The sequence below is a fragment of the Zea mays genome, chromosome 6 (assembly GCF_902167145.1).
Source record: "Zea mays cultivar B73 chromosome 6, Zm-B73-REFERENCE-NAM-5.0, whole genome shotgun sequence".
NCBI classification, from domain to species: Eukaryota; Viridiplantae; Streptophyta; class Magnoliopsida; order Poales; family Poaceae; genus Zea; species Zea mays.
Window position 1 is genome coordinate 172,927,647 of NC_050101.1, and position 121,801 is coordinate 173,049,447.

At 46.6% G+C, this 121,801-nt stretch overlaps 8 protein-coding genes across 28 annotated transcripts; 4 read left to right on the top strand and 4 right to left on the bottom strand.

Annotated features, from left to right (window-relative positions):
* The first annotated feature begins 9,479 nt into the window (after nucleotides 1-9,479).
* LOC541796 (voltage-dependent anion channel protein 2) lies at nucleotides 9,480-12,631 on the top strand. The gene is given in 6 exon segments (NM_001111479.1): nucleotides 9,480-9,617; nucleotides 9,742-9,809; nucleotides 11,367-11,477; nucleotides 11,554-11,643; nucleotides 11,731-11,939; nucleotides 12,166-12,631. Coding segments are annotated over 6 exon segments (831 nt in total). The 5' UTR covers nucleotides 9,480-9,565; the 3' UTR covers nucleotides 12,467-12,631.
* Nucleotides 12,632-14,507: 1,876 nt separating this feature from the next.
* LOC100191976 (uncharacterized) lies at nucleotides 14,508-15,411 on the bottom strand. The gene has a single exon (NM_001137400.2). The coding sequence runs from the start codon at nucleotides 15,375-15,377 to the stop codon at nucleotides 14,715-14,717; it is 663 nt and encodes a 220-aa protein (NP_001130872.2). The 5' UTR covers nucleotides 15,378-15,411; the 3' UTR covers nucleotides 14,508-14,714.
* A 2,010-nt stretch (nucleotides 15,412-17,421) lies between these two features.
* LOC100193220 (uncharacterized) lies at nucleotides 17,422-24,938 on the bottom strand. 7 transcript variants are annotated; one of them, XM_020538786.2, is made up of 15 exons: nucleotides 24,741-24,938; nucleotides 24,361-24,440; nucleotides 24,019-24,117; nucleotides 23,595-23,662; nucleotides 23,139-23,209; nucleotides 22,821-22,934; nucleotides 22,467-22,550; nucleotides 21,803-22,021; nucleotides 21,161-21,292; nucleotides 20,973-21,062; nucleotides 20,458-20,547; nucleotides 19,557-19,766; nucleotides 18,236-18,346; nucleotides 17,978-18,057; nucleotides 17,422-17,873 (listed from the first exon to the last, which is right to left on the bottom strand). In XM_020538786.2, exons 4-15 carry the CDS (start codon nucleotides 23,626-23,628, stop codon nucleotides 17,735-17,737), a joined length of 1,374 nt encoding a protein of 457 aa, XP_020394375.1. In that variant the 5' UTR covers nucleotides 23,629-23,662; nucleotides 24,019-24,117; nucleotides 24,361-24,440; nucleotides 24,741-24,938; the 3' UTR covers nucleotides 17,422-17,734. The 7 variants fall into 7 exon arrangements, with proteins under 7 accessions (XP_020394375.1, XP_008649934.1, XP_035815271.1 ...); XM_008651712.4 differs by having other exon boundaries at nucleotides 24,019-24,122; nucleotides 24,741-24,921; XM_035959378.1 differs by having other exon boundaries at nucleotides 17,430-17,873; nucleotides 20,410-20,547; nucleotides 23,139-23,196.
* Nucleotides 24,939-26,805: 1,867 nt separating this feature from the next.
* On the top strand, nucleotides 26,806-29,122 carry LOC103630662 (ras-related protein Rab7). The gene is made up of 7 exons (XM_008651714.3): nucleotides 26,806-27,049; nucleotides 27,190-27,216; nucleotides 27,492-27,591; nucleotides 27,727-27,873; nucleotides 28,244-28,324; nucleotides 28,399-28,544; nucleotides 28,698-29,122. Exons 1-7 carry the CDS (start codon nucleotides 26,994-26,996, stop codon nucleotides 28,759-28,761), a joined length of 621 nt encoding a protein of 206 aa, XP_008649936.1. The 5' UTR covers nucleotides 26,806-26,993; the 3' UTR covers nucleotides 28,762-29,122.
* A 10,943-nt stretch (nucleotides 29,123-40,065) lies between these two features.
* LOC103630663 (probable WRKY transcription factor 50) lies at nucleotides 40,066-41,617 on the top strand. The gene is made up of 3 exons (NM_001351945.1): nucleotides 40,066-40,653; nucleotides 40,789-40,935; nucleotides 41,089-41,617. Exons 1-3 carry the CDS (start codon nucleotides 40,337-40,339, stop codon nucleotides 41,288-41,290), a joined length of 666 nt encoding a protein of 221 aa, NP_001338874.1. The 5' UTR covers nucleotides 40,066-40,336; the 3' UTR covers nucleotides 41,291-41,617.
* A 4,449-nt stretch (nucleotides 41,618-46,066) lies between these two features.
* LOC100383772 (uncharacterized) lies at nucleotides 46,067-115,186 on the top strand. Of its 15 annotated transcripts, none has more exons than XM_023300315.2 (48): nucleotides 46,067-46,484; nucleotides 47,737-47,865; nucleotides 48,365-48,508; nucleotides 48,612-48,757; nucleotides 48,864-49,027; nucleotides 49,176-49,234; nucleotides 49,402-49,561; nucleotides 49,634-49,783; nucleotides 49,868-50,004; nucleotides 50,154-50,300; nucleotides 50,383-50,484; nucleotides 50,578-50,635; nucleotides 50,714-50,815; nucleotides 50,927-50,964; nucleotides 51,114-51,240; nucleotides 51,326-51,490; nucleotides 70,114-70,245; nucleotides 70,326-70,435; nucleotides 70,532-70,592; nucleotides 76,929-77,106; nucleotides 77,194-77,399; nucleotides 77,523-77,642; nucleotides 77,732-77,830; nucleotides 77,916-78,104; nucleotides 78,342-78,481; nucleotides 88,666-88,833; nucleotides 92,295-92,462; nucleotides 96,501-96,668; nucleotides 96,806-96,973; nucleotides 97,046-97,213; nucleotides 97,307-97,474; nucleotides 97,586-97,753; nucleotides 109,297-109,461; nucleotides 110,243-110,401; nucleotides 110,498-110,707; nucleotides 110,819-110,942; nucleotides 111,019-111,111; nucleotides 111,230-111,301; nucleotides 111,391-111,576; nucleotides 111,734-112,078; nucleotides 112,158-112,295; nucleotides 112,378-112,448; nucleotides 112,541-112,640; nucleotides 113,872-113,928; nucleotides 114,039-114,095; nucleotides 114,501-114,581; nucleotides 114,671-114,753; nucleotides 114,855-115,186. In XM_023300315.2, the coding sequence occupies exons 4-48, from the start codon at nucleotides 48,745-48,747 to the stop codon at nucleotides 114,967-114,969; spliced, it is 5,889 nt and encodes a 1,962-aa protein (XP_023156083.1). In that variant the 5' UTR covers nucleotides 46,067-46,484; nucleotides 47,737-47,865; nucleotides 48,365-48,508; nucleotides 48,612-48,744; the 3' UTR covers nucleotides 114,970-115,186. The 15 variants fall into 15 exon arrangements, 12 of the variants coding, with proteins under 12 accessions (XP_023156083.1, XP_023156075.1, XP_035815640.1 ...); XR_004849984.1 differs by having other exon boundaries at nucleotides 46,085-46,484; nucleotides 48,871-49,027; nucleotides 110,819-110,931; nucleotides 111,005-111,111; nucleotides 114,489-114,581; XR_004849985.1 differs by having other exon boundaries at nucleotides 46,085-46,484; nucleotides 48,871-49,027; nucleotides 110,819-110,931; nucleotides 111,005-111,111; nucleotides 113,879-113,928.
* On the bottom strand, nucleotides 54,866-56,368 carry LOC109940235 (uncharacterized). The gene is made up of 2 exons (XM_020539635.1): nucleotides 55,387-56,368; nucleotides 54,866-55,222 (listed from the first exon to the last, which is right to left on the bottom strand). Exons 1-2 carry the CDS (start codon nucleotides 56,147-56,149, stop codon nucleotides 55,179-55,181), a joined length of 807 nt encoding a protein of 268 aa, XP_020395224.1. The 5' UTR covers nucleotides 56,150-56,368; the 3' UTR covers nucleotides 54,866-55,178.
* A 281-nt stretch (nucleotides 115,187-115,467) lies between the features above and the next one.
* On the bottom strand, nucleotides 115,468-118,812 carry LOC100381549 (uncharacterized). Its single transcript, NM_001361444.1, has 4 exons — nucleotides 118,079-118,812; nucleotides 117,658-117,999; nucleotides 117,484-117,589; nucleotides 115,468-116,155 (listed from the first exon to the last, which is right to left on the bottom strand). Exons 1-4 carry the CDS (start codon nucleotides 118,400-118,402, stop codon nucleotides 115,815-115,817), a joined length of 1,113 nt encoding a protein of 370 aa, NP_001348373.1. The 5' UTR covers nucleotides 118,403-118,812; the 3' UTR covers nucleotides 115,468-115,814.
* Between the last annotated feature and the right edge of the window lie 2,989 nt (nucleotides 118,813-121,801).

Consider the following 121,801-nt stretch of genomic DNA (forward strand, 5'->3'; position numbering starts at 1 on the left):
TTACTCTTTGTGGAACTCAAGTTAACCTTTACCTGAGATGACTTGTCATTTGAGGAGTGGATCCTCCCCAAGGCATCATATAGAGTGGTTCCCTCTATGAACTTGGGGGATCTCCACCCCTTATGCACTGTGCTAGGGTTTTCCTTGGATGAGTTGAACCCAAGCCCCCTTCTACCCTTGTTGGGCTTAAGGGACTTGTACTTGGGTTCAACTTTCTTTAACCCATCATTGCTAGAGCATCTTTTCAAAATTTCTTTGACCTTCACCTGTGAGCTATGCTTCCTTGCATGGTTAGTTAGACAACAAGAAGCATGATATTTGACACAATGCTTGCAAGAATTATCATTAGAGCTAGACTTAGATTCAAAAACTAAAGTGGGGGCATTGATGTTCTTGCAACTTTCAAGTTGCACTTGAAGTTCTTGATTTTGAACATTCAAGCTTGACATGCTTGATTCAAGTGCACTCTTTTCATTTGCAAGATTATCAATAGAGGTTTTCAAGTTAGTTACTTCTATATCTTTATTGTGAATCAACTCTTGAAGCTCTAAGTTTCTTTCCTTTTCAAGGATAAGCAAGTCTTCTTGAGCATCAAGAGTTGCCTTTCTTTTATCTAGTTTTTCCATTAATTTTGTGATAACATTGTATCCATTTAAGCCAAATTCTTTAATCATTTTATTTTTCATGACAATTTGATCATTATCATCATCATTTGAAAAATCATTACTAAACAAAGTTACCTTATCTCCCTTTGCCATGAGACAAGTTGGAATGTAGGAGTCGTCTTCAAGGTTGGTGAAGAGTTGCGCGCTTGAGGTAGATTGGATGGCCACATTTGCCACCACTTCCTCTTCCTCGGAGCTAGAACTCTCATCATCGGAGTTCCATTCTTCACCAATATGAGCTTGTCCATACTTCTTCTTTTTGAAGTATCCCTTGGTCTTGCCTCCCTTTTTAAACTTATCCTTCTTGTATTCCTTCTTGGCTTCTTGTTCCTTCTTGTTAGGACAATCTGCTATGAAATGACCGGTTTGGCCACATTCATAGCATGCCCTCTTCTTTCCTTTCCTTTGGAACTTGTCATTCTTCCTTACAAATTTCTTGAAAGTTTTGATGAACATAGCTGTGTCTTCATCACTTGAGCTATCTTCATCACTTGAGGTCTCGACCACTTTCTTTGCTTTGTGGTCTTTGCTCTTCTTGAGATTGTCTTGTTCATTTGTGATCAAGGCATGAGAGTCTCTTGTCTTGATGGGGGCTTCCTCGGACTCGTGTTGTTGAATTTTTGCAAATAGTTGATGAGGCGTCATATCCTCATAATCATCACGATCCCTTATCATCCTTGCAAGACTTTTATCTTTCTCTTTATAAGCTCTCATGAACAATCTTGTGACCTTGGAGTCACTCCAATCTTCACTCCCAAGTACTCTTATTTTGTTGACCAATACCATCAATCGATCAAAGAGTGATTGGAGCGACTCACCCTTTGTCCAATCATACCTTGCAAGCTCACTTTCCAAAGCTTCAACTCTATGTCTTTTAGCTTTGGGATCTCCTTCATGTGACATTCTAAGAATGTTCCAAATGTCACGAGCATCTTCTCTTCCTTGAACTTTCCGGTATTCTTCCGGACAAAGGCTTCCTTTGATTATGCTCACTGCTTGAGCATTTCGATGAACCTCTTGCATCATTTCCAGAGTCATCTCTTCTCCTTGGGCGGGCTTATACATACCTACATTAACAATCTCCCAAAGACTAGGATGCACACCGATTAAATGCGACTTCATCTTGTCGGCCCACTCATCATAGTTCAACTCACTAAGAGTTGGTAACTTTCCAAGTGGGGCGGAAGAGAAGTTGGGAATATAATTTCTAGAGTAATCGAATTGAACTTTACTAAAGTCATTACCTTTGCTTTTGGTAGATGATCCTTCGGTGTTGAGACTTACCTTGCTCAATACCTTAGACACCAAAAGATCCACTAGATCGTCATTATAATCAAATGTTCCCTTACCTTTACCTTCTTCGGCCTTTCTTCTTGTTTCCTCTTCTTCGGCCTTTTTCCTAGCATCTTCCTCTTTCATTTTGAGGAACATTTTCTCGGCAATCTTCATGGCGAGGTCGAGGACCTTGGGGTCCACTTCCTCACCGGTAGATGTGACGGGGATTTCCTCGAGAAGAGGATCCACATGGTCCCGTTGTGTAGACATGATCGTTTCCTCACGCGGTTAAGCGTAAAATGAGGCACGAAGCTCCGATACCAATTGAAAGTAGCCTAGAGGGGGGGTGAATAGGCTACACCTGAATATTTTCACTAAAAACTTCGAAATAGGTTAAATCAAAGTTGCACGGGTGCAAACCGGTTCAGTCGATTTTAATCCCAACTGAACAAGTTTGAACCCACTCAACTTGAATTTAGTAATCTATTGAACAAATTCGAAGTAGTAAAGAAAACAGCTAAAGATTTGCCCTACACAAGAACTACTTGAATGAATAATATGAACCAACCACCGAATATGAAAGCTTAACAAGAACACACAAGAACACGCGATATATCCCGAGGTTCGGCAACCACCACAAAGGTGTCCTACTCCTCGTTGAGGAACCCACAAAGGGCCGGGTCTTTTCCAACCCTAATCCTCCACAAGCCGACCACAAAGGTCAAGGCAATCTCTTCTCAAATCTGCTCAAGGAGCGGGTGATACAAACTTCTTGGGGTCGTCCACAAATTTGGAGACTCCCAAGCAACCTCTAACCGTCAAGGAACACGAGGTTCCAAGAGTAACAAATCCGCACACGGTCAAGTTTGCAACGAGCTCAAGAACAAGAGAAAGGGAGAATCAAGATGAAATTGACAGCGAGTTCGATCGAGTTCACCTCACACCAAGGGTCCTTCAAATGATTGAAGGAGATGCGATTGCGGGTGTGAGAGGTGAAGTGAATGCTCTTGTTTGAGGGTTGGTCAGCCAAAGATTCGTGGGAGAGGCAGAAGTAAAAATGAGAGAGAGAGTGTGAGGGGGGTATATAAGGGATCCCCCAAAAGCTGGCAGCCGTTGGGAGAAAGAGGGCAAAAACCGGTTGAACCGGTTTTCAAACCGGTTGAACCGGTTTCTACCAGGGGGATCCCGGTCCACTGGTCTACTCAGCCGGACACTGGACCGGTTTCAAAACCGGCTGAGTAGGGTCAAAATTCGGCTCAACCGGTTTCAGAAAAATATCTGCTCCGACTTTTCTGACAGCTCTGACTGTCAGACAGGTCAGAGCAGAGGTGGCAGGATGAACAGTACCAAAACCGGTTGAACCGGTTTTGGGACCGGTTGAACCGGTTTTGGGGGCTGAAACCAAACTTTGAGAATTTTGAAGAGAACTTAGGTGGAGACTTTGTGGGAAGTGAAATTTGTTTTTCTCAAGAGCATTCATGATCTGGGAAAAATGATCTCAAGGAGTTTTCAAAAGAATTGAACTTGGCTCGTTTCACAACTTACTTAACCGTCGCGGATCCCTCTTAATTGTACGGCGATTCCTATGACTCAAGAATTATAAACTTAGTACCGCCGACGATTCATAGCACTTGGAGCACGCCATTTGATGTGGAATTTTAAATCTGCTGTGCTTTATACTTTTACGCTCGTAGGATCTGTGCTTCTCCTGTCTGTAAAAATACTGTGTACACACTAGGAGCAAACTTGTTAGAGTCTTAGTTTGTTTTGTCATTAATCACCAAAACCCTCAATTAGGGTTGATTGCACTTACACCAATTAAGGAAGAGGTCTATGTTGAGCAACCTCCCGGCTTTGAAGATAGTGAGTACCCTAACCATGTCTATAAGCTCTCTAAGACGCTTTATGGGCTCAAGCAAGCCCCAAGAGCATGGTATGAATGCCTTAGAGATTTCCTTATTGCTAATGGCTTCAAAGTCGGCAAGGCCGATCCTACTTTGTTCACTAAAACTCTTGCAAATGATTTGTTTGTATGCCAAATTTATGTTGATGATATTATATTTGGGTCTACTAACGAATCTACATGTGAGGAATTTAGTAGGATCATGACACAAAAGTTTGAGATGTCTATGATGGGTGAGTTGAAGTATTTTCTAGGATTCCAAGTCAAGCAACTCCAAGAGGGCACCTTCATTAGCCAAACAAAGTATACTCAAGACATTCTAACCAAGTTTGGAATGAAGGATACCAAGCCCATCAAGACACCCATGGGAACCAATGGGCATCTCGACCTCGACACGGGAGGTAAGTCCGTGGATCAAAAGGTATACCGGTCGATGATAGGTTCATTACTCTACTTATGTGCATCTCGACCGGATATTATGCTTTCCGTTTGCATGTGTGCAAGATTCCAATCCGACCCTAAGGAATCCCACCTTACGGCCGTAAAACGAATCTTGAGATATTTGGCTTATACTCCTAAGTTTGGGCTTTGGTACCCTCGGGGGTCCACATTTGATTTAATTGGATATTCGGATGCCGATTGGGCGGGGTGTAAGATCAATAGGAAGAGCACATCGGGGACTTGCCAGTTCTTGGGGAGATCCTTGGTGTCTTGGGCTTCAAAGAAGCAAAATTCGGTCGCTCTTTCCACCGCCGAAGCCGAGTACATTGCCGCAGGCCATTGTTGCGCGCAATTGCTTTGGATGAGGCAAACCCTGCGGGACTACAGTTACAAATTAACCAAAGTCCCTTTGCTATGTGATAATGAGAGTGCAATCAAGATGGCCGACAATCCTGTCGAGCATAGCCGCACTAAACACATAGCCATTCGGTATCATTTTCTTAGGGATCACCAACAAAAGGGGGATATCGAGATTTCTTACATTAACACTAAAGATCAATTAGCCGATATCTTTACCAAGCCTCTTGATGAACAAACTTTTACCAAACTTAGGCATGAGCTCAATATTCTTGATTCTCGCAACTTCTTTTGCTAGATTGCACACATAGCTCATTTATATACTTTTGGTCATATCTCTTTTATATGCTATGACTAATGTGTTTTCAAGTCTATTTCAAACCAAGTCATAGGTGTATTGAAAGGGAATTGGAGTCTTCGGCAACGACAAAGGCTTCCACTCCGTAACTCATTCTTCGCCGTCGCTCCAAGCTTCTCTCCATCTCTAGAGGGAGAATTCAAAGCAAAAAGACTTCGTCTTTGGGGGAGAGAGTCAGCCCAAAGCAAAAGGACTTCGTCTTTGGTATATTCTTAACTCACTTGTTTATGACCAAAGGGGAAGAAAAGCACTTCGAGGGCTCTAATGATTCCGTTTTTGGCGATTCATGCCAAAGGGGGAGAAATTATGACCCCAAAGCAAAAGGACCGCACCACCACCAATTTCAAAAACTTAGTGTTTTCCAAGAAGTATTTATCAATTGGTATCCTATTGTGTTCAAAAGGGGGAGAAAGTAATATTTGAAAAATGATATATCAAAACCCTCTTGAACACTAAGAGGAGGATCTCATTTAGGGGGAGTTTTGTTTAGTCAAAGGAAAAGCATTTGAAACAAGGGGAGAAAAATTTCAAATCTTGAAATACTTTGCAAAATCTTATTCATTTACCTTTGACTATTTGCAAAGAAACTTTGAAAAAGATTTACAAAATTGTTTGCAAAAACAAAACATGTGGTGCAAGCGTGGTCCAAAATGTTATAAGTAAGAAACAATCCATGCATATCTTGTAAGTAGTTATATTGGCTCAATTCCAAGCAACCTTTACACTTACATTATGCAAACTAGTTCAATTATGCACTTCTATATTTTGCTTTGGTTTGTGTTGGCATCAATCACCAAAAAGGGGGGAGATTGAAAGGGAATTAGGCTTACACCTAGTTCCTATATAAATTTTGGTGGTTGAATTGTCCAACACAAATATTTGGACTAACTAGTTTGCCCAAGTGTATAGATTATACAGTGCAAAAGGTTCACACTCAGCCAATAAAAAGATCAAGTTTTGGATTCAACAAAGGAGCAAAGAGGCAACCGAAGGCACCTCTGGTCTGGGGGCATCGGACTGTCCGGTGCACCACCGGACAGTGTCCGGTGCACCAGAGGACTCCAACTCGAACTCGTCACCTTCGGGAATTTTGCAGGCCAGCACGCTATAATTCACCGGACTGTCCGGTGTACACCGGACAGTGTCCGGTGCTCCAAGGAAGCGCGGCCTTCGGAACTCGCCAGCCCCGGGAACGCATCGCAGCCGCTCTTCTATAATTCACCGGACATGTCCGGTGTGCACCGGACTGTCCGGTGAACCACGGAGCAACGGCTACTTCGGCACCAACGGCTACCTGCGGCGCATTTAATGCGCGCTCTACGCGCGCAGAAGGCAGGCGTGCCCATGCTGGCGCACCGGACAATGAACAGGAGATGTCCGGTGTGCACCGGACATCCAGGCGGGTCCAGAAGTCAGAAGCTCCCACGGTCAGAATCCAACGGCATTGATGACGTGGCGGGGGCACCGGACATGTCCGGTGTGCACCGGACTGTCCGGTGCACCATCGAGCAGACAGCCTCCCAACGGCCACATTTGGTGGTTGGGGCTATAAATACCCCAACCACCCCACCATTCATTGAATCCAAGTTTTCTAGCTTCCAACCACTATACAAGAGCTAGCATTCATTGCAAAGCACACCAAAAGAGATCAAATCCTCTCCCAACTCCATACAAAGCCTTAGTGACTAGAGAGAGTGATTTGTAGTGTTCATTTGAGCTCTTGCGCTTGGATCGCTTCTTTTTCTTTGGCATTCTTTCTTGTGATCAAACTCTCACTTGTAATTGAGGCAAGAGGCACCAATTGTGTGGTGGCCCTTGCGGGAAGTTTGATTCCCAAGTGATTTGAGAAGAGAAGCTCACTCGGTCCGAGGGACCGTTTGAGAGAGGGTAAGGGTTGAAAGAGACCCGGCCTTTGTGGCCTCCTCAACGGGGAGTAGGTTTGAGAGAACCGAACCTCGGTAAAACAAATCCGTGTGTCTCACTTCGTTATTCGCTTGCGATTTGTTTTGCACCCTCTCTCGCGGACTCGTTTTTATTTCTAACGCTAACTCGGCTTGTAGTTGTGTTTATATTTATAAATTTCAGTTTCGCCCTATTCACCCCCCCTCTAGGCGACTTTCAACAACGCCACTCACCCCGCTCCGACTGCTGCGCCAGCCACCCGGGCAAGGCTAACAACAGCAAGTTCGGCCTCAGGCGCAACAGGAAGCTCCGCCTCGCCCGACCCCATGGCTCGGCCTCAACCTCGGCCTCGGAAGGTGATCTCCGCCTCGCCCGACCCCAGGGCTCGGCTTCAACCTCGGCCTCGGAAGGTGGTCTCCGCCTCGCCCGACCCCAGGACTCGGCCTCAACCTCGGCCTCGGGAGGAATCGCGTCCTCGCTCGACCCCGACCTCGGCCTCAGGAGAAGTCTCCGCCTCGCCCAACCATGGGCTCGGACCGACCGCGCCGCGGGGGATACATCATTACCCTACCCCTAGCTAGCTCAGGCTACGGGGGAACAAGACCGACGTCCCATCTGGCTTGCCCCGGTAACAAGTAATGATGGCTCCCCGCGTGCGTCCATGACAATGGTGGTTCTCAGCCCCCTACGGAAGCAATGAGACGTCAGCAAGATCCCAGCAGCACCGACAGCTGTGCTTCTACAGGCTCAGGCACTTCTCCGACGGCCACGTTATCGCCTACGCAGGGCTCTAGCACCTCTCCGACAGCCACGTTGGCATGTACACAGGGCTCAGGCACTTCCCTGCCGGACACTTTAGCGCCTAGCTACACCCCCATTGTACACCTGGACCCTCTCCTTGTATCTATAAAAGGGAGGTCCAGGGCCTTCATGCGGGGGGGGGGGGGGGGTCGCACGGGAGAACGGGCTGACGAACAGGCTCACTCTCTCCCCCTCGCGAGCGCTTGTAACCCCTACTACGAGCTCATCCCCCTGGCGCAGGATAACACGAGCCGCGTTTTCCCCCTTGTGTTCCATCTCGCGCCAACCCATCTGGGCTGGGACACGCATCGACAAATTTACTCGTCGGTCCAGAGACCCCCCAGGGTCAAAACGCCGACAAGTTGTAACTTTTTATTTTCCTCCTCTCACAATAGCTCTAGTGCAACTTTTCATTTTCGCCCTCCCACACAAGGGCATGTTCGTTTTTATCTTAATCCATGTGGATTGGAAATGATTTGGTGTTGTTTTTCAATCTCATTCAATCCATATAAGGTAAAATTGATTGAACAGGGCCTAAAAGTTGCATCTACTGTTGAATATACACTGAATGGTCCACGAGTCATAAGGGTAAGATATGTTGCCATTTTGAGTTGCTTTATTTGGACTATATTAGGAGTTGTTTGGATCCTAATTCTAAATTTCGTGGGACGACACGTCCCACACCTTATGTCTAGATACCAATTAAAAGGAGTAAATGTGATTTAATTATTAAATTAATTATATAAGGCATGGCTAATTCGTGAGAAGGATGTACTAAACCCAATCAATCCAAGATTCATTCATATGATGCTATAGTATATATATGTTAATCATGGATCAATAGGTTATTGATTTTATCTCATGATTAGCTATGACTTATATAATTAATTTTATAATTAACTAATATTTAGTCTATGTAATTGATATTCAAATATTCTATCTTACTCGGACTACTAGTATCTAAACAACTTTAGCAGTTGTGTATACTACTAAAAAAATCCAAACGGGATTTAGGGCCTATTTAGAATTACCTGAACTTTAAGAATTTGGTTTATAGAAACTAGTCTGCTTTCAAACATGCCACTTTATGCTTTAGCTTTTAGAAATTGGAATCTTAATTTCTAAGAAACCAAGAAACTAGTCTTTCCTAGCTAAAACTACTTTTTTTTGCCTGGTGTTGTCCTTAGTTGGTTTGTTACAAATTACGGTGATTACCACTACTCCTAGCCCTATGCATACGATTTCCTTGATATCGGTTCTACCTGACTTCAACGTTTAACTATTACTAAAAAATATTGAATTAAAAATATGACTTCAATCTATATTTAACACTGCAGCAAAGAAAAATTAAAGAATTAATTGATTCAATTACTTTTAAAATAGAGTAAGAGTAGACTTATTTTTGTTTATCGAAAAAAGTAGAAACCGTTTTCTAAAAAACTAGATTTCAAAAACAAATATCTAATTTTTTTATGAACCAGTTTCCAGAACTGGAGATAGAGATAGATCCAGATTACTAGAAACTATGCTTCCAAACATGCCTTTAAGCTAGAATCCGATAAACATGGGGCAACCTGTGAAAAAACAGAACCCAAGGAAAGAAAGACGAGAGCACCATCTTTTTGCCCAAGACAAGAAATACGGGAGCCTGCCCGGTGGAAGATAGAGCATTTCTCGCTGCTTCTTTCTCTTCAAGAAAACGTCAAAAAAACGTCAGCACCAGGCTCCTCCCTCTAATAAATAGCGGCGGGCCTCTGTCAGCTCACAGCTCAGTCCTCTTCAACCCCGTTTCGCCGCCCCTAGCCCAAATCCCCCACCTACTCGCCGCCGGCGCCGTCTCAGCCTCATCCTTCTCCGCTAGCCATGGCCGCCGCGGGTCCCGGGCTCTACTCCGAGATCGGGAAGAAGGCCAGAGGTTCGAGCTGCCGCGTCCTCTCTTGGATTTGGGGCTTTAGCTTCTGTCATTTGCGCTTGTTTCAGCTCGTGGGTTGCTAATATTGTTGGCTGTTGTCGCGGTGCTTTTCCTCGTGGGTCCGCAGATCTCCTATATAAGGACTACCACACGGACCAGAAGTTCACGCTCACCACCTACGCCGCCAACGGAGCTGTGAGTTTCCACTCGACTCTCCGGTATTTGTTTTTGTGATGTCGCCTTGTTACTCTTGGCCTTGATTTGACATGATGCATAGGTAGGCTTTTTTTAGTGGCGGTGGAGTTTAGATGGCTAAGGACTTTGCCGGTGGCTCGATTTTTTAGTTGTCAAGGCAAGATTTGCTTGTGCGTGTAGTTGGGAACTTGCGGCAGACTTTAGCTGTGCTGCGTTTGATATTGATGCTGCAGTTATATATATTTTTCGTCTTGTTTCTACGTGCATCTTTGTCCAAGTATTAGGCGTGATCTGGCAGGGCAGGCGGGCGATGTATTACATTGTCTGTGGTGGTTCTAGCTTGGATTTAGAGCGGATTGGCTTGAGTAACCTGAGATTTGGATGTGGAGAATGCGAGGGCTACTTGTCACTTTGAATCTTTGGATGGCTAATATTTAGGGTGTTTGCCACTGTTATTCTTGGCGGATCCTTCCCTGTAGATTTAGCCCATGCGAGTCCAATGTCTACCAGTGGTTTAGTATGTGTCCTAGTGATGAAATGGGTATGGCACTGGCAGCTTGAAAGCTACTACTGCATACCAGTGCTTGCTTTACTCAGATTTTATTCTGCTGCTTCAGGTAATTCGTTCTGGATTTCGTCATGACTCAGTGGGTATGTTGTGCATGTAGAGTACATATGTGGTAGTGGTAACATAAAGTACAACTTTTAGAACAAGACTGGTATCATAGAGTACAACTTTCAGAACAAGACTAGTAACGTAGAGTACGACTTTTATAACAAGACTGGTAACATAAAGTGCAACTTTTAGAACAATGTACTGTGATGTGGTTAGGATGCATGTGCGCTTAAAAATTTGGCTGGACAATCCTCAAATTAGCTTATATATCTTGGCTTATGCCCTGTGTGGGTGGAAATTTACTTGAGCTGTGACATGTCCTTTGGCTCTTGACTTGCCTGATTTACTTACTGCTGTGTATTAGGGAACTTGAGCTTTGAAATGTCCACTGGCCATTGACCCATTAGATTTACTTACTGCTGTTTATCAGGGAACTTGAGCTGTGACATGTCCACTGGCCATTGACTCATTTGATTTACTTACTGCTGTTTATCAGTGAACTTGAGCTGTGACATGTCCATTGGCCATTGACTTGTTTGATTTGCTTACTGCTGTTTATTAGGGAACTTGAACAAATTGTGGATTGCTAACTACTATGTCTTTTAGTGAGTTATAGACCAGCTACTCAGTTTCATGACCGCTCCCCAGTTTCTTATATATGTCAGTATGCCACCTTACTAGCATTCTGGTATGCTTGATGCCAGGTAACTGTTAATTATTTTTATGTTATATACATTTGCGGGTGTTTCAGGTAGTTGTGCATGTCAGTTGTCAATTGTCATGTTGCAAGTCTGTCCTAATTCATATAGGTCTTTGTCTTTGTCTTTGTCTTTGTTGTGATGTTTCTTTGTTAATGTAATTCTTTTGGATAGTGATATATGTACAATCTGATATTTTTCCCTGCAAAGCGGTGTTAGTTATGATAGCTTATGCTGTGTTAGGCCATTACTGCTGCAAGCACGAGGAAAGATGAAGCTATCTTTAATGAAATCCAGAGCCAGCTGAAGCACAACAATGTGACTGTGGATGTGAAAGCAACTTCAGAATCAAATGTAAGTGGAATTATCTGTTCCCGTAACAATTGCACTGTTTTCTTGTAAAATAAACCATAGTTTTGTTTTTCACCAGGTGATAACTACAATCACAGTTCATGAGCTGGGCACACCAGGCTTGAAGGCAATTTTATGTGTTCCTTTCCCGTACCAGAAATCTGCAAAGGTATATATTCCTTTCATTTCTAGGTCAAGCAACTTCTGTACTGGATTCACACTCCAATTAAATCTCTTTTCTCTTTTGTGGTTTTAGGCTGAACTCCAGTATTTGCACCACCATGCTGGTGTTGCTGCAAGTGTTGGCCTAAATGCAAACCCTGTTGTTAACCTTTCTGGTGTATTCGGAACTAAAGCTATTGCTGTTGGCGCTGATGCTGCATTTGATACTTCTTCTGGGGACTTAACCAAATACAATGCTGGACTGAGCTACACGACGCCTGACTTTGTTGCTGCAGCGACTTTGTAAGTAGTCTGTCACAATGCTTAACAGTTTCTGTTTGTAACTGTTATTAGTGTCCTAGGGATCACATTTGCCCTTAGCACCAATGCCATCTCTAGGGAAATTATGAAGTAGAAAAACTGTGCGTGATGTATCTTCTTAAGTTCTTAGTAGCACACGTTGTGACAGACAAATGTGCGACCAGCATAAATAATTCTGGTTATGAACTAAGCTGATTTTGCATTTCAGGAACAACAAAGGAGACAACATTGCCGCTTCCTACTACCACTCGGTGAGTCCAACCACAGCCGTCGGAGGAGAACTGAGCCACAGCTTCTCGACCAACGGGAACACCATCACCTTTGGGACGCAGCATGCCCTGGACCCTCTGACCACTGTGAAGGCACGCTTCAACAACTACGGCATGGCAAGTGCACTGATCCAACACGAGTGGAGGCCCAAGTCACTGGTCACCATCTCCACGGAGGTGGACACCAAGGCCATCGAGAAGAGCTCTAAGGTTGGGCTCTCCCTGGTCCTCAAGCCCTGAGGTCACCAGCTTCTGCTTTTGGGATGTTAGGTTTATTTTTATTTTTATCAGCAGCTGAAGTCCAGTAAACAAGCTTGGACTAAACTTGTCAACTTTGGTGCCCATCCCATAAACTCAATTCGTTGTCTGTTACCATATCCTAAACTACCTGAGAGGTTTATGTTACAATTTACGTCGTGCTTCTGATTCTTTTCGCTGTCTAATATTGGGTGTTGTTTGGCTCACCCCTTAAATTTGGAGAAACTTCGGTATGGTTCACCATTACCCAGATTTTAACTATTTGATCGATCGCATCTTTATATTCATACAAATCGCAATTGTCTCATGCACGTGTTCCTGAAGCTCTAGCTACATGGATTGGTTGAACAATCTTTATGCCGTTCGCAAGCTCTTTCTGAAAATTCTGTGCTGCCTTTTTTTCCTTTTGAAAGAGCCGGTCCAGTCTGATTTGTCAGATAAGGCACCGAACAAACAGAACATGCAGCTGGCTGCGATCTGAAAGAAGCAGAAAACGCAGCCGGGATTTTCCATGGACATTACATGATCAGGTGGAGCCGAGGGTGTGAAAGGGAAACTAACAGTTGGAGATTTTGAAATGTACATTACATGACCAGCAACTATTGCAGAGAAGACATTCCCAAACCCATTCCAGCCCCCTCGCCATCGTCGTAGCACGCGGCGATCTCTCCGGAGGCGCCTCTCCCTGGAGAAGTCGTGGTGTTCGTAGTCGTAGGCGTCTCCTGGGCCTGGATGAGCAGCAGCGGCGGCGGCGTCCCTGACGCCCTCCTCGACGTCGGAGTTCTTCTCGACCAGCTGCCTGAACATTGACGACTTGAGCAGGAGGCTGAGCGCGGTGGAGTGGAGGAGCCTCTCTTCCTCATGCCGCCCGCACCGGGAGACGCCATGGACATAGGGGCCTCCTTGCCGCCGCCGCAGCTACTATGGTCCAGTAGGAACTTGCCTCGCGGGAGCATCTGGGTCGTCTCCGCCTGGCGGTGGAGCTGCCTGCATCACGAGCGCCGCCTCCGGGTTGAAGGCTGCCGGAGCTGCACTTGGGTGCCGTTTGGTTCAAGAAATGTAACACAAATGATAATTGTTTACGCTCGATTACTGGCGGTAACAAATTTGAATATGTTGGTATCAAATTTTAGTGTGGTATATAATTACGGTTGAACTAAAACAAACATGATTTAACGTTATCAGTTACCCATTACGTTACAAATATGTGAACTTGGTTTCAGCCACTTTCAGCCATGTGACGTTAGGATCTCACGTCGAAGTTGGCGACCGCGTTCACGCCTTTCTACTCTATCGCCGCGATGTCGTGTATACGCGGGCGCCTTCTTCTTGAGTGACTGGAACGGAACAGGTAGAGGTACTTGTTCCCCAAAACACGCCCAATTCTTACTTCCCATCTCCCGTTTTGATGACGCATGTGCAGTGTCTTGAGCATCTGACGTTAGATGCAGCTTTGGGGCTACTAGTTAATGGAGACATCGAATCAGTTCTTTTTTCCTTTTTATTTCGTCGTAAAAAATATACAGGACTTGCTAAAACTCAGGTGTCTGAATTTATATTTCCTTTCACTTTCAGACGACAGTTAAACAGTTATTGCATTGTGATTTTTAGACATAACCTATAACTTTCGGTTACTACTCATTAGACAAAGCCATTAAGATAATTAACAATTTGTAATTGTTTCTATGAGGATAAAAATTTGCTATGTAATGACAAAAGCAACAATTTACTTGTACTAGTCGTTGGTGGTGTCGTCAGAGTCTAGATCGATTATTTTTTACATAGGTTTTAAAACTAGCTAGATGTTAAATTAGAAATAGATTTAGTTTGCTTGTCTAATTTATCATTCTCTTAGATGTCAGTCTTTGCCTAGGTGATTTGACGGGCAGAGTTACGCTGAAGAAGTTGGAATGGTTCTTCTCAAAGAAATCCATTAACTTTAATGACTAGTTCGACAACTTCATTTTTACAAGCGATTCTCAACAATTTATCTAAATTTCTTTAAAAATAGGGTTGACAAACTAGGGCCAATAATGTATTATTATCAACAATGGAGATGTAAATATTAGTACATCAAATGTGGCAGCTACATTCGCTCTCACGCCTGCTGCGCGCGTTACAATTTATTTTATAGAATGACAAGACAAACATCCATCACAAGTATAGAATAATACACACAATTCAATGATCAACACCGTTGACTGTTCCTATATACGGAGTACATATGCGTCTAGCCCCTCCCTCCGAACAGCGCCTTGAGCTTGACGATCTGCAGTTCGTCCAGGTTGGTCACCTTGTTCACGACCTCCGTGGGCAGGTCGTTGGCGAAGAGCGCGAAGTCGAGGATCTGCAGGCCGGGGTTGTCGCTGCTGAACGAGGACAGCGTCACCGCCGTGGTGTTGCCGTGGCTGTACTGGAAGTGGAGCTGGCCCTGCGGGAGCACCATCAGGTCGCCGGCGTACAGCGTCTTGGTGTACACCCTGTTGAGCGTGGCGCTGATGAAGCCGCAGACGACGCTGCCCTCGATGACGAAGATGAGCTCGGTGCCTCCCGGGTGGGAGTGCAGCGGCGCGACGCCGCCCGGGACCATCACCATCCGCGCGGCAGAGATGCCCAGCCCGTTCAGGCCGGGGAACGTGGTGACGACGGCCGAGCCCAGGGAGATCTTGAAGGGTTTCAGCGCCGTGCCGGGGGTGGCGAGGCCGCCATAGTGGAAGTCGTCGGCGGTCACGTCCTTCGGGGGCTTGCACGGGTAGCCGCCCGGCGTGGCGGCGGCGGATAGGTCGGCGATGCAGAAGTCCTGGTACACGGCGAGGGAGGAGAATGGCAGCACGACGAGCGAAGCCACGAGGGCGAGGAGCAGCTCGGCCTTGGCCATGCTGTACGTAGGCATGCAGAGGCTATCTAGCTGTATGTTTGGACGCGTGTCTCTGACGATGTTAATTTGGTACTACATACTAGGTATATATATACTAGGACTAGGAGTGTGGCGTGTTCACCTGTTCTTTGCCCCGGCGGCTAGCTAACTGCCCGGCGGCGTATATCGATCCAGAACTGTCTATAATAATATAATATAATCACCACTAGCACACAATAATCGGGGATGACAGAGGCGGCTAATAACCCGCCCCACGTCCGCGCAACCCGCAAACGCATCACGTGCTGAATCGGTGAGCCCGGAATGGATACTTATTCAGATGTTTTTTTTTGTTTTTTTTCTTCAATGGTGAACAAATAGCACATAGAATTTGCTATATAAATTTATGTTCTTGTTTTTTACATTGAGAGTAATAATATTTATAAAAAGTAAACCTCAAATTATTCTATATCTTTTTAAATGATTCATATAAAATTTGAATACAGATACAAATTCAGATTCAAATGTTTTTCATCCTTTTTCGGTGCCCTCAATTCGGATGCACACAAAAAAATTATTTTTGCCCTTCATAATATTTCCAATAACATAACTAAAATTTAGCACAAAATTCTATGCATATCTAGGTTAAAATATTAGATTTGTCACATAATTCAAACGTTTTAGGAACATCTCTACCCAGAAAGGCTTAGGAACATCCCTACCCAGAAAGGCTGCAAGTGCAACGACTAATCCATATTTAATTTAGAGATTGAATGACCATCTGTGTCGACAGTAGATTTGGATATCGATATACAATATCAATTGAGTGTTGGAGGACTGATGTAAGTTCTTAAGTTATAGGCTTAAGCATAATTTGGTTTTACCTAAATGTTTTATCTTATATGATAACTACCTGTTTTGATATGCATCATATGGGAGATGTATAAAATCCAGCTGGATTTCATTATAAACATATAGGTGCAATCATCAAGATGGGAGACATCCTTTAGTGAAAGGAATTCACTAGTTGTACCATAATTGATTTTACTATTTCAAGTCACAGAGTGACTTCATTTGTACACATGTATGCTATCATTTATGTTTTGATTCAGAATACTAAGTCCACTAGGACTTATAATTAAAATATATCAAAAATCGAATTTAGTCTACCTTACCAATATAGGAACATAGTATGTACCAGTGGGTGCATTATGCTAAGTACAAGCTCTCGATATTTCACCACCTTACGTATTTTAAAAAAATCCATAATGATTCCATTGAGAAAGCATTGTGAGAAATAATTAACAAGGTAAAGACCTCCCACTGTTGAGTGAAAGCAATTATGTCCTTATTTACCACATTTGGTTTACCCAATATGGGTGTTTGAACATTCTACCTATGACTTCCTGTCTGGAACTAGATAAGGTGCATGGAAATTTTGAGGAGTATGCCGATAGAGGTCTGCAGGCGAATGTTGAAGGGTTGACGAAGGAGATTTTTATGTTGGTCGCGATCAAACCAATCATGCAACAGATAACAAAAGGAATTTTGATTGCAACTGAGGTGCTATTTGGTTCACATAATTGTAATGGGATAGACAACATATAACGTTAAATCATGTTTGTTTAAGTCTAACTGTAATCAGATATCATACTAAAAACTATGCTAATCTATTTAAACTTCCGCTGTCACTTGATTGTGAATTATTATCGTTGTCATTTACGTTACAATTCGTGAACCAAATGGCACACCTGAGTGTCACATCATACATGGTGAAATATTCCTCAGTTGTCGGGGCGAGCTGCAGTAACTCAAAGAGAGGTAGTTACAAAGTTTCAGTCCAAAGAATTAAGGTCATGTTTGTTTACTCTCTAGATTATGTAATCTAGCTTAAAATAAGTTAAAGAGATAAAAAAACAATATTGATTATTAGTTGGATTATATAATCTAGATACCTAGATTATAATAATCCATAAGCAGATCAACATTTGCTTATATAATCTATAAGCTAGATTATATAATTATCTAAGGCGGTGTTTGTTTAAAATTATAATCTATTTAGATTATATAATCTAACAAATTTTAAACTAAGTGTTAATATAAAATTTGTTAGAATATATAATAAACAAATAAGGCCTAAGAAGATAACCCAGTGCAGCTGCGAACAGACGAGTTGTCCGACGTTCCGGTCCAAGTACCATGTATCTCAAGTACAGGGGAACGAGCATTTATTATGTTTTCTCCAGGGTTGAAAGTGCAGTTGCGTGCAGAGAATGAATGCCTAGGCATGCAGCCACTCGCTCTCGGTCGGTCGCTCCAGTCCTGCTGGCTTCGCTTATCTTCCCCTTTTATTTCTCGTGATGACATGGAATAGTCTATCCTCGTCTAGCTAATCAGGTCGCGGAAGGAAGCGCCCAGCTCTCGGGCACGGGCCCGACGTCATATATGACTTCCCTGTGGCAGGACCAGACAAGTTTGATGGCTTCCGGAGTCCCGATCCCTGCGCCTCGCGGATCACCGGCCGGGCCAAACCTGGATTTTGCAGTGGGACGGAAATGTTACGTTGCCGTATATAGTTTCATGTATGCCTACTTGTAACCGTGCATGCCAAGCTGAATTTTTGGGTCCTGGCTCACCAGTGGTTCTGTGGAGCGCCCGTGGTCCTCGCTCGAATTCCGGCGTAGGTTGTCCCGTTAACGGATCTCCCAAGTACATCCTGAAAATAAACCAAGATAAGGAAAACGTTCGGAAGTCATTCAAGTGTTTGGTTACTGACAGCGATGCTTTTGGGGGGGATCCTGAGATCATGCTGAAGAAACCCTGACTTTATCAAACTAAGTTCCATGTGAGAAATGCGGGGCTAAACAAACTTGCAGAGAGTTGAACCGACTTGCCTGCAGGAATAGCGGGTCGTTTGAGACAACTGCAGCTGTCAGATGCGCATTCATCCTTTCGCAGGCTTCTAAGACCAACTCAAGCTGATCCTCAGAGTATTCTGTGACTACCTGGGTTGTGGAATCAGAATAGGACAGTTTAATCATTAAGATTAAGCAGATCTAATAGAAGAGGTCAACAACATAGAAACATGTGATTAACTCCTGACAAAGCAACTGTTAGTATGGGTGATAAGGACGACAACAAAGACTGGTTTAAAAAATGCGCATGCAGCTTTGAATTGAATGTAGAAAAAAAAACTATAGGTACATGTTGCAGTCCGAAACAAATAAACTATGCCCTTTCTGTAGTCGTTAACATTTTTCCATCTCGTAGATGTTTCAGGAAGGGGTTAATAATTGCTATACTGGATTCATACTAGTCTCATACGAATGCCAGGCATCAAGTAATTTCCTTTTCCGAAGTTCTATGCATCATTGCATCTTACTGCTTAGAACAAAATAAAGCCATGAATTAACTCCAAGGACTAGTTTGAATACTCAAACCCCCTCCGGGATTGGAGGGGGATTGAAGGGGAAATTAATCCCCTCCAATCCTGGTGGGGATTTGAGTTTCCAAACTAACCCTAAAAATAGATCGCAGATTTGTGATTCATATCCACGAATAATGGTATTATATGTTGGAGTGAATGAACAGTAGTTCGATACAGTGAAAACCCTAACAGATATATGGACCCCTAGTGGGCTGTGGGCTAGGCCCAAGTACACAGATATACAGATCCTTCTATAGTACTCCCTTCATCCCAATTATAAGATGTTTTAGTACTTCTAGATTCATAAATTTTACCATGTATCTAAAAACTCGACCTGCAGGGATAAGACAACCTCGGTCATTATATTAAAAAGAAGACCTTCTCACGCATGTCGAGAAACCCGCCCAGACCCTGCCCCACTCATACACAGCGGCACCGTAGCCCATGTGAGAAACGACCGTAACCGCGACCGGGACTTAGACCGGTGTTTTGACGTGGAAGAGACGAGAGAATTTTTTTAACCACAGTTTGAAATTCGCTCCCACAGGGAGTCAAATCCAATACCTAAGGAGTGCTACTCATACCACTAACCAACTCATCTAGAGGCCCTACGAATATTTAGGTGCTTAGCAAAAGCACCTAAAAAACAAAACATATTATAATTTGGAACGGAGGGAGTATATATTTTTGGAAGAGATTTGTAATACTAGTGTCAGGAATGCCAGGACTATCAAGCATTATTGTATTATTTTCATTATGGTAACATAATTACACCTAGGATCTATTACCTGGAATGGACCAAATATCTCCTTTGTCACAAGCTCGAAGTTCCCACTTTTTAGAATTTCTTCTAGAGGAACAAATACAGCAGTAGGCTTCATGGCACCATAAATTTTGGGAATTGAGTGATTCGCTAACGGTTCACCACCAAACAGAACCTTTGATCCTCTTATTTTGAGAAGGTTGTTCATGTGCTCTATCATGGCTTCTGTAGTAACCTGGATCAGAAAAGATCCATGATATGTTAATAAGAAGAAACAGAAAAACTTTATACCGCTAATCCAGTTGTGAGTTGTGACCATATAAACAGTTGAGACAAAAAAATAGTGATGAATAGCTACATGTTCTTTTTCTTTCTCCACACATATTTGACCTTTTATATGAAAACCTGTACTGTGCAAAGACAATTTCCTTTGTCTTCTCTTCTTACACACTATTTGATGTCTGGACACCCTCACATCTACTAAAATAAAAAAAAAACTTCTCTTCTTACACACACATGAGTAAGGTTTAGAAAAGGGATAGGCAAATCTTCGAACCCTCAACCTGGTGACTCGGTGAGACAACTCTCACCGCTAGACTAGGATTGCCCTTCACATCTACTAAAATAACAGAAAATAATATATTATTACCTGGTTCCATTTATTGCTTGATTAAGTTTTTAACTACTGTTTGTTCCCAACACGACACCATATCATTTTAGTTACAAAGAACAATTGTGATTACAATCCAGAACTGTCCACTTACTGCAGTAGCGAAGCTAGCAAAAATTTTATCGGGGTCATCAGTATTTTCTACTAGATCTTCACTATAGAACTATTGTTATTAACACCATTTTCTATTAGATATTCAGAAATTTACCGGGGTCAGCTGACCCCCAAAAAAGGGCTGGCTCCGCCCCTGACTTACTGTAAGGACTGGACCAATTGTTAAATCTTCAAGCTTCCTTCTTTCAGAAAGTTTCTTCATTTTCTCAAGCAGACCACTAGAAGACCAATTCTGCAAGTGGAAGCAAATTATACAACAAATAAATAACAAAGAAACAGAGTGCTTTGATTTCCATTTAAAATATGCCAAAGGGCATTGTAAGATCTTAAATAGCTTCCGAAGTTCATTAACCGACAATAGCACATGCATCCACAATAACTGTCACCCGCTCCCAGTACCAGCGATCGATGCCTTTTTCTTTTCTTTTCTAATCCTCTTGAGCAGATATATAATGATCCAAAACTTTTAGATCAATATGATTAGAGAGGTAACAACCCTAGGAGATTGACCAACTTACTAGAAAATAAAACACCAAAGGACCGATCACAAGTCATAGATCAACCAACCAGGAACATTATATGCTTCATCAGCGATGAACAGTCCACAATAACAATCCTAGATAATTAGCAAAGTAACACACATTTGACAGTCTTTACCTTGTGCATGAATAGAACAGACTGAGCAGAGCATTTCTGACCGCTACAAGCATAAGCATCCTGATCGCAAACCCATGCAACATAATCAACCTATTTATTTGGTCACAAATCACAGAAATCCAGTCAAGTCACAATTCTGATTGTGGTTATATGATTTTTATCCATTGAATAGAAATATAGCTTTAGACCTCTTGAACATCTGGACCAAGAATTTTCCAATCAAAACCAGCATCCTCCAATTTAACTCGGCCTTTCAAATCAGCAGCCAATTTCTCTGCTACCCGTGAACTCCCAGTGAAAAGGGTCATTTTCGGATTAGCCTACATGATATCACAAAAAATTCAAGCATGGAAACTTCAACTTAAAAGCAGAGTTTAAGTCCACTTGGTCGACAAGGACTTCCAGTACTGAATGAATATAAACAGGCAGATAGCATATTCTTCTGTGATAATTTCTTTAAACCTCAATTGCAGAACACAATGTTATGTGCCGCATACTTCCCCTAAAAGAAGTACCGAAGACCAAGATATAAAAATGTTACCTGAATTGGTTGAAGCACAACATATTGGTCATTATTAATGAGATGAACTCTTTAATTCTTAAACTAAAATGTTAAAACAAAGAAACAGGCACATGTTTCAAACATGGAACTAGTTTGTCAAAGAACATAACAGTAAGTAAACTAACCAAGACCAAATGTTAAAAATTTCAAACAATCAATTCTGTGATCCAAAGTAACATCCATGACCCCACTGAAAATTGTGTTTCCTTATCTAGTTATCTGTCTTTTTGTAACTTGTACCATCGAATCATAGAATAACCATTCATACCTCTAACAGAAGCTTGTTCATTACGGCACCATCAGAATTTATGAAATCCATATCCTCTGCTGGCAATCCACAATCATGAAGCAACCTAATCATTTGTTCCATCACAATGCTAACCTTGCTGTCAACCTTGAGTACTGGTTTATTTCCCATGTATAGTGCTCCCATCAATTGTAGTAAGGGGATCTCCAACGGAAAATTGAATGGTGTGATAATTGCAACCTGCACAAATTCTAGATCTATTAGCTCTAACATGTCATAAATTTGAATAAAAAATACAAATGTTCGTATTATACAGTATAAAATAGAACTATTCGTCATGTAACATGTGACAGCTTGCATGCAGACTTCACTCGAATGTGTCAACACTCAGCAATACAGACATGTCAACAGCCAATTTGACTAGCATAGTAAAACTTTTATTCAACCAGCTAACAAGTATGCAAATTTTGTTGAAAGATATGCCCCACCCCAAGAGATGAAAAGGCATATCTTGAAACTTAAGCTGAAATATAACTCAAAAGGAACAAGGACTTATCCATAAAAATTAACTTGATCCTCTTGAAAATTATTTGTAATAATTAGGTTATTTCACATGGAATTTTTATGTGCTCTAAAGAGTCCAAAAACTTTCTTTTGGCCAGAAGAGGCTGTTAAGAACACTTACTGGGCCATATGGCCAACGGTAGCCATTACTTCTTTGTCCAAGATGGTTACCTGGTACAGCAAATGACCTTGCCAGAAAGCGTACCTGTTACACCAAACAAAGAGAATACTGAGTAATGAGAAGACGAGTGAAATTCTTTGAATCTACAAACTGGAGTATTTTCTTCCAATCTGCACATTTCAGACTAGACCATTTTGCTAGCTCTGCATGCTCTTAACACATTACAACTACGTTATAAAAAAATTTACAACTATGAGATCAACACTAGTGGATAGACTATTACACATGATAGCTTTTTTCATCATGCAAATGAAGTGTGTGTGTGTGTAAAGAAGCAAACAGAGGGTGAAATACCTGGTCTCCACAAAAGTTTTCCAAAAACTTTTGAGAAACTTGAACTTCTGCAAGAGCTTGTTGGTAGCTCTTGGGAGATACCCTCTGGATAAGTTTAGCAAAGAAATCTAAGACCTGCAATGAACATTTTAACAACAATGAGCCATAAAACCAAATTACTAACTGTGCCTCTTCTCAACATGGCTTATTTTGCAGTGTAAAGTATTTCACAAAGCAGATCAATCCAATCATACATTCATACTAGTATCATTTGGAGAATGCTGATAAGGATAAAATGCAGATAAATAATGTTAGTATCAACAGGACAAGATGGCATACTGCAGGTTGGCCCAGCATATGCGCAGCTTTTGCAGATATATCTCCATACATGAGGTACCTGCACATTAGAGCTTTTTAAAGAAAAGAGCAAAGATGTTATGATAAATAATGATTTAAAACTTGGAGACGTGAAAATTAAAATCTACCAAGATTGTTTATTTATGATGTAACAAAACTCTGTGTCAGTGTCCTTTTTTCTATCATGATGTTGGAACACATGTCAGATATCTAGGGACATAATGGCAAGAAAATATTTGTACCATAGCATAAACTTCAATGTTCAAGTAAAGAGTAACAACCAACTTCGAAATGTTAATATTAATGAGAGATTCAAAGGACAGAGAGCATATAAGTGGTTCGGGCTTAATAAACTGTCATGTTACATTGCTCCTTTTTTGGGTACCAAAATAAGTTAGCCCTGAAATACAGTTCAAAACAAAAGATGCTCAAACACACCTCTCTGGAGCTTTAAGTGGGTTGTGAAGTCCATGCTTTGGGCATTTAGATAAACTCTCCACGAATGGCTATACAAGGAAAAAAGAGAAAAATACATCACATATTGTATGAGAACATACTTGACACAAGATCTCAACAACAACATCTCTAACCTCAAATAACAGTCTGAAAATATCAAACGAGTTTAAATACAACTTCTCGATGGGCAAGAATTCTATCTAAGCAGTTTCATAGTGGTATGATGAAGTTACACATCCTTACCAAAATAAGAGGCAAGTGGAAAATAAAATTATATATAACAAATTAACCGCTGTTTTTTTTGTTAAGGTTGGGAAAAGTTGAAAATGTTAAATGTAGTTGGATTATGTTTTCAACTTTTTCAAGAATAAATGGGTAATATAAGAGAATTTATCCCTAAGCATACCTTTATTTCTGTTCCCTGAACCTCAGCAACTTTGATGAATTTATCACCGTTCAGGGGATCGACTATCCAGTTCCAGTTAGCAGATGCTGTCCAGCTGCCCTGCACTGAACAACTGTGGTTGAGACAGAGACAACTCAAAGCTAGATCCGCATTGGCGCATTGTTGTGCATCTAAATGCAGGTGTAAACAGCATATCTTCTTCGGCTGGAAAGTGTGAACACACGTATGTAGCCTGGTGAACAGTCACATGGTTCCATTTCCATGGGATTACTCCTTGAGTCGGGAAGAAAAACATAAGCATTGGTTTCGAAGACGAAAAAAAAACACAAGCAGAGTCGTTACCAAAATTCTGCACTTCCGCTGGGCTGGAACCTGAAACCTCTTGCGGAGAAACCGTCGCGAATGACGGCGTGTGCAGCCACCTGCAAATCAATCAGGCGCAGGCCCAAGCCAACTTATCATCCACACCAAATGCGGCCTCGAGTAGTAAGTAGTAACCACACACACAGCTCCCCCGACTGTCCGAACAACCTTAGCAGGGCACGAAACCCTATCGCCACCACAGGGTCCGCACTGCCCACCACCATCAGTGCGATCCCCCCAATTCGCATCAGACCACGCAACGGCACCTCAGTTTGCACGCGCGACAGATCGCGGGAGGAGGGGGGGGGGGGGGGGGGGGGGGGGGGGGGGGGGGGTAGCAGGGCGAGAGGCGGGATCACCTGGACACGCACGCAAAGGGTGCAGATCGACGGACGGCGGCAAGGTGCTGCCGCGAGAGGAGGCGACTCATCGGCGGCTGGCTTCAGTGCGCTCCTCACTTCGATCGTCAGTGACAGAGAGTGGGCGGTGTTGCGTTGCGTCCGCTCTCTGCACTCCGCTGCCGCAGTCTCTCCTCGTGTTGTCGTCGTGTATCCCCGCGGGCGCTTTTAACTTTCCACGGCAGCTGCGGTGTGGGGCCCTGCGCGGGACGCCATCGGCATCGACGTGGCCCACGTGGGGGCGGGTGATTGGGTTGCGCTTGCGCGCGGATCTCGAACGATCCGGCCCCAGGATGGATGGACAACTCACCTTATCCTTCCATGTGCACGCCTGACTGTCTCTGCCTGACTGTCCCATTTCGCTTTTATTCCAATCAATTGAATTTGGCCCTTTACTGACCAAATTTATCTTTTTTATTTATATATAATCCACGGTTACTGTCCTGAAAAAGTAATTTTGACTCGCTGAACTATCATCTGCTCCTAAGTCATTCCTCTCTAAATTGGAAAATTAAAACGTTCACACTTTGTTAGATTATCTTTGGTGGACCGTATAAAATAGAAGACTCACCACCGTGAATAACATTGTTTAATACTATTTACAAAATGAAGTTTACAACAGGGATATGATATGTGATATGTTAGAGATGGCCTTAGGCGCCATTTGGAACCTACACTGAATTTTAGTTGTCGCATCGAATATTTAAATGCCAGTTAAAATATTAAATATAGTCTAATTATAAAACTAACTACACAGATGAAAACTAAACGATAAGACAAATCTATTGAATCTAATTAATTCATGATTCGCACATGTTATGCTGCAATAGACATTTGCTAATCATGTATTAGTTAGGCATAACAAATTTGTCTTATCATTTAGTATTTAACTGTGTAATTAGTTTTATAATTAGACTATATTGAACATTCATAATAGGCATTCAAATATCCAATGTGGCACATGCTAGACTTTATATTTTTAGTCCATATAATCAAACATTCCTTTAGACTATCTCTAGTAGACTACATCACACCTTTTATCCTACCTCTTATTTTAACCCTACTCTGTAAATAGTACAATCCATAGTAGAATTAATGTTTTGATGTACGATATGTGGAGCTCGACCTTGGAATGAATTCCTCGAGATGGTTTTGATATTTAGAGAGTTGGTTTTAAAGTTTACTCTCTAAATTATTGTTTACAGAAAAATATAGAGCGTTAATTAAATAATTTTTTTTGTATTTTAGAATCTTGTTTATATTTTATACACACTTTAGAAAGTTGTTGTCTTATAAAGACAAAAGTGGGTTTTCCCTGTGTTTTACTAGTGGGGATCTAGCTAGAATGGAGGACCGAGGACGTCTGTTTTTACAGTTCTATTTAAAAAATGATAGTTCTCGAAGAAAATCCCTATTTCTATAATTTTAAAAAAGATTCTCACAAAATCTCTATCCGTATATATCCATGATTTATCTCAGATGCAACAGCTACTATACATACAATCATTAGATGCAAGCGTGCAAACAGGTCTTTTGTTCCGTTAGATATAGATATAACCATATATGTAATTATAGTTTGTTATACTTTTTTATAAAGCTACATGAGATATGGTGAAAATGTTAAAATACTAAATATGATATACATTTAGATCTAGATCTAACAGACTAAATAGATATAATTGCACACTTATATCTAATGGCTGCTTGGATAAGTAGCCGTTGCCTCAGGAAGTGACTGTCTTTTCTACCGGCGTCTTTCTGTCGCGGCCTGTAATCGTAATCTCGACCTTTTGCTCAACTCAAATGGGTTTGGCCCGAACCTAGGTACCGAGCCAAATTTGGCCCATTGATGTAAACTGAGGCTGTGGACAACCAATTTTCTTTCTATTCTGAGTCTAGATTGCCTTCCGTTTTCTTACTCCAAAAGGTTTTTCTTACTCCAAAAAGTTCGGAAACGAATGTGGCGCGCGTCACGGTCACGCCCGTGCATCAGCTGCCGACGTGCAGGAGAAGGGAAGACCGGGAGAGGGAAGAGCCCCCGATCAAATCTCGCCCGCGCTGTCAGTCTCAGCTTCCTTTCCAACGCTCTGCTTCCTTTCTCTCCCGCCGCTTCCCGTGCGCCTCGTGAGTCGTCGTGATACAAGGTGTAGGTAAGGATCGATCGCCGATTAGCCGCCGCACCTATCGCCTCTCCCGCGCGGCCCGCCCACCCCCATGGAGTCGTGGCGGAGGCGGACGCTGCTCAAGGTCATCGTCCTCGGCGACAGCGGGTCAGCACGCTTAATTCACCTTCGCTTAACATTAATTCTCGCCCCTCCGTTTCTCTTCTATCTGTTCCCGGTTGCGGTTTGCTTAACGTCGTCGTCGGCTTCGCATGGATTGGTGTCATCTTGTGGTTTGGCGAGTGCAGGGTCGGCAAGACGTCGCTGATGAATCAGTATCCTTCATCTGGTCACATTCATGACTAATTTAGTTAACCGGCCGGCCGGTGTTTATTTTGCCTTTGCTTCATCCGTTCAGTTGGTCTGTTGCCTTTTTTTTTTGCTTAGCGAAAGAGGCGTCGGTTGTTCAGTGAAATGTCCATTTGTTTGGATATGATTGAGTAGTAGTATGGTTGATATTTATGTTTTACTCGTGAAAGTATATGCCTTCAAAGTCCAAGGAATTCGCCGTGTACTGGGAGATGCTTAGATTTGCTTGACGAATGACTAGATACGTGAGCAAGAAGTTCAGCCAGCAGTACAAGGCGACGATCGGTGCCGATTTCCTCACCAAGGAGGTGCTCATTGGCGACAGGCTCGTCACCTTGCAGGTGCTCGTCTTGGCCTGATTTTCGGCTAACTCGTTCCTGCACTTGCACCGGCCACCAATGAGGAAACGGGCCATGCATGCGGCGGTCGTCCTAGTATAGTGTTATGCTATGCCCCTACCCCTACTGTGTATGCAGATATGGGACACGGCGGGACAGGAGAGGTTCCAGAGTCTTGGCGTGGCGTTCTACAGGGGTGCCGATTGCTGTGTGCTGGTTTATGATGTCAATGTCAAGAGAAGCTTTAATACGCTCGATACCTGGCATGATGAGTTCCTCAATCAAGTAAGCCACATCTCCCACGACCATGTATCTTTCTGGATGTCTGGTTACAATAGCAGCTACTCATGTGGTTGAGAATAAAATACAAAAGATAAAGATAAATATTCAGATGATCAGTACAGTCTCATCCACGACAAGTTCGTTATGACTTCATTTAATCATTTTTTACACCCAAAATCAAAAGAAAAGAAAACTGGTAGAACGTTTATCCCAACAATCTACTACTTGTCTGCCATATTGTCTCGTGCAGTATATAAGCCTGGCAGAACCTTGCCTACGTTTCGGTTTCGTTGTTAAGCACAGTGCATGCGTGTTGCATGATCTGAGTACTCTAACTCTAACCGAAGGATTCACCATCTTGTCCCCCTTTCAGGCTGGCCCATCGGATCCTCAGCGCTTTCCGTTCATTTTGGTCGGGAACAAGATTGATTTAGATGGCGGGAGCAAACGGATGGTCAGTTTTCCTGAATGCGCAAGCTTTCTTATATATCTTCGAAATACCCTGCAGTCTCTTTGCCTTTCCCGCAGGTTCCGGAGAAGAAAGCGAGGGAATGGTGCGCCTCCAAGGGCGATATTCCATACTTCGAGACCTCTGCGAAGGAGGACCACAACGTCGACACTGCTTTCCTATGCATCGCCAGGCTCGCCTTGGAGCATGAGCATGACCAAGACATGTGAGTAAAAGCGTCTTCTGTTTCTTGTTCGGATACAAAGCAAGGAAGAACCTTTTTTATAAAAAAAAGGAGCTTAACATTTTCAGATCGATTTGCAGTTCTAATCATAAATACGCGTTTGTTATTTGTTCATTTTTCACCCCCCCCCCCCAGTTACTTCAAGACAGTTGCGGAACAAGTCCCGGACACTGAACAGACAAGCGGATGTGCTTGCTAGGAGTCAGCCATTTCCTGGAAGGCTGGAACTACGTGGATGTTACTGTATACAATAAGCTCACAGACCTGATGACAGCTGTTTAACAAGCTTTTGTGTAATTGTGTAGCCATTCTTAATTTTAATTATGGCATCAGGGGCTGTGCTATTCGTCTGATACCTAGAACACAGATGGGGGGCGTTTGCAAGCTCTGCTTGCGCCTTCTCTCCTAGCATGGACAATAAGAACCACACCTGGCCTTGCAGAACAGAACATATATATACTTCTGGGTAAAGACATGTGTAGTGATGGAACTCCATGTCGGTTGTGATCTACAAATCCATGCTTAAACATTCAGTTAAGTACTCTAAAGCCTAAACACGGCGTATAATTTCTCGTCATGTGTGTAAACATTTTCGAGAAAGGCAAATGGCCAGACGTTGAAATAGTAACGCCGAAGCTGTAAAGTATCCGGGGGGGAAAGGGACAAAATCGCTGGGATTTGTTTGGTTCATCTCTTCGCTGTACTGTCGGAGCGTGCTGCGTGCACCTGGCAGACGATGGTACTCGGTCCTGCATGTGATGATTCGGAGTAGAGACTATTCAGAGCATGGTGGATTGCTGCATGAAAACGTTGATTCAATTCAAGCACCCTGGTCCGTCCGTGTGGCCAGAAAGCACGCCATGCATGTAGACTGCAACCCTTGAAACTGATGTAAACCTGACGCTGACGGTGGTTGGTTCTTGGCTGGGAAACCACGCGGCAGGAGTTTGCCCACGACGCCGCTCGCATGCCTTTTGCCGGCGCCTCGGTCAGATACTCAGATGGGTTTTTTTTTTATTTTTTTAACACTGGTGCGGCAGTGAGTGAGTGCACCTGCATCTGCCACCTGAAGGATACTCCAGGTCGTCGGGTTCGGCAGGGAGGGCCGGAGGGGGACAGCCGGGGACAGGGCTTGACCCCGGCTTCCTGGACCGTGCTGACCGCCTTCTGGGATCCTGCCGAGTTACCAGCGAGAAGATTCGGAAAAAAGGCCCACGGGGAGGTCAAACCCTGCGAGTGTGACGCTGACGCTGATGCGAGCGAGTGCGATGCTGATACAGCCACTCTATGGCGCTGGCAACGAGCGCTCAAGCTCCCCTGCACACCACCCCTCGATCGCCACACATGCCGATCGAGCCATTGTCAATTCCACACCCGTCGCGATTGGGCGCAGGTGCAATCCGGCGTGGCTGGGACGCCAGGCTAATAAGAGGGCTCGAGAAGAAGACCTAGCTCCGAGGTGCAAATATCCTCAGCCCGCGATCGAATTCATGTGCCAATCGGCGTGCGTCTCACCGTCGAGGATGGGAGCAGCCGGCAGCGGCGGGCAACTCTGCCTTAACCATACTTGGGTTCAAAGACGAACTAGGGGAAGAGAGACGAAGGAAAGGTATATAAGAGAGACTTGATATATGATCGTACGTGTGCTACATATATGTCAACATCTGAGATGAGATGGCTATTTAAAGTTTACTGTGTTAATTAGAATTTTTTACATCAACAAATGGTTATCTGGGTAGTACCATACATATAGCTGCGACAACGTACCGATTCATTTGCACTTTTAGATTACAAAAAGTTGTTTCTATATATACTTGCTTAAATTCCGTAACCAGCAGCAGTATCCACACTATGGTATTTTAACACGATTTTTTTTTCTTTCAAAACCTTTGGAGAAAATAAGAAAGACCGATTATTACTGTTATCTTAAGGATTTATATATATGGACTACATAAAATATGATCGTATCATGGAACACCCAAGATTCTCCACACGCAAAAAAAGAGTTCCGCGGTCCCCTCTTAATGGCACGTGCTTGGTTAATTAGTATCCCAAACAAGTAGGTTGTAGATAAGGACAAAAAAAGAACCTTTGTGACCACTACTACTTGGTTAATCCTTCTAGCTAGGTCCACCACGAAAGAAGCTGCAAACGCCCACTTTTGGTCATTCTCAATGACCCTCTCTCTCTTGCTATTGTTTATACTTAATTTAATGAAGGAGCAGGTGAAGCTAGCTTTCACGTTTTACAGATCCAGTTTGTTGGTTCATTGGACGTACGATGCCTGTAGTGATGTAGATGTAGTGCAACCTTTTCTTATTGGTCGGGCTGTGCAACTTCTCGCTGTGTGTATTTGCGTCTGCTGCCGCCAATGCCTGTAGTGATGTATTTGTGTATTCTCGGATGTGAGCAAGCGCGCATGGAGGCGGGGTGAAAGAGGATGCAAACGCGAGCGCTTCACAGGAAACACGTACAGAGAGTCGTGGTACCAAATAAACGAAACAGCGTGTACTCGCTGTGGTAAGAAGAAGCGACTTCCTAGAAAACCGAGAAATGATTAAAGTGTTTGGTGGAGGGGGATTATCGTTTAATTCCAGCTATAATCCGCTCGGATCTAAGCTCATGGACTGCAAGTTATTACGTACGTGCAATAATGCTTGCTATTGTTTGTATTCACTTCGCTGATTCTTGAACATTTCTAGCATATGAAAGAATCGCTTTCGCATCAATATCTATATGTATATATACGGATATACCTACCTATCTACCTATCTATCTATCTATTTTTGTCTATATATACACGTTCCGATCCAAATCATAGAAAGAAAAGGAAAATAGGATACGGAACAGACATTGTCTGCTAGTACATTTAAAATTTGTAATTATGTATCCATGTCCAGCTGAAGTGATACCCAACCAACCAAATAACGTCCCTTTCCAGTAGCTAGCTTTCTTTAGTTTCCGCGCTGATTGATTGAACCGACGGGAAGAAACAAAGCAGTGTATACGTGCACCAGATGACGTGCTCACCCCCCAGCGGCGCTGACAATGCAACCGGGCCGGGCCGCGTTCGCGGCAAGTTCGTCCGCTCGAGAGCAATCGCGCGCGTGGGCAACTTGAAGCCCTGAGGTGGATGGTGGCCCCCCGCGCGGCCCCACCCCTATCCGTAACCGTAAACGCGCCACGGAGCCACCGCAAGCTGCGCCGCCGTGCCCTCGAATCGCGCCAAAAGCGCGGGGCCGGATGGACACCCACGAAAGGAACGGAACGGAGGCCGACGGGGGGCGCACGCGTACGTACTCCCGCCGTCCTGCTGCTGCGTCCAGCGTCCAGCGTCCGTGGCTCGGTGCGACCGTGCGCGCGGCTTGATTGCCGTGGCCGCGAGGGGAGTCTTTCACGAAGAGACGGAGGAGACGGTGACGGCGCGGCGACGGATCGTGCCGAATCGCACGGTGTGGCCCGTCGTCGTACGTCGGCCTACCTTGAGGTAAAATTCGGGTGGCGCAGGCGAGAGTGAGCCGCCCGGGTGGAAGCTTCTAAAATCTGGAAACGTTGGCGACAGGTCTAGCAGCAGTGTAGCACTCGCAACAGCCCCGCATACTTATTTGGGGCTAGTTTGGAAGACATAAATTCAGAGGGTATTGGAGGGCTAAAATCTCTCTCTTCTATCCCGTAGCTCCCAAACTAGCTCTTGGGGTTTATATCTTTTCCCTACATTTATATATACGCATCCACATGTCCGTTAAAAGTGTTTGTTTTTTCCGTGTTTGTGTTTTGTTTTTTTTTTCGTGTTTGTGTTCACGCTTCTAAGCCGCACACTACTAATGCGCATGTATAGGTGTCTAGGTTTCGCCCTACCTACACACGTGTCCGGACTTAACCCCGTGGCCCAGATACCTACCGCATGACCCAAGTCACCCGACCTCGAGCCGCCTGAAGTCGAAAACCTTAAACCCTAGACATAGTCGTGTGCCCATGCTAAATCCCCATCTCGTCTGGAGTCTAAACGTCGCGCCACATCTAGCTCCTGGTCTCCATACCGTCGCATGACTCCATAGCTCCACCAGCCCACCCCATCGCGCCGGGAGCCACCAAGACGTGCCGCCCGACCACTTTCGACCTCTCTATCAGACTGTCACTCTTCACGCCCGACCATCGGTCTCTGCGGTTTGTGCCCACCCACCTACCACGTCCAACCAGGCTTTGTATCAGATTTTGATTCCGGGTTGGCTCCGCCACTAGGATATCAGGTAACAGGATAACAATATTTATTCGTAGTGTGGTAGATGATTTCTAGAGCATAGTACTATAAGAGGATACATAGACGTACAAATGAACCATCTGCCATGTTAATTAGGGCACGGTCGGATCGGCCAGGACTAGGCAAGGACACAACATGTCGTCGGACCATGTTAAGTAGAGCATCAAATTCGTGGTCATCACTATGAGTAATCAATCATCGTCTTCGTACTGATGAGAAATCCATGTCCTCTCATTACCCCCATCTCACTAGCCAACTTGTCCCTAGTAGCAAGCTTGGGTCCTAGTCCTATCTTGAATAAGAATGGATGATGGAGAATATAGGTCCACTCGTCATGACAACCGAAACATCATTGCCACCAAGGACAAACTTGCAATAAGCAACATAAGGACTAAAGTAAGTTCTTCAAGATAATGCCTCCATGGAAGAAAACGACATCGTTAGTATTGTCACCACTCACCATCGCATCCACAGAATAAGTTTTTTCATCCAAATGACCAACCAATAGATGGTGGAAGATACCTCAATAGCCTCTTTCCAAAGGGAGGTCATGGCTCCAAGAAATGTCATCATTCTTAGCTTAGAAAAAATAGGCAAATAACACTCTCAGGGCTCCATCTAACCATCACACACAATGCTAGCAACATGATCACCATCCTTGCACTTATGGGGCTTGCGTTGCAATGTTTTAGTGCCAGCTAGGTGGGATAATGGGGCTCTAGAATTTGGAGGGCGTGCACTATGTCAACCTTGGGAGCAACTCCTGGTGAGCCTAGGGCCTTAGTGCCTGTTCCAATGCTTTAGTGTAAATGTATCCTATTTTAATAGAAAATATACTTAGATGTGCATATAAAGGAGTAATTTTATGGGTATGATGTAAGAGTTTCTAAAAGAGATTATTTATATCATTCATAATTTACATAAATATAAATTTTGGTGAAAACATATCCTCTAACTGTGCCATTAAATGGATATCTAAGTGTAGACATATTTCGTATTTCTCGCTAGCCAAAGATGGAGAGTGAGAATGATTGTAAAGTACACGCAAGATATAAAAAGTTGTTGGGGACTGGAGAGTATAAAGATATAAGAGTAGAAAACAAATTTACTAAAATGACTTTCAAAGTGACAATTTAGAAAGTAAATTTTAGAAAGACTCCCGGAGATATTGTAATAAGAACAACTTCAAGAGACCCTCTATATCGTTCATAATTGCTAAAAATATAGATGTTAGTGATCCAACAACTTCTTTAGTTGGTTATCCATCTTCTATTCTAATTTTCTCGCTAACCAAAGATAGAAAAGGATAAGGACTTTAGACACAAATCAGATAAAAAATTCTTGAAGAGTAAAAAAATACAAAAATGTTTTCTAGTAACTCTCTAAAAATGATCTAGATAGTGAATTTTCAAAAGACTCCCAATGCTCTAACCATTGCATAAGAAAAAGGTAACATCGAGTGAAATTAAACCTTCTAGACAGCTTGTTTGGCTAGAAGTGGATTAATTGAAATGGATTGTGGGGGTAATAGCGAAATTAAGCTTTTGTTCGGTTAGAAGTGGATTAAAAAGGATTAAAACTCTCGCTAGTCAAAACTAAATATAAAGAGATTTGGGGGCTGTTTGGTTTGATGGCTAACTTGCCACATTTTGCCTAACTTTTGTGACTAAGGTTAGTTTTTCAATTCGAACGACTAACCTTAGACAAAGTGTGACACATTTAGCCACGAACCAAACAACCCCTTGATCCTCTCGATCTTCTCCAAATCATAACCGAACAAGGTCTTCTCGCAGTGCCGGCCGCGCCGCACATATTGTGATAAGCATCCACAGCAAAATAATTAGGTTCAGTTTGCAAGAGATCAGAGAAAACGACCCAGCTTGATTGCCACTGGTTTGTTTCAGCCTCCAAAGGTCGCGTGCTTCTTTTGTCTCACTCGCACAGGTGTCACTACGCCTGGATCCACCCATCATCAGGCCAGCCGCCAGCCGCCAGCCATCAGGTCGATCAGTTCAGTTGCGTCTGCCGCCTCGCAACCCATCTTTTAAACAAAAGGGGTAGCTTAGCTTCGCCGGCGGTCATCAATCCACTAACCTAAGCTAGGTGGGCACTGGCGGGTAGAGATGGTGATCACTGGTCGATGTGTCACGTGTGCGTCGTTCTGCGAGCGACGGCGACACATGCATCTGCACCCGCCCGGCCCGCCGGCCCTCGCGCCACGGCACGGCCAGGGGGCATCTATCTATCGGTGTCTCTGCGCGATGCCCGGCAACCGACCGATCGACGTCTGTGAGGTCATGTAGTGTAGAAAGATCAGAAGTCGGCCGTACGTGCCCGAACTTCAGCGGGCTGCGGGGCTCGCACCAGCCGCAGGGCAGGGCGGATTCGGTTCGGCCGACGACGACGACACCAGACAGCTACTCGTTCGGGAAATCGGGACGCATCAGCCGGCGACGACGCAGCAACGCATGGGGGCCGCGAATAAGTTCACCAGCGAAGCTGCGGCGAATCAGGCCAGTCCATGGCTTCTAGATCGCGCTCTGCAGGGGGATAGAGATCCATCACGGCGCACGTTTCAGCTCGGCTTGCGTTAGTTACGCAAATTTTTGTTTTTGTTTGAGATCGATGAGGAATGGAAGGCGACGTCGCCGTCGTCGTGGATCCCAGTTTAATATGCGGTGCGAACGGCGACCTTGACATGTGAAAAAGACGTCGCCTTGGACGACGTTCGGCTCCATCGTCCCGAATCATTGTACTTTTGTGTGGGCCTGCCGTCGGTCGCCGGATATGATCGGAGGAGGGAGGACGACGTGGTGAGAACGGCTGTCGTCCTGGCCTCACGAGCCACGGGGGAGGGGAGGTGCGCTCCGTGCACGGAAAGCGGCCGGTTTCCGTATGCAAGGCAAAAGATTCATTAGCCAAGCATGAAGCATCTTTCCTCGACTAATATAAGGAGTATTTAGTTTCTAGTGACTAATTTTTATGGTTTGTTTGATTCGTGATTAATTGTGTCACACTTTAAATAAGATTAGTCGTTCGAATTAAATAATTAACTAACTTTATGCAGAAAAGTTCAGACAAAATGTGGTAAGTTAGGCACCAAACCAAACATACCTTTGTCTCTACATTTTATTTTATTTTAGTCTCTAAATTACTAAATACGAAACAAAATAGAGAAATTAAAATTAGTCCGTAGAAACCAAACACTCTAAGAGCATCTCTTATCAATTTTGTTACTCCCTTCATTCCCTTCATTCTAATTTATAATCCGTTTAAATTTTTTATTCCAAATTTGACCGACTCATCTTCAAAAAATTCTATGATCATTATTGATTTTTACCGTGATATCATTTAGCATATAATATGCTTTAAGTATGACTTTGAATTTTTTTGTTTTTTCAAAAAATGAATAATATGAGTCGATCAAACTTAACATAGAAAAGGCAAACAAGTTTTAAATTTTGACGGAGGAAGTATTTTTGTTTTTTAAAACATGAAGGAGGCTACATATCTTCTATCTTAGTATAGAAGGCTCTAAATACCATCATCTCTTCTAAATAAAGAAGACAACATCCTCTCAGCCTTTCCCATGTCCTTAAATAAAAAATATAAAGGACAAATTTTAGGTAATCTGCTACGTCATTAGTCTCCTCTATTCTAAAATAGTTTTAGGGTGCTCTCTTAAAGCAAATTATTAAAGATGTAGTGTAAGAAATTCGATGAAAATGAGCTAAGTTTCATATACTCCGTAGCCAATAGTTTGTCTACAGTTTTGTCATCCTAACTCAATTATTTTAGCTTGATCAAATTATAAAAATACATTAGCATTTATAATCCTAATTCAGAGTGTGTTTTCTCGTATAAATGTTATAGATCCAGATTCTCCTAAAACGGTTTTAGAAGATGAATTAAAGCTATTTTTAAAAGTTGTTTGACCGGTAGTCTATATTCTAATAGCACATGTATGAGGCAGGGATGGCTCTAAGTCTCAACTCTAATGTGGAGTTGTAGTTTATAATATCAATTTAAATAGTTTTAAAAATATTTTTAATCTAAATTAATAAACGAAATGATTTATAACTTTATCTCCATAATTTTCGGGAGCATATAATGACCTACTTTACCAAATTTTCTGGAGATTAAGGGATGTTTGACAGAGCTCCCACAGCTCTGCTCCTAGCGAGAATCACTTCTAAGAAACCAAACGGCTAAAAACTGAGTTGCTCCATGGTGGGAGTGAAGTGAATCTAGTATCCATTTTATACTAGAGAGTGGGAGCAAAAAAATTGTTTCCCAATGCTCCCAACCTGCTCCCCTCGGGAATCACTTCACGCACAATTTGTCAAATGATTTTCGTCAAATAGATTCACTTCTACTTCATAATCATTTAGAATCACTATATTGGAGATTTAGCTCTCGGAGCTAGAAAATCATGGAGCGAAGCTCTGCCGAACGAGGCTTAAGAGCATCTCCAAGTGCTTCCCAGAAAATTACTCCTCAAAAATAGTTTTAAGGAACATCTAAATAATTGGAGGTAGATTTTAATCCTTGCTCCAACAGATTCCTTAAAGCGACAGATTGTTTCTGGGGAGCCCAAAAAGTCTCTCATTTGTAGCTACAAATGAGAGAGTTTTAAGGGCTATGAAAAAGTTGGGAGCGCTTTAGAAGAACTGTTAGAGACACGTTTTTGTATTTTCCAAAAAAACGGATTTAGGAAAGACTTCTTAGAGCATCTCCAAAAGCTCCCCAGACGTCTTCCTTAAATCTATTTTTTTTGAAAAACACAAAAACATGTCTCCAACAGTTCCCCTAAAGCGCTCCTAATTTTTTCCTAGCCCTTAAAATTCCCTCATTTGTAGCTACAAATGAGGGGATTTTTGGGCTCCCTAGAAACAACTGACGCTTTAAGGGATCTGTTGGAGAAAGGATTAAAACATACCTCCATTTATTATTTAGATGTCTCTTAAAACTGATTTTAAGGAGTCGTTTTATGGAGAGCTCTTGAAAATGCTTTTAAGTAGCTCTTGAAGATGCTCTAAGCTATCTCAGATAGGGCCCAAGACAGCCACTATAAAACCACCCCTCCTATGAATTCAGACAAAGTACGTGAAATGTCTTTCACTCATGACCCGTTTGGCGCCATTATTGGAAGAATAGGAAACCAATTCAATGAACCAAATGCTCCCTTAATTTCATTAAATTATCTAAAAGACAATCAAAACTAGAAGAACTTAACTACCTACATCGGACCGTTGGAAGAAAAAAATACTAGTACTATATATAAATTAAAAAAATTATGACTACTCTAGATCAAGTTTTAAAATAGCGGCATCATTTTTTTCGAGGCTACAAAGCTATAGCGCGGCCATAGCGCAACTATAACAAATAGCGGATTTAAAAAAACATGCATAATTTATGCAAAATATATATATGAAAGTCAAGATATTTTACTAAGGCCAGTATGTTTTTAAGGCTCTAGGAGACTAGAGACAGTACACATTACTTGATTCATGGAATTCAAGTGTGTTTAGCACTTTAATAACATAGTTAGCCACAAGCTAGCTAGCTGCACAACATGATAATTAATTGATTTACTTAGTTCTAAATACTAGAGTATTAAAGAATTTACCATCTCGCTAACATAGTAGCAACACAATACTATGATTTTGTACATACCAAAAAACTTATTAGTGTAATCTATTGATCAAGCATAGAGTCATCTGAATAAGAAAAAGGAGCACATACTTGAGGACTATTGATCCATGTCAATATCATGTGAATCATCTTATTATGTATAAAGCAAGTTCAGGTTGTTATGTATGAAAAAAATTTATATTTATCTTATTCTTCTTCATGATATTGACATGGATCTAAAGCTACGATATTTATCTTGTCCCTTAAATATCATTGAGCCTCCTCATCCTTCTTCATTGCATTCATTATTTTTTGTCTAACGTGAAAAATAGAAATAGTGTGGATATTTAGCGCCAAAGCTATGACGTTTAGCGGAGCTAAATCGAGCTATAACGGTTGTAGCTGAAATAGCGTCTAAAATTGAAATATCGTAGCTTTAGGTCCTTCGATACAAAAGGCTATAGCGCCGCTATAGCCCGCTATTTTAAACCCTGCTCTAGATGCATGGATCTATTATGCTTTGAAGCTACAAGGTTTAATTGTAGCCCTAATTTTTGGAAGGTGCTAATGCAAGACCGTCAACATATAATTACGTATGTCCCTTTTGAATGCCGTTCTCGTTTATTAAAAAAATCAAATATACTTAACTTTAACTAACTGTATCGTAGAGATTATCGTTACTTATGATAATTGTTAGATGTATTTTTCAAATATGTCTATTTGGAGTTACAAATATTATTGATGTTTTTCATAAATCTAGTTAGATTTAGTAAGTACGAGGTCTTGTTTGAGGTTCTGTTTGGGAATAAAGTTTTTAAAAACCATAGTTTTTCGAAATACTACAACATGCTTTAGTAATGATAAAACCACAACTTAAAATGCTATAGTTTTGAAAACTGAGGTCCAAATCTAAGTTTAAAATACCTTAAAATAACTACAATATTTAATATTTACAGTACTTTAGTTTTGAAAACAGAGATTTTAGCTAACCTACCAAACATCATTTTGTATATAATAATGCAATATTTAAGAATACATCGGTATTTTTCTAAAACACGAGAATACTACATTATTTTTCTAAAATTGTGAAAAAGCACACTGATCCCTGATCTGCACAAAACCTTAGGTGACATAAAAACCCGATGGAGTAGTCAGAGTGTGTAGGTCTGTATTATCCATACATTTTTTTTATTATTAAATACCGTATACTATACTGGTGAAGAGAGTAATAATCCTCTAGACTCTAGTGGGCAAACTTTATGTATTTGGACTCCCAATACAAGCACATGGTGCAATTCATCCATCCATGCAACATGCATGTAGTATACAGTGGTCTCACACTCTCACCAACCAGGTCCACTGTTCCGGGCGCAGTCGACAGTCGTCCCAGCAGACCAGAGCACCCGCAAGGGCCGCAACCGGCATTGCGCCGGCAATTGAAAACTGCTTGAATCCGGCGAACCGGACACGGGACATCGGACCGGACCGGACCGGACCGGACCGGACCGGAACCTCCTCCACTCGAAGCGAATTCCCCACCGGCTCACCTTGCACGGTACTACGTGGCGAAGACCCCTTGAAGTCGTGGCTCCGCAGACATTTTCGCCCGTCCCTGCTATAAGTGGCACGCCGGGCGGGTAAGCGGCGGCGCGCGGCGACCCCCGCAGCAGCTCCGAACCTTCTCCCAGCCGGCGCAGGAAGCTCACCGGGAAGCCGGTGCAAAACCCCCAAGATCACACACACACACACCCCAGCTACAAATCCGTCCGCCAGCCCCCGTCGACATCCCTCACTCCCCCATGCGCACCGGCAGCTCACCGATCCCCGGAGCCGCTACTGCTATAAATACAAAGCTTCCCCGGCGGTGGTCTAGCCGGCCATGGCGGCAGTCGGAGCGCACCCAGTGCTGTACCACCACCCGGCGCCGGCGGGCGACGCCTCCTCCATGTCCTCCTACTTCTCCCACGGAGGCAGCTCCACCACCTCCAGCTCTGCGTCCAGCTTCACCGCCGCGCTCGCGCCGACGACGACGGCGCTCGCCGAGCATTTCGACATCTCCGAGTTCCTCTTCGACGACGCTGCGGGCGCTGGGGTCGCCGGCGCGCCAGGTGTGTTCGCCGATGGCGCGGCCCGCCCCGTCGTCCTGCCGGTGCCGGATGCCGCTGGTGGTGGTGCAATTATCGGCGCAGCCGCTGGGTGAGTGGCGCGAGCGCGTCGATTCGATCGACGCTTGCTTAATTAGCACCCGTTTCTCTGGTGGTCGGGTCGGGGCTTTCTTCATTTCGTCTGAACCGTACCCACCGGCCGGGCTGTTCGTGCTGGGCATTTCAGGGGCGCGGCTGCGGCGTCGGAGGTGCCAGAGCGGCCGCGGACGACGCGGATCGCGTTCCGGACGAGGTCGGAGATCGAGATCCTGGACGACGGCTACAAGTGGAGGAAGTACGGCAAGAAGTCCGTCAAGAACAGCCCCAACCCAAGGTAACTAGTAATCTGTAGTACATGATCACAATTACTCCAGTACTAGCTAGCTAGGAGTAGCACTAGTAGGCGCATTTCGCGATATTGCAGCAGCTAGCCATCTCTCTCAATCACAGTGTCACACATGACATGCGTGGTGGTGCGCGCCCGCAGGAACTACTACCGGTGCTCGACGGAAGGGTGCAACGTGAAGAAGCGGGTGGAGCGGGACAAGGACGACCCCAGCTACGTGGTGACGACGTACGAGGGGATGCACAACCACGTCAGCCCCAGTACGGTGTACTACGCCAGCCAGGACGCCGCCTCCGGCCGCTTCTTCGTCGCCGGCACGCAGCCACCGGGCTCCCTCAACTGATCCCCGGCGGCCCATCGCGACGTACGGTCCGCTCCACCCTACCACCGCACCTATCTGGTTTCGACTCCCAGATGGCAGGCTGGCAGCTAGCTAGTCGGCGGTATACACTAGTAAGTAGTAGTAGGATAGGCCGGCCGACACCCGATAGGTGATCGGCTGGTGGGTCGGTTTCCCGAGGTGGATTTCTCGTTTGGGTTTCTAGCACACCCCTCCGCTCCTCCCTCTTTTCCCCGTCCTTTTCCTGCTCCGATCATGGAAAGGGCCGGCGGCTGGCTGGCTGGCTGGCTGTTGCGATCGAATAGTATGTAGTGGTGGTGGTGCTGCTGTTCATGCTGGGTTCCAAGAGAGGTTTAATTTCCCATTGCCTTGAGCTCAGCTAAATTATTAGTCCGGGACGGAAATGTAGCATATACTGCATTGACCGTGTAATAAGATGTACAGAGGCTGTCCCAACGTTGGACACAAGATACTTAGATTATATCTAGTATGCTGCGCAAGTCTGGAATGTGCGGCGTGTATAAGATTGCACACATGTGCACAAACGCACACCGAGCCAAGCGTGCCACTAGATCCACTGTTTGTTTCTTCAGACGACACTTGATTTTTTTCCCTATCGGATTGTTTGGGCCCACTTGGACCGGGCTTAAATTACAAGCAGTGCGAATGTAAGGGCATGTATAATCCACACTAATGACTAGTTTGGGGTCACAAAACCGGAGAGAATTAGGGGGTGTTCGAATGTATTTAGTTAGTTGGCTAAAAATTATTAGTGTAATTAGCTAGCTAACAAATAGCTACCTAACTATTTACTAATTACCAAAAATAGATAATGACTAAACTATTAGCTAGAGTGTTTGGATGACTCAACTAATTTTAGCTAATAACTATTAGCTCTAGTGCATTCAAACATCCTCTTAGAGGGCTAAAATCTCCTTCTTATTCATTTTGAATAAGAAGGAGATTTTAGTGTAACACCTTAAATTTATATTCTGTGAAATTGTGAAAACTTCTAAAAAAATTGTAATACTAGACTACCTTTAAATAAGGATTTCCTTTCTCTCAAAACTACTTTTCTCTTAAAAATAAATAGAAAGAAAGACTTTCAATATATCTACCAAAATGGAGGATTCACCCCCATAAACCACATGATTATAAAAATCCAGAATAATTAACTAATAACCGATGTGGACTTATTTTTAACAAATCCAAAATAACAGGGTGTGTGATGCATATTGGAAATATTAGTCTAAATAGGTAAATAAAGCAATTTATATAATTTTTTGTTGCATTTCATGTTGGTTCTTTGAATTTTGCATTTAAATTTAGGTTTTAAAACCAAAACAGATTTGGATTTTATTTGAAAGAAGACACAAGAAATAAAAAATAATAATATAAACAGAAAAAGGAGAAGCTTTATCTGCGTGGGCCAAAACTCACCCCGCGACCCATTTCACCTGCACTCTTTCCCCACCACCAGTCTCATGGCCCACTATCCTCCCTTTCTCTTCTTTTTTTGGTAAATTACATGTGTCGCTGTTGGGTGGGCCACTCTTGTCAAGAGTCATCCTCAACCTGGAGTCTGCCTTGACCTGGCGCCGAGATCCGCTCGGTATTACCCACACCTCTTAACCCGAGGCACCTCCCCAAGGGTCTCCAACCTCAGGCAAATCTCCGCCTCGCTTGAGGTCACCACCGCTCCGTCCGTCTCGCCCGAGCTAAGTCCGACAGATAAGACAAAGGCACCCGAAAACTGGTGGGGAACACTCGCATTTAATGCGCACACCTACTCCACGCAGCGGCACAAGAGCACAGTGGCTAACAAGCTAAGACAACAATCATGTTCGAGCACAACAACATGATTACACCCCCGCTACTGTACGCGCACGCCGCCTGCCATCCCCGGTGGGACATCTAATACGACGGGAGAAGCAGAACCGGCCCTCGAGCATAAATCTTTGCCTCGCCCGATGCTGAGTTCGGCCTCGAGCACAATCTCCGTCTCGCCCGACGCTGAGTTCAGCCTCGGGTGATTTCTCCGCCTTGCCCGAGCTTGGCCTCGACCACGTGCTCCACCGTGAATCTCGCGGGCGGCCACTCCGCCGACTATGCCACACATCAGGGATGGCTCAACCAACGCCTCGGGAAGACTTCCGCCTCGCCCGAGCAGGGCTCAAACCTCGATAAACGCAACAAGGAATCACGATGTCACCCAACACAAGGACGCCGGCGCATCCCGTAAGCAGGCTTTTACCATACCACGGTGCTGTTACAACAACTATGGTATGGACAACCCCTCCCCCGGGGGCTCGGGCGTACGACCGACCCCTCCGCTTCCGCCTCGGCTCTCAGTAGGAAATCAGCGGGCGCAAGTTAACAATGCAGTGCATCGTCATATCAATCACAGGACGCCAAGACATCTCCTCTTGGAATACGACGACCCCGAGCTTTACATCATACATCTCCTACATGTATAAATAGGGCAGTGTAGTTCTTGCAAGGGGCAAGGGAGACACACAGGACGAACGCTCAGTAGTTTCCCACTAAGACTTAGACGTTGACACTTGCCTCAATCATTTCCAGGAACTTGAAGACTTTCCCTTTCCCGTTGTGCTTGTAATCCCGGTTGTAGGCACTTAGGTGCGAGTAATATAAGTATCATTCCTCTCTGCTAGAAGTAGGGCTTTGCATTGGCCGAACCAGGATAAACTGATTGTGTCAACTCGCACACTATCTAGATTCTGGGCACATGACATTGTTTACTAGTTGGTTAGGACCCTTAGCCCGAACACCGACAAGTGGCTAATTAGCCGACAAATAATTAGTTAGCAGAAATAGTCAGGGTATGTTTGGAGACTTGATTAATAAATGTTTGTTCTCTTTATACGATCTATTAGCACCTATTACTATTAGTAAGGTCAAATGGCCAATAGACAAAAGTTTGCTAGCCCTCCAGCTAACAATTAACTAATTTGTTAGCCGGTCTGTTTGAAGATTAAAGTGCTAAAATGAGACGACCCTTAGCCAATCAAAACAATTACAAGGAAACAACGTGCGCTTAGCCATTTGTCGTGACAGATTTTGAAACCGTTTCCCGAGAGCATCTTAAAAAAAACTTCCAAAAAACCACCTCCAAAATATGGTTTTTGAGAGCAACATAAAAACAATTGGGAGTAAATTTTCTTTAAATCTCTAATGGTTCCTCCTCTAAATATATACCAAAAATTATTTAATCTTGGTCATATCATCTTTGACATTCATATCCATTTAAGCGTCATGTCATCTTTAACCTAGGTTATTTTTTCCATTACACCGTCTATGGGGGATATATATCCCATGTGGACCGCTAAAAGGGACATCCGTGGGTCGAACAGAGTAAATCACACGGGCTGTTCTACTCTAAAAAATGGACACGTGGATCCGTACGCGCGAAACTGAAAAATCGCAACCAACCCATGCATGTATGTAGACTTGATTATAGCAGCGAGCTCAACAGTGTAAATCCTAACTCCGTGGATTATATAAAGCAGAGTAGAAACCAGTACAAACCGATTGAATTCTCTTATATGCTAGATAGAACATAGACTTCATACACTATGACCCTGTTTGGGATATCTCGAGCTGCAAGAAATTTGGTGGAGTTAGTGGAGCAGGTCATTAGATGCTCTAGAAAATCGTGTAGCTAGAGCTGGAGTTGTAAGCCTTTAGAAGTTATTTTGAAAATTTTAATCATTTTAACCCAGAAGCAATTCCATCACAACCACACACATGACATAGGGTATTACACATCTTCGTGGCCTGAACCTGTATAAATCTCTGTGCTTCTATTGTGCTCAGTCACAAACCATCTAGCTATGTGCTGATTTCGCCAACCCACAAACAAAAACACTACTTGAGATACCATATAGGGACACTGCCGATGCTAGACACTGATACCATCGTTGATGGATAGTGGAGCACGACTGAGAGACAGAGCATGACAACGACAAATGGCGTCATAGGTAGATAAGTCGACTTAGGGTGGATAGCCGACACTGGATGGCCGACGACATATGGATCACTGATGGGATGGCGTGGTTAGTGGCAATAGGACGGCAGGAAACAAAATTGGCAATGTGGTGGGTGGAGTAGTGATGATGTGGCAGTGAAAAATAGTTTTGGCAACCAAACAACCTCCCTATTTTAATCACAATAAAGGGAGTTTTGTGGATATCAAAAAGTCGAAAGTATGGGTGGTAACGAATTCTGAATTTTACACTATAAAATTTAAGGACTAGAATCGAACTCTATCTCTTATTCATTTTTGAACTAAAATTTATTAAGAGATTAAATAAACTATGAAGAAACATTTGGATCGTAATCTATTATCACCATAGTTAAGAGTGATTTAGGGAAGTTGTTGGATGTGTTTTTTCAAAAAAAAAGGGAAGACTTTAGTGATGCGTTTGGTTGCAGTTTCTTCTCATCCCTCTAGTCTTGACTCTTGAGACAACTATGTGATAATTTTATCCTAATCTCTAACCTTAAACTAAACAATAACTTTATTGAGGATCGTCTCATCTTGTCTTATTTCGGCTGATTGGTTCCTTGCACCTGTGCAGACACGCTCGTGCGAAGCTGTCTGATCGGATATAGTCGTTTCGACCGTACAAACGGATGTAGATAATAAATATCAAACTGACTTATTTTACATTCACTCAAACTGCGCACATCTTTAAGGTACATACGTTTAAGTCAACGCATCCAGTGATTCATGACTTGGACAAGACGACAGTTGCCAGCAAAGGCTGCAGTCCGCAACCATCCCGCTGCTCTCCGTTCCATCACCTTGCGTCTTGCGCTCGGCAGCCTCGTCTCCCCCCTCTTTCGGCGAATGCCACGCCGCCTCGAATCGCGCGCTCATGGCCCGAGCGATCAGCCTCTTACCACCTCTCCACCCCCAATCCATCAGCGCCAAAAATAGATAGGGGATGAGGAATCGCCTCTGGTGCCTGGTTCGCACCCCATTCCCCTCCGCCTCCCGGTTCGATGCTGGTATCGCGCGCCTCTGCACGCGCTCGAGTCGGACCACACGGCGTGCCTACTTGGCGGCGAGGCAACCGGCGACCGGCGCAAGGGAGGGAGCCGACGCCGCTGCCGAACCTGATTCGACCTCGCCGACGACAGCCGTCGCGTTTTGGTGATCGCATTACGCATGGTGGGTGTTTCTCTGTTTGGGCTCTCGTTCTCATATATGAATATGTAGTTACGCTGTTTGTTGTTGGTGGTGCTGTGTTCGGTGCCGCGCGCTCCGTCGTGCAGTTCACTAGGTTAGGTTGTCACTTGTCAGACGACCGGGTTAAGGCGGGACACTGTGGCTATTGGTTGTGTGATTGTGTGCTACGAGGTGAACTCGTTGGATTTTGGACCCTTTGTGGTAGGCGAGGGGTTCTGTTTTCGAGGATTTGGTCTCGAGTGGCCCAGTTGGTTGGAATTTCAGAATTCCCCAAGTACACTCGATCATCAGCCTCATTTGATGTAGCTGAAGTGTTTGATCGATGGCTGAGTATTTAGATTACCAGTAAGCAGAGCCACATGCTAAAATGCACTTTGGGTTAAAACCTAACCCACTTTGCTCGCACAGGTTGATCCAATACGACGAAATGAATTCATATTTCTAGCCTTCTAGGCATTGTCATGGTATGATGGACTTAATGCGTGCATATACCAGCTGGAACGAGTAATATCTGAAATTTTAATTTGGCCATGAAGTTAATGTTATACTATTGCTAGTAGTTAATATTCTCTTGTAACTACCTTGAAACCAGGATAGGTACCACCATTCAGCAGTCAATATGGTTGTATAAGTAGGTATTGACTGAATGCTAGCATTTTTTTGTTCATGACCGATTGTTGTTTTGCCCAAGATTTTATGAAGTTCATCATTATCATAATTTATTTTAACAGTATAATCAACTTTCTTAAAGTATATCTTTCATGGTTTGTTCTGACTTTATGCTTTTTTGCGCAAAATAATTATGTATCACTTGGTCTTTTCCCGAATCGCAACCTTCTCTCATCATTTGGCGAGCCATCAGTAGATTCAGCCAATTTCACCAATGTTCCATGCATCATGCTATGTGCCGTTCATTATGATATGTACTTTTTCTCAAACACATTGTAATATGTACTCCCTCCATTCCAGATTATAAGACATTTTGGCTTTCTAGATACATAGTTATTACTATGTTTCTGGACATAATGTACATCTAGGTGCTAGCAAAAGCTATGTACTTAGAAAAGCTAGAATGACTTACAGTTTGGATGGAGTGAGTAGTCTTTTCCTGAATTTTGTGGTGATTTGTCCTTTTGCACTTATTCTGTGCAACTTTAACAGAGATGTACATTCATTGTCTATCAACATAGACTTTTCAGACATGCTGTGTTTTTTTGACTTGGCTTGTTTTCAGGCTGCCACATTAAAGATTGTTGTAGGCTCTCATATATGGCTGGAGGATAAAGATTTAGTTTGGATTGATGGCGAGGTTTTCCGAACTGAAGGTCAAAATGTCCATGTCCACACTACCAATGGAAAGACGGTATGTGTATCTGATGTTGCTTGTTGATCTTACATGATTCAGTAATGCATCCATTTCCGCATAATAAGACTCATCTTTGTGCCTATGTCCTATAACTTCCATGGTCTAGTACCTGTCTCTCTCTCTCTCTCTCTCTGCATTCATAACTGCATCACTAACATAACAGATGGTGACACTGTATTACAGTGATGTGCAACAGTGCTCTATGCAGCATATATTCTATTATTTTTCATAGAGATCAATGCATAAACCTAGTCTATACGTGATTTAGATCTTGAGCAGTCAAAGTGGGTGTATCATTTACCGAATTTAAGAGTTATTTTAACAAAACTACAATTATAATACCTCTTTAAAGAACAAAATAATCTGAAAGGAATTTCATATTTTGGTCTGAGTTGCATTAGGGTATGCAAACCTAGTCCTGTTTATTTTGGCTTGATCTTATTCACATGTTATATGTTGCACAACCTGTGCCATTTCTTCTATTCCATGAAACCAGGTTACTGTGAGCATATCAGACATTCATCCAAAGGACACAGAAGTGCCATCTGATGGCATTGATGACATGACAAGGCTATCATACTTGCATGAACCTGGTGTTCTAAATAATCTTGCTGTTCGATATGCAAAAAATATAATTTATGTGAGTATTTGTTCACTCAATCTTATTGTCACATGGAAATGACTAAAGCAAAATGAGTTTGCCCCCTCCTCTTTCCTAATATTCCAAATTTTCTGAGTTACAGACCTATACTGGCAATATTCTGATTGCAATTAATCCATTCCAAAGTCTGCCCCATCTTTCTGAACCCCGTACCATGGAGAAGTACAAAGGTGCAAATTTTGGTGAGCTCGACCCTCACGTGTTTGCAATTGCCGATGTTTCTTACAGGTGAATGCCTACAGTAACAGACTAAGAGTGGTGAATGATTTCTTAGAATGAAGTACAATGTGGCAGTGATATTGATGGAACCTTTTGTGACATTCTTTTGGATAAGGAAACAGGCAGATGATGAATGAGGGAAAGAGCAACTCCATTTTGGTGAGCGGTGAAAGCGGTGCTGGTAAAACTGAAACCACAAAGATGCTAATGAGATATCTTGCTTTTTTGGGCGGACGGTCTAAAACAGGGGGGAGGACAGTTGAACAACAAGTTTTAGAAGTAAGTTAGGAAACATAATTTCTTACAAGACTTCTTGTTGTTAGTAACAGCGTCCTGTATCTCCAAAAGGCAGTGGAGGCCTTTAAAGTAACATGCCTGTAGTTTCACTTGAAACTGGTCTGTTTTATCTGATTATACTTTTGTGCAGTCTAATCCAGTCCTTGAAGCTTTTGGCAATGCAAAGACTGTCCGTAACAACAACTCAAGGTCATCTTTTTAAACTGTTTTGAGTCTTGGAAGAACATGGTTTGGAAATTATATAGTATGGCATATTAAACTCTTTATGTATGGAATAGAACTAAACCTTCATATTTAGGGAAACACTTGTTTAATATTTCCTCAAACACTTGTTTATTTTCTATGACATGATGAAGTCGATTTGGAAAATTTGTTGAAATCCAATTTGACAAGAGTGGGAAGATATCAGGTGCTGCCATTAGAACATATTTGCTTGAAAGATCTCGTGTTTGCCAAATCAATAGTCCAGAGAGAAACTACCATTGCTTTTACTTTCTATGTGCAGCACCGTTGGAGGTAATTTCCTAGTTTAATATGATTGGATGTGTCTCAGATTCATTTGCTGATGAATATATATGCTGCTGGCAGGATATCAAAAGTTATAAGCTTGGTGACCCATCATCATTCCACTATCTCAACCAATCTACGTGCATTAAACTTGACGAAATTAGTGATGCTAAGGAGTATCTTGCAACACGAAGTGCAATGAATACAGTTGGCATTACTGAGCAGGAACAGGTTTCTGGCTTGTGTATCTTTCGATTGATTGTAGAGCATGTAGATATGTGTATAGATTTTTAAGCAAACATGTTTGTATTACAGGAGGCTATATTCCGGGTAGTTGCTGCTGTGCTTCATCTCGGGAACATCAGTTTTGTGAAAGGGAGAGAGGCAGATTCATCTGTAATAAAGGACGAGAAAGCTAGGTTCCATCTTAATGCAACAGCAGAGCTCTTGATGTATGCCTAATATTTCCTCCATGTTCCTATAATTTTCTACAAACCCTGTTTTGTTCTTGTAAAAGAAAGGGAGCACAATAAGGAAACAAACTGTAATGCGCATACATTCACATTTATAACTATGATGCACTGTGCCATTCTTATTACAGGTGCGATTGTGGAAATCTGGAGAACGCATTAATAAAGAGGAAAATAAATACACCAGAAGGAGTTATAACCACAACAGTTGATCCTAATTCTGCTACTGTTAGCAGGGATGGCTTAGCAAAGCAAATATATTCTCAGCTATTTGACTGGTAGTTGGACAACTGTGTACTTTATTCCTAAATCATGTATACCGTGCAGATTTGTAAGTGTATTTGATTGTACCATGTGCAGGCTCGTAAACAGACTAAATGCCTCCATAGGACACGATACATCCTCTGACCGATTGATTGGAGTACTTGATATCTATGGTTTCGAAAGTTTTAAGACTAATAGGTATTTTTTAATTAAAATATGATTCTAATGTACAATTGAAGACCATTTATAGATGTCTCTTGTCTTGAACTCTTTTTCATACTATGGAAACAGCTTTGAACAATTATGCATCAATTTCACCAATGAAAAACTTCAACAGCATTTTAATCAGGTACCTGTGGATGTTCACTATATTATATTTCTCTTTGCTTCTATGGATTGATAAAGGAGTTAGTATTTGTCTTGGCAGAATGTCTTCAAAATGGAGCAGGAAGAGTATAACAGGGAGCAGATTGACTGGAGCTACATAGAATTTGTTGACAACCAAGATGTTCTAGACTTGATTGAGAAGGTGTGGGGTGTTCTTAACCTTTTTTTGGTTTTTCAGTTTTATTTAAGTTTTAAGGTAGAAGGGCAGGCTTGGTGCATTGGTGAGTTTGAACTCCTTTTTTTTATTTTTCAGAAGCCTGGTGGAATTATTGCACTTCTTGATGAAGCTTGGTGAGTTTGAACTTCTTCTGTTGCATGAAATTTAAAAGGCAGCTGTAAATTGTTTATTTCATGCTATAAAGAGCATTGTTTATTTCTATTTCCAAATCAATTCTTCTAATAAAAGTTCTTTGGTTTTTGGTTTATCCTTCGTGCACCAGTATGTTTCCTAAGTGCACACACGAATCATTTTCTCAGAAGTTGTATGAGAAATTCAGGAATAACAAAAGATTTTGCAAACCAAAGCTTTCTCGCACTGCATTTACCATACAGCATTATGCAGGAGAAGTAAGCAATTTTCACAACATCACATTCTTGTCAGTACATTTGCTTGAGTACATTCCTTTCAATTTTATTTTATTTTATTTTCCAGGTAACTTACCAATCTGATCAGTTCCTGGACAAAAACAGAGACTATGTAGTTGTAGAACATCAAGAATTACTGAATGCTTCCAAGTGCTCTTTTGTGTCAGGGTTATTCCCATCAGTACTAGAGAACACAAAAGCATCGAAGTCCTCCATTGCTACTCGCTTCAAGGTATCATTCTCCTACCCGATTATTACGCCTGCAATTCTTTACCAGGTCGACTGGAGAAAAAAAATCCTTACCAAAGTCCCATTTTTTTCAACCTGAAGTTTGGCTTTGGTTCTCTTTTGAGAACTAAATTTCTCAGAGATCCATCTGGCCCCAACTCTAGATTTTAGTGTTTGTACTTCAGTTTTTTGACTATTCTTTTGGCATATGCTTTTGTCAAAATGTGTTTATTGTTGAAGTGTATAAGTGCATTGCCTACCTTCTGCTAACATTTTAATCTTTTGGATTGAACGATTAGTGCGTCCACTCTAACATGGTATCAGAGCCAGAGGTTTCAGATTTGAATCCTGACAGAGGCTTAATTTGTGCCTCCACCCATTTATTTTCACATATTTCCATGTTTGCGCCTTCTCTCTAGTTACATGTGAGTGAGAGTGTTGAAATGTGTAAGTGGATTGCCTACCTTCTCCTAACAGCTTAAGTTTTTGGGTTGAGCTGATTAATGCGTCCTCTCTAACATTTATGAGGCTAATTTCGTTCTGCATATCCAAGAAAACAATCTTTTTGTATAATATAGAAGTGCCAGAACAAAAAATGTGATTGTGTCATTCCATATCTTGAGGGAGGGACAAAGGTGACAATGAAATTATAATACCCAAGCCTATTAGTAGTTACCTTGTCATGTTTAGATTAACCCATGTGGATTTTAGGTAGGTATGGTCTGTCACTAACCTTGATTAGGCGAGATAATAGCCCTCTCGGGTACTGTAGCATATATATAGGCAGACAAGAATATATGGGCTTTATGGGCCTTAACACCCCCTGTCAAACTCAAGGCGGAAGTGGAGGATTTGAAGCATTGAGTTTGATTAGATGAAACTGATGTTGTGCCCTAGTTTGTGCTTTTGTGAAGAAATCTGCAAGCTGTAATTCTGAGGGCACATATTTAAGATCAATGGTCTTCTGATGACAATGAAATCTAGTGAATGATACATCAACACCAATGTGTTTTGTGAGTTCACGCTTCACTGGATCATGACAAATTTGTATAGTTCCAGTGTTGTCATAGTGAAGAGGCGTAGGCGAGTCACAAGAAACGCCAAGATCATCCAAGAGCCAACGAATCCAGATAATCTCAGCAGTAGTAGTAGCCAGGGCTCGAAGTTCTGCTTCAGTACTAGATCTAGATACAACAGCTTGCTTCTTGGATTTCCAAGCAACAGGGGATCCAAGAAGAATACACTAACCAGTGATAGAGCGACGATCTGTAGGATCACTGGCCCAGGTAGCATCAGAGTAAGCATGAAGCTGAAGTGGGGAATTTGAGTCATAAAATAAACATTGTGTTTTTGTCCCTCGTAAATATCTAAGCACACGAAGTAAGTGCCCATAATGAACTGATGTAGGAGCAGAGACAAACTGACTCAAAATGTGAACCGCATGAGCAATATCTGGCCTGGTGACAGTAATGTAAACTAAGCTGCCAACAAGATGTCTATATCGAGATGGATCCTCCAAAGGTGCCCCATCAGTCGGACGAAGAAATAAGTGAAGATCCATAGGCGTGGCAACAGTGCGAGTATCACTAAGACCAGAACGATCAAGAAGGTCTTGGATGTACTTGGCCTGAGAGAGATAAATACCATTTTGAGTCTGCAAAACCTCAATGCCCAAGAAATAGCTGAGTGCCCCCAAGTCAGACATTTGAAATTCCTTACTCAGATACGCCTTCACATGAGCAATATGGTCTGGATCATCGCCTGTAATCAACATGTCATCAACATATAGTAAGAGCAACGTGCGTCCTCGTGAAGAAACAATGCAGGATCATGATCACTAGAATAGAAACCACAAGCCTTGATGACAGAAACAAATCTCTCAAACCAAGCACGAGGAGCTTGTTTAAGACCATACAAGGCTCGACGGAGACGACATACATGACCTGATGGAACCTCTATCCCAGGAGGTGGATGCATATAGACTTCCTCATGTAGATCACCATGAAGAAAAACATTTTTGACATCCATCTGAGAGATAGTCCAAGAAGATGAGGCTACAACAGCAAGTAAAGCTCGGACAGTAGTCAGATGGGCCACAGGTGCAAAAGTCTCATCATAGTCAATACCCCGAGTCTGTTGAAAACCTCTGGCCACAAGACGAGCTTTATATCGCACAATAGACCCATCAGATTTGGTTTTAACCTTGAAGACCCATTTGCACGTGATAGGTACAACACCAACAGGTAACTGAACAACATCCCATGTACATGTGTGATGAAGGGCATTCAATTCATCAGTCATAGCAAGCTGCCACTCAGGTATACCAGAAGCCTCTTTATAAGATTGGTTCAGCAATGACTGCACCAGCATGGGGAAACCCATAACGTTCTGGAGCTGCAATAGTGCCACGGTCACGAAGATGATAACCCTGATTAAAAACAACATGAGAGTCATCATTGTTAGTACAAGTATCAACAACAGGATCATCGTCAGGACTGGCCGTGGGAGTAGAGCGAGGACGACGAATGTAAGTCTGAGTGACATGTGGTTTGGAAGAGTAAGACTGAGATGGTGGGGAAGTGGAAGGTGATGTGATGGGAATAAGAAAATCTGGGGTAGAAACAGTAGGTGGTGATACTGATGAAGTTTCAGAAATTGGAGGAAAGCTCATGAAGGAGGTAGACTTTGTGGAATAAAAAGAAGAATTAGTGGAAGAGTTGTAAAAGAAGGGTCGATTTTCATTAAAGCTCACATCTCGAGAAATACGCATGTGACGAGAAGATGAATCATAACGCCGATAGCCTTTATGTTCAGGGCTGTATCCAAGAAAAACACGCTCAACAGATTGAGCAGTCAATTTAGTACGTTCACGAGGTGATAATAGTACATAACACGTACATCCAAAAACTCGAATGTGGTCATATCGTGGAGGAGTTCCGAAAAGAACTTCACCAGGTGTTTTGCCAGAGAGTTTGAATGACGGTTGTCTATTGATGAGGTAAACCGCAGTAGAAACTGCTTCACCCCAAAAATGTGAAGGGACAAAAGAAGATATCAACAAAGTACGAGCAATTTCTATAATGTGACGGTGTTTGCGTTCAGCCACATCGTTCTGTGCATGAGCACCAGGGCAAGAAAGCTGAGCAAGAGTACCCTCTGAAGTAAAAAATCGGCGGAAAGTATCAGATAAATATTCACCACCAGAATCAGAACGAAAGGTTTTAATATGAGTGGAAAATTGAGTGTGAATCATGCGAGCAAAGGTTTTATAAATAGAAATCAGCTCAGAGCGGCGTTTCATGAAATAAATCCAAGTGTAGCGAGAATGATCATCAATAAAAATGACATAGTATCTATATCCACCTTTTGACACAAAAGGTGCAGGACCCCAAATATCAGAGTGAACCAAATCAAAGGGTTCAACAGAATGAGAATCACTAGTAAAATATGGAAGTTGTATTTGTTTTCCAAGATGACAACCCTTACAATGAAAATCAGACTCAACCGAAGTATGACCTAAGCAACTTGACTTTATTAGAGTAGACAATCTAGATCCACACAGATGACCTAGACGATGATGCCACTGGGCAAAAGACGCAACAGAAGCAAGGGTAGCTGAAAGCACATAAGCTGGAGATGTAGCCAAGGAAGGAAGCCGCAAAGAGTCCAAGATGTAGAGGCGAAGAGCAGCTCTACTGCGACGGCCAGTCCCAATCACTTCCCCTGTGCGAAGGTCCTGTACAAAACAAGATGAGTCATCAAATCCGACAAAGCAATTATGATCCGTAATTTGACCTACTGAAAGAAGGTCCATAGATAGCTCAGGAACAAAGAAAATATTAGGTATTGTAAAGTGTGGATCACAAAGAGAACCCTTATGAGTAATGTGGCATACAGTACCATCAGCTGTCTGCACTGAAGCACCATCTGTGACAGGTGTAGTAGAAGCCAACTTTGACTGATCAGATGTGACATGAAAGGAGGCTCCTGAATCAAGTACCCATGCCGACTCTGAAGTACAGGCGGTCGAAGTGGCAGCAACAACAACTGAGCCTCTAGTAGATGGTCCTGGACCACGATCACGAGCAGCACGTCGTGCACGGAAATCAGTCAACTTCTCAGGGAACTTGACAAAGCAAAGCTTAGATCGATGATTGGTCTTGCCACAATGATCACAAGGCTTAAAAACACTCTTAGGTTTCTGGGCAGCAGCCAATACACTATGAGTATTAGTACCAGTAGAAGACAGAGAATTAAGACGAGTCTCTTCAGCAAGTAAATCAGACAACGCCTTAGCCATTGTGAGAGTGTCAGAACCCTGAAGTAAACGAGCACGAAGAGAATCAAACTCGACCCGAACGCCCATAACAAATCTGTAAGTGAAGAACTTCTCAATGAACTTATGAGCCGGACACGGATCAGCAGTGCAAGCAGGCACCATAGATGTCAAAGCACTCATCAGACGATCAAAGGCTGAGTAGTACTCATCAATACTCATATCATTTTGCTCAATAACATGTGTCTGCTGCATGAGAGTGTGTAATAGAGCACCACTGTCCTGAACAAAACGCTCCTTCAAATGAGACCAGATGGCTTTAGCAGTTTTAAATTTAGACAAACTCATAATCATAGACGGTTTGACGCTGTTCACCATAGAAGCCATCACTTTACCATCATTAAGCTGCCATGTTTTGATATCAGCAGCATTGCGACGATCATCCGCAAGTACGGGTGCCGCATCAGTCAAATGAAAGAGTAACCATGTCCCCCGAGTGCAGTCTCAACACAGAAAGCCCACTCCGGATAATTTTGTCCATCAAGAGTGATATTGACCACAATAGCATTTGTCGTCATATTGAATTCAATGAAAATCAGGAAGAACAGGAGACCGGAAACCAAGCAAACCAGAGGAACCGTAGCTGACAGCAGCACGAGTTGGACGAGTTGACGAAGGTCCTGGTCGCGGAAGCCGAGTTGGACAGGTTGCCCGCAATGGGAGCCACCGGCGCACGACGCAGATGGCGACGAGGCAGGGCGCAATAGACGACGGCGCAGATCCGGATCCGCAGACTGTTTGCGACGTGATTATCGGATCGATGGCAGTTGCACAAATCTTCTCTTTTGCAGCGACTGTTTGCGGCGTGCAGCAGGCGGACAGCGAGAGGGCGCAGTAGGCGGACGACGACTGAGGACGGCAGCCGGGCGCAACACTGTCGGGGATGGAAGAAAGCGCGGCCTAGCGCAGCAGGCACAGCGGATAGCGGCGGCCAGATCCGCCCGCAGCAGAGGCACGACGCCAGATCCGCCCGCGCCAGAGGCGGGAAGGGGCGGGATCTGCGACGGCGGACATGCAGCAGCCCGGATCCGCGAGGACGGCCGCGGATCTGGACGGGATCCGCGACGGCGGACGGGCAGCGGTCGGGAACCGCGATGACGGCCGCGGATCTGGACGAGGGCGACGCAGATGAGCCCGCAGCGACGGGATCCGCGATAGCGGACGAGCGGCGACCGGATCTGCGCGACAGCGGGCGGGATCCGCGGATGTGGACAGGGGCGCAGATGAGCCCGCAGGCGGGAGGAAGGTGGAGGGAGGGCCGCGACGACGGCGAAGGAGACCGCGACGGCGGCCGGGAGGAGACGATGTTGGTTGGAAAAAAATCTAAGAAACCCTAACCGTGACCTGCTCTGTTACAATGTCACTAACCTTGATTAGGCGAGATAATAGCCCTCTCGGGTACTGTAGCATATATATAGGCAGACATGGTCAGCTTATAATCCTTTGTGTTCTTAATAGCATTGTTAGACTATATCTTTCCTAGTCTAAACGTAATGGTCCTAGAGTCTAGCCCATATAACCTGATATATATGGAATATATAGCCCACTTAGGGCTATTTTGGTGACAAGGGAATTGTAGGGGATCCATGTGGGAGGAAATCCCTTGCTATACAATTTCCTCCCCCATGGACCCCCTCCAATTCCATTGTCACCAAATCAGCCCTTAAGGGTTATGGTTTTCTACACCATTAAATATGGTACCAAGCCAGGTTCCTCTCTCCCCTACCCTAGCCGCCGCCTCCCCTTGGCTGCTCGTCGCTCAACCTCCTCAGCCATTGCCACCAGTGCCAGGGCCATGAACGACTTCCCCCCTCCAGCCCCTTCCCTCCTCATGGTAGGGTTCCTGGACTAACCATGGACCTGGCGCAGGGAGTAGGAATGATGGGATGGACCGATGGAAGGAGATCACTAGAGGGCTGCTGCTGGCGCTTAGGCGCCGTGTTCATAGGTGGCAGACATGAGCTGCAGGGGGTTTTCTATCTCCCAGAGGGAAGCCAACAACGGATTGATTGCTAATTGCTTAATCCCAATAGGCTTGTGTACAAGGTACTTATAGTCCCTTAAGGGGATCTAATCTAATCCTATTCCCTTATCAAATAAGGGAATCTTATCCATATAACTAATACGAAGATCTCATCTATAGATCCAATCTAATCTGAAATACTAATCTAATCCGAAGTAGTACTATAGACTAGGCTTACGACCTTCGTCTTTGATATTGTACTTCGGTCATTACACCTCACCTCTCCCCCATTGCTGGGTAGTCGCGGTCGCTGCCTCCCTTTCAGCCCCTCCCGCGAGTGTGGCCGCCTGGGCTAGCGTATGCCCTTCAGCCGTCGGCGCTACCTCCCTCCCGTCCCTGCCGGGGGCGTGTCCGCTTGGCCTAGCCTAGCCACCAGTGACTTGGGCGCAACTGGCCAGGGCCATGACCTGGCCCTCGCCGGCCTGAGCGTGGCTGGTTGGCTCAGGCCTTGCTGCTATTGGGCCCCACACCGTCGGCGTGGCCCTGAGCAGCGTGGACACTGTACCGCCCTTGGTGCCTCTGCCTCTGTCTCTGTCCCGAGTGTGTACTTCACTCCTCTGTCGGTAGCACTACCCCATCCGATGTTGCAGCTACCCAATCTACACTCGTTGCGTCCTCACGGCTGCCAAGACCGTTGTGACTGCTGCCGCGAGTGCGAATGTCGCTGCTCTCGCCTAGTAGCATGAAAGCACTGTTGCCGATACCCCTCGCTAGGCAGCTTGCTGGGGCTGAGCGTCATTTGCTTGTCTCTCCCATCCTGAAGCCTCTCCCAGAGCCCCCCTATGGTCGCCCCTTCGGCGTACGAGGCCTTCATCATCACCAATCTCCACGCCATGGCGACGACTGTCCAGAGCATCTGTTATTGGTTCATGTCAACCTCGACCCTATTTCCTCCACCTACGTTCGCTAGCGCGACCTCGTCCTCCTCACCCTACAACGCTATGCCCTGGATGATGACGCCCTCACCAACATGGCGACCCTTACTATCCCTCCTGGCAACAGATGGATAACATGGAGCTCACAGTTTGTTGACATCTTCACTAAGGGTCTTCCCTCGTTGTTCTTGGAGTTTTGATCTAGTCTCAACGTATGTTGTGGCTAGAGATTCACATGTGGGGGTGGTAGATTGTATCTTTCATGTTTAAATGTAATGGTCTTGGAGCCCATTCCATGTAAAAACTCGACCGAAGGGGGTTAAGCCGCCCCAACGACATTCATATAAGAAATAAGAAGTCATAGAACCACAAGTTCCGATCGAGAAAACTCTCGAACCCTGACCTCCCATCACTAACGGACCGACTTTGCCCACTCTGCAATATCTCCAGGACGAAGGGTGGCGCACAACGTTTCTGTAGCCCAAGAGCGGGTGGGACACAACGAGGGGATTTTCTTAACCCAAGTCTGAAAATTTGCTTCCACCAAGAATTGAACTCAGAAGCTAAGAGTTTACTACTACATCACGTAACCAGTTAGATCAGGGGGCTGCTCATAGAGCCCATTCCATGTAACCTGATATATATGGAATACTTAGTCCACTTAGGGCTGGTTTGGTGACCAGAGATCACGAGGGGATCCATGGGGGAGGAATCCCCATAGCGAGGGGATTCCTCCCCCATGGATGCCCTCGTGATCCCTGATCACCAAATCAGCTCTTAAGGGTTAAGGTTTTCTACACCATTCAATAAGCACCTATGAGTTAACCCTTTGCATGAAATGAGGATGAATGTGATAGAGATGCTATGCATGTGATGGCTCACTTGTTGGGTGAGCCCAGAGCTATATAAGGGGATTTTGGATGTGTGTGTTACAGTGTTTTCATATCGTCCAATTGGCTGGCCTCCCCACCTCCTCGCCCGTTTCCTGTCCTCCCCTTCTCAACCCCTCTCCCACCACCTCCTCCCTCCAACGTAGCCCCTCGTCGGACTCCACTTCGGACCGGGCGACCACCCTCGCGGACCCCCATGTGGTTCCCCTGATGGGTGTTGCTTCGGCTTCCAGGACTCCCAGGCTGGACGTTCCAAATTCTTGCGGTGGAGTGATTCCTGCCCGGACTCCTCGTCGGGAGGGTCTTGCCTGGCGCCTCACTCTTCTCACTCCTATAAAGAGGTGTTGTTATCCAACTCTGAGAGGAATATCTCCTCTCCCCCGGTGTCCAACAAGAGATCATCAGGGAAGGCAAGGACTGTGATCTGCACTCTTCCTAAAGCGCAAAGTCGACATGTGCCTTCGAAGGTGGACCATGTAATCCCTCTCTTGTAATGGGCCTTGACCCAGTTACTCAATTATATTAATATACTCCCAACCCACATTAGGATTAGGTTTCACTCTCCTAACACCTACTATATCTGTAGAGTATGAAATGACATATATAGAAAGTAAATGCATAATACTCGATATTTTTTTCTCAAAAAGCGCACGAGAACTACACCTCATTATATATTAAGAAGAAACAAAGGTCTAAAGAAGACCCAGATACAAGAACCTCATGGAGGTCAGAAAACAAGAATACAAAAACCGTCTATAGAGTCTGTTAGATACCCATCCCTTGTAATGGGCCTGGCCCAGTTGTTTTGGTCTATTAATACACTGCCCACCCTATTCTAGGGTTAGGGTTTTCATACTCCTACATGGTACCAGAGCCACACTAACTTCCTCCCTCCCCCAGCCGACCGCCAGCCCCTGGCCGCCGTCGCTGCCCCTTTCCCCACCCCCCTCCGGCCGCCGCCAAACCGCCTCCATCCCCTCTCTCCTTCCTGGTCGCCGGCCGCGCCCGCTTCTCCGATCGGTGTCTTCCTCCTCCCCCCAGCCGGCGAGCTCGGGCTCAACCGTGCCCTCGACCAGTGGACCGCTTCTCCTCCTCCGGTGGCCGCGCCTCTCCCTCTCCGGTCGCGCTCGCCTCTCCCTCTGCGGCCGGCGTCCTCCTCCCCCCAGCCGGCGAGCTCGAGCTTCACCGCGCCCCCAACCAGCCGGCGTGCTCGGTGGCCGCGGCGCCGCTCACCACATCCGCGCCCTCCCCTTCTCCGGGCCACCCTAGGGCAACCACCATGTAGCCCACTGCCACCTCTGGCGCCGTCCCGGTCCTCCACGTCGACGCTGTCGTGCCCCACCACCTCCGACCTCGGCATCCTCTCGCCCAGCGCTGGCGCCGCCACAGCCGCGGCCAACGCGCGGGCTACCGACCTCGTCCCCTCCGGGCTTGGCCTACCGGGCTACCCGACGAGCACCGACGCCGTCACCGGTCTTCTTTCACCAACCCGTTTCCTCAGGTAGCCGCCCCCTGGGTTTTCCACCACCTGTCCGCTCGCTGTCGACGCCACCTTGGCTTCCCCGACGACCTCCACCGACTCCGCGCTGGCTTCTGCCATCGCCACCATCAAGGCTGCCCTGGCCGCCTCGCAGGAGCGTGAGCATGCCGCGTCACGCGCTCTGGAGCAGGAGTGTGCCTTGGCCGCATCCCTGACTGCCCAGATGGCCATTGCGCAACGTCTCATCATTGGCCCTCCTCCGGTCGCCCAGGAGACACCACCTCCCACTTCAGAGGCTCCCCACGCCTCTGGCCTCGACGCCAACCACATCGCTGCTCTCTACGCTCAGGCTGCCGGTCTCCACAACATCCGGTCCCTCGTTTCCATCGTCCTAGATCCAGCGTCCTCTCACTACCCTCGCTGGCGGGGGCAGGTCCTCACCTTGCGGCGCTATGCCCTCGCCAACCGCGTCCTTGACGACATTGTCGCCCCACCGTCCCCGGCCTGGTCCCTGATGGACACCGTGGTGCTCTCATGGCTCCATGGTGCCATCACTGTTGAGCTCCAGGACATCATCCGTGACCAGGCACACACGGGCCGCCAGGCGCGGCTCGCTCTCGAGGAACAATTCCTCGGGAACCGGGACACTCAGGCTCTTCACCTCGACGCTCAGTTCCACCAGTTCTCCCATGGGGACCTCTCCGTGGAGGAGTACCGCCGCCGGATGAAAGGCATGGCAGACTCCCTCCGTGATCTCGGCGAGCCAGTGGCAGACCGTACCTTGGTGCTGAACCTCCCACGTGGCCTCAGCCCCCGCTACGGCCACCTGAAGGCTCTGATCAAGAGGACCGTGCCTTTCCTCACCTTCCATACCGTGCGGAATGAGCATCTCCTCGAGGAGTTCACCATGACCTTCGAGGCTCCCACCCCGGCACCGGCCCTCTACAACACCACCCCTGGCACCCAGGCGTCTCCCGGGGGGTAGCCCCCCCGCGCTCCGTCGACCGGGACCCCCGCTCGACCCCCACCGCGGCTCCTACGGCCCCTCGTCAGCATTCCACCGCTGCCGGCGGCCGTCGCCCCCGCAAGGGCAGACGTGGGGGCGGCGACTCCTCTCGTGGAGGTTCTGCCGGTCGGGGTGGCGGCCAAAGTTGGCCGTCGTTCTACAACCCCTGGACCGGCACCATCTCCATGTGGCCGGGTCAGGCCCCCAGCGCCTCCCGTTCTCCGGCGCCAGCACTCCTGACTACGCCACCCGCCTACGGCATGCCTCCATACGACGTGCCCCCACCGACCCCGGCTCCGCCTCAACTCCCACCTACGGGACCGTCTACCACGACACCATGGTCCTCATTCGCTGCTGGCTGGGACCCTGCCGCCCTCGCCGCCGCATATAGCACCATGGCGTTGGCCCCACCGCCCTCTGACTGGATCATCGACTCCGGTGCATCCTGTCACACCACTCCCACCACAGGCATGCTCTCTCGCTCACACCCACCTCCCCACACACACCCTACCTCGATCGTCGTTGGAAACGATTCCACTCTTCCAGCCACCTCAGTAGGTGCCTCAGTACTCCCTTAACCGTTCTACCTCAACGATGTTCTCATAGCTCCTCACATCACTCACAATCTCCTTTCTGCCCGTCGGTTCACCACCGACAATTCTTGTTCCATTGAGTTTGACCCTACCGGTTTTTCTGTGAAGGATCTGGCCACCAGTACCCCACTCGCTCGATGTGACAGCGTCGGGCCCCTCTACACGCTCCGACCGTCGTCCACCGGCGTGTCTCCACCTCCTGTCCTGGTCTCCACCACCACCACTTGGCATCGTCGTCTCGGCCACCCAGGACCTGACGTCATGACCAAACTTTCCAGCAATTTAGATTCTTCTTGTAATAGGGGCATTTTGGGGGCCTTTGTCATGCTTGTCAACTTGGCCGACACACTCATCTCCCTTTTCCTACATCTTCGTCTAGGGCTGAGCAGGCTTTTGACCTGGTTCATTGTGATCTACGGACCTCCCCTATACTCAGCCTTTCTGGCTATAAATACTATTTGGTGATTTTGGACGATTTTCACATTTCCTCTGGACTTTCCTTCTTCGGTTGAAGTCCGACACTTTTACCACCCTCACTCACTTCTTTGCCCGGGTCTCCACCCAGTTCCATCGCACGGTCTGTGCCTTGCAGTGCGACAACGACCACGAGTTCGACAACCACGCCTCTCGGTCATTCTTCCTCACCAGTGGCGTTCAGTTGCGTCTCTCGTGCCCCTATACCTCCGCCCAGAACGGCCGGGCCGAGCGCATAATTCGTACCACCACCAACATGATCTGCTGCCTTCTCTTCCAGGTGTCTCTCCCTGCCAGCTACTGGGCAGAGGCCCTTCACACCGCCACCCACCTCCTTAACCGCCTCCCCTCAAAGGTGGTGTGCCACCCCACCCCCTACTTCGCCCTATACAACACAACCCCACTCCTATAACCACCTCCGCGTGTTCGGCTATGCCTGCTACCCCAACACTTCTGATACCGCTCCTCATAAGCTGTCTCCACGTTCCACTTGTCTCTTCCTTGGCTACTCCCCTGACCATAAGGGATATCGCTATCTCGACCTCACCTGCCATCGCATCATCATCTCTCGTCACGTCGTTTTTGACGAAGATGTATTTCCCCTTGCTGGCTCCTCCCCACCCACCGATCTCGATTCCCTCCTTGAGTCTGCTCCGAGTACACCTCCTTCCTAGGCACCGCGCCTCGCATCCTTGCCCGCGCCTCGCGCAGCTTCACCACACTCGCGCGCGGCTCCGTCAACCCCGTCCATGCCCCATGTGGCCGCGACGCCCCCGCTCACACGTCTGCCCGCGCTACGCGCAGCCCCGCCGAACCTGCCTGCGCCAATCGTGGCCTCGGCGAACCCGACCCTCGTCTATCACCACCGCGGAAGCGCTCCTCCGTCGGCGCCCACGGACCCAGGCCCTTGGACGAGCGCGATCTGATTCGCCGATCCCGCCGTCATTTATCATCGCCGTGGGCCGGCCCCGCCTGCGGTCCCTGAGTCGTCGGTGTACCACCCGGTCGCCATTCACCATGACCCCGAACACATTCACCCGATGGTGACTCGCCGCGCCGCCGGTGTTCTTCGGCCCATCGACAGGCTGATCCTGGCTGCTGATACGACCACTAGTCCACCGGACGCCTCCCCGGTCCCCTCCTCCGTGCGCACCGCCCTCGCCGACCCTCACTGGCGTCGGGCCATGGAGGAGTACGCGGCCCTGCTGGCCAACCACACTTGGGACCTGGTGCCACGTCCACCCGGCACCAATGTGGTCACCGGCAAGTGGCTCTTTCGCCACAAGCTGACTTTGGATGGCTCCCTCGACCGCTACAAGGCCCGCTGGGTCCTTCGGGGCTTCACCCAGCGCCCTGTAGTGGTCTACGATGAGACCTTCAGCCCCATCGTCAAGTTTGCTACCGTCCGCGTCGTCCTCGCCCTCTCCCGGAACTGGGCGATCCACCAGATTGACATCAAGAACGCCTTCTTCCATGGCACTCTGACGAAAAATGTCTATTGCAGCCAGCCCACCGACTTTGTCGCCGCCGCCAACCCGGACCTAGTCTGCCGGCTGAATCGCTCACTCTACGGCCTCAAGCAGGCGACACAGGCCTAGTATAGCCGCTTCGCCACCTATTTGGCCTCCATCGGCTTCGTCGAGGCCAAGTCGGACACATCTCTCTTCATCTACCGGCGGGGCGAGGACATCGTCTACCTCCTCCTCTACGTCGACGACATTATGCTCACGACGTCCACCACCGACCTCCAACGCACGATCATCGCCCTCCAGCGGGAGTTTGCGATGGACCTGGGGCCTCTCCATCACTTCCTCGACATCACTGTCGAATGCCGGCCCCAGGGTCTCTTCCTGCACCAGCGTCAGTACGCCATCGACATTCTGGAGCGGGCTGTCATGTTCGACGGCAAGCCCTGCTCCACGCCTGTTGACACACAGGCGAAGCTCTCTGAGGACGACGGCCCCCCCGGTCGCCGATGCGACGTCTTATCGGAGCTTGACCGGCGCCCTCTAGTACCTCACCTTCTCCCGGCCCGACATCACCTACGCCGTTCAGCAGGTGTGCCTTCATATGCACACACCACGGGAGCTCCACCTCACCGCTCTCAAGCGGATTCTGCGATACCTTCGGGGCTCACTTGACTACAGCCTCCTCCTCCGACCATCCTCGACGTCGAATTTTGTGGTCTACAGTGACGCTGACTTGGCCGGCTGCCCCAACACGCGCGGTCCACCTCCGGCTATGCCGTGTTCCTGGGCGCCAACCTTGTCTCTTGGGCCACCAAGCGGCAACCTGTCGTCTCCCGCTCCAGCGCAGAGGTTGAGTACCGCGCTGTGGCCAATGGCATGGCAGAGGCTTCCTGGATGCGCCAGCTCCTCCACGAGCTCTACAGCCCCCTCCAGCGCGCCACCCTAGTCTACTGCGACAACGTCAACGCCGTCTACCTCTCCACTAATCCCGTGCAGCATCAGCGCACGAAGCATGTGGAGATCGACCTGCACTTCGTCTGGGAGCGTGTCGCCGCAAGCGACATTCGCGTCCTCAGCGTCCCCACAACGCTGTAGTTCGTCGACATCTTCATCAAGGGGCTACCATCCAGTGTATTCCTAGACTTTTGGTCCAGTCTCAACATTTGTACATGATAGAGTTGTGACCGCGGGGGGTGTTAGATACCCGTCCCTTGTAATGGGCCTGGCCCAGTTGTTTTGGTCTATTAATACACTGCCCACCCTATTCTAGGGTTAGAGTTTTCATACTCCTACAAAGTCACTTAGACTAACCCTCCCCACAGCCGCTCTAAGCATTAGGGAGCAGAGCCAACTACATTCAAGGCTCTAGCTAGGTCTAGAGAACCTAGATTTTTAGCTCCAGCCATCACCCAACATACACATTCATCTAAGAAGCTTCTCTGTAGATTGCCAGGGAAGGGGGTTCCCCATTGAAGATCACGTTGTTGCGGTGCAGCCAAACACACCACGCCCCCAAAATGATGACACTGTTGAGCCCCCTTTTTCCTTCCATTGGGTACTCTAAGAACCAGACGTCTCTACCACTCCACGAAAGAGGGTTCATCAACAACAGGAGTAAAATGGCCCAAGCCGAAAGGAGATAAAATACTGAACCAAAACTGACGAGTAAAGATGCATGAGGCTAGGAGGTGTTGAATTGTCTCTTGATGTTGATCACATAATGGACAAACAGCCGGATGAGGTAACCCTCTATTTTCTAACCTGTCAGTGGTCCAATACCTATTCCTCATAGCCAACCAAAGGAAGATATTGCATTTAGGAGGAGCTCAGGTCTTCCGAAGCCTTTTCCATGGCTCAAATGTGGTTGAACCAGAGAATAAGCTCTTGTAACAAGATTTGGATGAGAAGATCCCTGAGGTCTCATGCCTCCACCTGTGCTGATCAGGAACATGGGATAGTTCAACTCCCCTCACCGAGTCCCATAACAGAAGGTACTGCTGCAGCCCAGCTAGCGAGAGAGGAGCTTTGATATCCCTAACCCACTGCCAATTCTCAAGGTTTGCGCCACAGTTCTTGAATATAAGGATCTTTTTCCCACCTTGGCTTAACACCTCAGGGGCAAGTTTCCTGATTGCAGCCCCATTTAGCCATCTATCGGTCCAGAACAGAGTGCTGGTGCCGTTCCCAACTATAGAGATCAGAGAATCTGAAAACAGATTCTTGACATGCTGTTGTATAGGAAGCTTCAGTCCCTGCCAAGGCCTGTTTGGGTCCATTTTTTCCAGCCATAACCATTTTGATTGCAAAGCCCAGCTCATGAACTGCAGATTAGGGATTCCCAAACCTCCAAGATTAATAGGCCTTGTAACAATATCCGAGGAAACCAGACAGCTACCTCCATTAGCCTCTTTCCTCCTCTTCCAAATAAACCCTCTTCTAATTTTGTCGATAGATTTAACCATCCAATTGGGAATATTATTGCAATCAGAAGATCAACCGGGATAGCCGAAAGCACAAATCGCACAAGAGCTGTGCGACCAGCAAGGTTAAAAATGTGTGCTTTCCAATTTGGTAGACGATCAGCAATCTTGTCAGCCCATATCATTAGATCACTCCTCCTAGGCTTTTTATCTAATACTGGAAGTCCCAAATAAGTGCAAGGGAAGGCAGCCGGTGCACACCGAAGAGTCCTGCAACCTTCCTGCATAGCTGACCCATCACAGCCAATAGGAATGGCACAACTTTTATGCATATTGGACTCCAGGCCTGATGCTGCACCAAAACAGTCCAGAATGAGGCGAACACATTTCAGATCTTCCTCAAGTGGCCTTACGAACAGCACCACATCGTCAGCATATATGGAGAGTCTGCATCTGACATTAGCATCATCTAAGTCATGTAACAAACCCCTATTCTCGGCCAATTTGAAGAGGCTGCTAAGGACATCCATCACCAAGACAAACAACATAGGGGAAAGAGGGTCTCCTTGACGGAGTCCTCTACGATGCATAATAATATTTCCAGGGACACCATTAAGCATAACTTGAGTGGAAGAAGTGTAGAAATGTAAAGTGATTGTATTGCATATAGGTGGACTACAATATATAGAGACACAGGAAACCCTAACCCTAATGGGCCGGCAGCCCAACAGTGGTGCCGGCCCACACACACTCACACACATAGTCTAACATCCCCCCGCAGTCGCAACGGGGGCACCACACACGATGAGACTGGAGTAAAGGCCGAAGGTAGGAGCCGACGGGTTGAAATCCCCCCGCAGTCGCAGCGTCGTGATGGTGCGAATGTTGCGGCTGGAGTAGAGACCGGTGTGTGCTCCAAGAAGACGATAGTCCCTAGATGCCGAGGTAGCCGAAGTCGAGGTGGTCGCGGTCGGAAGACGCGCAGCAAAAGCCTGATCTTCGGGAGGGTCGACGTTTGAGCGTCAACGATCGGCAGGGCGACACAACAAAAGGGCACCGGCAGGCCGACCTTCCTGCTTCTTCGATCGACCAGACGTCAAGGATCCCCGCCAGAGAGGCCGACAGCAGCGCACGCGGCTGCGCTGGTCAAGGTGTCCGCGCCCGCGGCAGAAAAGAAGGGGAATGTCGGATCCGGCCGGGAAGGCCACGGCAGCGACGGATCCAACGAAGGCGAGGAAGGGGAGGGCGACGGGGCGGTTCCAACCAGGCAGGGGCCTGCGCCGGACCTGGCAAGAGACGATGACGGCGCCGGCGCCGGGAGAAGCTTGAAGGGTGAGGCGCTGCTGGGCATCAACGCGAGCAGTTAGGAGGAGGCCACGCGATGAGAGGCGACACGTGCGAGGGTGCCGGCGGAGGACGCAGTGGAGAGGGTGCAGGCGGTGGTGGGCAGAGGGGAGATGCGGCCACGACGCCGGGCTGCAGGGAAGGGGCGGCGTCCTGGCGCGGCTGTGCCCTGGGCGCGTCGGGCTCGGTCCCTGGCGGCTGCGCACGGGAGCAAGGGAAGGCAGGGAGAGAGAGAAGAGGAGTGAGAGAGGAGAGCGCCGACGAGAGAGTGCCCTGGGCGCGTCGGGCTCGGTCCCTGGCGGCTGCGCGCAGGAGCAAGGGAAGGCAGGGAGAGAGAGAAGAGGAGTGAGAGAGGAGAGCGCCGACGAGAGGCCGTGAGGCCGCTGGCCGCGTGCGCCATGGCCGCGTGCGCCATGGCCGCCGTCGAGCCAGCCCGCGCCGTGGCCGCCCCGCGCAGGGTAATCGTGCGCCCGCGCCGGGGCCGCTCGCCGTGGCCGCCCCGCGCAGGGGAACGCGCGCCCGCGCCGGGGCCGCTCGTCGTGGCCGCCCCGCGCAGGGGAACACGGGCTTGCGCCGCCGCGTGCTGGGACCGGAGCGGCGGGACGCGGAGGGGCAGTGACTCGAGCGCGGCGAGGGCCAGGAGGCCTAGACCGAGGCCCGAGTAGGCGACCAGACCCGGCATGGTGCGAAGGGTGTGAGCTAGCCGCGCGCCGGGCTGCTTGTCTGTCGTGGTTGCTGCCGGCGCGGGAGGGTGCTGCCGTCCGCCGGATCTGAGCGCCGGCCGCCGCCGAGAGATGGGGAGGAGCGGCTGGAGGAATGGCCGGCGGCTGGGAAGGGAGCCGCCCCGGGAGGGAGGGATGAGCCTCCCGGGGCGACGACTGTAGAGGTTGGAGGCGGCCGGCGGCTATTGCGGGAGGAAGGAAGACTCCGACGGCTGTAGGAGGAAAACCCTAAACCTAGTCTGATACCATGTAGAAATGTAAAGTGATTGTATTGCATATAGGTGGACTACAATATATAGAGACACAGGAAACCCTAACCCTAATGGGCCGGCAGCCCAACAGTGGTGCCGGCCCACACACACTCACACACATAGTCTAACAAGAAGTAAACAAAATATTGGAAAACAGATTACGCCATTTAATTCCAAAACCAAGGTGAGACAATACTTCGAGAAGAAAAGCCCAAGACAAAAGCTTTAGAGATCTAATTTTAAAAACAAACTGGAAAGCCTCTTCCTGTTTAGCGCCTTGATCGATTGTTGAACTAACATATCGTTATCATGGATCAATCTCCCCCTCATGAAAGCACACTGATTGGCTGCAACCAGAAGATGCAAATGGGGAGCCAAATGATTAGCAAGGATTTTGGTGATCAATTTAGCGAAACTGTGGATGAGGCTAGTCGGTCTATAATCAGCAGCAGTAGAAGCATCCGCCTTTTTGGGAATCAGAGTAAGATAGGCAGAATTTAGCAGCCTCAACTGATGAGCATTCCCCTGATGAAGAAAATAAAGGGCTTCCATGAGATCAGCTTTAATTAAATGCCAACAGGTTTTATAGAAATGACCCGTGAAACCATCTGGCCCAGGCGCTTTTAGATGAAGGGAAGAGAACATATGAGTTTGTTCCACCTCCAAGCTATATGTGTCATATGAAGTCTTTGGTATTGTGTGCTAGTGTGATTTATATCTGATATACTTCCACATAACTGGCAGTGGCAACTCCAAGAACTAATGGAGACTTTGAGTTCTACAGAACCACATTACATCAGATGTATTAAGCCCAATAATCATCTTAAGCCTGCTACTTTTGAGAACATCAATGTTCTGCAGCAACTTCGGTGTTCAGTAAGAAATGGATCACTAATAGTGAAGTTTCAATTAAACCAACCCCCATTGTATACTCTAATGGTTCGTTTGAGTTTCAGGGTGTTCTTGAAGCTATTAGAATCAGCTGTGCTGGATATCCTACAAGAAAAATATTTCATGATTTTCTCTGTCGATTTTGCATTCTTGCTCCTGAAGTTTTCACAGAAAGGTGAATGCACCTTTTGGTAACAAAACATTTTTATTGGATCTGCTAATTTTGCCAGTTCTACCCCGTTCTAATTTTGCCAGTTCTTATATCTGACAGAAACAATGAAAAGTTAATATGCCAAAAGATTTTGGACAATATTGGACTCCATGGTTATCAGGTGAAGAATGCTATAACTAATCCTCTATGTATGTTATATGCCTGCTGTTGGTTACCTGTTGAGATTACTATAAAAAACTAAAACAGAGCAATACAGTTAAATTAGTGAAGCCTTCTCCCATGTCCTCCTATGAAGAGGAAAATGTATGAGAGGAGAAGGTTTTGTTGGACATGTAAGATATATGATGCGAAGTATATGAAGAAACAAGCTATGAAACAGATTCATCGCCCTTTATCACTTTTCTCTCAGTTACAGATAATTACAGTGATACCTTCGAGTTATAAGAGCAGTATTCGAAGATGGATGTACCCTTACAGCTTCGGGTGTTGAGCGCTCCGGACGCGTGTGGTGTGAATGTGTGGGCCATAAAAAGGCGATTCCCATGCATGGGTATTGACGTATTGTTCACCTATTTATAGGTACACTGTGGCGTAAAACTTCGTATGGAATTACGTTTGTGCCCCTAAACTCTACGCATGATCTACATGATTCAATGGGGGCATTATTGTATTTGCCTCCGCAAAACGTGTTGTGCAAGTCTCCCCAGTCCTTCGCTCCTGTTTAGGGATGACAATTTTACCCGCGGGTTCGGGTTCGGGTAGGAATTTGTACCCGCGAGTCTTGTCCGTACCCGACCTGTGATAAAATCGGGTCGGGTACGAATATTTTTTATCGGCCGCGGGTTACCCGTGGATATGCGTAAAAACTAAAAAACTAGTGAGCATGTGTCATTAAGACTTGAAGTGTTCCTATATTATGTTCTGTATGCCTATGTTGACGCATAATTAATGAAGACTTGTTTAAAGTGTTCATTGTACGCATAAGTTTTCTAGAATTTTTGATGGTTATGATTATATTTTCTGGAATTTTTTCTATATATATACCCGCGGGTGCCCGATACCCGACGGGTACGGGTACAATTTTGTACCCACGAGTACATTTGCGGGCGGTCATGACTAATACCCGCGGGTACGGTGGCGGGCGAGTATTTATTATACCCGACCCGTTGCCATCCCTACTCCTGTGACACCAAAGGATCCGGCCCCTCTAGAACGCTTCGTCAAAGCTCTGCTGACGAGGTTGATACTTCTTCACGAAGATCTGATAGACGAAGCTTACATAGTTAACCCTGATACAAACATGGAAACGTATAGAACTCATCAGTTTGAGAGCCTTCGACAAAGGCACACCCTCTGTTAGAATACCTGGTTAGGGTTTGGGGTTCTCCCTGTGTAATTACTGTCTCACCCCTCTGTAATGGGCCTGGCCCAGTTCTCCGGTCTATTAATAGATTGCCCAACCCCTTTTAGGGTTAGGGTTTCCCAATATAACTTGGTACCAGTGCTAGGTTCGTTTTTTTCCTCTCTTCCCTTCCTGGCCGCCAGCCGCCGGCGTCCTCCCCTCGGCGGCCGTGCTCCCCCCTCCTCACCCCTGCCTCCGGTGCCCTCTCCCCGGCCTCGCCCGCGCTCGGCTCGGCCTGCGCCGCCGCTGCTCGCCGCCGGCCTCCCCAGTCCGGCCGAGTCCGCGCTGCCCCGAGCCGTCCGCTCCTACTCGTGGTCGACGCGCCCGCCCCGGATCTCGCGCCGCGCCACCACCCCGGTTCCCGCGTCCGCTCGCCGTGGCGCCTACGGCGGCCAAGTCCACCGCGTCGGACAAGGGGAAGAAGGCCTCGCCGACGCGCACGGCTGCTTCCGCGAGGACCGCGTCGTCCTGGTCGCGCTCGTCGCGCCCTGGCCGCCAGGAGCCCCGCCCGCCCCCGTTTACTCCACTGACCACCTCTGCCCGGCGGCTGCTCCCCACCTCCGCTGCTGGCGCCCTCCCCTCGGCGTCCGCGCTCCCCCTCTCCTCTCCGGCGTTCGCGTCTGCGCCGCCCCTGGCCTGGAGCCACCGACACTGACCCCACCCTCCGCGTCCGCCGCACGCAAGCCCCCCATCAAGCGTCGGCCACCCTCACCATCTCAGCCGCGCACTCCGCCGCGCCCGGGCATCAGCCCCTCCAAGCGCGTGCGACGCCGCCTTCGTCCGGTGCCTCGCCGACGCGCCGCGCCGCTTCTCGGGCGTCCGCCGGTACCAGCGTGTCGGCGCTCCACGCCGCGTCGGCCCCGTGCTGCTCCTTGTCCTCGTCGTGACGCCCGTCTCTCTCCAGCCACCAGACGCGACCCATCCCTGCCACCTGCTGGATCGGCCTCTTCCTCCAGCCGTCGGAACACGCACCAGAGCCGCCGCCGTGGACATTGTCTGCAAAATTGCAGCCGCACTCCCTATCTCCCCCTCTTCCATCTCCCACCACAAAGCGCCACCTCTCTCTTATCCATTCCTCTTCCGTTGTGAGCAGCTCACCCCTCTGCCGCACCATTCGCCATTCACTTCTCCACTCTCTCTTGGCTTCACCCCCTTTCGACGGGCTCACCGTGCGTGTCCTCCTCCACGATGGTCAGCTTGTCCAGGGCACCTTCGTGGCCTTCGATCGCGCCATGAGCCCTATCCTCCGTGACTGTGTTGAAATCCACCCCACAGCCGGTCGTCACGTGTTCGGACCCCTTGTCTTCCCTCGTACAATGATCGCCTCCCTAGCAATCGACCCCCTTTGTCCCCCTCCCCTCCTAGTAACCACGCCAGTGCTCCTCCTTTGGCTCTTTCCGCGCACCCTGCGGCCTTCCCTCTGTCTCACTCTCCCGTCGATTGGGTGGTTGACTCTGGGGCCTCCTTCCACACTACCCCCACAACTAGTTCGTTATTCCACTCCCATCCACCACACCCCTCACATCCTTCCTCCATCGTCGTCGGCAACGGTTCCACCCTCCCGGTCACCTCAGTAGGTGCATCGGTTCTTCCAGGACCACTCTGCCTTAACGACATCCTTGTTGCTCCCGTACTGACTCATCCCCTCCTCTCGGTTCGTCGCTTCACTAGTGACAACCAGTGCTCTATGGAATTCGACCCCTGGGGTCTCACCATACGCCACCTTCCCACACATGCTGTGCTCGCTCGCTGTGATAGCTCCGGCCCCCTCTATTCTCTTCACTTGCCCTCCACTCCCCACACCAGAGTAGCCTCATCTCCTGCACTTCCTACTACCACCACATTACATGCTCTTGCTACTACCACCACCTCCTCCGCCCTTTAGCACCGTCGCCTTGGGCACCCTAGACCTGACGTCATGGCCCAGCTTTCCAGTCACTCAGACATATCCTATACTCGGGGCTCTTCTGAGCGCCTCTGTCATACTTGTCAGCTCGGCCGTCACTCCCGTCTTCCTTTTTCCACTTCCACGTCCAGGGCTGTTCAGGCCTTTGATCTTGTCCACTGTGATCTCTGGACGTCTTCGGTCCTTAGCCTCTCCGGCTACAAATACTACCTGGTCATTCTGGACGACTACTCCTATTTTCTTTGGTCTTTCCCCCTTCGGCTGAAGTCCGACACGTTTACCACCCTCACTCACTTCTTCGCCTGGGTATCCACCCAGTTCCAACGCCCGGTCCGTGCACTACAGTGCGACAATGGCCGCGAGTTCGACAACCACGCCTCTCGGTCATTCTTCCTCACTAGTGGCATTTAGTTGCGTCTCTCGTGCCCCTACACCTCCGCCCAGAACGGCCGGGCAGAGCGCATGATTCGCACCACCACCAACATGATCCGCTGCCTTCGTCGATCACGCCTGCGCCACGCGCGGCCCCGTCGCCCACGCCTGCGCCTCGCGAGGCCCCGTCGACCCCTCCCGCACCATGCGCGGCCCCGTCGACGCCCACGACTCGCTTCGCTGACCCCGCGCTCGTCTACCACCGCCGTTGCCACGTCACTACCTCGTCACCTGCTGACCCAGGCCCGTCGACGAGCCCAGTGCGCTTCGCTGACCCCGCTGTCGTCTATCACCGCCGCGAGTCGGCCACGCCCGCGGCCCCTGACGTCCCGACAGACCGCCCCGAGCCACCGGTGTACCACCCGGTCGCCATCCACCGTGACCCCGGGCACGTCCACCCGATGGTGACTCGGCGCGCCGCCGGCGTTCTTCGACCTATCGACCGACTGATCTTGGCAGCTGATACGACTACCACTCCATCGGACGCCTCCCCGGTCCCCTCCTCCGTTCGCACCGCCCTCGCCGACCCACACTGGCGACGCGCTATGGAGGAGGAGTACGCGGCCCTCCTGGCCAACCACACCTAGGACTTGGTGCCGTGTCCACCAGGCACCAACGTGGTCATTGGCAAGTGGCTATTTCGCCACAAGCTTACCTCGGACGGCTCACTCGACCGCTACAAGGCCCGTTGGGTCCTTCGGGGCTTCACCCAACGCCCCGGAGTGGACTACGACGAGACCTTCAGCCCCGTCGTCAAGTTCGCCACTGTTCGCACCGTCCTCTCCCTCGCCCTCTCTCGGGACTGGGCGATCCATCAGCTCGACATCAAGAATGCCTTCCTCCACGACACTCTGACGGAGACTGTCTACTGCAGCCAGCCCACCGGCTTCGTCGACGAAGCTCATCCGGATCTGGTCTGCCGGCTGAACCGCTCCCTCTACGGCCTCAAGCAGGCGCCGACGCCTGGTACAGTCGCTTCGCTTCCTACTTGGCCTCCATCAGCTTCGTCGAGGCCAAGTCGGATACGTCCCTCTTCATCTACCGCCGCGGCGACGACACCGTCTTCCTTTTGCTCTACGTCGACGACATTGTGCTCACGGCATCCACCGCCCACCTTCTACAGCGCACGATCATCGCCCTGCAGCGGGAGTTCACGATGAAGGACCTGGGGCCCCTCCACCACTTCCTCGGCATCACCGCCGAGCGCCGGTCCCAGGGTCTCTTCCTCCATCAGCGCCAGTACGCCATCGACATACTGGAGCGGGCTGGCATGTCCAACTGCAAGCCCTGCCCCATGCCTGTCGACAATCAAGCGAAGCTCTCAGAGGACGACGGGCCCCCGGTCGCCGATGCGACGTCCTACCGGAGCCTGACCGGCGCGCTCCAGTACCTCACCTTCTCCAGGCCTGACATCACCTACGCCGTCCAGCAGGTGTGCCTACATATGCACACCCCGCGGGAGCCTCATCTCACTGCTCTCAAGCGGATCCTGCGCTACCTCCGCGGCTCCCTCGACTACGGCATCCTACTCCGAGCATCCCCAGCGTTGGAACTCGTGGTCTACACCGACGCCGACTGGGTTGGCTGTCCAGACACGCGTCGATCCACCTCCGGTTATGCCGTGTTCCTGGGCACCAACCTCGTCTCCAGGGCCGCCAAGTGGCAGCCCGTCGTCTCTCGCTCCAGTGCTGAGGCCGAGTACCGCGCCGTGGCCAACGTCGTAGCTGAGGCCTCCTGGCTGCGACAGCTCCTCCACGAGCTCCACAGTCCCCTCAAGCGCGCCACCCTCGTCTACTGCGACAACGTCAGCACCGTCTACCTCTCCACCAATCCCGTGCAACATCAGCGCACGAAGCACGTGGAGATCGACCCGCACTTCGTCCGGGAGCGTGTCGCCGCCGGTGGCGTTCGGGTTCTCAGCGTCCCCACCACGCTGCAGTTCGCCGACATCTTCACCAAGGGGTTACCGTCGAGTGTATTTTCAGACTTTCGCTCTAGTCTCAACATCTGTACAGGATAGAGTTGTGACTGCGGGGAGATGTTAGAATACCTGATTAGGGTTTGGGGTTCTCCCCGTGTAATTACTGTCTCACCCCTCTGTAATGGGCCTGGCCCAGTTCTCCAGTCTATTAATAGATTGCCCAACCCCTTTTAGGGTTAGGGTTTCCCAATCTAACTCCCTCAACACCTGCATTTGTTTCATTTCGAGTTATTCCAAAAAAAGTCAGTTAAGTAACACACGCAATTCTTCCCCTAGTCGAATACCTACAGCCTATGAAAAAGATGAGTACCTACAGGCTACAGCCTATGAGGTGGCATATGATAAAAATCCATGATAATGTTTTTTTTTCCTAAAAACTGTTTTACACCACCAACAAATTTGGTTCAAATCGCTGAAAATTTCATCCAACAAATTTGGTTCAAATCACTGAAAATTTCATCCAACAAATTTGGCAATTATTTTCCCAAGGGATTCTCATTTTCACAAGGGAAAATGAACTAATTTTCCTTGGGAAAATGGAAATCCCTTGTAAAAATGGTGTTGCCAAACTAGCCCTAACTAATAAACTACTCCATCAGATGCCATTACTCTTTTGTTGATTTTGATTTTGCTTGGCAACAATCACAATATGTAACACCTAATTAGCCCTCTGTGGTTTGTTCTTTTACACGATTGCATGGCAGAGCTGCTTGCAGCATACCCATAGAAAATGAAAATTTTCTTGTGGTATTTAAGTTATTGATATCCATGACAGATTGGAAGAACAAAGGTGTTTCTGAGAGCTGGTCAGATGGCTGAATTAGATGCTAGAAGAACTGAAGTGCGGAATAAAGCAGCTATAACCGTTCAGAGTAGATTTCGCACTCATGTTGCTCGTGAGCAATTCCTTGCATTACGCATGACATCAATATCTTTTCAATCTTTTGTTAGAGGTAAGGTGTTGCTAGTTGGTATCGCAAGTGGAAACAATGCTCATGTCAGGTGGAATTATATACTGAGAGTACCATTATATATTGCAGTGATATTGGCCTGTAAGTTACATGTTTTCCTCAGAAAACAAGCTGCAGTACTGCATATACAGAAAAGTTACCGCTGCTATTTTGCTTGGAAGACTTACTCGGAGCTATGTTCTTCAGCCATTACATTGCAGACAGGTTTAAGGGCCTTTGGTGCTTATAACGAGTACATTATCAGAAAACAAAATAAAGCTTCTATTTGTGTCCAGGTAGACTACAGATTCATTCTATTCTTTTTATTTAAAGGGAAGGCTGGTTATAACTTCCAGTTTACAGATTGATATTTTACTTGTTCATCTCTGAACTGACACTCTGAGAATGGTTGCCTGCAGGCTTGTTGGCGTTGCCATAGAGATCATTTGAATTACCTTAAAATGAAAAGATCAGTGTTAATTTATCAGTGTGCATGGAGAAGACGGATTGCTAGAGAAGAACTCAGAAAGCTCAAAATGGTACTTGAGTAATTGTATCATTGTTTTAATCATTTTGATTCTTCTGTATTTCACTTGTACACCCTTTTATTTGTTGATACCTTTTGTAGGCTGCGAGGGACACAGAAGCCCTGAAGGTGGAGAAGGAGAAACTTGAGGAGCACGTGGAAGAGCTGACTAGCCGTTTGAGCTTCGAAAAGAATCTTAGGGTGGATGCTACTCTTGAATTACGGATTTGAGATGATGTGGATAAATTAACGGATGAATTTATGCTCACATAGTATCACTTTTCAGATTGATCTAGAGAAGAGCAAGGCAAGAGAAATTTGCAAACTACAGGCCACTCTTCGTGAGATGGAACAGCGGGTTGAAGAAGCCATAGAGATGCATGAAAGAGAATTAGCCAAAAAGGCTATTGAGGAAGCTTTAGCTCAAGAAAGGGAAAAGATCACCGTATTGACTAATGAAGTCGATGAGTTGAAGGTACTTTTTTCCTAAATCAACTTATGAAATATCCCAACTGTAGGTATCTGCAAGGATTTGAATATTGCATTATTAATTTAATCAAATCAGATACAATTACAGCATTTGTTTCAAGCTGAATGGTAAAAAGAATAGCTTGGCTACAAAACATGTCCCACGTTTGATTAGAGTATGGTGGAAGTTATTTGTTTATCTTTGTCATGATATTTTCTTTTTATGGATGACTGTAACTAACAGGTATTACTATCAAGAGAACGAGAAGAAAACAGTGCAACTAAGAGTGCACTCGTTGTTGTTCGTGAAGAAAATGATGTGCTGAATAAGAAAATTGTGGTTGCAGATGCAAGCATGGAGCAGCTTAGAGATACTGTAACGAGGTTAGTTGCTCAAGTAGACTGTGCCAAGTTTCTTTGATTCTAGCCAAGGGTTCTGAATTACATATCTTTAAGTTGCCAATACTCAAAACTAGCATTACTTTCCGAATAGCACTTCAAAATTCTAAACCATTCAGTCATTCACTGTAATAGGACGTATCCCTTAACACAGAGAGTTTGTCTGGATCTCCGGCCAAGATCTGCCAGGAACATAAGCAATTCCTAGGTGCGTAAACTTGGCAGTGGCAGAACTTCGGTAAGAGGAGGCTGGTCTGCTCGACCTCTGGAGGAGAACTGAGCAGAAATCTCAGAAGAGGATTGCAGCTTGCTTGCAAGCCCGTGCTGGCTGGGGAAGAAGGTGAGCCCAGGAGGCGGAACCGCGGAAGTCAACGTAACCAAGCGAACACATCCATGGCCTTCTGTTGGGGACTTGTTCTCAAATGCTATGAGTTAAGAACAAGGCAACACAGAAAATGTTAAACATTAAGATCCTTCGTCCTTCGAAGCATTATTTCCCTTAGGATATAACGATCTCCGGACGAAGGTCATGAAGGATTAACCTTCATCACTACAATATACATTAGTAAAAGACGAAGCATATGAAACATAAAAGATAGCGTGAATAATCATATAACATTATTCATTTAACTTTATTAACTCATCATAAAGAAATAGAAACAATATTGAATTATAAATGTACCTTCGGCTTGGAAGGAGATGAAAATACAAGTGTGACGCAAAAGTAAATGCCAAGTCAGCGTGAACAGTACGGGGGTTCTGTTCACCTATTTATAGGCACGGGGTACAACCCATACAAAATTACATACATGCCCTTTACATTTGGTGATAATTCTATAGCATTCTATCGAGGTCTAAATGGCCTTTTCATCTTTAAGTCGGTTCCCCTTTCTGCGAACATGCCGAAGCTTTCCTGCTTCACAGCTTCGGCACTGTGTCAACCTTCGTATCTTTTGAGCTTCTCCCTTTCTGATTCAAGTCCGAAGATACCTGTTCACACATTATACTCCAGAAACATTGTTAAATCATGTTTTTGAGGACCTTCGGAAGCCGAAGGCCCCCAACAGTAGCCCCTCGCAATATTAATTTGTTTGAAATAATAAATTCAGATTGCGATATGAACGAAGGCTTTATGCCGAAGGTCCGAAAAAACACCTTCCCTTTGCTAGAATAGCAACATTCAATGACAAGTGGGGTCTTTCAACTTTCAACGCATCAAGCGTATAAATACGGCCATACCGCAAACTTATTTTGCACGCTTTCTGGCCAACCACTCCTGCTCACTCATTTTTTAGCTCTTGTGCACTGTGATCTGCTAAGTTTTTAGCTTTGAAGCTTCGGCTTTTAGAAACAGTTTTTTAGCGCTTCCGAAGATGTCTGAAGCTGCTAAGAAGGCTGCTGCTGAGATGAAGCTGAGTCTTGATGAAGAGAAGAACCTAGGGTTTCTTATAGCGATGTCGAAGTCCAACACAGAAAAGATTACCAAGGAAATTCTGGAAGGGCTGTCTGAAGATACTGGTGACAGTGAAAGTTATGATATGGACAGCGGTGGCGAAGACTCCGAAGATCGCCCCTGGCGACCAAGCCATTCAGTTTATGGTAAATCAACTATCAAAGAGAATCATCTTGTTAATATGAGAGGAAGGTATTTCCGGGATCTGTCCATTGTGAGGGCGGACGAAGGGGAAAAAACTTGTCCACACCCTGAAGAAAATGAAGTTGTGGTGTACCGAAGCTTTTTGAAAGCTGGATTGCGATTCCCCTTGAGCAGCTTCGTCGTTGAGGTGTTGAAAATCTTCGAAGTCTATCTTCATCAACTTACTCCCGAGGCAATTATAAGGCTAAATATCTTCGTGTGGGCCGCGAGGAGTCAAGGTCTGAAGCCTGACGCAAGAAGCTTTTGTAATGTTCATGAATTATTATATGAAACAAAGCCTTGGGGCAAAGAACAGTACCATAACAACTTTGGCTGCTACAGCTTCGTTTCTCGGTCCGGGGCAAGCTGTCCCGTACCAACCTTTCGGAAGAGATGGCCCGGGGATTGGATGACAGAATGGTTTTATGTGAAGAATGACTTATCAGCACGAGAAGACATCAAAGGTATAATTATGCGTCCTATTTGGCAAAGCTTCGGCCTTCGGAGGCCGAAGGTTGAAATGAACGAAGCCGCCGAAGAGTGCCAAAGAGCCTTCGGCGTTGTCTGCTCTTTTATAGGAACAAGGGACTTAGTACAAGAACATATCGCCTTCAGGGTGTGGCCGCTTGCTGAGAAATGGGAAATGCCACAAGAAACCATAAAAGAGGCCGACGAAGGTGAGCTTGTGAGACTGAAGTACACCTTCAAATTTGGAGATAAATTTATTGAGCCAGATGATGAGTGGTTGAAAAGCATTGACAATTTAAGTGATGAGCTACTCGGGACCTACTCGAAGGCTGAAGATAATGCAATGTCAGCAGCCTTCGGAGGCCGAAAAAAGAAGAGACTGAATCGGGTATTTGATGCCATTGGGTTTGTCTACCCTGATTACTGCTATCCCATTCGAAGGCAGAAGAGAAAAAACACAATCTCTGCAAAAGAAGAAGCTGCAGCTGCTCCTAGCGAGCCAGAACCGAAAAGGAAAAAGATAAAGGTTCTTACGCAACGGCCGCGTTATATTGAACCAGCTTCGGTGTCGGAGTTTACCGGGAAAACTTCTTCAGCCACCGAAGCTGAAAAACTAATCGAGCCAGCCTTGTTGCCAGAGATCGCAGAAACGGCCGAAGTGCCACCAAAGATAGAATCAGAACAATCAAACATTTTGTTGTCAGAAACAAAAGAGAAAACCGAAGCGCCGCTCACAGAAAAAATTGAGGAGGTAAGAGAAGCAACTGAGGGCTCCAAAACATCAGAAGTTTTGAGTCCTACAGCAATCATTGGGACAGCAAAAAACCAAAAGGGGCCATCAGTGACCCCAAAAAGGAAAAGAATGGTAAATGTACTAGACGTCTTGGAGACAATTAAGTCTTCAAGCACAATTCCAAAAAAGAGTGTTGAAGTTGCTGAAGCTTCTACTGAAGCTTCGGCTCAACAAGCTGAAGCTGAAGCTGGGCCTTCAGAGCCCTACAAGGAGCAACCTTTTGAAGCCGAAGCAATAAAAATTCCAGAACCAGTATTAGTTGAAGAAACTGACACCGCCATCCCCGAAGCACCTGCCAGCACGCGTGATTACATGATACGACATGCTTCGGGGAAGAAGCTATCTGAAGAAGAAACTCATGAAGCCATCCATTATGCAAAGGAACTAAAATATCCGAAGGGGGCAATAATATTCAATGGAACGAATGAAGATGACTTCTTATACTGCCTGCCTGACAACAAAGAGCTATCTGTCTGCCGAGAAATGGCCAGAAGTATTGGTTTCCCGAAGCTTGAATCTGGATTAAGCGCCATGACGAAAGAAGATCTCGCAGACAGTCTTGCGTACAACAGCCTGAAGGTATAGGAATTGAACACTTGAAAAACCCCCTTATTTTTACGCAACTCATTCCTTTTTTCTTATATGAATTCTTTTTCGTATAGGGCCTGATCCTAAGCAACGCACTAAGAGCCCAAAAGAGCGCCGAAGATGAAAGCTATGACATTGCGTTTAATAATTTACGCTCCAAAGTTATCAGACTGAGAAACGAAGCTTTGGAAAAAGATAAAATTCTGCTTTCACTGGTAGATAAAGTGAAAAAAGACGAAGCTGCTTCAAAGGCCCAGGCCGAAGCTCAAAAACGCGAGATTAAAGATCTTCAGAAACAGCTGGCTAGAGCTAAAGAGGAGCGCGCGCTTGAGGAAACGAAACGAGAACTTAGTGATTTTATGGTCAACAAATTGGAATCAAAAGTTAAGGAGCTTCGCACATCTCAGGGGAAATGCTATGTCAAATCTGTAGAATGTGTGAATAAAATTAAATCCAGCTTCGCCAGCGTAGGCGCCTTTTCCAGCGAAGAGAATTTCTCTCGAGGCAATCCCGAAGGTCCGCTGGAATGGATTAGCCACGAAGCAGAGGCCTTCGAAGAGATTCTGAACAGTCGTGGCGACATATGCGCTTTTTCGGGCGCCAGAGGAATTGCTTCTGTCTTAGAGAAGAAAGGTTGCGGGCATGTAAAATTTTTAGCTCAATCCGAAGCTACCTTATCTTCCGAAGACGTCAAGGACCCCTCGGCCGAAGCAAGCGTGGTTGGTGGCAAATTTTTTACTGATATCTGGAACGACGGCGGCCGAGGAATGGCGCGAGAGATCATTGAAAGAAGCGAAAAAGGCATTCACGATGCTAGAAGAGTAGCAGACGCTGCCGAAAGGAGTAGGGAGCCCGAAAGACAGTTAGGTACCAACTAGTCGTTCTTGTTGCGTTGTAATTTTCATTTTAAACTTTGCTCGCGATTTGTAAAAGTACTGAAGAAGTGTTCTCTTCGCTTAGAAACTGTTGGACGATCTGCCGACCCCCACACAAAAGGGGATGAAGAAATTAATCAAATGGCCGAAACTATCATGGACAAGGTTGTTGACCAACTTCTGAATGAAGCCGCCGAAGCAGTATTGAGGGAAGATTAGGTGCTATTTGGAAAAAACATTTAAAGTGTAATCTATGCAACACTTTGTACATTTGAATGTAATATACAAGTCTCTTTTCATTATTGAATTCTTTACGATGCATGAAACTTTAAATACATACCACTTTTGAGCCTTCGGCGAAAAAACACCTTCCCTTCTTTTCATGCGTCGTGAAGAAGATAGCCTTCGTCAAAATTATTCTGATGAATGACATCGATGCCTCGTGAAAACATTTTCCGAAGCTATTTTCCGAAGCTATGCAACTTTGATGTTGATCTGATAAAGTTCGCCCATGTTTCGTGAAAATATTCCCCGAAACTGTATTCCGAAGCTATACAATTTCAATGTCACTTTTTCAAAGCATCCCTTCGAAGGTTGAGAGTGTCCCCTTCTCTTGCCAAATGCGATATGATGTATGATGCTTATGCTATGCAAAATGATGTGATGATGTTATGTTATGCATGTGACATTTGTTCCGAAGATACACATAAAATATATTCGTAAGCTCTGCATTCCCTTAGGAACGTCTTTGGAGCTTCTTCGTCTTTTACTTAGACGGCATCAGCGTTGACTTTTCGCTGTAAGCCTCCCTTAGGAGCTTCTTCGTCTTTTACTTAGACGGTATCTGCGTTGACTTTTCGCTGTAAGCCTCCCTTAGGAGCTTCTTCGTCTTTTACTTAGACGGTATCAGCGTTGATTTTTCGCTGTAGGCTCTGCATTCCTTTAGGAACGACTTCTGAGCAGAAAACTTACGCTGCGCTCCCTTTGGAACGACTTTTTGTGACTTTATAAACTAACTCTGCGTTCCTTAGAACGACTTTTTGTTACTCCGAAGGATTTTTAGTCCGAAGGTCCTTCTTGGTAACGGAAGAAATTTTAGGCTTCGGCAACTTAGGCCTGTGAATCAAATAAATTTTTCTCGTGGAAACAACGAAATTATTACATGGAAACTATCAATGTTTTTTGCTTCACAGAAAATAAAACTGAATAGAAAAGACTGCTATCAAAGGTAGGATATGTCAATAAATGTGCTTCGACTCTGGCACAGTGCTGTTGACTGTGCGAGCTTCGGACTGTTCTCTGAAGTCCCTCTGCTGTGGAGCGTATTGACTCCCTTCTGGCTGTTGACCTTGCTGCAATGGAGGTGGAGGCGGAAGCTGCTGCCAGGAAGCTTGAGGTTGACTTGCCGAAGCTACAGAAGCCGCAGGGTGGTTGTCTATGTATTGTGGGACATAAGGCGGATGAAACGAAGCAGTATGCATAACCTGCTTCGACTGAGCTTGTTGAGATGCAGCTTCGGCTAGTTCCTTTTGCTTCTGGATTGTAACATGGCACGTCCTAGTGGTGTGGCCCTTGCCCTCTCCACAGAATAGGCAAAACAGTCTCCTTGGCTGATCTCCGAATCTTCCGCCGAAGCCCCTGGCGCCTCTGCCTCTTGGAGCTGGTGGCCGAAAGGAAGTTTGTTGTTGCCCCGAAGCCTGTGAGGAGCACTGCGGCCTGTTTTGCTGACTCCCCTTATCATCATTCTGAGTGCTGTGAATGGAACGGACATGCCTCGGGTAGTATCTTCCTCCGAAGCCCCTGGTCATCTCAGAAAATCTGAAGGCCTCCTCCCTTCTTTGGCGAAAGTCATTGTCAGCACGAATGTACTCATCCATCTTTTGGAGCAATTTCTCCAAGGTCTGAGGAGGCTTCCGAGCAAAGTATTGAGCTGCAGGTCCAGGACGAAGCCCCTTGATCATGGCTTCGATAACGATTTCATTGGGCACCGTTGGTGCCTGCGCCCTCAATCGTAAGAACCTTCGGACATACGCCTGAAGGTATTCTTCGTGATCCTGAATACACTGGAAGAGGGCTTGAGCTGTAACCGGCTTCGTTTGAAATCCTTGAAAGCTGGTCAGTAACATATCCTTCAGCTTCTGCCATGAAGTAATTGTTCCTGGCCGAAGGGAGGAATACCAGGTCTGAGCAACATTCCTGACGGCCATGACGAAAGACTTCGCCATGATTGCAGCGTTGCCCCCGTACGAAGACACTGTTGCTTCGTAGCTCATCAAGAATTGCTTCGGGTCGGAGTGGCCGTCAAACATGGGGAGCTGGGGTGGCTTATAGGATGGAGGCCAAGGAGTAGCCTGCAGCTCAGCAGACAGAGGAGAAGCATCATCAAAAACAAAATTTCCCTGATGGAAATTATCATACCAGTCGTCTTCGTTGACGAAGCCCTCCTGATGAAGGTCTTTCTGATGAGGCCTTCTGTTCTGCTCATCGTGAGTGAGATAGCGAACTTCCTCAGAAGCTTCGTCAATTTGCCTTTGCAACTCAGCTAGGCGGGCCATCTTCTCCTTCTTCCTCTGCACTTGTTGATGTAGCATCTCCATCTCTCTGATTTCTTGGTCTAGCTCTTCTTCCTCAAGCGTCGGGCTAACAGCTTTTCTCTTCTGGCTTCTGGCCTCCCGAAGAGAGACGGTCTCCTGGTTGAGGTCCAGCGGTTGTAGTGCTGCAGCCCCAGCCGCTGAAGCTTTCTTCGGCGCCATAGCGAAGGTCTATAGCTTCCGAAGGTGTTCACGAAGACTCGAAGTGGAAGTGAGTTCACCGGAGGTGGGCGCCAATGTTGGGGACTTGTTCTCAAATGCTATGAGTTAAGAACAAGGCAACACAGAAAATGTTAAACATTAAGATCCTTCGTCCTTCGAAGCATTATTTCCCTTAGGATATAACGATCTCCGGACGAAGGTCATGAAGGATTAACCTTCATCACTACAATATACATTAGTAAAAGACGAAGCATATGAAACATAAAAGATAGCGTGAATAATCATATAACATTATTCATTTAACTTTATTAACTCATCATAAAGAAATAGAAACAATATTGAATTATAAATGTACCTTCGGCTTGGAAGGAGATGAAAATACAAGTGTGACGCAAAAGCAAATGCCAAGTCAGCGTGAACAGTACGGGGGTTCTGTTCACCTATTTATAGGCACGGGGTACAACCCATACAAAATTACATACATGCCCTTTACATTTGGTGATAATTCTATAGCATTCTATCGAGGTCTAAATGGCCTTTTCATCTTTAAGTCGGTTCCCCTTTCTGCGAACATGCCGAAGCTTTCCTGCTTCACAGCTTCGGCACTGTGTCAACCTTCGTATCTTTTGAGCTTCTCCCTTTCTGATTCAAGTCCGAAGATACCTGTTCACACATTATACTCCAGAAACATTGTTAAATCATGTTTTTGAGGACCTTCGGAAGCCGAAGGCCCCCAACACCTTCGCTGCTGCCGTTAAGCCACTCAAGCGGAGGTGGAAGAGAGGGAAAGGACGTGGGCTGATGGGAGGAGGGGGCTGGGGTCGACGAGTGGAGGAGGAAGGACGCACCCGCAGGATGGGAAAAGGGCTCGCCGGCGAGACACCGGAGGGAGACCGGGGATAAGGTAGTCGTCGTCGTGGAGGGGGAAGAATGCGCACCGACGGGAGGAAGGGGCTGGGGTCGCCGCGTAGAGGGGGAAGGGCTCGCCGGCAGGAGGAGCTGCCAACGGGAGCAGGTAGGCTCTGGCGCCTAGGAACATGGGAGGGAGGAGGGAAGAAGGCTATACCATGTTGAACAGGTAGGCTCTGGCGCCTAGGATTCTTCTACAATGTTTTGTCTTTATGGATTGCAGCTGTAATCCGTACCAGCTTCTACTGTTTCTACAATGTTTTGTCTATATGGATTGCAGCTGTAACAATCCGAACAGCTGGTTTTAATCTGAAGCAAACAACCCCTTAACCCAATTACAATAGAGGTATAAACAGGTATAAATAGAGGTATAAACAACCCCTTAGCCTAAGAACTATAATTACAAGGGGACTAACGCTGTGTTTGGTTGAGGAGCGGAGGGGAATGGAACGGCTCCATTCTTATTTTTTTGATGTTTGGTTAGCATGGAGGAGAGCGGAGCGGCTCCTGGAGCCTATAAATAGCAAATATTTGGGATGCTCTCGCTCCACCAAAACGACCGGATGCGAGCGCTCTCGCTGACATGAGCGCTCTCATCCCTCTCCTCCACTCAACAGTCATATGGCTCTCTAACCAAACATTAAACGAAGCGGTTCCGCTCTATTCTACTCTTCAACCAAACAAAAAATGGAACGGTTCCGTTCTGCTTGCCAAACACAAAATGAAATGACTCAATTCTTAGAAACTGGAATGGAGCCGCTCCATCCCAGTTGGCTCCTCAACCAAACGCACCCTAAGAGCATCTCCAACAACTCCCAAATCATACTCCTAAAACTTTATTTTGGGAGAATAATAGAAAAAACCATGTTCAACAGTTCCCATTATGTGCTCCCAATTTATTTGGTGTCTCAAAACTCCAGCTTCTTTGCACAAATTTCCGCCAACCTCCGAACGTCCCAATCCATGTTTTTCTCTTTTTCCACGTCGACGAAGCCGTCCTCTCTCTCCTAGCGTACATTGCTTCTCTTCCTCGTCTGCTCGGCGACATCATCCTCCATCACTGCTGCCCACACGCCCACATGCTATGGCGCCCACATGCCACTCGCAAGGATGGCCAGGAGCCTAGGAGGACGCTCGCCGGCAACGACTTGTGGAGATCTCAATGGCGGTGCTTATACTGCAACTCTAGCCTGATTCCTCCACTGTTGCAAGAGATGAAATCCGGTAATTTTGTCATTTGCGAGTACATTCTTTTTAATTTTCAAAACAGGAGAGTGAGAGTTTGTTTGGTTGGGTTGTGGCTATGAAAAAAGCCGTTGTGGGCTATGAGCTGTCAAAAAAGCTGTTGTGGGCTGTTAAAAATCCTAAAATTGTTTGGTAGAACCCACTAAAAGTCCTTCTATATATATTTTCACAGTTCCATTCGAAAGCCGCTAAAAGAAGGTCCAGAGGTGCTGTCAGTTTTGTACTGTGAGAAAGTCGACTTTTAGAAAAAGTTGCTTCCTGAATCCAGCCCTTTGGTTTGGCTTTTGGCTTTTATAGTGCAAAAGCCAAACCCAAAAGCTAAACCAAACACACCCTTAATATTTTTGGATAAAATAAGGAGCAGTTGGAGGTAGACATGTTTTTTAGGCCTTTAGATTTTTTGGGAGAGCCCCATACAGTAATAATAGAAGAATAAATATTAGGAGTTGTTGGAGATGCTCTAACTGATGCGCATCATAGGGTTGAAGAATTAATGAGACAAATTGCAAATGCCAAGGGAAAATCCACTGAGCTTCAGATTGCTGTGCAAAGGTCATTTTGGTTTAGTAAGAAATGTAAGCTTGTCCTAACTCATGATATTAAAGATGCGTTTGGTTGCAATGACAGGACGGGACGGGATGAGACGATTACTCAAATAAGATTGTTTGGTTCAGGGTCAAGGGTTAGGACAGTACTATCCCACTGTTGTCCCCAGTTGTCCCTCAAAATTGGAGGGACGAGAGAGGACGCCAGGGGACGTCCCTGTCCTGGCTGTCCCGCAACCAAACGCACCCTAACAAAATTTTCAGTCTTTTATCTGTGCATTTCTTGGCAACCACAAAGAATTGTAGGATTATTTGGTTGACTTAAATCTCATTATTTTTTCTTCATCATGATCACAGGTTGCAAGAAAGTTTAATTGAGGGAGAAGCTACTTTGCTTGCAGAAAGAAAAGAAAGTGATGCAGCCAAGAAATCACTCACTGAAGCTCATGTAAAAAACGAGGAACTATTCAATAAAATTGAAGTAGCTGAGCATAACGTTAGTATCTTCCAAGACGACATCCAAAGGTGATCCTTAATGTTGCTTTTTCTGTTCTTGGTTTCACTTCATGTTTTTTCTCAAACACACAGGAAATTTGCATACCATTATATTAAGAAGAAAGGAGCCTAGATGACTCGTACAACCCTTATAGGAGCAAAGAAGTTACAAAAAGGATTCACCAACAAATTTTAACTACAACAAGCAACTGTGAGCAAAACACTTATGGCCATAGCCATATTTTTCGGAGCCTTTTGGCTCCCGGCCTCCCGCCATACAGCATAACAGTGCCTCGCCTCTAATACCACACAAGATGGCAGCAAAATTAGGAGACCCCTAAAAATACAGCAATTTGTATGTTCCCAAATCAACCATGCCACCAAAACAACCAAGGAGTTGAAGCCCTTGTGAGATAAATTGGGAACCACCTGCAAAGCTAAAGCATAGAAGGACAGGGCGCAGTGATGAGAAGCTTTTTCACTAAGCCAAAAGATCCTGGATTCGACACAACCTCTCTGCAAAATGCAGGGTTAAGGCTTGTTTTGGTTATTCCTTCCTTAGGCCACTCATGTGGAACCCGCCAACACCGAGTCTGTTACGTAGAGCTAAAGCATGACACCACCAATCTATAAACTTTTAGTTCTCCAAGCCTGGAGCTAAGTGCTGCAGTCCATCTATTGATAGCGCTGAAAACCACATTTTCCTTGCAAGCACACAAGACGTGAGTAAATGTTGCACCGTCCTCTTGGTCACACAGTGGACAGCGCTCCAAGTGTTCAAGTCCATGGCGGGTAAAACGATCAGCTGACCAGCAACGGTTTAAGGAAGCCAATCAAACAAAGAATCTGCATCCAGGTGGAGCACAGGTCTTCCATATTTCCCTCCATGTCCCAAATTTCACTGATCCCACAAAGAAATTACGGTTGGCTGATTTTGTTGTAAACTCACCGGATAAGGATACCATCCGTATATGCTGGTCATCTATTGCTGGAGTGAGCTCAAAACTGAATAGAAGGTACCCGAGTTGGAGGTTTCAGATGCTGCTTGAAAGACCACATCTAATGCCATGAAACCTAGGTGTTATCTCCTAGTGCCTCCTTCACTGTTCTTCGATTAGCAATTTTTTCTTTTTTCTAGAATATGCAGGAGAGTTGCTTATCATTGAATTAAGAGACAAATAAGTGTGGTCTGACACAGCCTGCACTTCTGCCTTGGACCAAGCAAGGGGCTGAAAACACACACACAAAAACTTAGATACAGGAATACATACTGGGTAGGACCTAACTACGCACCTAAAAAACCATAAACTACTGGCCCAAACCCTGAACCTGACCTAAGTCTCTCATACACTTCGCTCCCACGGAATACAAGAGATGACGATCATTTTCGAAGAAGTGGAGAGATATCTACAGATTGGGTTAGATTTTGTCGAAGACTATTGCATTTCCAGAGGTAGAGAAACGCCTAAAGTGCTGATCATCATGGTGAGTCACTTCTTGTAGGATATCCCATAGCTGGAAAAATTGAAAAAGGCCAACCATTAACAAATTACCTTGGATATCAGAAACTTGTCTCTGGTCTCCTGAAGCATCATCCATTAATCTTTTTCCCCTAAATCTAGTTGGAACCGCCTCAAAAACAGGTGGAGCAACATCAGCTATGCTACGACCCATAAGCCATATGTAGGAGCAGAATAGGGTCTTCAAACCATTACTAACCGTAGTAACAATTGCAATGGAAAAAAGGGCTGAGGCATTCTTGTGAACTGGTATTACATGATGGATTGAAAAAAATAGCAGATCGACTTCCTGAGTGGAAGGCACGCTTCCTGAATTTGGTTGGAAGAATTGTTATGGTTAGGTCTGTGTTGTCGGTTATTCCTGCCTATCTCCTCATTGCTATTGATGTTCCTAAATGGGTGATCAAGAAGATTGGTAAAATCAGAAGGGCCTTCTTGTGGAAAGGAAGAAAAGAGGTAAATGGGGGCAGCTGCTTAGTGGCTTGGGGGAAAATGACTAGACCCCTTGATCTGGGTGGTCTTGGTATACCGAACTTACATATCCTGGGTTGGCTCTCCAAATGCGTTGGCTCTGGCTACAGATTGTGGTTGAGGGCCAGTGATGGGCTGGTTTAGAGGTGCCTGTCTGTAATGTTGGAGAGTGAAACCCTAACCCTAATTGGGTGAGGTAAATGGGGGCAACTGCTTAGTGGTTTGGGAGAAAATGACTAGACCTTAGTGATGGGGCCAGGGTTTGGTGATTTTCTTAGTCGGGACCATTTTTTCGGTCTCTTCTTAGTTTAATACCGGGAGGGCTCATTCCCTCCTCTGCCGAGTTTTTTTTTTTGGGGGGGGGGGGGTAGTTGTGTGTGGGCGCGCGCGCGTTTTGGGTGTATTTCCTGTTTTGTTTGGGCTCTAGTCCCTGTATTTCCTGTTTTGGTGTATTTCCTGTATTTCTTATCTTTTAATATAAGGATATGTAGCTCTCCTACATATTCGAGAAAAAAGAGCCGACAGACTTGCAGAGCCCAGCTCATGTGCTCTAAATTTTGGATCCCAAGGCCGCCTAACTCAAATGACCTCTGCACCTTATTCCAAGCCACATGACATGAACCACTATTAATCTGATGTCTTCCTTTCCACAAGAAAGCTCTTCTCTATTTATCAATTACTTTGGTGAACCATTTTGGGACCTTGATAGCTAGCAGCACATGAATAAGAATTGCAGTCAAGAGTCAAGACAAATTTCTCCCAAGTAGCTCTTCCAGCCATGTTCATAAGGGGTAAGGGCTGCTTTCCAGCAGTTCTTTTTTCTCACGGATGCACAAGGAGTAGGTGCAAGGTCAGGTACTTAACCAATCATGGGCTGGTCTAGACTCTAGATATGCAAGTTCATCCAAATGCATTTACTCTGTTGTTGGAAAAGTATTTTTTGGAGTGACAAGTGGTTTCACTTCAGTTTGAAACTGTTATGGTCGCTAGATCAGTGAAGGATTAGAGAGGGAATTCGATGGTTGGGGCTGCTGATGGAGGTGGTGCGGTACTGTTCGTACGTGAACAGTACTCGTGGTTACTGTTCACCGGCCGCCGACCGGGGGCCTCTGCCCACGGCCGAGCAAGAGGGGGATTTTCCCTTCTGATTCTTGCTTACTTTATTTCTCATCCATTGATTACATAAATAGGCAGTTGGCTGCCCCTATCTAGCTAGAGATCCTTATCTCCTTAAAACTCTACTAAAAACTCTCAACAAACTACTAACTGATAACCTTCCTAGATAATATCAACTAATCTCTTAAATAATCTCAACTAATCTTCTAATCTTATCTCTAACCATCTTTATCTAATCCCCCTTGGAGGGCCCATGGCTGCTGCTACTGTAGCCCCTCCGTGGGCCTCCTTAGGCCCTGACAGAAACTGATTGCAATTTTGTTATTGTTTTTACTATCATTATCCTAAAACAAAAAGGCTGATTATTCTTTTTCATTAACATAGACTTGAAGAAACTGCAGCTACATTGGAGACTTCATTGTTATCTGAGAAACAACAGAGTACTGCAATCATTTCACAATTAACTGAAGCACAACAGGACATCCAAGTACTGCAGAAGAAATTTGCAGATGCCAATAAGACAATTGAGCTGCTTCAAGATTCTTTGAAAAGGTTGAGTTTTCATGTTACGTTGATTACTTGATGATACCATACTTTAACAATGGTATGAGTTGTTTTTCTTTTGTTTGAATGTAATGTTAAGAATTGACGTTCTAGTTATTCATATACACATTTTGCATGCATCTGAACTCTTCCTTTCATGTTGCTGCATGCTGCCTCTGTCTCCTAAACCCCCATCCCTCAACATGTAAGTAGAGGGACTCTAACTCTCATCCAGAGGGACTCTCATCCAGAGGATGACACTACGAGTTGGGGCAATTTTCGTTTATTTCTCACACACTACTCAAATGCCATACCCATCTAAGGGTTGGGGACACATATTTATAGCTCTAGAGACTGCACTACCACACTACACAACACACGACACAACAGGATTGTCCTCTAAATGCTAAAAGCTAAAAGAGACTAAAGAGGACAGTCAAAAAGCTCTTGTTGTCTTCTAGATGCTAAAGAGACTAAAGAGGACAGTCAAAAAGCTCATGTTGTCCTCTAGATGCTAAAGAGACTAAAGAGGACAGTCAAAAAGCTTATGTTGTCCTCTAGTTGCTAAGATGCTAAAAGAGGACAATCAAAAAACTCATGTTGTCTTCTAGATGCTCAAGACTTATTCCATCACAACATACACGCACTCACGAAATGGTGCAGAAACAAAATTTAAAAATATCTGTGAGCAAGGTATTTAAAATCTTGATGGATGTTGTGGTCTCCTGAAACAGCAAAGGGATTCCATAGGTTCAGTATCAGTGTCCCTTTGAAGATAAGAGATTAAATGGTATATTATAGAACTTTTTTTGAACATGCAGGAGAGATGCAAATCATTGTATTAAAACCGGGTAGAGAAACCCTTATAAAACACACACAATGACACGAACACCCCACCACTCAAACAACTACATCGCCCGTGGTACACCACAAAACACTTACCACTACCAGGAGGAATAAAAGATTAAGTCCCCTCAATAGACAAGGCAGCCCCTGCCAAACCCCATTATCTCATCTCCTCAGCAACCAGCAGTGTGATGCTTTCAAGATTTGGTGAGGCCCCATAAAAAAACAGGGATTACGATGATTCTAAATGGTCCATGTTTTTTTTTCTTAAACGCGCAGGAGAGCTGCACATCATTAAATTAAGAGAAGAAAACAGTCCAAAATGGACCAAAGTACAATGCCAAAATAGGCAAAACACAAAACACAAAATGGTCCATGTTTTGAAAACTATAATAGAATTTAGACCTTGCCGAACCTGCCTAACTACCCTTCATTGATTCTAGACCATGAAACATCAAAGGGAGACTCGAGGGGAGAGGTTCTGGAGCCCCACCCTTTGTAGCAGCCCAAAACCCCAAAGCAAAACTGTTGAGAGAAAAATTTCACTTTCCTGACGACCTGACCACACAATAGGCAGCAAGGACGATGCTGCAAACCCAGGGAGCCAACTAGTCAGCTGTCCAACATTTGTTATGGGAAACCAACCACATGAAGAAGCGACATTGACCCGAGCCCAACTCTTTCAAATGTGTTCCCAAGGACCAAAGAAGCTTTTTTTTCGAACGCGCAGGAGAACTGCGCATCATTATATTAAGAGAGGAAAGGTCCAAACTGGACCGAAATACAACACCCTGAGGGCAGAAAAGAAAAAAAAAACTAAGACCAATCACCCAAGCCTCCTCTCCAGCACCCAAGAAAGGTGAAACAAAGGGGGGGGGGAGGGCTGACAGACCTTACTAGACCCTATTTAAGGTGACAATAAGCCCTAAATTGTCTAAATGCTTTGCTCCCGCCTTATTCCAACTGATCAATTCATCTAAAAACAACCTTTTAATCGAGCTAATGGAAGGGCTCACTCCATCAAAAACAGCCTTATTACGAGTGAGCCATAAGCACCAAGCCCCAAGAATTATGACACTATTGAAACCCTTCCTCTTGCCCCTTTGCACCTTTTTAGAACCTTCCCCCACCACTCAGCAAAGGACTGCTCAGCAACAACCGGAGTGAGGTCACCAAGCCCGATGGACGACAAAATGAGATGCCAAAATTGTCTAGTAAAATTGCAGGTGCAGAGGATATGCTGAACTGTTTCCTGCTCCTGATCACCGATCACATAGGGGACAACACACCGGGTATTGCAATCGTCTCAATTGGAGCCTGTCCGCAGTCCAACATTTATTCCTTATAGCTAACCAAAGGAAAAACTTGCATTTAGGGGGAGCCCAAGGCTTCCACAATATTTTCCATGGCTCAAAGGAGAATGGACCCCATGAAGAAGGCTCTGTAGCAAGACCTTGAGGAGAACTGCCCAGAAGCAGTGTGCATCCAAACAAGCCTGTCCGCCTCCTGTGAAAGCGTTACCTCCCCAACTACATCCCATAACTTCAAGTACTGTTGCAGCCCAACCAGAGTCGCAGCTTCTGGCCACCAAAAGCTGCTGCGGACTGCCAAACACTCAGCTTTTCAGCCAGCTTCTATAAAATTTGTTTGAGTAAAAACCATTCAAAATCAACATAAACATATAATCGGTTGAGTCGTCGCAATAGTAGTAATCCATCACTTTATAGATCCTGAGCCCCATGGACAACTTTATCTTCCTCCGCACGTAATCCGAATGATACTTAGATTCTCTACACAGCCAGATTCTCTCTACAGCTAGATTCTCGGAAAAGCTGGTCAGAAAAAAGTTGAACCAAACGTGCCCATAGATGACTCCCAATATCACTAACCCACTGCCAATTATCCATAGCCTGAGCAATCGTCCTGATAGAGCTGACTCTACTGTCCACCAAACAGACAACATCTGGTGCAATATCATGGATAGCCTTCCCATTCAACCATTTATCTAACCAAAATAGAGTACTGGTACCATCTCCGACCACCGTTGAGACCGAAAGATTAAAGAACTGTCTGACCTGCTGTTGAATAGGAAGATTCATCCCATGCCATGGTCTGGACGGTCAGTTTTTTGCAGCCATAACCATTTAGCCTGTAAGCCCAACTTTTGTATTGTAAATTAGAAACTCCAAGGCCGCCAAAATTTAGAGGCCTTGTAACTATTTCCCAAGGAACAAGACAACTTCCACTGTTAACATTCTTCCTTCCTTTCCATAGAAACCCCCTCCGGATTTTATCGATAGATTTGATCACTCATTTGGGAACATTCATGGCCATGAGGATATAAACAGGAATGGCCGACAGCACATGCCTTACTAACGATGTCCTACCAGCCAGACCGAGCAATCGAGCCTTCCAGTTGGGAAGCCGGTCAGCAATCTTATCAACCCACACCATAAGCTCCCTTTTTCATAGCTTCTTATCAGAGATAGGCAGCCCCAAATAGCTGCATGGAAAGGATCCCGAGCTGCATTGCAAAATATTACAGCCAGCCTGAACCTCCAGCCCATCACACCTAATTGGTATGACAAAACTTTTGCGCAAATTTGTTACCAGTCCCGTTGCTTCTCCAAAGCAATCCAAGATCAATCTAACACAATTCAGGTCCTCAACCATAGGTTTAACAAAAAGAACCACATCATCAGCATAGATCGATAGCCTATTCCGAACCCCAGCTTCTTCCAAACTTTGTAACAACCCTCTGCTTTCAGCTGCTCTGAACAGACTGTTAAGAACATCCATAACCATCACAAACAACATAGGAGATAGGGGATCACCCTGACGAAGACCTCTCCGATGAGCAATACGATTACCAGGAGAATCATTTAGAAGTACTTGCGTAGAAGACGTGAACATTAGAGAGGAAATCAGATTACGCCAAATTGGAGCAAAGCCAAGATGAGTAAGAATTTCAATAATGAAGGCCCATGACACTGAGTCGAAAGCCCTGGAGATATCTAATTTTAAGAGGGTCATGGCAATTAGGTGTGCACAGTATAGGGGATTGATCATAGTTTGGTGGGAGTGCTGTCGTGTACCTGGTTGCATGTCTTAGTGTTACAGGCTCTGGCTCTCTTCACATCTTTATTCCTGTCTTAAATATAGCAAGCTTGTAGTGTTAGAATTTTTACTCGCTGAATACAGGTGTGAGGACAGCACAACCACAAGGGATGCCTTATATGTAGCAGAAAGACAGGAGCATGGTCAAACCAAACAAGCACTTTCCAAAGCTCAGGAAAGAAATTTGGAATTGCTTAGGAAAGTTGATGATAGTGAGAAAACTTTAAACAAGATGCTGGAGAATGCTCAGAGGTTCTTATCTTGCTGCCATTATCTGTAGCTGAATTTTCTTTACTCAAGCATAATGCAATATCTGCAACTTAATAGAGTTACTCCTCTCCTTCAACTTTGTGAACTAATACATATTCCCTTTTCCTTAATGAATTTAGACTTGAGAAACATGCAACAGCAAGGGAATCCTTGCTTCTTAAGACAAAGCAGAATCTTGACTGCACTACAAAAGCGCTAACTGAAGCACGAGGGAGAAACCGAGACTTATTGACAAGTTTTGAGGATTCAGCTAAAAAAATCAATATGCTTGAGGATTCACTTAACAGGTTAGGTTTCATTTGTTACAAGCATTTGTGATTTGCTCTTTGCTTGAGGATTTGTTTCTTCTTTACTCATAGACTAGAAGAATGCACAGCAGAGAAAGACTCTTTGTTGGCAGTAGAAAGAAAACAAAACAAAACGACCAAAGAAGAACTGGCCAATGCCCAGAAAACAATCGATGAATTAGTACATGAGTCACAGCAGTCCCAGGAAATAAGAAATCAATTGGAAGATACCATCAAGAGGTCTGATGCTTTTTCTTCAGATGATGTGTCCGAACTTCTTTCTTGATATCATCATTACACTGTGATAGTGACTTTTCAGTGCGGTTTTGAAAGGTTTAAAGCAGAATCGACTGCCAGAGACACAATATTATTATCAGAGAAACAGGCACATGAGACGACCAAGAAAGTTCTAACTGAAATTCAGTCGAGAAATGAAGAGTTAATCAAGAAAATTCAGGATTGTGATAAAAATATTCTTGAGCTTCAGCTAACTGTGGAGAGGTCCATAATCGTCCCTTATTGTCTACCTAGCAACCTCTAGGATATTAATTCTGTCAGAATGATACCTATTTTAATTTTTGAATCAACTCCATATCTATGTCATGAGTACAGGCTTCAGGAAAACACATCTACTACAGAGGCTTTACTGTTGAGAGAACGAGAACAAAACAATGCAACCATGAAGGCACAAGCTGAAACTCAAGAAATAAATTTGCAGTTACTGAACAAGCTTGAGGACGTTGAGACAAAAATTGGTCTTCTTCAAGGAAGTGTACAAAGGTACTCTTAAGTCTGTTGTTATATTTGACAGATAAGTAACCCTGTCTTCAGTCAACCTCATTAATACTATTAGTTGTTGATTCTATCATAACAGAAGGACAACACCTTACTCCTTTGTTTGACAAGCTTTGATCAGCAAAAGTAGGCAGTAAGTATTAGAGAAGTATCGGGATGGAATTCCATAGTCATTAGATTAAAGGGAGTTTACAATATATAGGCTATAGGGTGACGTACCAGGAAAGGGTGCGGCAGCCTATCCAACAGCCTGAGCAATCGGATCTAACTTGCCATACGGGAGAACCTGTTTCCTATACTGGAACAGTTGATTCTAGCTACCATATGGAGCAGCTTCTAGTTACTATATGTGACAGCATTACTAAACTAACCTAGGCAGACAGACCTCACGCAGGAGGAAGCCTAGGAGGATTACCATAATAGTCTTAACAGTAAGGAGTAGAGGAGTGGTTGGTAGATCTACTTACAGTAGGAAGTGATTTACACCATACCTGGGAAGGTATATAGCCGCCCCTTTGTATGTATGTGTATATATGTATGCAAGGATGCAATCAGAGCAGCTTAACAGCTTTAAATTCCTGTGTGTGTGCGCGCGCGTGTGCATCCTACCTCCATTGCCAACATTATTAAGTTGTGTTTGCTTATAGCTAGTGAGCATGTTTACGTAAATGTAGATTGTTAGACAGTGTGTGGGCTGGCACCACTGTTGGGCTGCTGACCCATTAGGGTTAGGGTTCTAAGTATATATATATATATACCCCATCTCTTATGCAATATATCAAGCCTTCACATTCTCTTACATGGTATCAGAGGGCTAGGTTAGGGTTAGGGTTTTCCCTTCCACCATGTAGAGAGATAGGAAGATTGGAGAAAACACCACAGTGAGGTGGTGACGTTCATATATATAGCCAATGTGGCTGAGTGTACATGGCAGGTGCCAATCACAATACATGGCAGGCTAAGTGTACATGGTAGGTGCCAATCACAATACATGGCAGGTGCTAATCACACTGATTGTGGACTTGCCTAATATGAACTTGCTTAATATACACTTGCTATATATGTATATCTATCAGCCTCCCGCAGTCGAAGCGTCAGGAATCCAGATGCAAAGACTGGACCGGAAATCCTCAAATAGCTGAACTGGCAGGCCTTTAGTCATGACATCAGCGAATTGATACTTGGACGGCACATGGAGAACTCGGACCTCACCGAGAGCCACCTTCTCACGGACGAAGTGGATGTCAATCTCGATGTGCTTGGTGCGGCGGTGATGGACCTGGTTGGCTGTCATGTGGACGCCGCTGATGTTGTCACAGTATACGACTGTGGCGACCTTCAAGGGAAGATGAAGTTCCTGAAGGAGTTGTCGAAGCCAACAGCATTCTGCGACCACATGAGCAACAACCCTGTACTCGGCCTCCGCACTGCACCGTGACACGGTGGTTTGCCGTTTGGAGGACCAGGAAACCAAATTGTCGCCAAGGAAGACATAGAAGCCTGATGTGGAGCGGAGGGAGTCTGGGCACCTAGCCCAGTCAGCATCCGAGTATGCAATCAGCTTGTCGACGGGTCCAGTGCCTATGTGGAGACCGGTCGATAGAGTGCCCTTCACGTACCGAAGGATGCGCTTGATCAGCGCGAGGTGAGGCTCACGCGGGTCATGCATGAACAGGCACACTTGCTGCACAACATATGCCACGTCGGGGCGGGTGAGCGTCAAGTACTGAAGAGAGCCCGCGAGACTTCGGTACGCGGCGGGGTCGGTGACAGGAGCGCCCTCCGTGGCAGAGAGCTTGGCACGAGAGTCAACAGGCGTCGACGTCGAGTGACACTCGGCCATGCCCGCCTTCTGAAGAAGGTTGACAGCATATTGTTGCTGGCTGAGGAAGAGACCGTCGGAGGAGCGAGTGACGGATATCCCCAGGAAGTGATGGAGCTCCCCAAGGTCTGTCATGGCGAACTCAGAGTGAAGCCTATCGATGAGTCGTCGAAGTAGAGTAGCCGAAGAGACTGTGAAAACGATGTCGTCGACGTACAACAGTAAGTAGGTTGTGGAGTTGCCCTTAGTGAAGATGAAGAGCGAGGCGTCGGTGACAGAGGCGACGAAGCCGAGCTGTCGAAGGAACGTGGCAAAGCACTGGTGCCACGCCCGAGGGGCCTGCTTGAGCCCGTAGAGTGAGCGCTGAAGAAGGCAGACAGCGTCAGGGCGTGTCGGGTCGACGAAGCCAGGAGGCTGCTGGTAGTAGACCGTCTCATTCAGGTGGCCGTGAAGGAATGCGTTCTTCACGTCCAACTGGTGGATGGGCCACTGGCGAGAGGCCGCGATGCTGAGGACGACCCGAATGGTGGCAGGCTTGTCGACGGGGCTGAAGGTCTCGTCGTAATCGACGCCTTGGCGCTGGGTGAAGTCGTGGACCACCCAGCGAGCCTTGTGGCGAGCCAGGGTGCCATCGGAGTGGAACTTATGCCTGAAGATCCATTTGTTGGTGACCTACGTTGGCACCGGGTGGACGGGGAACGAGGCGCCAGGTGTTGGTTTCGACAAGCGCCTTGTGCTCTTCAGCCATAGCCTCGCGCCATTGGGGGTCCGCAAGGCCCCCTCGGTAGTCACGGGGAACCGGCGAGGCAGTGGAGACGGTGACAAGTGAGCTGTCGGTGGGAAGCCGTATCGGTCGACAGGCTTCAGCGAGCCTGTCTGGAGCTGTGTCACCGGACGGCTCGAGGTGGAAGGCAGCGGGATCGAAGGAGCCGCCACAGCCGAAGCTGGAGCCGGCTGTACACTAACAACGGTCGTCGGCTGTGCAGGAACGGCGGGCGCTGTCTGTGCAGCAACAACGGGCGCCGATGGTGGTACCTCCAGCTCTGGTGGAGGTGGCTGAGCAGCAGCACGCCGTCGAGTGTACACCCGTAGGGGTGGAGGGCCAGCTGGAGCAGGCTGAGCCGGAGCAGGTGCAAGAACTTGGCCAATCTGGAGGATGGTTGGGTCCTCAGCGAGCTCCTCCAAGTGAGCTCGATGTTGCGGCTGCTCAACGTCGGCTGGCGACGGAGCGACCGCATGGGGTGTCGTGGCAGCAGTGCGGGGCACCGGCACGGTATGACCTGTAACAAGGAAATCCAGAGAGCTGGGGAGCGCACTGGTGGGGTCAGCACTAAAAGGAAATTGCATCTCGTCGAAGACAACATGACGGGAAATGATAATCCGTCTAGTGGTGAGGTCAAGACAGCGGTAACCCTTATGGGAAGAGGGGTATCCGAGAAATACATAAGCTGTGGAACGTGGTGCCAGCTTGTGTTTGGAGGTGGCTGTGAGGTTGGGATAGCAAAGGCAACCGAAAACACGAAGAATGGTGTAGTCAGGGGGCTGCTGGTGGAGTTGCTCAAAGGGAACTCTATGGTCAATGGCTGAGCAGGGACGTCTGTTTAGGAGATAGGTGGCTGTAGCTAGCGCCTCTGCCCAGTATTTGGGTGGCATGTGAGCATGGATGAGCAGTGTGCGGCACATATCGTTCGGAGAACGAATGATGCGTTCAGCTTTGCCATTTTGAGAGGAGGTGTAAGGGCAGGAGAGTCGTGAGTGAATGTCGCTGGAGGCAAAGAATGTGGTGAGGGCATTATTAACAAACTCAGTGCGATTATCAGCCTGTACAACCTTGATAGGGAGGCTGAACTGTTTGTGGACATAAGCGCAAAAATTAATGATGTGAGTGGCTACCTCGGACTTACGGACTAGAGGGAAAGTCCAGCAAAAGTGAGTGAAGTCATCGAGGATGACTAGGTAGTACTGCGCACCAGAGACACTGGCAACGGGAGAGGTCCAAACATCACAGTGAATAAGCTCAAATGGTAGAGATGAAACTGAACTGGAATTTCCAAAGGGCAGCCCACGTGCTTGCCAAGTTGACATGAATGACATAGAGTATGAGCGGACTTATTACATGAGATGGAATTATTTTGTCTAAGCAAATTTAGGGCAGCAGCTCCTGGATATGACCAAGACGATGGTGCCAGAGGTTGGTGGAGGTGGCGAGGTTGGCTTGGGGCGTGGCAGGGACGGTGTAGAGGTCGTCGGAACTATTAGAACGGAGAATCACGCGTCTGGTCTGCAGGTCCTTAACAGAAAAACCAAACGCGTCAAATTCGATAGTGCAATTGTTGTCACGAGTAAATTGGCGAACTAAAAGTAAATTGCGCACTAGAGATGGGACAACTAGAACATTGCGAAGCGAAAAGGATGAAGTGCTGCCAGGCAATGTGGAGGTGCCGGAGCAAGACACAGGAAGGTGATGACCGTTGCCAACAGTGACGGATGGGACAAAGGAGGGTTGACGGGAGAGAAGTATACCATCCGTGTTGTGCATGTGGGAGGTGGCGCTAGAGTCCATGACCCAGCCGGAGTTCTGGAGCGCCATCTGGTTCAGGGCGGCGATGAGGCCGGCCTGATCCCACACCGGGGAAGGAGGTGGCGGTGCGGCAAAGTGGCCTGTGGGTTGGCACCCATGAGGCCCTGGTTGCGCCCACCTTGGCTGCCCTGCTACCAGCTGCCAGACTTGGGGCCTTGCTGCCAGCCGCCACCTGAAGGAGCACCGCCCTGGGAAGCCCATGGGTTGTAGCAAAACCATGGTCCCATGGGGCGGTTGCCCCCGGTTTGGGCATTGCTGCCAGCCGTTGTTGGCGTTTCCCTGGCCGCGCCAGCCGCCTTGCTTCTTGCTGCCTTTGCCTTTCTTGTTGCCCCCGCCCCCGGAGCCCTTGGGAGGAGCACTGGTGGGAGCATCGTAGGAAGGAGCGGCATCCCGTGGAAGTGCAGGTGGAGCCAGAGGCGGCCACCATGGCGAAGGCTGCCGTGGTCTTCTCGTCATTGGTAAGATGCAGCTCTTTGAGGGAGAGCATCTCGCGGGCCCTAGAGAAGGATGGTAGGACAGCAGAATTTGCGATGTCGTCGGCAGTGCCGCTGTAGCGCGGGTTGAGGCTGCGGAGGAGGCTGAGGACGAGTCGGGCGTCCTCGATGGTTTCGCCGATGTCCCGTAGGGCAGCAGCCTTGACCTTGAGTCGCTGGCAGTACTCATCGATCATCGAGTCGCCTTGCTTCAAGGAGTGAAATTCCTCAAGCAGGAAGACAACGCGGGGTGCACGATTGGAGCGGAAGAGGCCTTCAATCGCCACCCACAGTTCGTGGGCGGACTGGTTCTCGTCGGTGAGGGCAAGATCAAGAACCGAGTCGGCGACGGTGTTCAAGATCCAGCCGCGGACAATACACTCAGCAATGTCCCACGATGGATCACCGACTGCAGGAGGAGGCCCGTCGATGTAGGGGCGAAGACTGAATTTCCCACACAGGGCCTTGAAGAAGGACGCCCACTTGGTGAAATTGGGATTCTTCATCTCCAAAGTTACCCGAATGTGGGTCTTCACGTTGACGGCGGTGTAGGGGTGGACGACGACAGCCTGCGGCGGTGGTGGTGGTGCGGCGGTGGTGGTGGTGGTGCAGCGGCGGCTGCGGCCTCGGCAGCGGCAGCAGCGTCGTCATCAGGCATCGTGGGTGGCTGCGAACAGGGGGAGTGGCGCACAGCCTGAGGTGGACGGTGGCGTCGGAGGACAGCCGCCGGGAAGGTGGAGGGGGGAGAGGCGGAAGCAGAAGGTCCAAGATCTAATTGATCCCGCTCTGTGATACCATGTAGAGAGATAGGAAGATTGGAGAAAACACCACACCACAGTGAGGTGGTGACGTTTATATATATAGCCAATGTGGCTGAGTGTACATGGCAGGTGCCAATCACAATACATGGCAGGCTGAGTGTACATGGTAGGTGTCAATCACAATACATGGCAGGTGCTAATCACACTGATTGTGGACTTGCCTAATATACACTTGCTATATATGTATATCTATCCCACCCAACAGCCGCCTCCAGTCGTCCTCTCCCACCCAGCCGTCGCTGCCCCCCGGGAGGCTCAACCTTCCCTCCCGGTGGCGGCCTCCCTCCTGCAGCCGTCGGCCATCCTCAGCCTGCTGATCTCCACCTGCCGACCGGACTTCCCTCCCCTCCCTTCCCCCCATGGAGCTTCCCTCCACTGTAGGGGTCGTCGCCTTCACCGGGCAGGGCGCGGGTGCTGTCCCCTGTCTTTCGCTGCCTCCACAGGCGTAGGCTCGGCCCCCCTCACTGAGAGCACCTAGAGGGGGGGGGGGGTGAATAGGTGATCCTGTAAAAACTTCAAACTTAAGCCACAAAAAAACTTGTTAAGTGTTAGCACGATTATTGCCAAATGGCTAAGGTGAAGTCTCAACAATCTCAACAAAACACAGTACCACAAGAGAATCAAGCACAGAGTGACACAGTGGTTTTATCCCGTGGTTCGGCCAAGACCAACGCTTGCCTACTCCACGTTGTGGCGTCCCAACGGACGAGGGTTGCAATCAACCCCTCTCAAGCGGTCCAAAGACCCACTTGAATACCACGGTGTTTTGTTTTCCTTTCACTATCCCGTTTGCAAGGAATCTCCACAAATTGGAGTCTCTTGCCCTTACAAGAATATGATCACAAATGAAACACAGAGTAAGGGAGGGAAGCAACACACACAAATCCACAGCAAAAGCGCACACACACGGCCAAGACTCGAGCTCACAAGACTATCTCAGAGTTCTCACTTAGAACAGAGCTCGAATCACTTAGAAACACAAACGAATGCGCAGAGACTTAGTGTGGATGATCAAGAATGCTCAAAGGTTGCTTGTGTGTCTCCTCCATGCGCCTAGGGGCTCCTTTTATAGCCCCAAGGCAGCTAGGAGCCGTTGAGAGCAAATCCAGAAGGCCATCCTTGCCTTCTGTCGTCGGGGGCACCGGACAGTCCGGTGCACACCGGACACTGTCCGGTGCCCGATTTGTTTCCTTAAACGGCGAAGACGACCGTTGCAGACCGTTGGCAGATCTGGCGCTGTTGGCGCACCGGACATGTCCGGTGCACACCGGACAGTCCGGTGCCGTCTTCCGACCGTTGGCTCGGCCACGTGTCCCGCGCGGATTGCGCGGCCGACCGTTGGCCCTGGCCGACCGTTGGCTCACCGGACAGTCCGGTGCACACCGGACAGTCCGGTGAATTTTAGCCGTACGCCGCCGGCCAATTTCCCGAGAGCGGCCAGTTCGAGTCGCGCCAGCCTGGCGCACCGGACACTGTCCGGTGCACACCGGACAGTCCGGTGCTCCAAACCGAGCTGGGTCTTGGCAGCACACAGCCAAGTCCCTTCTCCTTTTCTCTATTCTTCTTCTTCCTGTTTCTAACACTTAGACAAATATATTAGTACTTAAAACCAATGTACTAAGGCTTAGAAACATACCTTTACTTCATGATTTTCACCTTGTTCATCCATGTACATAAATTCCCAATTAAGCACATGTGTTTGCACTCAATCACCAAAATACTTAGAAATGTCCCAAGGGCACATTTCCCTTTCACTCACGAGCGAAGGCCGCACAGCCACCGTCGGCGGCGGCACAGGCGCGGCTCCCCAGCCCGGTGCGGGCACGACCCTTGCCGCCGCGTCATCCACAGGCGTGGACCTAGCCCCCGTCGCGGGCACAGGTAGCATGGTCGCCACCGGCGTTCTACTCATTCTGCTGGCCGCTGGCACCGCCACACAGGACATCGGCTCCCTGTCAGGCCTCCCTCCCTCCTCTCGCCGCCGGCCTTCCCCGTTGCTCCTTTCCTCTGACCGGCTAGATCTAGGCTCGGCGACGCCCCCCAGCGCGCCCCTTGCCCTGTGGTCCGTGCCTCCCCTTGTTTAGCTCTCCTGGCGTCCTGCTAGCGTCTAGCCTCACGGGCGAGTGTTGGCTGACCCGCGCTCGCGCCCTGGCCTTCCGCAGCTAGCGAGCAATGGTCCCTACCGGCTCGCCTAAGATGCCCAGCAGTGCCTCCTACTTTCAAGCTTCTCCCGGCGTCAACGCCCCTGTCTGGTTGAGTTTGGCACAGGCCCCTGCTCGGCTAGACCCGCCCCATCGTCCCACCCCTTTTTCTTCGCTGCCACAACTGGATCCATCGCTGTCGCGGCTTTCCCGACCGGATCCACTACTGCCGCGACCTTCCCGGTGTCACACCCCGTCTAATCTCTGGACTGACGGTACTTACTCCTGGCAGCTCTCTAGGATCATATATTGTCCCCACAGACCAACACGGGTCTTTTGTGCACACTTTGTCCTCACTCATGCGCACCCGAGAAAACTTGTCGGTCGGTCACCCATCCCAAATTGCTCCAATCCAAACACGCTTAACTTGTAGATTCTTTCGAGATAGGCTTCCGAAAAAGAAGATACACCTTGTTGGTATGGATACTCTATTAATTCTATTAAGCCTTGGGCCAGGATATCACCATCTCAAGAGCCAGGATATCTTTTTTTCTCGAATACGCAAGAGAATTGCGTATTTTTTATATTAATAGAAGAAGCAAAAACACAAAAGTTATAGCCAATAGGCCACACAAGAATTACAGGGGATAACAGGAGGAGAGAAACAAAGACAGACATAACAGCCCCAAACACACAATCACACCAGAAGCACAATATCACTTAGGTAGCAACATCTGGCAGCGACAGACCATTGGCACCAGCCAGCTTCCAAAGCATAATATCATGCCCAACCATGGCTAAGGCAGCAGAAAGATTTGGACTCATCCCATTGAAAACACAATCATTCCGATGCTTCCAAAGACACCACGCCCCCAAGATCACTATGGAATTAAGGCTAGCCTGAGAAGATCCCCCCACGGGAGTGGAGATGCCTTTCCACCATGCCATGAAGTCCTCTTCACCCGGATGCGGTGCCACACCAGCAAGCCCAATCCTCTGGAGAAGGATAAACCAGAATTGCCGAGCGAAAACGCAAGACAGCAGCAGATGGTTGATCGTCTCCTCCTCCTGGTCACAAAGGACACAAGCGTCGGGATGGTCGAGGTTGCGCCTAGCCAACCGGTCGGCCGTCCAGCAACGGTTGTGGGCAACCAGCCATAAGAAGAATCGACACTTTGGAGGCGCCCAACTTTTCCAAATAAGATCGCAATGCTCGAAAGTGATTGAGCCCATGAAGATCATCTCATAAGCAGACTTTGCTGAATATTGGCCCGAGCTTGAGAATCTCCAGATATGCTTATCAGGGGTATCAGGCAACAGCAACACCTCTGAAACAGCTTCCGCTAATTTAATGAACTCAGCGATGACCACAGCAGTGACCGTACCACGAAGATCGTGAACCCAAGCCATATCAGTTAAACCCTCAGCGACCGTTCTCTTGTTAGCTACTCCCTTAGGAACCATAGCACAAAGGTGGGGGGCCAGATCAACCAGGCGCTGCCCTAACAGCCATCTGTCACACCAAAACAAGGTGTTGCTGCCATCTCCAACTTCAGAGACTAAGGCAAGATCGAAGAGAGACTTCACCTGATCTGAAAACTGGAGTTGAAAAGAAGCCCAAGCCTTGTCCGGACTAGTCTTTTGAAGCCAAAGCCATCTAACACGAAGAGCCCAATTCAAAGACTGTAAATTAGAGATGCTGAGGCCGCCCAGCTCCTTAGGTCTAGTGACTTTAGGCCAAGCAATCAGACAATGACCTCCATTAGTTTCGCTTCTGCCACGCCAAAGAAAATTCCTCCTGATTTTATCCATGGCCTTGAGGGCCCAAGAAGGGAGATCTAGAGCCATAGCATGATAGACAACAGTAGCTGTCAACACAAATTGAACCTGGACCGCTCTTCCTGCCTTAGTCATAAGATCAGCCTTCCAACCCGGGAGAGAGTTCGCCAAGCGGTCAATGAAGGGCTGTAATTGCGCTTTATTGAGCCTTTTTAAGGACAGCGGCAGCCCCAAATATTTAAAAGGGAATTCCTCCAGCTTGCAAGGCAGATGATCCTGAACAGTGGCTACCTCCGACTGTGAGCACCTGATAGGGATAATACTACTTTTCTGAATATTTGTTTGGAGACCGGAAGCTTCACCAAACAGCCTGAGTATATCCCCCACCAGAACAAGGTCATCCGCAGTAGGTTTGATGAAAAGCGCAACATCATCCGCGTAAAGAGAGACTCTATGCAGAAAGGGTCGAGTTGACAGGGGCTGCAACAGCCCAGCTTCAACAGCTCGCCCCACCATGAGGTTTAGAACGTCCATCACCAAAATGAATAACATAGGGGAGAGGGGGTCTCCCTGCCGCAGCCCTCTTCTGTGTGGAATGAAGTCCCCTGGAATACCATTAAGGAGAATCTGAGAGGAGGATGTGGCAAGCAGCCCACTCACAATGTCACACCATCCAGCACCAAACCCCAGACTCCGCAAGACTTCCAACAAGAAGGGCCATGATACTGAATCAAACGCCTTTGATATGTCCAGTTTCAGCATAATTGTTGGCTGATTCTGAGAATGAAGGAAGCGGGCTGTTTGTTGGACCAACATGAAGTTGTCTTGAATAAATCTTCCCTTGATGAAAGCACTTTGGTTCTTGGACACCATACTATCAAGCTGACCTCCCAACCGGTTTGCAAGGATCTTCGTAATTAGTTTGGCAAAACTATGAATGAGGTTTATAGGCCTAAACTCCTTGGCATTAGACGGGTTCTCAACCTTAGGAAGGAGGATAACGAAGGCTGAATTAAGAGCCCGAAAATTCCGAAAGTCCTTCCTCCAAACTGCTGCAACAGCCGCCATGATGTCCTTCTTAATGATTGGCCAACACACCTTATAAAATCTTCCCGTGAAGCCATCGGGCCCCGGCGCTTTGTCAGAGGGCATCAGCTTGATGGTATCCCAAACTTCTTCTTCCGAACATGAGCTGACAAGGTGATCCAGAAGATGGTGTTGGATCCCAAGGGCCTCAAGATCAATAGAAGACACCCTGTCACTGCTGCTACCAATCAGCTCCGTAAAATAATTGAGCAGCACCTCCGCTTTATCATCATGACTAGTAACCAGCCCATCACCATTAGACAACTTGGCGATGAAGTTCTTCTTCTTCCTATAACGAGCACATGCATGGAAAAACTTGGTGTTGCCTTCCTAGCGGAGCTCCTCGACGACCGAATGCGGAAAGAAGCATGAAGGCCCTGAGGCTGTTGTTGTCCCTTTTGCGTCGCCCCACCGATCGTTGACGCTCGAACGTCGACCCCTCCCGAAGAACAGGCTATTGTTGCGTGTCTCTCGACCATGGCCACCTCGACTTCGGCTACCTCGGCATCCAGGGGATATTGTCTGCACACCGGTCTCTACTCCAGCCACAACATTCGCACCCTCACGACGATGTGACCGTGGGGGGATTTCAACCTGTTGGCTCCTACCTTCGGCTTTTATTCCAGTCTCATCGTTTGCGGTGCCCCCGTTGCGACTGTGGGAGGATGTTAGACAATGTGTGTACTATGTGTGTGTGGGCTGGCACCACTGCTAGGCTGCCGGCTCATTAGGGTTAGGGTCACATCTCCTATGCAATACATCAAGCATTCACATTCTCTTGCATAGATGCTACTGCTAGCCATAATAACTGACGATCAATTTCAGGCTTGGTGATAATACAGCGAAAGACACTTTGCTGCTATCTGAGAAACGTGAGAAGGATGCCCTGAAGGAAGCACTTACTGAGTCTGAATACAAAAATGAAGAGTTACTGATAAAAACTGAAGAAGCCAACAAAAAAGTTGAGCATCTTCAAAACACTATAAATTCGTATGTACCTTAAACAATTTTTTATAGATATTATATTGCAAGTATAGGCATGTAGTTCTCCCTTTTCAGCATGAGATGTTTTCTTATTTCCTGAAATGAAATTCAAAAGGTAAAAGAAACGTGTTTCCCTATATGTTTCAAATGACCACCCCGTTTTACTAAACCTTCTAATTATCTTAATAGCTGTGCCAAATTAATCGATTTTTTTGGAATTTCTTCCCATGCTACAAGATCAGTGGTATGAGACATGTGATTCCATACTAAAAACTGCACCTATTTGACCGTACATGCTGTTAATATAGCACCGATGTCTCTCTTTATACTAACATCATCAACAATAACAACAACAAAGCAGAATGGATCGTACACTTATACTAAACATAGCTTGACAGTTATATTGTCATGATCAGAGACTCTTATATCACACTACCTTTTTACATAATTTTAGAATGGATCAAGGTCACATGTTCTAAAAAGATATACATGCAAAGGGAGACATTGATGGAACATATGTGCCACATGCATGCAGAATGTCTTTGGATCTCGCAAGAATATCAAATTTGAAGGAATGATAATAGCAGAAAGTAAAAAATAGAAGTGCATTTATGAATATCTGAGATAGATGGAAACAGTTCATCAATCTAGGGCTATGTGGCATGCATCACAATGCCTACGTTTTGTGCATTTCCTCCTTTTTTGCTTAACCCAAACAGTTCTTCCTTTTGTGCATTACTACTATTCAATGTTATGAAGCTGTAGTGTTGTTTTTGCTCCATAACAGGCTTAAGGAGAACATGGCAGCTTCTTTGGAAGCTGAAAGACAAGAAAATGAAGCAATCAAGAGGTCCCTTGTTGAAGCTCAGGAGAGAAACGATGCATTATTTAAGAAAGTTAGGGATAGCGAATACAGGGCCCACCAGCTTCAAGATACTGTCCAAAAGTTGGTATCTTAAATATCTTTCTCTATTGTCAACTACAATGCCTTCATTACAGAGTATTTGTCATCATTTCAGAGACTAATGTTTGTATCAATTAGGCTTCAAGTAGATGCCATATCTAGACTGTCTAGCTTTGTAATGGAGAGACAAGATGGTGATGGTGTCAAGAATGCACATACTGAGGTTCATGGAACAAATGAAGATCTAATGAGGAGAAATGAAAACCTCCTAAAAAGGAATGATGACTTGGTGAAGAAGATTGAAGATTCTGCTATACTTGTTACTGAGCTTAGAGGGAACTTGGAAAGGTATTTTACCTAGACAAATAACTCTCTGTTGCAGTCATTCATTTAATTTGTCTTCATCTTGTGCTTATTTGTGGCCAACTTTAAATTGTTTCTGTCCTTCCACAAATACAGGTTAGAAGGGAAAGCTGCTAATTTAGAGGCTGAAAATCAATTGCTTCGTCAACAAGCAATTGCAACTCCTCCATCAACAGCAAAGTCTTCTCAAGCTGCATGCTCTAAAATCAGTATGATCCATGTAATATATCTTCAGTAGTCTTCAATTTGAATTGCTGATAATATTCTAATCTGAACTGGTAGATGCATTTCAACAGAGATGTCAAGAAAGTGGTCATATTTTAAATGGCAACGTAGCATATGCTGAAATGAAGTCCTCAACCGGTCAAACAGAAATGAGACCCTCGATGGTAGTTTAACCAAGTATATGGCTGCATGCCATTCTTTTTTCTCATACACGGCTGCATCTCATTCTGAATTACTTTACAAGTCAATTGATGATCGCATATTTTATTTTAAACAATGCAGGGCAGTTCCCTTGATTTGATTAACCACAAGGTTTATGAAAATGGGCAAAGCTTGTTTAATGATGTATATCAGGTGTGTGTTTTCTATTCTCTACTAGTTCATTATATCCTAAACTCTCAGCATTGAATGGTAGCTCTGTTTATTTTTGGTATCCTTCTCAGCACCAGCAACCCCAGAATCATCAACAGTTATTGCTGAAATATATTACCCAATATCTTGGATTCTCTGGGAGAAAACCTATTGCTGCGTCTCTTATATACTACTGTCTTCTTCATTGGAGATCTTTTGAAGAAGCAAAGACAACTGTCTTTGACAGTATTATACAAATTGTAAACTCAGCAACTGAGGTTTGTAGCACTTTTTTGAGTTTTTTAATCTCTTTATGCTGTAGTGGTACTCCAGTAGCTCATACTCTGCAGCCTGCACCTTGTAATTCTATACGATACAGCTTTATGCATCCAGTTTTCCAGTACCTGTAATATTAATCTATGTTCTTACTTCAAGGCTCAACATGATACGAGAAGCTTGGCCTACTGGCTGTCCAACTTATCCACATTGTCAGTTCTCCTGCAACGTTCATTTAAAGCCACCAGGGCAACTGCCTCAACTCCACATAGACGAAGAATTTCCTGTGAAAGGATTTTTCAAGCCAATCAAACTTCAAGCAGTGGACTTGCTTGTCTCAGTGCTCAATCAGTGGATGGAGGTACCGTGTTTCACCAAATTGAAGCAAGGTATCCGGCTTCGCTCTTCAAGCAGCAGCTAGTGGATCAGGTTGAAAAGGTGTATGGAGTGATAAGCGATAAAATAAAAAAGGAGCTAAACCCATTACTTGAGTTGTGCATACAGGTACCTCATTTCTTGAGCAAAGCAATCATCCACTGTCAACTTTTCCTGTTGAAAATCTGGGGAATTTCTAATTTTTTAGGATCCAAGAACTTACTCAAATCAAGCAAAGGCCTTGATGTCTCCTTCTAGTGGCTTGGGCCAACAGGATCAACTCATGCATTGGCTGAGCATCGTGAAAATCTTCAACAGCTATTTGCATGTCCTCAGAGCCAATCATGTAGGTGCTAAAGGAGCACAATCATCAATGCGGTATCCATTTGCAGTATTTCAAAAACAATGTTAATGTGGTTACTTTGTAGGTTCCCTCAATTTTGGTCCACAAATTGCTTACCCAAATATTTTCTGTGGTCAATGTGCAATTGTTTAACAGGTAAGTTTTGGGTCGTCCTATCATATTTTCTTCTTGGAAATGACAGTTTTCACTTCTGTTCCTGGGGCGTTCTCTTCCTTATTTGAAAACAGGCTCCTCTTGAGGCGTGAATGCTGTTCCTTTAGCAATGGGCAATACATCAAAGATGGGCTAACTCAACTAAGATATTGGTGCAATGACGTCAGTCAAGAGGTGGTTAACTTATCTATTCTGTTGTAGTAGGATACATTGTGAAGGGTAAATTACATAAGAACACCAGTTCATTGTTCTTTTTTTTTACCCGGAAAATGGTAGAGGAAGCCCCTACAGCAAAAACAATTATTAAAAGGAAACGGCACTGTACATAAAAGAAATGAAATGAGAAGAACATAACGCCCTGTTTCGATCATTGAAATTGAATTCCATTCTAATAATAGTAATTTAGTCATATATCAATTAAGCTAATTCAATTTTATGCAAAATATATTTGTATGCTATTATTAGCAAGAAGTCGGAGCGGCCACCATAACGGGGTTTTTTGTGTCTCCCTGTACTGATCCGTTTTGGATCGTTTTTTCTTCTCTTCTTAATGAAATGATGTGCATGTATCTTGCGCATTCGAGAAAAAAAGAAAAGAAAAAAGAAGTCGGAGATATTTATGTGCTACATTTTTACTATATAGGAGTGAGTGGAAGAGCGTCAAAAACAAATTCTACTAATACATAAAATCATTTCCCATTCTACACCCATGAATTTGAGATAGCCTTATATCTGAACTTTGGAAAGTGGTAGAATGTTAAATTCCAAACTAAATAGGTTACTTTATTAAGTGAATTCCAATTACTCTAAAATGAAGGGATCCAAACGGTTCGTAAGGAGAAAAGAGAACTAGCTAGAAAAGGAGGAAAGAAAATTATAAAGAGTTAAGCCAAAAGGATATCTCCAATATAAGATCAGGACTAGCTTCAACGTGTCAGTGAAGCAATACTTCCAAGAAGGAAACAAATGAGCAGATTCAGTGAAGATAGCAGCATTTCTTTGCTTCCAAATTTCCTTTGCCGAAATAGCCAAAAATTCCATGAAAAAATACTTTCTGAATTGATCCCTTGCCGATGAATCGTTGCAAAGAAATCCAAGGAGTGATCCTTAATATTTAACAAAACCAAAATTTTAAAACGTTACACCCAAGCTATCAAGAAGGGGCTTTGTCCTTGCCCACTCCACTTTTCAATAGGAAATGTGGAGCTAGGAGTGGGGTCTGTTAGTCAGCTCAGGTTTGGATTTCACTATGGTGGGGTTACAAATTTCATAAAACTTTAGGACTATATGTATCAGGTTTTTGAAACTAGGACCAAGAATGTGCTTTTATTAACTCTCATTTTTATATGCCTTATCTTAAAAGTGAATTTATAAATCCTTTTAATTTTATGGTTTTTTGACCCAGTTTGCAGACTCAGCATGGGTAGCACTGAGGCATATAAGACAAGCTGTTGACTTTGTGGTTTGAATCATTTTCCCTTAAGAAACAAACTTTTGTGGCTCTTGTACACAAACTGAACTATACGAAACTTTGATAGTTTTTTTCTCAAATATACCTCTTCCATTCATCAGGTAATTTCTCTGAAGCCGATAAGGACATGGGAAGAGATATGCAATGATATTTGCCCGGTAAGGCCATGTTCGGTTGTATAGGGATCGGAGGGGATTTAGGAGATTAAGGTCCTATTCCAAACCTTTAAAACTAATAGTTAGCGGCTAAAATTAGCTGAGACATTTAGAATGGACCGACTAATAAACCAGCCAAGTGTTAGTTATACCTCTTAAATAGCTATTAGTTGTTAGCTGCTCTAATACAGCTAAAATAAACTAACAACTTATTATCCGACTAACAATTAGCTATAGGGGTTTGGAACAGAGCCTAAATCCACTTGTATTTAGTTTTGACTAGCAAGGAATTTAATCCCCTCCAAATCTCTAATTCATTTCTAACCGAATTAGCCCTAATTGTTCACTTTGTTCTTATTATGTGTCATTTTTTAACCCTATTGTGTACTCATGTAGCTATTTGTTTAGGCTCTCAGTTTGCAGCAGCTAGAGCGGATAGTCGGTATGTATTGGGATGATTTAAAGGGAACAAATGTAACTTCAGCCGAGGTAAGACGATAGGCTTTATCCCTTTAGTCTTGCACTGTTTTGTTCGAAATGCTAGCTACCTTCATTTAATTTACCTTTACTACTCATAGTTCATGTCAAGCATGAGAGCTATGCTGCGCGAAGAATCAAATAGCGTCTCCAGCTTTTCGGTCCTGCTGGATGATGATTCCAGGTCTATTCCCTGACAATTTGTAGGCTCTAGTTTTCATGCCCCCCAAATGGTATTTGCTCAGTTACACTCGTTTCATAATATCATTTCTCTTCTTGTCGCAGCATACCCTTTTCGCTTGAAGATATTTCGAAGTCAATGCCAAACATTGAGGAGACGTCAGTTAATGACCTGCTGCCTTTCATCCGCGAGAACCAAAGCTTTGCGTTTTTATTGTAGTGGAGAGGACACGAATCCTTAGATTTGTTGTATGAGATTGCAGGCCAGTCTGTGTGGAGTTACTATCCGTCTGATGGGTATGCGTTGACTTTACACGTGCTACTGTTTGATTACCTAGCTTACCTGCATCCACAGGAACTCTCAAAACTGACGTATCCATTCGGCCACCCTCACGGGAGCCTGCAGGTATCCAATCAGACCGTATCCGTGTGATGGATGACTGTGTCTGTGTAGGTGTGCTCGCATGAGCCTGGCCCTGACAGCAGATATGTGATTTTTACCTGTATCGGCGTATGTAGGCAAAAAGCTACCGCAAATACGTGAGTTGCATCATGCATGTCTAATCGAGTGCGTGCAGTTAACCCAACATGCTCTCGGAGCTAGTCAACGCATACAAAGAGCCATGTTAGGGAGGTACACCCAACTAATCATGTATATGTACCCAATCAAACTGTATATATAGGTGGGCACACACTTGAAGCTGCAATACAAAACTTTCATCGGATTCAGGCAGATGGATAGTCCTTGAATCATGAAGTAACAATATGTTAATTTTAGTGACCGTCTCAGCCGCTTGTCTCTTTACAAGTTCAACTATCATACAACATTAGGGATATACTAAGTGCCAGGGCTCATGGTAGAAGCCGACTGGAGAGAATGTTTTAGCCATCAGAAACCAGAGTGGGGTTAAGCATCATAACCCTCCATGGAAAATGCACCTACAGTTCTTGAGGCCCAACGAAAAAAACCTGTGGGGTCAAGTCTCTTGCGGACGACCAACAACTAGCAGCAGAAGCCTTTGGACATATCATGGTCAGCTCTACCGTGATGGATCCATCCCAGTGTTATGAGTTGCTCTTGGCCTTCTTTCGAGGTTTCAAGTCAACCACAATGACAGTGATATTGTCCTCGGTACCCTTCTTCAGTGCGAGCCTCATAAGATAATCAGCAGCAGCTTGTGCAGCAGGATCATTGGATTCATCACCCTCGTCACACAATGATGATGTGACACCGTTGTTCTTGTGCCACAGCTGGATCTGCCGACGCGCAGCTTTGCATGCCTCTTCATTCGACACTACATCCCACAGCCCATCACTTGCAAGAATGAGGCAGTCGTCATCTTTCGCCCTAGGAACAACGGTGACTTCTGGTTTTGGAATGACGAATGGTTTCAAATATCGGTCCCCTGCAACAAGTGTTTCCACGTTTAAGTTAGCAAAAAGGTGACAGAAAATTGGACAAATGCTATCCAACTCACAGAGAAGTCAGCTGAACTGTTGGCCCAACTAAAATTTTCTATTGAAATTGGAGGAACAATATTGTCCGAAAGTGAGTTTAACGATCTTAAGATGGAAATGAATGTTAACATTTCCAAACAAGAACCATTGACGGTTAGCCATGGTCCAAGCTGCAAGTGCCACTTGCAGGAATCATGGCATAAGCTACCTTTGTCGTGTCGATTAAAGATGGCTTTTCAACAGCGAAGAACTTCTTTTCCTAATCACATCTGCATTCTGTGTTCTATGCCATAGAAATATACTTAAAAGCTCATTTTTACAACTTCACTGATTGGATTATAGCCAATATCCAGACAGTCAAATCCCAGAACATGATTTCAGTAGCGCTTTAAATCTATCATGCTCCCTATCTCGGATCGAAACAAGCTGTTTAAACCAAATCGCTGATAGAGTAAACACTTATTTTATTATATAGAACAACTACAGCATGGTAATTGTAAACATGAGGGCAGATGAAAAGTATCTCTTCTTCCTAAATGGAAGCATGCCATCTAGCAAAAATCACCACGCTACAGAGTATAGTACAGAGTCTTTCAACAAAATGACTAATCCCAGGGAAAATTGCCTAGGTCAATACGAAACCTTATTCCATTAGATTGAACATGGTTCTCTAGATCGTATAGATAGAGATAATAATACCACCAAAAAAACAATTCCTACAGCAACTGGTTGCTTAGATTTTGATCCTAACTTACACAAAGTCACCACGCTACAGAGTGTACTTGACTACTCCCTCCGTACTAGTATATGAGGCATAACTATTTCTAGATCGAATTACAAAGAATGTATTTTTATTCTCTGTTTCTTAATGGTATGTATAACCTCATTTAATACCCGTCTTTTGAGGGGTCTCTAGGGGTTAAATGTAAAAAACACAAGAAACGGCTATTCGCGAATAGCGCGTCTCTACACGACTCTTCATACACAACATAATCTCTTGAGAGCATTTATAATATGGTTGATTTTAAAAACCCTCCATTGTATGATTGAGCTTCTTAGATGTCTCATAACAACGGTAGGGTTGCATTGATGTAGGTGTCTTGAGAGCTCATCTTATACCATGGAACTCGAATAAAAAAAGTGGTTAAACTATGGAACTCAGAATAAAAAGTGGTTGCAACAGCATAAGCATTTTCATGTTGCTACAACTATAATTTCCATCTCACTTAAAAAGAGTCATTCTACCAAGATCTAGCTGAGGAACCAATATACATACCAATCGATCTTGACATAGCAAGTATACCGGAGACCCTATAGCCGTTCCATTGGATGACCTTGCCTCCCAGGGCCTCAATCCTCGCGCGCTCATCCTTCCTGTCAGGCTGAAACAACCACGGGTGAATCGCACGATCGCCATCATGCCTCGCTCCAAGCAAAAGCAAAGGCTCACCTTGTGATCAATCGACAGCTCTACTGGCTCCTTCCCACGGCAGAGAACGGCACGCGAATCCCCGCAGTTGGCGACCACCACATGGGATGAGCACACGACGGCGACAACCGCAGTGGAGCCCACGTTCTCGGCGGCCACCGGCCGTGACTCCTGGACGGCACCGACGAGCCTGCTCGCCTGCCCTGACACCTCGTCATCCAGCCTCTGGAAGCATCCGGTGAACAGCTCGTCCCAGTGCTCCTTCATGTCCACGTCGCAGCTAATCTGCCCCAAATCCTCGCCGAGTAGCCTCAGCTCCTGCCTCAAGAGTACCTGGAGCCTCTCCCGGCAGTAGTTGGCCACCTGCACAGCGACAAGAAGCGGCGGATCAGGTGCCATCGATGGAAGGTGGGGTGGGTTTCCCCCAAGCCCGCGGGCGTACCTCGGCACCGCCGTGGCCGTCGAAGACGCCGAACAGGTGCGCCGGCAGGCGGAGCGCGCCGGCGTCGAGGCCCAGGCCGTCGAGGTCCCTGCGGCTGGCGAGGAGGCGCACCGGCACGTCGGCGAACCGCGGGGCCGCGGCGCAGGCGTCCTCCATCTCGGCGCTGCGGCCGCGCGTGGACGCGCAGCCCCAGACCGGCGCGCAGTCCATGAGGTAGACGCTCCTCTTGCCGCCCGCGGCCGCGCCGAGATCCAGCTTGTCGACCCCCGCGCTTTCCGCGGCGGCGGAGGCGGCCTCGTCATCCACGCACATCGCCGCCGCCATCACAGTCACAGCAGAACCCCCTCCCTCCGGCTTGCACGAACCACACGCGTGCCCCCCGCCCACCGCGGCGTCGAAGAACCACCACCACCACCGTGAGAGGCGGCCGGGGTCGGGACTCGGGGTCGATCGACGCACCAGGCAGGCACGGACTCGAGACGCGAGGAAGCGGCGAGCGGGCGGGCCGGCCGGCCTTGCAGTGGTAGGAGGGGTGTGGTATGGCTACAGAGTACAGTCTCGGTGGGGTGGGTGATGAGGAAGCCGATGGTGCGCGCGCGTGGGGAGGGGGAAAGAAGCAGGCAGAGCAGGTGGGGGGGAACGGGGAGGGGAAGGGAAGGAAGAAGAAGCGAGCGAGGTGGGAAGAGGGGATTGGCCTGGGGCTGGCTGCGCCGTAGCGGGCAGGTCTCCACGACTCGTCACGCCGCTGGGGAGGGTCCGCGTGGCGCTTGATATTATTTGTCTTGTACCGTACCAGTGCTTGCTCGCGTGCGCGCCTCCCCTCGTCTCTGCTACCTGTTGCGCTCCCATTCGCTCGCATGTGGGTCGCTGTTCCTGTGCGACTGACTGACTGACCACTTCGTGCCGGTTTGTCAGTGACTCAGTGTAGCAGTGGCACTGCTCTGCTCTGGCCCTGCGTGTCCGATCTTCACGAGAAGCCTGACACTCGGAGGGGGTACGGATTTTTTCCTGACTTTTTTCCTGGTACGCAGGGCACGTACTGTACGGGTATGCAGCCAACTGTTCCGTTGCTCACGTACGCAGGATCTATTTACGACACCAAATAAATAAATGAATATTTGGTGTCGTAAATTTTAGTTAAATCTTACGTAAGTTCATGGGTACACGAAAAAAGATCAGGATGGAGCGGTTTTGAGCTGGTTGACCAGTTCGTCGTCTCCAGACCATAAGTAGGGCGGCCTCGTAGTGTCATCCATTCCATATACTATACGTAGTACAGTAGTCTACGCTTTACCTGTAGGCTGTAGCTGAAAACGGCGTTTCCCGGCCGCCGGATAATGTATGTATGCGAGAGGGGGGTAGCCACGTACGCGCTGCCGTTGGCGACAGGGATGACGATGCGCGCGTGACGCCGGCCCGGGCGGTCCGATCCAGATCCGACGAAACCCAGGGCGACGGCGTCGGCGCGCGGTCGGGACATGAGATCAGATCCGATGAGCAATGAGCTCGGGCGACGGCCGAGGCCGAGAGCCCACTGCTGTGACTGCGACTGCGAGGCGGACCGGAGTCTCCGATGCACACGCACCGCCGGCCGTGGTGGGTGCCGGTTTCTCCAGACTCCGGTGGGTCGTCGGAGGGAGCCGGCGTCGCCTCCGACAAGGCTGGCTGGTCTGGTCGCGTCAATGATTGATTGATTGACGAGTAGTAGTACTAGTACCGGTGACCTGTCAGGTGCCACGCCATGTGGTAGACCGCTGGCTTGGACACTTGGCACCCGGCCGTTCGAGCAGGAAAAGGAAGGTTGCCAATTTGCCATCAATCACCATGCCATCGCCGTCTGTCCGTGTCTCTGGGGGCTGGATGAGGATGATGTCCCTCGTGTCAACCAAAAAAAAACGTACGTGCTCCTGCTGGTTTCTAAACAGATTTTACATTAACTGGTTTTTTATATTAAAAAGTACTGTTAACTACCGAATAGTTTTTTTTAAAAAAATAAGCTAATTACGAAGTATGCGTCAAAATAAAAAGCGAGATGAAACGAGAAATTCGTCGCAAAAGATGCGAGCGGAGAGATTTTTTTTTTTTGCTAAAAAAATGAAAAGGAAACAGACAGCGAGAGAAAAGATCTGAACTGGCCTTTGCTTGCCCGCCTCTGCTGCCGTGCTGGGGATATGCATCCGCAGGAAGCCGGTCGCCGATCGCTACGTGCCCCCCGTCGCGGCGCGCCGCCATTGGCCCATGTGTCCCTCCCGGCACCACCCTCCTTTTGTGCGGGTGCGTGTGAGCGAAGCTGCCAGCGCCGCTGCCGTCTTTTCTGCGTCCGTCCGTGGGCGGGGCGGACACACGTAGCGCTCGTACACCACGTACTGCTGGTACATACACATGAACATGGCATGCAGATGCAGCGCGGCGCGTCCTTTCTAGTTCTGGAGCGCAACTGCACGAGTAGTTCTCGGCGGGGCGGGACGCTACAGAGACCAGACAGCAGAGCAGAGTGCCTGCCGATGGTGCAGCTGGAGCCGCCGGCAGGGGCGGACCCACGTGGTGGCGAGTGGGGGCACAGGCCCCCACTCAATTTTCTGATTTTAGTGGATATCCTTTCTTATTTACTGTGGTTATAAAAGCCAATTAGTTAGTAAGTCTTTATTTAGGCCCCCACTCATATGTTAGGCCCCCACTTAAATATTGTGTTGGGTCCGCCCCTGGCCGCCGGGAAGAAGCTTAGCGATAGCGGCATGCGAAACACATGCCCCGGGCCGGAGGGACCCGTCGGCTTCGTGTCTTCGTCCATCCTTCTGCATTTTGCCTTTCCACTTCATCGTCGCCAGCCAGGCAGGAAAGAAGAAGAATAATCGGTCGTTGGGTTGGGTTCGGTTCGGTTCGGCGGAAAGAAGAGGTTGGCCCGCACAGCCGTGCACGGCATGGAGCGCGCGAGACTCGGAGTGCCCTTGTGGTGGTGTTTGGTGCATCACACGCTGACGCGGACCGAGGACCTGCGCTCGCTTTGTTATGCGTTACCAAAACGTACCTTTGGCAAAGATTTTTATATACATACTCACTCAGTTTCTTTTTATTTGTCGCTGGATAGTGTAATTTTACACTATTCAGCGACAAATAAAAAGAAACGGAGGGAGTACATGTGTCTAGATTTGAGGTGTTGAAAGTCTTTGGTAGCAAACCAAAATGGCTGAAAAAAATAAGAAGATTGCTGCCATATTTCGGGTAAAATAAAATTTACACGCCAACCAATAACTCCGTTGCCGTTGCGCGTATACATTATTACACTGGGCTGGCTGGTGGAAGCGTGTGTGGGCTTTTGGTCCTTGGGCGCAGATTACTGGTTTGCGCCGCGGGCAAAGGAGGTGCCGAGGTGCGCAACTGAACTAAGCATTAGGCTGTCTCCAGCAACGTCTCCTAAATTTCATCCTTTAAAGGAATATTTTCTGTCCTTTACAGCACACCCTAAAAGATTTTATCATCTATATCTTCTTCATCTCCAGTAGCATCCTCTAAATTCGGTCCTCTATATCTCATTATATGTAATTTTGGAACCATATGAACATAGTTTTTCGCAGCTGTATTTTTTTTAAAAAAAAATGACTCATTTACAGATTACAATTTGTTGTAAAATACATGCTGAAAAAATGAAAACCAGAAATAACAAACAAATAGAACTGTCGTTCTTCTTTATTTGTCTCTACATAAGATCCTTCTCTCTCCTCC

Coding starts and splice junctions, on each gene's coding strand:
- LOC100191976 (NM_001137400.2), bottom strand. CDS start 15,377: ATGCCTACGTACAGCATGGCCAAGGCCGAGCTGCTCCTCGCCCTCGTG.
- LOC100193220 (XM_008651708.4), bottom strand. CDS start 24,811: ATGAGTCGCCTCCTCTCGCGGCAGCACCTTGCCGCCGTCCGTCGATCT. Junction 21,293..21,802: donor TGAACAAGCTTCTGTTAGAG/GTATGAATGGTT, acceptor GATATCATGTAG/GCTAATCCGAAAATGACCCT. Junction 18,058..18,235: donor ACGACCCGCTATTCCTGCAG/GCAAGTCGGTTC, acceptor GTTTATTTTCAG/GATGTACTTGGGAGATCCGT.
- LOC103630662 (XM_008651714.3), top strand. CDS start 26,994: ATGGAGTCGTGGCGGAGGCGGACGCTGCTCAAGGTCATCGTCCTCGGC. Junction 27,874..28,243: donor ATGATGAGTTCCTCAATCAA/GTAAGCCACATC, acceptor TCCCCCTTTCAG/GCTGGCCCATCGGATCCTCA. Junction 28,545..28,697: donor CATGAGCATGACCAAGACAT/GTGAGTAAAAGC, acceptor CCCCCCCCCCAG/TTACTTCAAGACAGTTGCGG.
- LOC103630663 (NM_001351945.1), top strand. CDS start 40,337: ATGGCGGCAGTCGGAGCGCACCCAGTGCTGTACCACCACCCGGCGCCG. Junction 40,654..40,788: donor ATTATCGGCGCAGCCGCTGG/GTGAGTGGCGCG, acceptor TGGGCATTTCAG/GGGCGCGGCTGCGGCGTCGG. Junction 40,936..41,088: donor AAGAACAGCCCCAACCCAAG/GTAACTAGTAAT, acceptor GCGCGCCCGCAG/GAACTACTACCGGTGCTCGA.
- LOC100383772 (XM_023300307.2), top strand. Junction 110,932..111,004: donor AGCTGCATGCTCTAAAATCA/GTATGATCCATG, acceptor CTGAACTGGTAG/ATGCATTTCAACAGAGATGT. Junction 111,577..111,733: donor TTGTAAACTCAGCAACTGAG/GTTTGTAGCACT, acceptor TCTTACTTCAAG/GCTCAACATGATACGAGAAG.
- LOC109940235 (XM_020539635.1), bottom strand. CDS start 56,149: ATGGCTTCTATGGTGAACAGCGTCAAACCGTCTATGATTATGAGTTTG. Junction 55,223..55,386: donor TTCAGTGCAGACAGCTGATG/GTACTGTATGCC, acceptor TGTTTTGTACAG/GACCTTCGCACAGGGGAAGT.
- LOC100381549 (NM_001361444.1), bottom strand. CDS start 118,402: ATGGCGGCGGCGATGTGCGTGGATGACGAGGCCGCCTCCGCCGCCGCG. Junction 117,590..117,657: donor AGCTGTCGATTGATCACAAG/GTGAGCCTTTGC, acceptor TGGTTGTTTCAG/CCTGACAGGAAGGATGAGCG. Junction 116,156..117,483: donor TGCTATGTCAAGATCGATTG/GTATGTATATTG, acceptor CACTTGTTGCAG/GGGACCGATATTTGAAACCA.